We start from the raw sequence: 121,896 nt of genomic DNA, 5'->3' as shown, positions 1-121,896 counted from the left end.
GCTGAGACTGATAAGATTCTTGAAAAATAGAGGGATTAGGGGATATGGGGATAGGGCAGGTAATCAGATTTAGGTGAGAAGATCATCCATGATCTTATTGAATGGCGGAGTAGGCACGAAGGGCCGAATGGCCTACTCCTGCTCCTAATTCTTATGTTCTTATACATCAATCCTCCTTTGCCTTTGTATCAAGTACAACCGTTTTTCACATTAACATCTACTGAGCTAACACTTTCAGCAGTGTTACATCAAGGACAGTGCAACAAGATCAGCTACAAAAACAGTGTACCGTTATTAGCGCAGTAGTTTGTAGCATAACTGAGAGCATGGTGGAATTATCTGAGAAGGGGTCATGCACAATACTGATCTCTCTTCAAGCAATGCTCTGGTTTAACCATTGAACTTATTAAACTGCCGAATGATACAATTTCTCCTACTTCAGAATAGTACAGGAATAACACTGTATAGCAGTTCAATGACATGCAGCTTTAGTGGGAGAAAGAAAAACAAATCAAAACTGTTCATTTGAATAGGATCATTAGAGTCCACATGCATGGCGAGCTGAAGCATTGGATACTCTCAACCAAAGCAGGGAGGAATCTTAAGGCTTCATGATGAAAGGCAATAACCTGAACCATAATACCGATAGGTTTGCAAACCAAAAGCTCATGTACTAGTTGCAGACTGGTGCGATTTACTAACCTCTAAATGAGGCAGTTGTTCCAAAATCTCAAATCACTTCCCCAATCTCAGGAATATCTTGACAGGTTAGGATGTGAGTCAGAACAACGATTACATGATTTGTCAATGGGAATGTATGGTAAAGAGGAAGCTCTAGTACGCAGATATGCTTCTGGTCAAAAGAGAAATGAAAAAGGACAGGAAAAGAAAGTGAAAGAGCCAATTCAGTTCAATGCTAGGGTTAAGTATAACACCTCCTCAGAACAATTTTATCTTCCTCTTGAAACACCAACTCTGCATCCAATCAGCAATCTCCCCACTTAATTAATTCTGAAGGGTTTGAGACATTCTCCCAACATGAAAGACGCTACATGTACTGACGCTGTATACTATATTGCATTATTTTCTGAATACAGTATCTGTTGAAACCTTCACTCTTAAGTGGTTTGGAAGTAGCAACCATACTGAGATAGTTGTGAGTGAAATATATGGAATAATTACACCTGTTGATTAACCTCTAGATAAAGAATTACTGTAATTTTTCAATTTCTACCTTAAACTTTCTCTTTGCTAATGTTGAACTTGTGCCCTTATATGTGAGATTTAAGAATTTTTACATTGAGATGTTTTGGTGCCTCTCAACTGAAAAAATGTTTAGCCTAGATTAAAAGGCACTGCCAACATTTACAGAATTTACTGCAAGTATCTGAACCAGTCACAGAGTTAAGTGTTCACCATCACTTGATCAACTTTAAAACTAATCTTATACTTGTGGTTTTAATAGTACACATTCCTTAACCTAAACCTTGTTCAAGGGGTTTAACAGTTTAAAAAAAACATGTAATTACTATGGGTGCAATAATGGAGTTAGTTAACTCCTTCTACAAATTAAATAAAAAATAAATTAACATACTAAAATGTAAAGCTACTGTATATGATATGAACCATGCATTAAATATAGGGGAACCTCACTAATCAGGTCACTCAAGTGACTAGGCAAAAGTGACCTACTTAGTGAGGTGACCAGATTACTGAAACAGGTTTACGTAGGATGAACATAGTGACCTTTAAGATTACATTGGATGAACATTCAACAACCATACTTTGCAATCTCACTAAAATAAAGGCATTGTCACATTTAAAACAGATCTTAGGTCTCATTATTCAAAGTTCACACGAGAAGTTAAAAATCACAAAAAATGTTCATTTCTTGAAGAAAGAGTCCAATGTTGTTTGTCTGGCTGCTAATTTAACTTGCACTGCCTTGGCCTGCAGCTGACCCTCAGCATCAGCCAAAGCCTGCCACACATCTAGTCCTTGATCTAGGCAAAAGTCCTTCACTTGTCCCAGCATACCCAATGCATCAGCATAAGTGAGAGGGGTCTTTGAAGTTTTAGGTTGCTCTTCCTGTTCCTTCTCCTGTGTGTCCTGTTCCTCAGTGTCGCTGGTCCCTTGTAGAAACTCCTCCATTAGACACTCCTTCCCACCAGTGCAGTCATCATCACAAACTGAAAGGCTCCCGTCAGGGAGAGCCCTGAAAACAACACCAGATTCATCCATGTTAGAGATGCCCTTGGGTGCGTAGCCAGCTGTAATCTCTGGGAGTTTCTCCTTCCAGTTGCCAACAATAGCAGGCTCAACGTCACCCTTTTCCCCAGACACGATTGCAGACCCAATGTTGTGTCTGGACTTGAAACGGCCAAGCCAGCCATTTGATGCCTTGAAAGCAGGCTTGCCAAGTGATGCTGCAAAGATGAGTGCTATCTCCTGTATCATAGGGCCAGACACAGGCATGTTGAGGCCACGGGCACGCTGGAACCACTTCCACGTCAGTTTATCAATGTCCTCATACTGAGAGTTCAAACACACACGTTTTCTATCAGGCCGTTGATTTTCTTCAAAAGCTGTCATGTATTCAGCCTTCCTTTTGAGAATGGATCCAACTTGTGTTCTGCCAATGCCATAGATCACAGCTAACTCTCTATGACTTTTGCCCCTACTGTTCTTGATCAAATCCACTCTCTCACGTAATGACAATTCCTTCCGTGGTGGCATGTTTACAACACTTGTCAACAGTCACTAAATCAAAACATCAAAACAAACAATATAAACACAAACCATGTGCTCTGAGTAGGAAGTGAGAGGTACTTAATTGTCGACATCACATTTAATACTTAATTCAATCTCATATAACAGAGACTTTTATAGCTAATACCCATTCAATGCGAAAAATTACCTATTGAGTAGATTACATTTGAAATGTGAAAGAGGGAATAAAAGTTGTTGTCCAGAGAGTTTTAAAGGGATTTCTGATCAACCATACAAGTTAATAAAATATATATCCTTATCTATCAACTCTTACTTGGCCTACTCAGCAGAACTTAACAAGCAAGACTTCTTGACTTCGCACAGCTTTTGATTAAGTAGCACAATAAGAAATATACCCAACAGAACATTTTCAAAATGAAATTGGAATTGTTTCAGGTTAATTGTATTGAAAATATACATAATTCATATCCCACAAGATTAAAATAATTCAAGATCACTGCAACTAGTACGTTAGTTATTGTGCAAACAAAAAAGGTGAATGCTTCTTGTACCCAAAACATTTGATAAAACTGAATTTTCATTCTCAATTTAGGACATGACATTACCGAAAAACAATTCTCCATCTTTCTTGAAAACAAGCATAGCTTTTATGTAATACAGGGATTTTCAACCCATCGTTCCAAAGAAGCACTGCTTTTCGATCGTAACTAACAATTCTGTGTTTTCATAATTTGTGCGTGAGACTTAACAGCGAATATCTGCAAGCATTTGATGACAGGGAGGAGGGTTTCTGATTTTAAGTTAAGCTGGATCCTGTTGGCAACCTCCAAACATGTGTACCTCCAGCAGCAGTCACCAGAACACTAACTGATTATCCCCTTTCCCTATACCCAGGCACTAAAATCCATATGGTGTTGCCCATCCCGGCGGGATGGGGCCTGCAACGTTCTTGGCATATGTCGGAAACTTATCATCACGCTCGAGTATCCAAACCAGAGGGAGAGTTCCACATATACATACCACTTGCACATGGAACTTTCAGGGGGCTATTATCGGGTACCCATCCAAGCGCTGGGATAAATTGCCGCAGCAGAGGTTTAGGTTACTGGAATTTTAAGGTTTTCTTAACTCTCTCGTCAGCTCAGTGGCCGCACTCCCGCCTCTAGGTTGTGGGTTCAAGCCCCCGGGTTGGGACTTGGGGGTCACTCTGTCTAAGTCGACACTCCAATGCAGCACCGGGGGCGGTGTTGCATGGTCGGAGGTGCCATCCTTCGGGAGGAGCTGTGAGACCCCGAGGTCCCATCTCAGCTTCATCTGCTGTTAAGGATCCCGTTACACTTTTCGAAGAGGAAATAAAAAAGAAGGGAGTTTTTCCTCTCCTGGTGTCCTGTGGCCCAACACATAACATTCCCCCAGAAAAAAATGGGTCACTCAGGCCATGGCCTGTGTGTGTGTGTGTGTGTGGGGTGTGTGTGTATGTGGGGTGGGGGCCGCCGCGTTTCGCCCACAAAATACACAGTCACTCCACTTCCTGTCTTATCCCGTGAAGCGCTTCACATCTAAACGCAAGGATTATTATTATAAGAATTATAAATAAATAAAGTGACTAAAAGCTTCAGCTATTAAGCTCAGGTTCTTGCGGTGCGCCTTTCGCTCTCTCTCTCTCTGTCTCTCTCTCTGAAGTCCGCGCGGAGGAACCTTCGTTTTTCCAGAACTTTCCGGCCGCGAAGCGCCAAAAGGAAACCCAGACCCGGGTGGTGGGGGAGGGGGGGGGGGGGGGCGCGGGAGGGGAGACAGCCCCCGGCGGTTAATCGATCGGAAGGCCCTGTTCAGACTCCCCCCACCGCCGGGTCCGTTGCGGCACACGAGAGCGGCCGCACATCGCTCGCGGGCGTCGGTTTACCTGGAAACGCGGAGAGAAAAAGGCGCCGAACGGTCCCGGGATCACAGGCGACGCAAAAGGACAAGGATCCCGCGGAGGGTTCGAAGCCACTTCTGTATATTTTTTTTTGGGGGGGGGGTGGGTTTTTTTTGCGTGTGCGTGTGTGCGTGCGTGGGGGGGGGGGGGGGTTGGTTTCAGATTTCCAGCGTCGGCAGCATTTTGCGTTTCGCGAGGATGACGATTATTGTCATCTTTCTTGGGTCCCGCTCGGCGGCGGCGGGGGGGCGGCGGCGGGGGGGGGGGATTCCGCTCGTTGACGTTGGCTTTCACGTCGCCCGACCACTTAACACGACGGGCAACAAAAAAGGTGGGGAGGGGTGGGGTGGGCGAACTTTCTTTTTGGATTACAATCAGTAAGTACGACCGAGCCCCGACCAACTGTGGTGGTGGTGGTGGGGAGGGGGAGGGGGGGAGAAAGAAGGGCGGAGTTGGGGAACCTTTCGACTGCTTCAAAGACCGGATGAGGGAGTGGGAGGGAGGGAGGGACCACGGCGCAGCTGGAGACTGAAATACTTTTTTTTGTAGCCCAAATATAGCCCAACGTCAAAGCCATTGTTGTCCTCCTGTGTCGGGCAGCGCGGGGTAGGGGAGGGGGGGGGGGGGTGTGGGGCGGGATTTGGCCGATCCGAGGCGAGCGCTTTGGCGACCGTGTCAGGAAAGGTCTTGGGAATAAAACGCGGAAAAAAAAAGCACACGCACACACGCGCACGTTTTTGCAAGGTTTCAGATTTCGAAAGGTTTTTTTTTAAAAAAAATCAGGCGCGCGCCCGAAGCCGTTTTTTTCTCTCTCTCTCTCCGCCTTCACGCCCAACAGCACCCGACGCGCACCTCCCCCCGATTGGGCGCGAGATCGGGGAGAAAGGGGGCGGGTGGGCGGGGCCTGTGCCGGTGCTGGTTGAGTGGCGTGGCGGGGGACCAATGGTAGCGGCAAATGCTGGTGGATGAGGCGGGGGGGGGGGAGAGGGGGAGGGGAGAGAAAGGCGAGGGAGGCGGGATTTCCGGCGGGAGGGTTTGGCGGCTCGAGCCCAGTAGCGACGCTCGCGCTGCGGCGGTTGGTCGGGTGGGCGTGTGGGAGCGGGTAGGCGCGAGCGCGGTATCCAGCGTGAGGGGGGTAAGACCACAGCGGTGGCTCTGGGAGGCAGGCAATGGGGGAGGGAGACGCTCGGATTTTACCAACCCGCCCACGACCAAACAACTAACCAGCCATCCAGCCAGCGTGCACTGCACACAGCTCCGGGCAACGAGGAGGCAGAAGAAAAGGGGAGGGGGGGGAGAAAAAAAAAGACGACAAAGCGAAAGAAAGAAAGAGAGAGAGAGAAGGGAAAAAAAAATCTCCACGCGAAAAAAAAAAGGCGCCTTGGAGGGAATTTATAAAAGTAATTCAAACGAGAAAGAGGGCGAGAAGAGACCCCGCAGCCGCCCCCGTCGGCGCCGAAGTTTCTGTCACAAGAACTTATTGACTTGGTCTGGTCTTCTGCCCCTTCTAGTAGTAACTGTGCGTTTGTTTGTTTGTTTGTGTGGTGGTGGTGGTTGTTGGGAGAGCGGTGGCTTCGCCTTGGGGTTGTGGGAGTTGGACACGGACGGGGATGGTTGGGCTCTCCATTGCCGCTTGAATGATAAGAGTTGGAGCTTTTTATACACAGTTCTATATATATATATATATGTGTGTATTTATATACACACACACACACAATATATACAGTGTATGATATGAACTCAACCCGGATTTTGAGGGGAGATTGAGGAGAAGGATCGAAAGGAACCTCGGAAAGCTCACTCGCTCGGGTTTAAACGCCCTCTCACCGGGAGCGCGGGGCCGGGACACGCCGCCACAACAAAAGGCGAAGCGAAGCGAAGCGAAGCGGTGGTCCGATGCCGCCTCCAAACGTCTGAGCTGCCGAGCGAGTTCTTCGTGTGGGGGGAAGAAGAGAAGTTTGCTCGTTAAGGCGGCGGCGGGAGAATTTTGCACGGCGTCAACGGCAAGGCGAGGAACATAGCGCCGACCAGAAAGGGAGAGAGAAAGGGAGAGAGAGACCGAGAGATCACTTTTGTGCTCCCAAGAGTGCGACACGATCCGGAGAAACTCTTTTGTGGGGGGAAAAAAAAACCCTCCTCGTTCGAGAGATGGAGCCCTGTGTCTGAAGAAACACGGTTTTAAACCGACTGACTACGCTATCCTCGCACGTCTGCGTGTTTGTTTTCTGCCCATCTTTTGACTTGTGTCGAGGAAGTCACTAAGGCTTAGTGAGGTAAGTGCATTTTTTTTTGTAAAATCCCTTTACGATTTCATCTCCAGATTGGCCACTTGTTTTCATGTCGATGTTGGATTGTTTAGGGAAATCAATGTACGGACATCTCAGCAACTTTCATTTCGAAAAACCGTGGTCGTACGATAGGAAGTCTAATTCCTTTTCTCACAATGAGGTCAAATTAGTACGCAGACTTATTGCTCTATTCAATCTCTCTTTTTTAGTCTTCGTTACTGTCTTTTTAATGTGCGGCAGATAACAACAGTGCGGATTCCTGCGTGAGTGAGATAAATTATTCCTTTCTTTGAACCGATTGGAATGTTTTTTTGCGTTTGCCTTAAGTTACGAAGGTTTGATTAGGTTATTTTTAAAAAAAGAAATTAAAATTCAGACATGAACACGGAAGATAGCAATGCTTTGATCGACTTATCTATCAGTTTGAAAACGGTGCTTATTAAACAATACATTCCGGAACATAGAAAAGCCCTGAACTCTTAAAATCGATTCTGCTATGTTATTCTATCCACTGGAACAGACCATAGGGAGATTCACAGAATGTAGTTACGTTTCGAGACTAAAAAACTAACCGAACCCAATACTGTACCTACCTCGTATCTTTAATAAGACTATTGAATTGCAAACAGGAGTGTGAATCCAGAGCTCAATTTCCCTTCCGAACCGGAACGCTGAGGCTGTATGTATAACCCCCCTTTACTGATCCTTTGTTGAGAAGTAGCTGCTTTATACTGTAAAGTGCGAATTTTTGATTGTCTCTGGTTTTCTTTGGACTCTGAGTGATTGCTCAAAAACGTGTCCTGAAATACTCTATAGGAATATTCAGTCCATAATTTGTTAAGATTAAAACTTTTTTTTAGATAAGTGCTCTGTTATCTAACCATTCTCAGGTGAGTGTGTCTCTTTCACGGTAAAATACTTTATACAGTATATATTATCTTAAAACTATAAAGCATTCAGTATTGCCTGAGTGAACTTTTATGATTTCTTTAGGAATTGGTACTTATTGAAAATGTATCCACCTTTTTGTTCACTATGATGTGTGTTAGCTTTACAGAAATTCCTCATGGATTACAAGGTTACAATTATTAAGAATCAGATTATTTAAATCAAATGGTCTGATTTTTGCCAAAAATTAATATAATTCCACATTTGTAGAATTAATTCATCAGATCAAAACAATGCAATGCCAGCTTTTAAATTGATGTCCTTGGCTTTCAATTATTGTATTTAGTGTTCTGATGTGTTTCATGTTGAAATTAGAGACCGAGAACTAACTAAATTTTGTTTAATCAACATTGAGTCCCAAATTCCCAGTATGAAACACAGTGCAACAACCATTAGAACTGTGACTTTAAAAAACATCAATATATTCTATCACATTAGAGTCCTCTTTTCACACAGGTTTCCATATAATAGCATATAAAGGCAGATACCATTGCACCACAGAATGCATACCAGCTCTGTGTGACACAGAATCATGGTTTGTACTGTACAAGTCTGATGGAGTGCATTCATAGTTGTCAATAGTATTCATTTGTCAGCAGATTTTTCTCATTACTCATGCTATTATTTACAAGAAGTTCTAATTAGTAGGTAATTGTACATTACATGGGGAGTCCTGTAGCTCAGTGGTTAGAGCACTTGCCTTGCAAGCGATAGCCCTGGGTTCTATTCCCGGTAGGGCGAAATGTTGGGCAAGTTTCCTTGCTCCACACACCTCGATTTACCTAGCAGTAAGTAAGAACCCGCTTGTTAGTTGATTGGCCAATCGCTTTATTGGGGAAAGTAACCAATCAAAAAAAACCATAATGTTTTTAATAATAGGCAATTTACAATACAATATACTGTAAAGTGAATTGCCTATTATTAAAAACATATTATGTTTTATATTATGTTAAGTGAATTGACTGTATATTTTGTGGGCAAAACGCGGTCGCCAATTATGCACATCAGTGTCCCACAAACTGTGAATTGAGTGACCAAATGACTTATTTATTTTGAAGGAATTATTATCCCCCGGAAAAGCGATCTGCCAGTTGACTAACAACTGGGTTCCCCTTACTGCTAGGTAAACAGAGGTGTAAGGAAACTTGTCCAGCATTTCGCCCTGCCAGAAATCTAACCGAGGTCCCCTTGCTTACTAAGCGAGTGCTCTAATCACTAAGCTACAGGACTCCACTCTAATTTCATCTATTAGAGGGTGTTGGCATGCTATTCAAGTGTAGGAGCCATAACAGTAAGTCAAACATGTCTAGATACCTGCACTTTACGTAGGTGTCAGTGGCTGGAACTTTAATTTATTTTTATTGTTTTGCTGAGACTAGAGGTGGTGAATCCCTTCCACTTGGGCTGAGTTTAGCTAACTCATCATAAATGTGGGATTGAAGCTGAAACTTTGCTTACCTATACAGTTTGCCTTATATTTCTAAAATACTTTTATTTTTAATGCAGTAGGTTGATTTGATGAACCTAGATTAGCTCTGCATATTCAAATAATAATAATTCTTGAATTTGATATAGCACCTTACCACATCATTGAGACATCTCAATGCGCTTCACAGGACATACTGTAAAGTGGATTACGTATTTTGTGGGTGAACTATAACTGATAGTTGCACACAGCAATGTCCCACAAACGGCTGTGGAGTGAGTGACCAATTGTATTTGGAGGATTTGTTGGCCAGGACACCAGGAGAAAATCCCTTTTTGAATAGATAAAAGTAAAATAGATTTTGCTTCTATTTTTGAAATCTTTTGAACAAGAAGATGCTTCCAGCTTCTGTAGGTGGATCTAGTAAATAGGAAGGGCATATACATTCGGTAATTGTGAAGTGGAAAGTGAAAAACATGGTGACAGGACTTGGTCTGATGTACAAGCAAAACAGATCTGTAGATAATTGTCTAGTGTCTCCCCATTCTGCCACCTGTTGCTGTCCAATTTAGTACATATTTTGTTTAGTTTATAAAGTAGTGTAGTTGTTTAATAGACCAATTAAATGACCATATTCAGTACAATGTTCCTATTAGACTGGCAGACAAACTGCATCATAAAGTGTTTTCACAACCCAATTCAAATTTGATCACAACTTTATATTGCACCCTTCATTTAGAATAATGTCTCAGAGTGCTAATTAAACCTATTAACAGAGCTCTGAGCATAAGTAGCATATACATGTGCAGAACTTAGCTTTGTTAAAACTCGGAAACCTCCAAGAGGTAGTCACATCGGCGGCTGCTTGCCTGTGAAACCTCAAATGCAACCTTTAGAACTTCAAATGCAAACCTTAAAAGGTTCTCTAGGGAAACTCCCAATATTTATATTGGTCTTGGTTCTCTTTATTAACGGGATTTTAATAACATTTGTGGTATATTTTGAGAGGTGCTGCTTATCCTCCGATATCGTTTTGAGTGCTCCAAATATATTTGACCATGCTATTTGATGTTACAGCTAAGCCTGATGCTGTCCTCAAGTAACATGCTGCACATATTTTTTCCTGGTTGCTTGAAAGCAATTGGGAGCATTAATTTTGTCTGATTTTGCTCTACAGTATGTTTTGAAATGAAATTAAAATCCAGAATAATAAATTGGAGCATTAATAATAAATTGGAAGTACATGACTCTTGCAAGGAAACTGTATATTTTATGGCATAAATACTTTCGTAAGTAGTTTGATAGCTAATATACTAATATAAAATTGATAGATGAGTGAGTAGTGGTGTTTATATAGCTTTCATCAGAGAGAAAAAAAACTTTCCCATTGAGTGGTTATTTAGATTGTTGCTGAATCTAATATGGTAGAGATGTATTGAAGAAATCACAGTGCAAATAGATTTTTTTGCAGCCTTTTGTAATTTGTAACATCCCTTGCTATTTCTGCTGAAATTGAAACCGTGTTTGGTTTTACCATCAACTAAAGTGTAATGGTTAGGAATGCATAAATGCTACAATGCTTCATCACCAAATTTCTTTCAAGGCATTACCAAATCAAATATTTTTGGCATCATGTAATTATACATTTCTGGAAGAAAGGTGAAAATGCAAGCCACAGCCACTTGTCTGAAATCTCTAAAAGAAATATAAGCCAAGATTGATTTTAAGTGCTCTTGAAGAACTTTACACAAACCGTAATATTGGGTAGTGAAGACAAGGAAGATTGCTTCAAGCACAAATTTAATTTTGAAATTTCCAAAGAATACATTGCTGCCAAAAAAATTCTCAATTATTTTAAGACGGGATTTAGTTTTAATGTCGGACTTGAAGGATATAGCACCTCCTCATTGCAGAGGTTGCTTAGTGCTGCACTGGAGTGTCAGCCTTAACGGTAAGTCCCAACATGGTGCTTGAACCCATAACTTTCTGAACCAGATGTGAGAATGCTACCAACTGAAACTTTGTCTCATGGAGGGAGAGGTACTCAATCCAAATGTTCAATCAGACAACTAGATGTTTGGTGTTGGCCAAATGGAGAGCAGGATTAGAGATATCGTACAGATGTCTAGCTCACTGTTTTTCTCCTGGTTGAAAGGATCTGCAGTTATCAGAACAGAAAGGGGGCTAATATTTTTGTGTTTGTTTAGAGTTTGATATAATTTTCTGGACATGTGACATTTTAATCTCTAAATAATACAGTTCCTCTTTTCTTTTCCAGGTTAATCTACAGTACAGTATGTTCCTTGGACAAACTTGAAGAGAGCTGGAGAAAATGGGACATATGATTCATGAAGCTACTGTGTTTACTAATGGTCACTCATATATGCTTGCCATTTAAAAAATCTAAACCGGATATGTAAGGGAATGATATTTGTTGACGTGGACTCAAAGACTTACTGGGTGTGTATCAATAGAATTTAAAAATCAAAGGCAAAATCATGTGGCGATTGCTTACCCTGAAGTTTGGTCGCATGTATCGTTGCCTGAAGTTCCTGTTTGTGGTGAGTCTTTTGGTTTTTATGTTGATGAATACGCATTCATTGTTTGCCTCATTTCAAAAGAATGAGCTTGTGGATCGTCGTTTCATCCACCTCAATAAATGCCCAGCCTGCTTTGGTACTAGCTGGTGTCGTAAGTTTATGAATGGCCAAATTAACTTTGAGGCCTGGGGTCGTTTGCGATTCCTAGACTTCTTGAATGTAAAAAATGTCTACTTTGCTCAGTACGGAGAACCACGAGAAGGTACAAGACGCATTGTTCTCAAGCGATTGGGTTCAAACCAGGAACTGGCTGAGATGGACCAAAAGCTGTGCAAACGGGCTACAGGCCGTCCACGTTGTGATGTTACACAGGCAATTTACAAGACTCAGTTTGCTCGTTTAAATGGAGATGTCCGGTTACTAACCCCAGATGTTGTGGAAGGATGGTCAGATTTAGTGCATTGTCCATCACAAAGACTCCTCGATCGAATAGTGCGCAGATATGCTGAAACTAAGGATTCTGGCAGCTTTTTACTGAAGAATTTAAAAGACTCTGAACGGATGCAGCTGCTGTTGACACTGTCTTTTAATCCAGAGCCTCTTGTTCTGCAGGTATGTTAGATGGGAACAGTAGACTTGCCAAAGTAGACTGTTCACGTAAGTATTTTTTGGAACCTGTTTAATCTATTTTTCCAAGTGAACCTTTTTTAAATCCTTGATCGTAATACTATGATATGTATGTATTGGTGGGTATGCACCAGTTACATGTGTATGTAATTCTGTTCAGGAGTTAAGGTTGGACCATAAAAAGCAAAATAAAAATTGGTCATTTGAAATTGTTTGATACTTGGTGCTTTCAATTATATAGTTATTTTTTAAACTCGCTGGGCAAGCATTTTTTTTGTTGTAGATGAGTGATAACACAAAATAATATGCGTGCATTACTTGCAAAGCTTGGAATATGGCAGGGAGGATCATGGCAGGGATGTGGGATAAAAGGACAGTTGAGGGCCAAACATTACGCCAAGATTCTGGACTGGCTCAATAAGGTGCATCCATGGATGTTGATGCTGTCAGTGCCTGAGGTGTGGAGGTGCTGACAGGAGCCAATCAGAAGGACCTCTGTCTTGTTGACATTCAACTAGAGAAAGTTAGCTCTCATCCAGGATGTCTGACAGACATTCTATCAGGACAGCGATAGTCCTGAAATCGAAAGTAGAGGCAGAGAGAGAGAGAGTTCGGTGTCATCTGCAAACATGTGGCAGTTGGCCCCATGTCTGCGGATGATGTCTCCCAAGAGGGAGCATGTACATCTTAAAAGGGAGAGGACCAAGGACAGATCCCCGAGGAATGCCGTACGAGAATTTGCGGGGGCTGGATGGTGTGAGAGGTAGGATCTGAACCACTCAAGACAGAACCATGAAGGTTGAAATGAGAGGAGAGGCGGTGAAGGAGGATAGAGTGGTCAATGGTATCAAAGGCAGCAGAGAGATCAAGGAGGACGAGGAGTCAGGGAGCCCTAGTCACAGGTGAAAAAAGTGTCATTTGTCACTTTCTGGTAGAAATCTAAACGATTCATAGTGAAAGGCACCAGTGCTGACAAAGAAATATTTGTTAATTAAGCAATGAACTCATGATTCACCTCCTTTCTACTCCAATTATTTAAAATTATACTTTGTAAAGAACTTGTCTCTAAGTATAGTTTATTTACTGCTAGCCAATAGTATTATTACACTTATCTACATGTCTTTCCCAATGGCTCCGTTCTGTTCCTATTTTTCTTTTTCATTTCAATGTCCACCTCCTTCCAACCCTTTTTTCCATCCAATAACTCTGCTTGAAAGTGTACATCATGTAGATGAGGTCAGTTTTAGGCTCGACTGTGCTGACACCCTGCCACTATTAAATAATGCTTAACACTTACTGGATGAACTTACAAGAATGGTAACTTAGACAATTTACGGAACGGTGATCTGTGGCTGTGAAACTGTACCTCATTATCAGTTAGTAAGGTTGTAAGTTTTCTTTAAACTAATTATATAAGCCTAACACTGCTCCTATTTTTAGTTTAATTTGCGTAATGGGTGTAGAATGGTTCAGCGTTCTTTAGTTTTTTTCTGAATGTAATCTATTGTCAAGCATTACACAGAAATATGTGGTTATGAAACACTGGTTATGACAGGTTACACGTTCAAATGTCCCTCGCTGCCTGTCACTTGAAGTTGTATTCTTTGTAAGATTCATCACTACTCAACAAACGTTTGGGGGTACAAAAGTGTAGTCTCAGGACTTTTCTGACTTGTTGGCAAGAAAGTAATGAATTTGTAATACGACTTCGAGAAATATACTGGAATTGCTGAAGTTGTTAAATGAGCACAGTGTATACCACAAATTGTACACTGAAACCAGAGATGGACAACTATAAATTTATATAAATTTATTGTTTGCTTTATTTTACAAATGTTTGAAATCTTATTTATGGTAAAATTAACTGTGGTCACTTAACTTGTTAAGGCCATGACCTATTCAGAATGAGAAGTCAGTTTCTCTTTTTGTCCTGGCCAACAGTCCCCCAAATATAATTGGCAGTTTGAGATATGAATAGATATAGATAGTAATGTTAAGAGTGATAGATTCTTGAATGATTATTGTGATTTCAGTGATGCATGAATGTTGGGCTGATTTGCACTCATGTGCCCAATTCTGGTTTCAATTGCACCCTGTGTGGGAGGACCTGATGGCAGCCTGAAGATTATCAGTACAGTGACCATACTTGCAAAGAGCTGATCAATTTTGAATCCTTTATGTGTCTGTGGCTTATGTAAATCAATGCTGTGTTTGTTTGGGATACCAATTCATCTTTGAAAATAATTAATATTTTTAAGTTGAGACAAAGAGTGACCAAGCTGAATTCATTTATTTTCTATCTTGCACAGTGGACTTCATTCCTGACTACAAATTTGTCAGACTTTCCACATTTTTGTTCATGTGTTAATTAACATTCATTGCATGTTGCACTGCCTAATGTATAGTGTTATTTGGATCAATGCCCAGACTCGATACTGACGTCAGCTTAATGCGTATCTTTACAATATCTGCTATGACAGAATAGAATTAAAAGTTTAGAATCTAAGCTAAATACCTGGACCAATAATATGTTTCTTGTCGTCCCTGGTAAAATAAAATAAACCAATTGTTCCAGATTTTCTTTTTGTCAAGTTGGTTCAATCGGAAATTCAGTTTTCTTGAGAAATTTGCTATATAGTAAATTTAAGGAATCAAGGTGAATATCTAGGGCCCACAGTACAGTGTACCACCATGATTAACAAGAGTGTAGAGCATACATGGTAGATAAAGAAGTAGTGATTAAGTGATGCCCAACTTAGCTTTTAAAAATGGTTTGTATTGTAAAAGGTAAGACAGAACGTTATAGAAGGCCCTCACTACGAGTAAGTTCATAGGAGTCCATACCATGAATTTTTATTCCAACAATGAGGTACGTGGGCAAGAAGAATGTTAGGACAACGCATTTAGAGGTTGCGAGGGAAATGAAATGGTAACCATCACATTGATTAAAATAGAAAAGAATAATGGAGAGAAGATGTAGATGCGAGATGAGTAAAAGATCACATATTGGCTTTGTATCTTTTTTAGGATTGTTAAAGGGGGTAAAGAGCACTTCCTCAGATATTTATCTTTGAAGGGCTTGGCTTATGCAAAGAGGTGTGTGAGGGGCGGGGGTAGGATTGGGAAGATTTGATTTGTAAACTAAATGTCTAAGGTAGTTTTAATAATGGGAACGATGTGGGAATTCCATTTGAGATTAAGAATTTGTTTAGGCCAAGAGTGTCAACTGATGAATAAGGAATATATGTTAAGCCGTTTATGTGGTTATTGGGGTTAGATTACCAAGAAAAGCAAGGAAACCGTCCTTGAAGAATTGAAAAATTGGATTTTCTTTGTTGTATTAAAAAAATGCATAAGTTCAGTCTTTGCAATGTGACACAAATGGGGGTTATGTGCACTTAACTAATGTAATCGAAGGAAGTTTGAGTGTAGAGTAGAATTATTACAGATAGTGTGGATAAGTGGAGGAGGCCCTTCATAAGGCACAGCATGAGGAATAAGACTCTTAGGAGGTACCTGGGAAATCTACTTGATCATTGTTCTCATTTTAGGGACATCTAATGTTGCTGCTGGACCAGAGGGCATATTGATTTACATATGAATTATTGAATATCTGCAATTGGGGTAGCACAGTCTGAAACCTAATATTCAGAAGCTATTTCAAAAAGTTGTCTCCTTTATCAATTTAGTTGGTATTTTGGAGATGTCTGTAAAAAAAAACATCTTCTACTTGATTTTTTCGACCTTGTGTCTCCATACGGGCTTGCCGGCAGTGCACACTTCTGGTAAATCAATGCGACCCTTTTGGGATTCACTTAGATTCATGAAATGAAACTTCCCTTCCCAAATCTAGCACAAGATGTGTGAGTCATCAGAAGCGGTTAAAAAAGAAGCTAAACAATGTATGTTGATCTTACTGCCTCCCCCTCCCTCCAATGGAGTTTAAATATTTATTTTTAAGTCCATTTCCAATTCTGGTTTGTTAGTTCTACAGCAGTATCATTTAATAGATTCACAACTGAAATTCCACTTCCTAGGTTACACTATGAAGTGCATTGGGGCACACCTTTAACCTGTTTGACTGAAGTAATTGTTATGTTTGAGATCTAATGGTGAACTTTGGGAACACGGGAGGGATTATGAGAAGCGTAATGATACCCACCTTGATAAAAGTTATTGACTTTTGAAAATTTGTGGTGGGAAACCTTTTACTTTGTGGAATTTTATACTCTGTGGATTGTAATTAACTGCATCTTAAATGACTGACTGTTTCATTGCCTATATTATATAGCCTCATTTCTTTATTTGTGGTTGTTTTAAATCAAGACTGCCATGTATTTTTGTTCTGCTAATTAACAGTTCAGTGAAAATTCTGACCATTATTCCAGCATGGCATGCAATTTTTTTTTTTTTTTTCATACTGCTAAAGACATAATTTAACATTCTTCAAAAATATTTTGATTATCTGATTTGCTTAACTAGCTTTATCCCCATTATATGGTAAGTCTTGAGGATTGTCGTAACTGGTCAGTTTAGATTCTGACCTTTTTAAGATCAAAATTGTTGTGGATTTGTGATGTTTCAGTCATCTTCAAAAGTACCTAAACATCAAAGTATTTATTTTCCTTTGGACCAAAAGCCTGAGTGTGTAACTAGATTTTGAAATGAAGCAAAACACGCTTTAATCGAGAGATAAAACCCAAGTCATCGTGGATTAGAGTGTACTTTGTGGGATTGGAAGCTTAACCAGAAGCTTGTTCAGATCGTACCTCTCACACTGCCTCCACTTCATCTCCACAAATGGTTTCTCCTCTCGCCTGTCGTGTGCAGTGTTCCTCAGGGCTCTTTCCTTGGTTCCCTCCTCTTCATTATCTACATACTCCTTAGTGACATCATCCGCAGACATGAGGTCAACTTCCACACGTATGTGGGTGACACCCAGCTGTACCTCTCTGCCTTCACCCTGAACTCCAGAACCACTGCTGTCCTCACAGAATATCTATCAGACATGAAGTCCAGAATGAGAGCTAAATTTCTTCATTTGAACGTCAACAACACCGAGGCTCTTCTGATTGGCTCCATCAGCGTCTCCACATCTCAGGCGCTGACAATATCACCGTCCGGGGTTGCACCCTCGACCTTACTAAGCCAGTCCAGAACCTTGGGGTCTTGCTTGACCCTTAACTATCTTTTCTACCCCACATCTGTGCCATGACCTGCTCTGCCTTCCCCCACCTCCGCAACATCGCCCGGCTCTGCCACAAAACTAAACGTGACATTAATAATATTCTATGAAGAAACTATTTATGAAAAGCTTCTATTAAATCTTGAATAGTCCAGTAGAATTAATAATAATAATCCTTGCACTTGATATAGTGCCTCATCATGTCTTCGAGACGTCTCAAAGCGCTTCAAGGAATATACTCTAAAGTGAATCGACTGTATTTTAGAAGCAAAACTATGAGATGAATTTGACTTCAAGTTGGCTTCAGCTTTTCAAATTGGCTTCAGCTTGTCTCTTGCATGTTGTTTAACATTTATTGTACTTTGTTCACAATAGGCCCTGTGTGCAAATGTTTATAATATAGCTTGTTCAGCAATTTCATGAAGTGCATATTTAAATCTCTTCAGTGTATAAATAATACAAGACTAATGTGACCGGCATGACTTGTGTGCACTTCATTTACCCAGTAGCTTCTAAAGGAATTTTGTATTGCATCTTCAGAAGCTTAGAATTCTGCCTCATTTATGCCGAACTTTAGCATCGATTTGATAGAATTTTCACATTGAAGTGCCACTGAAAGTGCAGTACAAATCAGGTTCTTGGGGCACCAGTTTGATTTTCTGTTCCAGGAAATTGAACTAATGCAGTATGAATTCAGTTATGCTGTAGCTAATTCTACTGAACTTTTAAACTTCATATGTTGGGCTGTCCATTGAACTGTGTTTTCTTTTTAATGCTTGATAATTAGTTGCCCTCCCAGCTCTTTAATAACATTTACAAAAGAAATAATCAGTGCCATATTTCACATTTTACTTATCTGTCTGCCGAACTCTTTTCAGAACTTGATGAGTGAAATTTGAGGTGGTTACATAAGTCAGCAGGAGAATATAAATCAATTTTGCTGCTGGAAAGAATGCTGTATCATCTACAGCAGATTAAAAGGGGCATAACATATACATCTTGTGCTGTCTTCCAACAATGCCATTTGAATCCAATTAATGCAAAAACGTATCTGAATTCATTATCTGCTGGTTTTCTGTTCAAAACACATTGCATAGAATAGTCAGTAAGTTGACACCAATGCTTTGGGGAAAAGATATACAGTAACTGCTGAGTGGAGGTCAGGTTTCTTTTAAAAGAAAGGGCTTTCTTGCTGTGGATCATTTACAGTGACCCAGAACTCTGCAGCTTGCAATAGGCTCCACTGGTCTATCACCCCCATCCTTGCAAGCTTGCTTCATTGGCTGCCCATCTCCCAGAGGATTGAGTTCAAAATACTCATCGTCATTTTAAAATACCTTCATGGCCTTGCTCCATTCTACCTTCTTAACCTGGCCACTCCCCATTCGGCAGGCCGTGGCTTGCACTCCATACCTCGCCCTGCCCATCCTACCATTGACTACTGTAGCAGCTAGTTGTCTGCTCAGGCTTTCAGCCAGGCTTTCAGGCTGTCCCCACTCCCTGGAACCCACCCAGGAGTCTCTTTCTCCTGCCCCTTCCCTTGTCTTCAAGCTCCAACCTTCTTTGACTAGAATGGTTATCTTCCAACTCCCCCAACACCCCCCCCCCCAACCTTTCGGCACCCAGCTCTCCCGAATCCAACCCACAGCCGGCTCCTAAAAGCCCTCGACTGCAGGGCATTGGGAGATCCTCCCGACAAAGACTAATACCTTTAAATGCAATTTATTGTTTTTATTGATGAAAAGAACTGGCATAACGCATGTATTTTCTGCAACAATTTTTGGTATACATTTCAATGCGAGTGCATGAGCTTGTGTAAAACTTTATGCTAATGCAACCAAGAGTGCATATGTAATACATAATTTTTTTAAAAAAATCATTGTTGCAACAGTAGAATCTCATTAGAAAGGCTAGTTTGAGCCATAAAATTCCACCTCACCTTACAAATTGGGATGTTTGCTGGTCAGTACTTTCACAACATGACTTCACTGATCACTTAATGGCAAAATACACTATCCTGCAGAAAGCTGGCCAACTCCATTGGTGTACTTAATGCTTCAGTTTGGAATGTCATGCTTCAAAACTCATCATTGCATAATGTCTAGTTTTAAAGCCTCATTACAGTTTCATGTCTAAAGTGCATCGATGGAACTGACTGGCTTTCTGCAGTCATTTGGATTTTTTTGGTAAGTAAATGATAAAGTCCACACCCTAATCATCTTAGCGAACCCGCGTTATAGCCTGGGTCCATAGAAAAGTGCGGCTGCAGCATAAACAGCCGCCCTTCGCTATAAACGGTGCCCTCCACTATAAACCCGCTAAACAATGAAGTGTCGGACCCCGGGCTTTTCCCGGTTGTTTACCCGACATCAGTGTGATGAGGGGCAGCTAGAGTAGTGCAGCGTAACGGAGAGATCAGGCAGCCAATACTACCAACTCACACAGGGTGGTGAAGTGGACCTGAGAGGAACACCCCTCAATGGTTGGCAAAGTGGAACGGGTAGAAGAAACCTCTGCCCCTCTTGGCTGTTTACCCGACGTCACTGTAGGCAGAGACACTGCGGACGTGCATGGGCATTGCGGCGCAAGCGAGAAATGGGCTTCACTTCACCCTGTGGCCTCGCTGTTGAGATTGTGTGTCTCTGTGTTTGTGAGTGTCTCTACGTGAGTGTATATTGTCTCTTCTGTATGTGTGTTTGTCTCCTATATATGTGAGTGTGTTTGAGTGTCTCTGTGAATGTGTGTGTGTCTCATCTGTATGTGTGTCTCTCTCTGAGAATGTGCGTCTCTCTCTGTGTGTGGTGCTGGGCCCTGAGAGGTGAGATCATGTAGCCCTGCAGTCAGGACACTTGTCCAGAGTGTTTTTTGGCGGCTCTCGATGGTGTGCGCGTGTCCACCCAAATGGGCCGCCCAGTTTTATTTAAGAAGAAATTAATAACCACAATCTAATTTGTGTTATTTCGTCATGATTAGTTTTTATTAATAAAGTGGAGAAAGTGCAGTCTGGCAATAAAATGTATCTCAATAGCACCAATCAAACCCCTGCAATTTCCCGCAAAATGTGGTCAAAGATTCCCGCAATTGGAGTAAATATTATTTTCCACTTTTCTTGGCCCAGGTTATAACTTGGCTCTAATGTAATTTGTAAATCAACCATAGAATCTTTGAGAAAGAGGATGTAATGTGTTGATCAATATAAATTAAGACAATCAACAAAACACAACAGTGATCTTAAATTCACTTAGCACATTGAGTGATGGTGGCAGTGAGTTGTAACCATTTGGGAAAACGTTAAATAGTAACTTGTCTTGGCAACATATTACATGCACGATACATTCATTAAAATTTCCAGTTGATGATTAGTTCTATGTAACCAAATGCTTTGAACTAACGTTAATCATTGTAAAACATGTATGTGTTTTTAAAATAGGGAACTTTTCATTTTGTTGTAAATATTTTACCTATTAAAAATGTTTACAGCTGGATCATGAAAAGCTTCTACCTTCCATAAGTCTATGCTTCTCGATGAATTCTTGCAGAGTTGCTAGATGTGTGACGTGTATATATAGCTTCTTTCTATTTGATTTTGCAGGGATTGTGTGTGGTTCAATGCTTAGACTGTCATTGGCTTGGGAAGAAGTTGTCTGTCTATCTAATGGTGGGAACAGGAAAATAATTATAGAATCCTGTCCAAAGATGGAGATATTTTCATGACTGGATATTTCTTGTTTGTAAGGACTTCACTCCCTCCCCTCTTGACCTCATCCACATCGTCATCACATTCGGGCTCAATTATTTGAGCATCCTGCATGCTAGATTCCCTGGCTCCTCCATAGACAAGCTGCACATCATCCAGAACTCTGAAACCTGGATCCTCTCCAGCATCAGACTCTGTGATGGAGAATCTTCTACATAATTGACTTGTTGGAGCACTGCATTGTCGGAGTTCATGACCTTTGTATGAAACATTAAACTGAGAAACTATCAACCTGTTCAGGTGGTTGTTAAGGATTCCTTGAAACTCTTTGACAACAGAAAGGGGTCTTGTCCAGTTTCCTGGCTGACAATTCCCCCCAGATAAAATTAGTCATTCAGATCATGACTGGCTGTAGATCATTGATAATGCATAAATTGGCTGCCATTTTTGCCTACAAATAAACAGTTAGAATACTTCACAGTTTTAAAAAAAAATTCTGTGAAGTGCTTTGAGATGTCTCAACAGTATGATCAGGTGCTTTAATCAAATGCAAGGACTATTATTGATTCGGGCGAAGAGAAATAGTAATCGCTTCAATTGTTGGTTAATTCTGTGAGCAATTCAGCATTTTAAGTAGCATTTCCTTCATTAGTATCAGGATTTTATTTGATCCAGTGTCAGGATTGAAATTGCAGCTGTCCTATGTATAAGAGGCGTTCAAAGAGATGATGGAATTGCAAATTTGAAAGCATTTACTACATTTGGCAAACGATTCCTCTTGAAAATTAACTTCAACATCAGCGTTGCTTCAGTGAAATGGAAAATGTATTACATAGAGAATTGCATGTCACATAATTTTATTCCTGAAGTTATTGGAATAAAACAGGAGATGCAAAAGGTTTGTTTGTTTGTTTATTCATTTATTTATTTAAAAGGTCTTCATTTGATACTTGTCAGAAAGCTAAATGCAAAAATGTCATTTATATGCCATGTACTGTGTGGCATTAGGTTTTAGAAATTGAGTAGAAGCAATGAAAATTTGGTCTTTTTTTAATAGAGTAGGTATGAGTAGTGTGATAATGTGCACTTTTTCAAGTTGTCCATGTTGAACTTCTTTGCTGTGGGAATTGAAAGTTTAGATGAGTCTGATGCTGATTAACCAGATACTACTTTTGGGCATGTAAAGTTTGTAATTAAAAGCCAAATAATGCTCTCAACTTTGTGCACTGGATTTAGGGGAGACCAGCACATTTTATCCAGACTTGTTTAAATTTTGGTACATCTACCTTGAATAAAACCCGAATTGTTTTGTGGTTTAAATATGGTTCCTTTGGTGCAATTACAAGTGGCTTTATAAGTGTACAGATTATTAAGTGGCCTAGGTATATTACTTAGAAACTGAAGCGCTATTTGGTATCCAGTGTGCTTTCCTGTACTATGCACCACGAGCCATTGCTCGACTACTGACCACTCATCCTCCAGCCGACCAAATTCAAAATTCTTGTCCTAACTTCCAAATGCCTTCAGTGCCTTGGCACTCTGTCTCTGCAAGCTTCTGCAATCAATCTTATTGCCCAAGCTGATCCCTACACTTAGCAGATACTGGCCTGCTTCATAACTTCTGCCCCACCATCAGTGGACGAGCTTTCTGCTGTTCTGCCTCCGCTTCTTGAACATCATCCAGGAGCCCTGCAACCTTGCCCCCCCTCCCTCCCTGTTTTCAAAGCCTGCCTTAAAATCTATCTCTTTAATTGTGTTTTTTACCCATCTTGTGTGTGAAGTGCTTTGCTTGAGACATCATCCCAATGTGAAAGGTGTTCAATGAAGGTAAGTCATTGTTTACCCGTGCACACTTTAAATCAAAAGGAATGATCATAATGTTGCCATGATCTGGAACTCAGGTAAACTGTTCAGGCAATTCTGATGGCTTGATTACCTTTATAACTTAACATTTTCCAGGCAACATATTAGCAATGGTGTGGGAAACTAGCTGTTCACTTCCGTGGAACAGTCCTCTATGTCACTATCCTTTAATAAAACATTTGTGGGGCAGAAAAGTTGGCTCCTAAAAGTTGGAGCAAATGAAGAGTGTGGTATTAGATCACAAGCGAGGATTGTATGTGAAAGCCTTTTGACCTATTGGATCTCATTCTTCAGAATAGCAACCCTTAGAGATTGTTTTATGTATTTATCGCTCGCTCCCGGTCTCTGCGTGTGCGTTTTGGCTGCCGCCTCGACCCAATCCTCCCCCTCCACTCCAAATGTCTCTCCCCCCCCCCCACTCTATGTCTCTCCTCCCACCCACCTACCTCTATCCGCTACTCCCCCCCCTGTCCTTCTCTCCCACCGCCCTCCCCGCCTTCTCTCTCTCCTCGACCCCATCACCACTTCCTTCTGCTCCAGCCTGGGCGTCCTCCGCCGGGCCCATTGTGGCTGCCGGCACTGGCTTTCCCAGAGCAGCAACCCCACATGTCCCATCACTCACTCCCTCCGCTCAAACCGTCTCCTTAAGGCAAACCCAACTCCCCCTTCCCTCATACATACCCTCCCCAACTCACACAGCTCTCCACAACCATCTCTCCTGTACAACCCAAAATCCTCTCCGCACCACTCTCTCCTCCCTCCCCCCCTCCAGGCCCACCTGCATTTCCCTGCAAAATGTCCGTTAAAAAAGACTTATTTTCGACTGCGCCTTTGGTCACCTTCCCCACCCCCTCCCCTTGGCTCGGTCCCAGGATCTGTTACTGTGAAGCGCTCTGAGACGCCGTTGGCGTGGAGGGCGCTATATAAATCTAAGTTGTTGTTGTTATTAGGCATTAGAAATAATGTGGGTATACAATTATACAGTGTTTTATTTTATTAGAGAAGGGAGATTTGGAAAATGATCTGGAAGGCCCAGCACAGTACTTTGTATTCCTCAGCCCTCTGGACTGAAAAATGACTAAACTCTTTGGAATAGCACAATAAATATTTCAATAAGATTGTTTGAGCAAGATATGAGGTTGCACTCTTATGTATCACAGTAAACAGATAAAACTTCAAAGTTTGATTGTGCTTTCCTGTGGCCTGGTTGAAATTTAATTTCAAGTGAACAACTATAATTATGTTATATAGAGGTCTGATAGAGAAAGAGGACATAATTAATTTTGGTATCAGAGAAGGTTGTGAAAGACCTTTTCTTAAGAAGCTGCAAATCAGATGAGTCAGATTATCGAGCATGTTGATATTAACTACAATCTCTTGATTTGCAGAATCCTCTTCAAGGATTTGCACAGGTTTGACTTTCATTTGAAATATTTACGCAGTGTAATTCTTTTTATTACCTTGCGTTTTCTTTGCAGAGATTTCTTTGATGGAAATAGGAAGTAAGCCATAGAAATCAAATGTAAGGATGATTTAAAGATAATGGCAACAGGAGTTAATGGAAGCCCAAATCTGCTTTGGTAATTGTGAGGCACTATATTTGTCCAGTGTAACTACATCTCGCGTGGAATCTGGTTTCTATTCAGATAAGGAAAGTAAATTCTGGCTTATTTAATGGAAGGGTAGTGTAAATGTACATTGACTTTAAAACAAATGTTTTTAGATATCTCTTGAGTTTTCTAACTACTTCAAGCTTATTGTGAGCAGACTGCAGAATTTCAGAGGCAAACAGTCTGTGAGACTTGAACTTGTTGACTCTTTCTTTGACAGAGGCATCCCTTATAAAATGTAGTGCTCAAAAGGCCTAGACCCAAGCTCCGTGACTGTAGCCACATGCAAGTTGTTGCAGAAATGTGAACTTTATGCGGTATGAATGTCACTATTCACCAGGGAACCAAATCAGAGATAACAGTCAAGGTCTGGAAGCAAAACAAAGCAAAAATAGTAGTTTGAATTTTTAAAAAAATGCAGATTATTTGTAGAAGAAAATTGCAGACAGTGTGTTCAAACAGGTTCAAACTGTTCATCTCAGTAGAATTTTGAACTGGATGTAATGCTTTTGATCTTTGGTTTACGCAGTTATTTAAAATGGATATGATAATTTTTCAAAGTAAAAGATTACCAATTTCTTATGAAAGTCAGCAGATTAGGATAATAGATCTAAATGATTTCTCATTTTCTTCAGAAAGGGTGTTCTCGTGCTCACTTATTCCCATTTCAAACAGTTTTCACAAGACTTGGATGGAAAAACAATGGTGATTGTATTGCAGTGATACCTACCATCTACTATTAATAGCAAGCATAATAAGAGCCATCTCAGTCAAAGAAAATCCTGCTTACCAGCCTGCGCAAGAAGGGTAGTTGATTGTCTTCATCATGACAGATGATCCTCGATTATTCAGTCCTTAGCAAGTATATACAATTCTGCTAGAATCTATTTGGATTTAGTGTTAATTCAGGTACACAGTAAACTGTTGTATCAAGATTTCATTGTGCTTTCCAGTATTTCCTCCTGTTGGACAAGAACAGGCTGAACTTATGCACTGCTGCTCTATTCCTTTCCTTAACAACCCATATTACTTACAAAGTACTTCCACTTCTGGACCATTTTAATTCAAAACAGATTTGCTGTAAAACTCCTCCACTCTGCAAGTAGGATTAGCAAGCCTACCACAAGCGAAAAAGCTTCGTAAAGGAATTGTGCTGCAATTTTTTACTCCATCATATTGGATGTCTTCATAATTATAATGATAATCATTGCATTTGATATGATACTTTATCATGTCTTTGAGAAGTCTCAAAGCACTTCACAGAATATACTGTAAAGTGAATTGACTATTTTGTAGGCCAAACTCAAAAAATTATTTGTATATGGAGGGGGGAGCAACATTTAAAAGGAACCTTTTTGATGTACTGAAACGTTTAACTGGTCTAAGAAAGGAAGTATACCTCCACTGGTTCACAAATGCCAGTATACCTTTGAATATGTGAAACACTGAATTATTTTATTGTAACCAGAGCAGTTTTGCAGATGACACTTGATTGTTGCTTTCAGTGAATGAACAACTGTGGAAGTAATCATAGAATCATAGAATTATATAGCACAGAAGGAGGCCATCACAACTGTGCCAGCTATTTGAAAAGAGCTATTCAAATCAATCCCACTCCCCCGCGCTCTCCCCGTAGCCCTGCAAGATTGTCCTCCCCAAATAATTATCTATGTTTTGAGTTTGCACTATGCAGCACTGCAGTTTATTTCACTGAAAAGAATAATTGAAAAGATAAATTGTATTTTGTTCTGTTGGCATATAAAGCCATATAAAGATCAGCAAAGAATATCAAATTGATTTCTGACATTAGTTTCTTTGTTGTTTAACCAAGTTAATCTATTGTTTTAAAATCGAGCAAACTGTTTCAATGAGCAAAATTATATTTTAAGAAAAAGTACAATAAGATCATTTTCTAATAAATTGCCTGGTTTAAGTGTTTGTAAAACTGACAACCTGAATTTTAGCTAGCACAGTATTATCATCATGGTATGTGAATGTTAACCTACTGAAGCTAAAATGTTCGTCTTTGCTGTCTTGCATTATTGGTTAGTCTCAATATAAATTACTGTATTATGTTAGCTGGAGGGAAGCCAAGGGCAAAGCTGCACTATTGTGACACATCTGTAGGCTAAACAGATTCTTCTGGATTTGACTATAAAGCTTTTTCCCCCCCTAAAATAGTCACTACACCTGATGCCTACAGCAATTGCTGTAATGTACTTTGAGGCATTTCAACACTACTACACTACAACAATTCTTTCTTTCAAAATCCTTTCTTCCACATTTAATTTGAATGGAGTCCAACGTTCTGGTGGCTGCAGTTATGAGATTACATTTTGTAAAAAATAGTTTTACCTGTGTAAGCATTTTTACTTGCTCGACAGTCCAAGGATTGTAAATTTGCTGTTATTGACATGGACATATAAATTAACTTATTACAATATGGTACAAGATTGGCTTGCTTTATACGTACTGTATATCAAATCTAAACACAGACAGCAATGTGGTGTTAATCTGAAGTTTATCATGGGACCCAGTCTACTATGTTTATTAGAATTCCTCTGAAAGGAAAATTGAATCCATGTGAACTGCTGAATTGTGTTGGTTATGAACATGTTTTCTACAAGTGGAGTTAATGCTCTCTGCCTTCTGTAGTTATTTAGTTATTTCGTGTTTTTTGCCAGTTGAGTGACATCTTATAATAATAACACACAATGTTGTCTCTATACACTTTGTGTCCCTTGTTGACACTGGCATTTTTACTAAGATAGAGGAGGCATATAAAGTCATATAAAGATCAGCAACGTTACAGTTGTGCCACCGTACAAGGGGGATTTCAAAGTACTTGATGCCTTAGGCAGTATAACTGAATAAACAAGGTAGTTCAGTATGACCAATGTAGGATAATATAGTTTGATGGAATAGTTCAACATCAAGCTGCCACGTGTAAATCTTCTTTAAAAGTCCCAGTCTGTAGACTGATTACACTGCAAATTGAGTTTGTGTGTGGGAGGGGAAAGGGATCATACATTTTCTGGGATGCTTGGATTTTTAATGGATAAGGGAAGAATGTTAGGTGTTCAGGGTGAAACTTGGGATGAAGAAACACATCATTTGCAATTTTTCCTTTTCCTGAGAAATAATGATGGTAACACTATTGTACACTAAGTGTTGGTGGATAAGATTAATTCTGTTCCTTGACCACTGATAATTACTTATTGATGTTTTGCAGAATACAGTCGTATTAGTTTGCTGAAATAGGTAATACAACTGTCAGACTATCTGCCATTGCTCGTCTGCCATGAAATTAGCTGTTTAATTCTTTTAAATTCTGAGTAGCACTGTTTATGGGGTTAAAATTAGAGTTCTTTTTGGTATCTTGTTTTCCCGGTTCTTACAGAATGGCATGCATACATCTGGTGAACATTTCTTATTCTTGTTTGCTATTTTTGAAAGTCTTTCAATACATTCAGCATTCTGCAGATGCAATGTCATGTTGATGAATGGGGAAGACAAGAAAATGACATGGAACCAAAAGTGTGTAATATCAATGGAACCATGTATATTGTAATAAAAACAGAAGTTACTGGAACACTCATCAGATCAGGCAGCATCTATGGAGAGAGTAACATAAGTTAATGTTTCAGGCCGATGACCATGATTACTATTACTTTAGGTGGGTTAATTCTAATGGGTTGGAAATGTTGTGGATTAACCTTAAAAGTTAAAAGATAATTCTATCCATGTTGAAGGTAGACCAAAAATCCTCAGTCAGCAATTTGTTTTTTGAAGATAAGAAGAGGAGAGCAACAGACAATCTCATGACAAGAAAGAACATTTATTTCTTTGTAATGTCTTAAATAAAAAAATCAGTTCAACACAGTAATAACTGTCAAGTGTAGTGATTGCTTTGAAGGCTAACACAGCAGCCATTTTATCAGCCAGGTCTGCCATTAAACCGCCATTATTTGCAGGATTATTTTGCAGGATGTTGGAAGAAATGCCTTTCTATTTTGAATAGTACTATCCACCTGAAGAATCTGCAGCAAAAATCTCTCTTTAAATTCTGTTTTGTAAGACTGCACTCCCTGATGTTATATCTTCCCATTAGTGTGCTGGAGTGTGACCTGTGTCTATAAGATCGAGTCCCAACATAGGGCTAGAACTCACAAACTTCTCAGGAGGAGTATTCTACCAACTAAGGTAGACTGACACACAAACAAATAAACAGAAACAGCTAAATTAATTAAGTGCCACTCGACTCCTGGACCACTCATTTTGCTTTGGTCTTTGAAACTCATGAAGAGTTTCCTATTCAAAGTTGATGTGAATGATATCTGTCAATCACTTTCTTTCATAAACATCACCTTCAGTAAGGAAGGATTTTATCTTGTGCTCACAGCGTGTAGCAATATGATGAAGCTGGTTGCCACATTTTAGTCACCGGTGCATTGCCAGCCCAAATGAAGACAAAGTAGACGCATTATGGCCTGTCAGCAGTGATTACTGTATTGTGATGGCATCGGCTGTTGCATTTTAGCAAAATTTCAGGGGTTCTGAACAAGGTCTTGTCTGGTAAGGCATCTGTGTTGGTTATCATGAACTTTCATTGACTGCTATGAAATTAGTTTTACGAAATCCGTTTTTTTGATTCACTGAGTAAGTGTATGAAATGGGTATTTGAACGTATTTTACTGTCCTGGAATGCAATAGCAGTTGCCATATCATTCAGAACTTCTATTTCTGCAAAGTGGAAAGCAGTGTACGATTGCCCAATGATACTCGTGTCACGTACTGCAAACCACACACCATCTTTGATAGATGATTAATTTGAGAAATGCCCATTTGTTTTTGTCAATGTGCTGTACACAGTGCTGTACAAAAATATTTTCTGTATAGCCATCTAAGCCATGGCAAGGGATTAATATGTAATAATAAGGACGGGACCAAACTGTAATGAAGTTGAGGAAGAAGAATATAGATTTTAAAACTATGAAAATTGTTAATGTTCGAAATGAGATGATTGTACAGTGGAAACTCACAACCTTGATTAATAACCCTAGTGTCTCAGTCTTTTGTAGTCTTTTTGATTTCATCATTATAGTATATAGTAATGCAAACACGTTGGGCAGCCACCTCAATCCTGGGCATTGAACGGCATTGAAATTGATTGCCTTAAAACAGCTATCATCATCCCCACCTTGAAGAAACCTTATCTTGACCCATCACAGCTATCCAGCTACCATCCCATCTCATACCGCCCTTCCTATCCAAGTTCCTTGAGAGAGCCATTACCTCCCAGCTTCGCTCTTTCCTCTCCTCCCACTCCCTCCATGAATTGGGTTTCGGTGTTGCCCTCAGCACGGAAACTGCTATGGTCAAGGTCACAAATGACATCCTGATCACGTGTGACCAGGGCTCCCTCTGCCTCCTCGTCCTCCTCGACCTCTCCGCCGTCCTTGACACCGTGGACCACTCAATCCTCCTCCACTGCCTCTCCTCCCACCTCAACTTTCAAGGTTTTGTCCTTGACTGGTCCTACCTTTCACACCGTCTCCACTTTGTCGCAGCAAACGGCTTCTCCTCCAGCCCCCTGCACCGTCTTGTGCGGTGTTCCTCAGGGCTCTGTCCTCGGTCCCCTCCTCTTCACCCTCTACATGCTCCCCCTTGGTGACATCATCCACAGACTTGGGGTAAATTTCCACATGTATGCAGATGACACCCAACTCTATCTCTTTGCCTCCACCCTCAACTCCAGGACTACTGGTGTCCTGACCGACTGCCTGTCCAACATCAAGTCTTGGATGAGGGACAACTTTCTCCAACTCAACATCAGCAAGACGGAGGCCCTCCTGATTGGCCAGCGCCTTCACGGTTGCACACTCAACCTCACTAAGCCAGTCAGGAACCTGGGTTCTCCTCCACACCCGCACCATGATCGACACTGCCTACCACCACTTCCGCAACATTGCCAGCCTCCGCCACTGCCTCACCCCTCAGGCTGCCGAAACCCTCACCCACGCATTTGTTGCATCAAGGCTCGATTATGGAAACTCCCTCCTCATCGGCCTTCCCAACTCTTCCTTTCACAAGCTGCAGATTATCCAAAACTCTGCAGCTTGTGTACTCTCACGCACCAGGCTCCATGACCCCATCACTCCCACCCTCACCCGGCTCCACTGGCTTTCCATCTCCCAGAGGATTGGGTTTAAGATCCTCGTCCTTACTTTCAAGGCCATCCATGGCCTTGCCCCCTCCTACCTCTCTGACCTGCTGACTCCCTACCAATCTGCCCGCTCCCTCCGTTCGGCCTTCCTCCACCCCTACACCACCCCTCCCCCATGATCGGGCCCCCACCCATGACTATTCAGCACTTTGGGATGTCCTCCTAACTTGAAAGGTGCTCTATAATATAATTTTGTTGTTGTTGTACTCTTAACAATGCCAGAGCTTTACTTGCAGTGTCTTTTGTATTGTGTGATTACAATAGCAAATCCCAGTGGATGGAGTATGGAAGACTGTGCTGATGATGATAATTCTTGCATTCAGTATAACACTTATAACATTGAATGTCTCAAACCACTTCGCAAAGTTTCTGTGACATGGGTAATTGCATTGTAAGATATTGTCCTATGTGAAGAGCACAAAAGTGCAAACAACTTGCACTTGTATAGCACCTTTCATGTAGTTAAAATGTCTCAAAGCACTTTAACGACCTTTTGACGTCTTTAAAGTGATTTGAGATGTTTCAAAGACATGTTAGGCACTATATCAAATGCAAGTATTATTGATGTGAAAAGGTGTTGTATCTAATGCAAGATTTTTTTTTATTATTGTTTAATAATGATGATAATTAAAGTGGGATGAGATGGGGAGGAGGGGGAAGTAGGATGGAGATGACCAAAGGCAGTCAGATAGATTTTGTAGCAGGAGGAAATTTTCACCAAAACTCTGAAGTGTACTTACCAACAGTGATGGATCACTAGATAACTTCCAGAAGTGCAGTGGCAAAAAAACATCTTGCTCATATCAGCTGTAAAACTGTACTTCACAAGTCAGCGCAGACTAAAAATGTATTGTTTTTACTGTACTGGTGATTCTTTCCAACTGAGCCACCAGTATGGTGCAAAATGTACCAGTCATTCATTCAGCCACCGAGTCACATCGCTGCCATTGAATATCTGGGAAACACATCCAAGCACTGTTGCACATTTCACTGGCGATGAAGACCCTTTTACCTTGACACCATCAAACAGGCACAAGTTCTTGCAATTGATGGAAAATAGATAATTTCAAAAGAAAATGAAATTCTGGACTGATTTCAAATCTCACTGACACTGAAGGTAGTCATGTCGAGGTTTATTTCTGCAGGGTTGGCACTTGTGAGAGGTATTGTTTAATTTCAGCAAGTATGAAGTGTATGGTAGATCCAAATATTCCATAAGGTGTTGTGAAAATTAGCTATCTCCGCATCTTACATCTACTGAAGCAAAATGCTGAATTGAAAATTTTGCTATTGTGTTTTTTTCCATTCACTTTAAAATTGTAGTTGTATTCCAGGAGGATATTGTGTTCTTTTTAAATTTAAGATCATGCTTTGTGTTGGGAATAATTACCAGAATTCTTATTGATCACCTAAATAAATCTGTGTGCAGAGTTTACAAGCCTCTCCCAGATAATTTTTCTAAGCCTCTCCATCTGTTCTATCTTGGACTATGTGGATTTTTGTTTTTCTTAGGATAATTGATTAATTTAGGGGCAAAGGATGTGTTGAACTGGCAAACGCACGATGAGCCTAATGTCCTTCTGTGCTGAAAATCTGAAGTGCAAATGGGAAGTTCAGCAATTTTTTTCCTTACGGCTTTTGAAATCTTAACTGAGCTAAAGAACAGCTTGAAGCTTCAGGTAAGATCACTGAAGTATACAGCTCTTCAATTTCTTAAAAGAAAGTAAGGATATAGAAACCTAGTCGGGATCTCTGAATGTCTTGGCCCTGACCTTCAGCGCATTAAAAGCCTTTTTGAGACTTAAAAGAGGCGTTTGCAATTTCTCATGCTTGGATCTGCAAGAATGGCGATTATGTTCACATTTAAAGACTTGCCTGGGGCTATGTTCCATCATCAAACAAATTGTCTTAGTGTCTGTTTTGTTTCATGGCAACCAATGTACAAAATCTAGAGCATTTGAACAATGGAGGAAGGGGAGCAGAATTAGTATGGCACTGCATTGTTTATTAACTCAGTGGTTGAAATTCGTTTTTCTGATTTCACAAATTAATTCCTAAGGTTTAAAACACAATTTTATGCTGTGGGTAACAGTGTAGCATAGCTGTCTATTGTAGGTGGAGTAGGGGAAGCCATTCCAACTGTGGATTTAGGTTTGCTCTCTTTTCATAGTATCAGAGCATCAAGAATTTGGCAAATTCTGAAACTCAACCTTCATTTTCAAGCTGTTTTTCCGTAGGTTTCATGTAGGAACGACAAAAAACAGCTTCAAACTGAAGACTAAATTCAACTTTTCTCAGTGAACCAAGTGCTACATAAATAGAGTAAATCTCGACCCAAGTGGAATTCTCTGCAGATAGTTATGTGGGAATGGAACTTCTGCAATGATCTTATTGTGCATCCCACACTAAGACTGAATCCAACATTTAATATACTTTATCTCTGGAATGAATAAATTGGTGTTTTTCCTAGCGTAGCTTTTACCCGTTGTGAGGAACTAGTGGAAGTCTTTTTCCCTTGGTAAAGCTTTGTTAGCCACCTGAGATTTTTTTATGATAGAAGAAAACAGTGGACCTTATTGTATTGTTTGCCTTCAACATGCACATGAATACGCTCAAACTTGACTGGAAAATGCAAAATACTTGGAAGGAAAACTTAACACCTTCCCTTCGATTGTTTATTTTCTGCAATGATGATCACAGCAAGCATTGTACATTTGTTAGAGGCACTGAATCAGGTTCTGCTGTTGCTGCAGGCATCAGTATCAAGTGGCGGCTTTGGATTTCGAGAATCAAGAGCCAAGGCACAATGAATGCTAAAAACTGTTTGATTCTGTAGCCAATGGAAAATTTTGTGATTTGTGCACTTGGCCACTGCAACTAGATTTAAGTTCAACTTATGGTGAGGAGAAACATTTTATTGCAATTCTGCCAGTTATTGGTTGTATTTTGCTGTGTTACTGGCATTGTGGTTGCTTATAGCTAAAGTCAATTTTTTTCTCTGGTTACTATAGCTCCTTTCTTTGGCCTCATTACTCGCTGTATGTGCTTTAGGTAGTTTCTCCTGTTCTCCTGGCCAACAGATAAAATTGGTCATTCACTACATGGCTGTTTGTGGAACATTGCTTGTACAAATTAGCTGGATTTGCCTACAAATATTAAGCTTTACAAGAAATTCCATGAAGCACTTTGCGTTATTTCAAGGACATGATAAGGCACTATGTCAATCACAAAGATTATTATTTTTCACAAAGGGAAACTATTATATCAATGTTATAATTTATTCATGGCAACTCAAAGCGAGAATGGAAATATAGGAAATATGATTGACCGAGAGCTATATTCAGCTTGTTATTGTTACATACATATGAAATTAATGTTGACTGCTACAGACACATTACAGTTACGAGTATGAACAAAAAATACCGTATTTGTATCTATTACAACATGGCACAAGGCAAAGAATCCATAGCAAGTTATTAAGAGATTGAAAGGTAGGTGGAAGTATTGGAATGTTTTCAGTGACTTCCTTTACTTGTAAATCATGAAAAGCAGAAAATGTGTGGTAACTGTGTGGAATGTTAGCATTCACTAGTTACATGGTTTGATCTCCATTTATTCTCTCCAATGCACCGTGACATTGTTTTTAGTTTTCTTCTCTGAATCTCATTTTTTTTAACTTGACAAGTTAATGACTTTGTTTTCATACTTAGAAACATAGAAATCTACAGTGCAGGAGGAGGCCATTTCGTCCATCATGCCTGCACCTGCTCACAGAGCAAGGAGATCGCTTCAGTTCCACTGCCTCTTATCCCCATACCCCCTATTCCATGTTCCTTAAGTTTGCTCACCAATCTTCCATGTGGCAGTTTATCAAATGCCTCTTAGAAATCGAAATAGCATTGCCTTGATCTAAATTTGCAGTTATTCCTTCAAAGACCTATTGGTCAAATATGATCTGCCCTTCATAAATCTGTGTAGACTGTCCCTGGTTAACTCATGCCCATCTTAACCCTCGCTTTCTTGTTCCCTTATTATTGCCTGCAAAGGTTTACCCACAACTGATGTAAGGCTAACTGGTTGTTGTTCCCTGGCTTATCCCTGGCACCCTTCTTAAACAGAAGGCACCACATCTTTAACCTTCTGGCACCCCACCAGACTGTAAAGATGTTTAGAAAATTATCGACTAGAAACTAGCTCTTTATGAAAGAAGTATCTCCTAACTACATTTGACTGCTAAATAAAGTTTAAAAAAAGTACTTGCATGTTGATCTGGAATTTAAAGGAGAGGAAATGATGCTTCAACTGTATGGAGTCTTGGTCAGGCCCCGTATGGAGTACTACGTTCAGGTTTGGGCACCACACCACAGGAAGGATATATTGGCTCTGGAAGGGGTGCAGATTTGCAAATTGTAGCCGTTCCCATATATCTAGCTACAAGATTTTGTATTGTGGAATCTTTTATAGGATTTATTTAGTGCACTTGGGACTTGATTGTTTTGCACAGTTGTGATCAGAAGCATGCGGATGATATGTCTATGAACAATTTTAATACATCTGCACCATGACCAGCACTGCCTACCACCACCTCCACAACATTGCCAGCCTCCGCCACTGCTTCACCCCTCAGGCTGCCGAAACCCTCACCCACGCATTTGTCACATCAAGGCTTGATTATGGAAACTCCCTCCTCATCGGCCTTCCCAACTCTTCCTTTCACAAGCTGCAGATCATCCAAAACTCTGCAGTTTGTGTACTCTCGCGCACCAGGCTCCGTGACCCCATCACTCCCACCCTCGCCTGACTCCACTGGCGCCCCATCCCTCAGAGGATCGAATTCAAGATCCTCATCCTCACTTTCAAGACCTTCCATAGCCTTGCCCCCTCCTTCCTCTCTGACCTGCTGACTCCCTACCAACCCGCCCACTCCCTCCATTCAGCGGACTCCGGCCTGCTCCATGTCTTCCGCCTGACCCGCCCTACCATCGGTGGCCAGACTTTCAGCCTCTTTGCCCCCACATTCTGGAACTCCATCCCACAGTCTATTTGCCTCGCTTCTTCCCTTGCCTCCTTCAAGGTCGGTCTCAAGACCCTCCTCTTCGATTGTGCCTTTGGTTGCCCTCCTACCTCTCTGCCTTCCCTCACCCCTACCCCACCCCTCCCCCATGCTCGGGTCCTGACCCCTGACTGTCCAGCGCCTTGGGACGTCCTCCCGACTTGAAAGGTGCTGTATAAATGTAATTTTATTGTTGTTGTTGTGAAGTTAAGCTCTTCATTTGAGGTCAGTCTGACATTGAAATAGTCTACTCTTAAAAATTGTTTCCAAGTAAGTTGAAAAGTACATAATTAAAAATAGTTCAAGGTAGCAAACATAATACAGATGGCTTCAGGAGACAGACAAACTAATCTTCCAGTTATCCGAATACATTCCATTAATCAGAACTAGAAACTACAGTCAGGACTGGAAAGTAGCCTTTATTCTAACAAACACAATCCTCATATCATGCCTTTTTGTTGGTCAGCTGGGTGTCTTGACACATGCAAAACCCCTCACTATGCTTAAGAGTATTCAAAGCAAGCAGAGTTCCATGCATCCCACCTGTACATGGAAATTCAAGATATTTATTGGAATGAAATGCGTATCCTGTTTACCCAAGCACAGGTTGGTATGAGCCAAGGCTTAGGGATCCCAGAGAGTGCATTGAGGGGTTGCTGGAGTCTAACTTAGCTAAAACTGCATAGCTTACGATTGAAAGAACTGTCTGGCAAGCTTTCCCTTTGCTTGACCACTTCGGACACCAAACCCATCAGCGTTTTGGATTGCAGGATTAGGAGGAGCTGAGTGGGAAGATTCTCTGCCCTCAATGATTGGTCTGCCTCCCAAGCCGATGAGCCATGTCTGTGCTGTTAACAGTAGTGCCCTGGAGTACCACAAACCAACCTGGCTCAGGGATTTGACTACCGAGACTGCCACACCGGGTTGGCTCAATTCTGACGTTCAATGGGCCAAACATCGAGCCAGTTCAGCTCCAAGCCAAGGAGAACCCGCCTACTTCTCCCCCAAGGAGGATTATCACCATTTGGTCATTTGACATCCGACAAGCATGGGTTTGAGCCCTCACTAGGAGGACGGCAAGTACCAGGAACCTGTGAGCTTCCTGATTCTAAGCCTCTTTAAAGGTTGGTTGGGGTGGAGAAGGAGAAATTCTCCTTTAGCAACATTCTGCAGGATATCCAGGCAATAGATGACAGTAAATGTTTGTATTTTACTTCTTGTTCAAATTACAAACTGCAGTGTCCTGCAGAGAGGTGAAATCATTCCAGTAATTCAGCTTTTTTTTGGTCAGTGCCAGAGTTGTAGTTTTCAGGACAACAACCAGCCAGAATCCCCAAAACTTTCTGCTCCCAACAAGGCAAACAAAGTAGGAATCATGGGCCAAAATGTGGCTGTTTCTAGTTTAAATTTTGAAGTGTTGAAGTGTCATTGGTGGCATGTTCAATGTGCATGGCTAAAATTAATTATCTCATTTTGAGTACTGTGTTGCAGTCCATCTGACTTTGGAAGATACTGAACTGGAGTTAGAGGATGTTCACAGCAGATCGAGGAGCTCCTGGTTATCACCGAGCAGCATGTTCAGAGGAAAACTCCACTTGGTAGTGATGCAGAATGTAGCTTAAGGCAAACAATTTATTTCAGGAGAAATTAATAGTGCAAAAATGTAATCATCTTGAGTTAGCAGATGCTGCTGAAGTACATTTTCACAACTGCCCTATATTATGGGAGGATAAATGTGTAGTTAGTTTCGCTAATCACTAATTATAATAGTGCTTGAGCAGTCCTAGTCCCTTCTCTTCAGTAAATTGACTGTCCTTTCCTGACATGCTAAAAATACATTCAAATTAAAATAACTACTATGAGATTTCCTGCTGTGAAGATCCCCCAATAAATATGTGGACTTACATTTTATTTTAAAAACTCTGTTTAGTGTAGTTTGTGGAAAACTCATGAATCTCATTTTTGGTGAGTTTTTAATTACAAAATGGAGCAGCAATAGGAGAAATGCAATAAATTCCAATAGCCAGGGAACATGTTATTTTAATTTCTACACCTGAGATGGTTGTGGCTGAGATAATACGCAAATTAATAATACTCTGATTGATTAAAAATCTTCATTTGGTAAATTCTGTTCTGTATTATAGTAAAGTTGCTTAGTTGGTAGCATTCTCATTTCTGGATTAGAATGTTAAGTGTTTAAGCCCCAAGCCAAGATTTATCCTCATAATTTAGAAGGGCACTCCAGTGCAGTCCTGGGGGAATGCTGCATTGCTGGAATTCTGTTCTTCAGATAAGACTTCAAATGAAAGCCCTATCTGGCTGATTTCTGATGAACATTAAAATTCTGATATTTTTGATAAGAAAAGGGAAGGTAATTTCTCTTGGTGTCCTGGCAAACAATCCCCTTGATTGATTGGTCATTCAAGTCATTGCTGTTTGTTGGGTCTTGCTGGTACAAACGGCAGATACTTTTGAAATCAAAGCCAGTACCTACTTGTCAGTAATTATTTGTGAAACGCTTTGAGATGTTTTGATGTGATAAGGCATTCTAAGAACGAGAATATTCAAAGCTGCCAACTACAATCTCTTGCATGTAAGTTAATTAAGATAAATGATGAATAATTACATTAACAAAACTCCTGTAGTAATAATAATATAAATTGAATTGACATTATTCATTAAAACAATTTCTTCAGAGATTTTTTAATGTGGTTTATAACTGCTGAGTTCAGTCATTTTAATATTTATATGCATTATAATGCATTTTCAATGATTTGACCTATAATTATAAAACAATGTGTGTCCTGTCTCACTGAATTACGAATTTTAAAGCTTATAGAAGAGAGAAACCATTTCCCCCACTTCAAGCTAACCCGTGTATTGCTGAATGATGGAAGACATCTCTTTTCCACTAGGCTTTTTCCGTTTTTTGCAATGGAATAGAAGGGAGAGAGGGAAGAATATGTGATGTAATGCAATACTTTGTTAAGGGTCTCTTTTTTAATTTGTATTTTTTCTTCTGATCGCTGTATTAAGTGTCTCTAATCTGACTCTGGCTACATAGGTATGGTGATCTGTTTGGAATTCAGAACAGTAAATTTTGTGTTATTTCCATCTTTCACTTAAAAACTTGAGTCTCATAAACGTTAGCAGACCTCTGGTATCTCCCAACAGATCATTTCATGTATGGAATTAGTCGTATATGAAAGTTTGATTTTCTTACAGTAGAGGGTTGTTTGGGATATCCCCATGCGGTTGCATATCCTTTATGTGCTTTATATTTGCATTTGTTCAATAGATGTACAACCTTGCAATAAATTAGTATCATGTTCGGGTGGAGTCCTGTAGCTCAGTGGTTAGAGCACTCGCTTTGCAAGTGAGAGACCTGAGTTCAATTCCAGGCAGGTCGAAACCTTGGGCAAGTTTCCTTACTCCACACGCCTAATAATAATCCCTCCAAAAACCAAAAACAATAATAAATTGGTCATTTTCAATCTACGACTGTTTGTGGGACATTGCTGTGCGCATTTGGCTGCCGCGTTCGCCCACAAATATACAGTCAATTCACTTTACAGTGTGTTCTGTGAAGCGCTTTGGGACGTCCTCCCGACGTGAAAAGCGCTATATCAAATGCAAGGATTATTATTATTATGTTATGTGTGTGGTATGGTTTTGAGCAACTCATTGATGGTTTTCTTTCAGATTTTTCTTTTCCAAAGGAAGGCATGCTTCAACAACTGTTTTATCTTATTTCTCACATGCTTTTTATTTCCTGCTTAATATCCCAGGTACTACAGTATTAGCTTCAATAGTATTTCTGTGCCCAGTCCTCCCTAACTACCCCAGATCGCATTTGGCATATCTTGAGGTTGATTCAGTAGAAGACGTAGCTCACACCTCCACTATCTTCACCTATAAAGTCTTGCATGTTCCTATGGTTGCAGCATAGACTTTGCTAACTTATAAATTATAAATCTACAATAAAACATTATATGACGCAATTGTTATGAGATTGAAAAGAATACCATTACTGTTGCATTCAGGATGTCGACAACCTTTGAATAACATTATAGAAATCAAGAAATTTCTTCAAAACATCAGTTGGGTCTGACAAACCATCTATTGGCAATCTTACTATAAAATAAATACATTGGCGACTACTGCAATTTTTCAGTTGTTTTTCCAAATGTTTTTTTGTGGCTTTTTCTCCAAGTTCAAATCTTTTAAAATTATTTCTTAAAAATCTGCTGTGCTTCAAAAATAGTTTAAGATTGCAAGGTACAGGTACACAACTAATTAAATATTTAACTATTATAATTACAGATTGATACGTTTAATTTCAAAGTATGTTGTTTATTTAGAGTGGAGCCTGTTTGCCTTCAGGGTAACTTTAGATAATATAGGCAGGTGTGCATTCCTTCAGCATTTATCTTATTACGAGGATTATTACATTCTTAATTTTCTCTCCTCTTCTGTCCCTAATCCAAAATGTGTTTTTGCTTCATGCTTAGATCTTTTTCCCTTTTAGGATGTTAATGCAATATATGCGGAAATTGTATGCAAATCCTGAATTTGGTATTTATAATCCTATTAGCTAATCAAACCAATGGTATTAATTAGAACAGCAACTTTTATTTGCCTTTCACGTGAGATGAATGCCTTCAAGTATTTCAGGAAAACAAAGGGATTATTAAACAGTGAAGAAAGGAAGGGTAGTTGAGTGTGTTGAGCAAAGATTTTTGGAATTGCAACGTTTGGGACAGCAAGATTGTGAATGTCTGGATGAGAATCTTGAAGTTGGTCTTGAGGATGCCAGTGGAGTCAAGATAGGGATAACGGATGATGGGGGAACAGTAATATAGTACACACTTTGTGCATTGGTGAAGATTACACCGACTTATTTTGTTTCCTTTTGGTGGTTGGTGCTTTTGCCACTGTTTAACCAAAGCCCCTATTCTCCCGTGGGTTATTGGCTGAGATATTCACATAAAATTATTGCTTATTGATCAGGATGAATAAGTGCATAAATGCGAGTTATTTGTTTTAAAAAAAATTCCCTGGAGAAGACAAGAAAATGAACATGTCTAAAAATGGTGTAATTGGTCATACAAAATGTTTACAGAACTCTGTTAGGACGGATGAAATGCTTGTAGCATGTGTCCTTAGGGGAAATGTTTTCTGTGTGCGGAGCTCTTGACTTGCCCATAATTCTCTGCTCTTTGTCCTGCCAATTAGCAGCAAATATATTTGACACCATCGCTGAATTAACTGATGCCTCTTGACATAATTCTACCATTGCTTGAACAGAAAGTGTGTGGAGGATGAACTTCGTAATTAAACAAGGCCAACGAGGTCAGGGCTTGACTTCTGCATAATACTGACAGATAATGAACTCATCTTTGTAAATTATATTGCAATCAAGAATGTGGACTGGAAATCTTCATTGTTCCAAAAATTTAATTTATTTTCAAAAAGAAATATCGGCTGATATTATTCCAATTCACCGCTACCGAGTCGACAAGTAAAATCTGCAAATTTTGATTTGCTTTAAATTAGAAACTGGAGTGGTATTTAGTTGCTTATAAGAGAATTACTCATTTTTGGGATCCAATTACTTCAGAGTCTAATCTACTTTTTGGATGAGGCATTCACTTTCATGCTTGCATGAATAAGAATTAAGCATTTGTATAGTGTGAGCCCACTCCATTTATCTAAACTAAATTTACTTTTGAAGGTCAAAATAAGGTCCTAAGGAAATTGGAGAGTTGACAAAGTAACATGTATATCTTTGGGCCTTTACTGTCTGTTGTTTCAATTGGGAAATCTAATGATGGCAAATATTTTGTTATGGAGAGGACTATCTTACCTGAAACCAGACCACTATAGCTTTTGTCTGAATTTATTATTCTGGCTCTCTTGTGGTGCCTTATATTTTAAAGATGTTAGACTAGATTTTCCTTGACTTAAGAGGTGTTGAGGAATTGTTAAAAGTTATTCACCACTACATCCCTACTGCTCACATTTTGAGTTTTTCACTCAGAAATGTATTTTTATTTTACTGAGGAAAAATCTGAAAGTACTGTGTATACCTTGCATCCTGTTAAAAGAGCCTTCCTTCATAGCTGTGATTATAGAAAGGCGGCAATCTTCCACATTTTATCTGCTTTCTAATAGTTAACTAACTTTTAACAATAGTACTAAGGTACATCAAATCAGTTGCTGTTCTATTCCTTACTCCAACACAAAGTGAAAGTCATGGTTTCTGTAACTCAATTCGAATATTGAACTCTGGAAGGGTATTTGATAATGAAGGCCTCTTTAATTATGATTAAATAATTCATGGGGCTGTTTATCATATAATACACAAGATGCAAAGATTTAAAGCCTAATTTTGCAACATGTTTGGCACTCACTATTTCAGTTATTGCATTCCAATCAATTCAGTGTTATCGCTTGGAATAGTGTCCACTGAATTAGCCAAAGTTCATAACTCCCTATTTGGTTGATGCCAGCTGGAAGTGTGCGTAGATGCCAGTTGAGGACAGTTTAGTTGTATTGTGTTAGTGGTTGAATCATCTACCAACACTCTGTCAAGGCGTGCATGAATAGCCATTTGAAGGAGGTACTGGAATGCTGCTATGAACCATGCACTAGCATTTCTTTCTGCCTTAAGCATCTGGGCAAAAACTGAGGTCGAATTCAGAAAAGGTGAAATTGCAATGATAAATTTGAATTGCTAACTTCCTACCGTAGATCATGCAGGAAGGAAGAAATGCAGAAGTCACCAACACAATGGCTGTTATATGGTGCTCTTGTACTTCAACTTGAGATGATCTCCCGACATGAAAAGTGCAATATCAAGTGCAAAGCTTATTATTTTATTATTGAGATGGAATGTAGCCTTTCACGAAATGCAAATGTCATTCTTAGATAACGTAAGGAAATTTGCTATAGGCAAAACAGTTTATTGGTGGGGGGAAGGTAACAATTACAGGGTGAGCCAAGTCAGTGAGCCTTAAAGACTCAATTCATTGAGCTTTTATATTTGCAATACTGGACACTTTTTCATGCCTTCTATAATGATCATTTTTACTGCAACAGTTTTCTTGCTTTATCATTTTAAAAACAAACTTTGAAAAATAGTTTTAATTTAAAAAAAAGTGTATGTGGGAGTGGGGGGAAATCTCTTGAGTACTTTGTATCTTTGTTAGTAATGATGATGAGCTTGAAGCACTCCTGAATTAGGCTTGCTGTTTACTTTCAGATTGTAATTGGGGGTTTTGGACTTAAGGCTGTTTGTAGACTTAATGTAGACTTTTAAATATCTTTCTTTGCTTGCAGCTGCTGTTTACAGTATTAATCATATGCATGAAAGAGTCTATTCCTTGTAGCAATCGCATTTCTTCATAAATACAATTGCACTTTACGTTTGCTGCTGGTCTAGAATTATGATACAGCAATAAATTTCAATTAAGGGATATCCAATTGTTGGTGACTTCAATAAAGGCAGCACCTCAGTTTTTACACCTTTCTGATGGAAGTTTTATATACAAGTCGTACACAGGTCTTGTTGAAACAATGATTTTTTTCACTACATTTCAATGTTCCAATTGATATCAAAATATGTAAGTCTGGTCCAGCATTCTCACCACTGGTACAGTTGAATAGGAGTTAGTTAGGTTCAAATGTCAATTTATCCTGTACCCATGAGCCTGATCATTTTTATGTTTGAAACTGGCACATGCATTATCCACAGTAATATTGCTTTGATTATGTGAGGGTAATTAAATCACATGAGGGGGATAAATAGTGTAGACAAAAATCTGGATTACTTCACCAAATGGGTCAAACAGATAGAAATTTAGGAAATGCAAGGTAGTGGGCATTGGAACAAGAAACTTTAACCAAGCGTACTCAATGAAGAGGTGTTCTTATAGCAATTAGTGGGGAAAGGAAATAGGTATGGGTGTGATTCACTGTAACATTGTAATCAGTTAATTAAATTCTAGCCAGGGTTATATGTTTAAGTTGGGGTTATTTTAACCTTGTGTAGATCAGCCTGACCTAGTGGTAGCACTCTCGCCTCTGAGTCGCAAAATTCTGGATTCAATTCCCACGTGGGGATTTGGAATTACACAGTCTAAACTGACGCTCCAGTGGGATGCTCGAGCTGTGTAGCATTGTCGGAGTTACCATCCTTCGGATGAAACATTAAACTGAGGTCCCACCTGCCTGTTCAGGTGGATGTTAAGTTTGCGCACAGCAATGTCCCACAAACAGCCATGAAGCGAATGACAAATTTAATCTGGGGGATTGTTGGCCAGGACATCGGGAGAAACTCCTCTTTTCGAATAGTGCCATAGGATTTTTAACCACCTGAAAAGGCATACGAAATCTCGGTTTAACAAAATATCTAAAGGGTAGCACTTGCAACCCACTGCATTGAAGCATGAGCCTAGACTCAATTCAGAGTTGTAATGTGGAGTTTTAGGGAGTTGCTGTACAGTATTTTCTCCTTTCCCTTCCTTGCTGCTAAATTCACTGCTCTCTTGGAGCAAATTATTTCTTCACCTTTTGTTGAGCTGGATACGAAAGTAAAATGTAGTGAATCTGTATCTCATTATTTCTCTGATGTCCTACTGCATCACATGTAACCCTTTATGACCTATTGTAATTCTTCTCTACCACACTGACAAGCTATTCTTTATACCAAAATAGCTTTTGATTGCTTTCTTGTATTCTCCTTTGGGTTAAAGTTCAAGTGACAAGTTAATTTAAATAACTCTCTCAATTTAAGAAGCACAATTTTACAAAGTGGTCACTATCTTTTGAACATTTTTCAGCCTAGATTGGAATGTTTAGTAACTGATAAGGTCACAGAAAGATTGCACAAAACTAGAGTTAGTAATTGGTAACGGTTGAGTTTCTGCATCTGATTAGATCTGTAAAGCCTTTGCAGTGTGCTGATCATTCACATTGAATTGGAAATTACAGATTACCATAGAAGTACAGACTATCTGAATCTCATTGGCTTGTAGGTTGCACATTAGTATGGAGAACATGTTCTCTATGAAACGAACAATTGACTTTTTAATTCGCACTGATTCAGATGTCCTTGCAAAAGTTTTTTTTAAAAATCAATGTAGTTGAATTAGTTTTGTATTCTGTTTTCCAATGTAAAACTGATTGCTCAAATCAGTTGGCTTGTGTTGGCTAAACAGTCATAATACAATTACATTTACATAGCACCTTTCATATCAAGAGCATGGCTCAAAGCGTTAGACGCTGCTGGCTGGGTACCCGGGCTAGGGGCTGGAGCCGAGAGGGGTGAGAAAGCGCAGTCACAGAGATATGTCTTGGAACAACAGTTCCCTTCACGTAGGATAGTGAGTTGGAGCGCTACACAGTTGTGGAATTGGATATTGAGCAAGAAAGATAAAGGAGGGGACCATTGGTACAGTCATCATGTGGGATTTGTAAGTAGATAAAGTGGAGGGGAGTCGGAGGGATTGAGATGGAGAGTTCCAAAGAGCAGGGACAGAATGGTTGAAAGCCTGCCTGCTGATGGTAGGGCATAGAGGGTGGAGACATGAAGCAGTCAGGTGTTCACTGAGTGAATGGAGTGCCTGGGTTGGTAGGGTTGAAGGAGGTTGCAGAGGTAGGGAAGGGGGCCTGATTGGAGATTTGAAGGTGAGAATGAGGATATTGAATTTGATTCGCTGGAGGTTGAGGAGTCAGTGGAACCAAGCAAGTATGAAATGATAAGCTCATGGAGGCTGGTGAGGAAGAGGTCACTGGCTGCTTAGTTCTCTATAATTTTCAGCTTGTGTTTGGAAGAGCTGGGGATTTCAGGGAGAAGGGCGAAAAGTTGTTGCTTTATTGGAAGCTGCTGGCATACCTCAAGTTTCAAAATACAGTAGATCCTCTTAATGAATACTGCTACTTGTAGCAGATTGCAGAGACAGTTATTAAAGCAAAATTCTAGCCTTATCCTACTTTTCTCAGCATTTGTTCTCAGACATGATTGAAACTGCCACCTCCTTGGCACTTCAGTGCTTTTGGTGTCTCGATAACAAAAGCTAAATCAATATTTTCTTTAGATAGAGAGAAGCTCGAGTGTGTGGGCTGACAGCTTATTCATCCCTTACTTTGGAGATTTCATGCGAAATAAATTGTCTAATGTGTAATAGATTGAAATTTTATACATCAAAGTTCAATCATAAAGAGCAGTGTGGCGGAATGGCACAGGCAGAGTACCAGTTGGCTGTGCTGTAGGTGGCCCACAAGTCAGCTCCCCCAGCCACACCATTAAATTCCTGATCTTAGCAGTATCACTATGCAGAGGGCTGAGTGAAGGGCAGAAACGCCTCTACAAAGAGCAATAGACGAGCAATTTATCTCTTAGCTACAGATGCATGTTCCAGAGCAAAATTGGATATTTTTCTGAGATACTGCAAAACATGTAAAATATTATTTTTATGTTATCTGATATTTTGCTGATTGTTAAGAGTGCCCTTAAAACAATATGTCTTAGAGCATCTTAATAGTACATCAGTAATATGACAGGTAACACAAGCCTTTGGAATAGATGGGTACATTGGTTTATACCACAGGTTAAGCAGTCACTTGGACGTTCAAACAATTATCTGTCACATTGGCAAAATTATTCAATTTGATTTTAAAATTCAGCATTTGGAGTAATGTAAATATTCACCAGTTTTGCCAAATATTATCTAAGGAAAACCAAATGTGGGTTTTCCTTGATTGGGACAACACAGCTTGTGTAGAATTCTTCCTTTTGGGATTAACTGTAAATGATCATAGAAGATAAGTGACATTTTCTTATTAAATTCTGTGTAGGACATTACTGCAATCATGAGCTTAGCTGTATAGTGGGCTCTGATAATGCATGAACTACGTGGGGAATCTTGCACAACATCGCAAGGAATTCAGTGAAGCATGATGATAGCCATATATAATTTATCCACTCTGACTATTTAACTGTATAAAGTACTTTGCTTGAACAATTATAACAATTCTCCATTGAAAACTTGCATTTGGAGTTATGTAACACCTGGATGAATTATTGGTGGGAGCAGTCTTATGTAGGTGGTGTCTCAATGTAGGCTTTTGTACCATCAGAGTGCTGGTGCTACTGCAGAATGAAATACGAACCACCATTAATTTTCTGTCCATTTAGTTTACTCTCTGGGGGAAGATAGTTAAGTGTCTGATTGTTAAGAGTGCCCTTAAAACAATATTTTCTTAAACATCTTCACCCTACATTAGTGATCTGAAAACTGCATAACTTGTGTAATGTAAAGGTGGTCAGTCCATTTCCAGTCAGAAAATTATGGCAATGACAACAACAACTTGGATTTATATCGCGCCCACCACACCGGGCGGCGCTTCAGAGCGCTTTACAGTAACGGATCCCGGGACTGAGCCAGGGGGAGGAGGAGGAAGGTGACCAAAGGCACGGTCGAAAAGAAATGTCTTCAGCAGAGACCTGAAAATGGGAAGGGAGGGAGCGAGACGAATGGAGTGAGGAAGGCAGTTCCAGAGCCTCGGGGCCTAGTGGCTGAAGGCACGGCCGCTGAGGGTGGAGTGGAGGACTCGGGGGACGAGGAGGAGGCCAGACCCGGAGGAATGAAGGTAACGGGTACTGTTTAAAGGAGAGAGGAGGTCAGAGAGGTAGGGGGTGCAGAGGAGTGCAGGGATTTGAATACAAGGATGAGGATCATGAAATCAATCCTTTCTGGGACAGGCAGACAGTGCAGTCTGGCAAGGACTGGGGTGATCGGAGAGCGGAGTTTCGTGCGGGTGAGAATGCAGGCGGCAGAGTTTTGAATGATTTGGATTTTATGGATGGTAGTGGATGGGAGACCGGCGAGGAGGGCGTTAGAGTAGTCCAGCCGAGAGATGACAAAGGCATGGACCAGGGTTTCAGCGGCTTTTGGGGAGAGGTAATGGCAGAGACGGGCGATGCGTCTGTCACAATGACAGATTGTGGGTTGATCCGTTGTCTCTTCTGAAGCAGCATAAACACTCGTAGGATACAGTTTCTCTCGCTTCGATTCCTGGGCAGGGCAAAACCTTAGGCAAGTTTCCTTACTCCACATGCCGCTGTTAACTTAGCAGTAAGTAGGAACCCGGTTGTTCGTCGATCGGCAGATCGCTTTTCTGGGTGTAATAATCTCTTTAATAAAAATAAAATTAAAAGAAATAATAATTTGGTCACTCAATCAATGATTGTTTCTGGGACACTGCTGTGTGCAGTTGGCTGCCATGTTTCGCCCACAACATATTCAGTCAATTCACTTTACAGTATATTTTGTGAAGCGCTTTGAGACATCTCGAAGACATGATAAGGCGCTATATCAAATGCAAGGATTATTATTATTATTACTACACTAGTTACCCCTCTGGAGACTACAATATAAAAGCAGTATGCAATTATTATGCAGAAATGATTGAGATTCGCACTCCCTTCAAGCCTTATTTTTTCTATACATTGTTTTTATATGTGTACACTTAAAAGCACTGGCGATTAAAGCCCTCTTGAAAGAGGGACTGTTCTTGCTGTTAAAGAAATTGGCATGAAAGATGTGATGCCACTCAACCCAGAAGAGAACTTTTGATAGAATGCAAGAATTTCTATTTCCAAGTCTCGACTTGTCTCATCCCCGTTACCCTTAATTCTTAGAGTATAAAAATAGGCACTGAGTAAAAAGATATGAATCCGAAGGGACATGTGATGGGAATTTACTGGATTTTGATTCCAATTGGAATATACTGAGGATATAAAATTATATGTAATTTAAATCAGTGATTCAATTTAAATGTAACGACTGTACAACCCTAGTCAGAATTCTTTTAACATGTTTTTGGTCAACTGAGTGTCTGATGTGTGGAAACCCATCACCATTCAAACCAGAATATGCATGACACCTTCACATAGATATTTGCCAGGGTCTGGAATGAAATACCCACACTCTCTCAGGACACATCCTGCTTAGAGATGGTTACATAGTTGTACATCATTCGACGTCAACTGAATCATGTTCAGTAAATAATATGTCTAAATTTGTATTCAAATTGATTGTTTAATTCTGACGTAAATGAATAAGTGATCATTTCTGACCAGCAGAATTACATTTGTAATGGTCAGATCTGTAAACCAATTATAATGAATTCCTTGATAATCTCGTCTCTGTTTTAAAAGGATGTATAAACGAGGAATTGAATATAGACAAATGGTGATGAAAACTTGATAATTAAGTATTTATCATGGTGCATTCTCTGATGAGAGAGATTTGCTACTGATACATTATTCATTATTAAAGCTATTGGTTCATAAGATATTGCTTGAATAACACTGGGGAATAAATATCTTCAAAATGTCTGCTTTGACAATTCTTTTGCAAATTATATACAATTCTCATCAACAACATTTGTTCAGAGAATAAAGTTAGTACAGGAATCTGGGATTTTAATATTTGAAGTACCAGTTCTGTGATAGAATTGTAGATTGTGCTTGGCTTTTATAGCAAGGAGCTAGGAGACAACATTGTGGTGTAATCTTAAGAAAATCTAATGTTGACAAATGAAAACTTGGCAAACAGTGATTACCAATCAGTTCATGTAGCTACTGAAAGTGTTGTAATCACAAAATCTGTGGAACAGACCTCAAGTAAACCTTTCACCACTCAGATGTCTAGACTCTGTTAAGAAGAGAACCGAGACTTGGTTAGATTCCAAGAAGCTTATTGGGCCCAAACTACTTTACATACCTGAGTCTTGTTACAAGATGCAAAAAAAAATATCCCAAATGATTGATCCCAGGCATCTGTTTCTTCCTTACATAAATTACATAAATTTCAAGATGAATAGAAACGGGTGTGTGCTTTAGAGGAAGGGAAAGAAGAGACATTTATTTGTTTTTAATGTTGAAACAATTTGTTAGGTGTCAGATTTGAAAAATGAAAAACAAAGTTATAACTCACATGCATAAGAGCAGACTGAAGCCTTGTGTTATGGGTTTGAAATCTAGCTCTAGTAACTTGAAAGTGCTTTTATTGATCTGAAGGTGCTGACTCATCCTGTGCATGGTTCAATAGTCGTCTAGTACTGTAAAATATCCAGGTAGCCATGCTTCAAGTGTGAGCTTGGATAGAGGATGTGGCAGGTTACTTCAGGGACATCCCAATCTATCCCAATATTTATTCTAATCTGATTGAATATCCATACATGCACACCTCCAGTACAGATTGTTGCTTTGTTTTTTACCTCTCCACCCAAGTCGGATTGAATTCCACCCCCGACCTGAGAACTTCCATTTGATATGTCAGCGCTAAACTTACATTAACACACAGGCATTCCATTTTGGGAGACAAGTTGTTGTTAAACAAATGAAGACATTTTCAAATAATTAAATTGAAATGAGCGAGCAGTAAGAAAATAGGGCTGATAGATAAAAGCAGTTTATTAAACTAAGCAAAACAGTTGGGAAAGAATAGAATATAGAGTGTCTGATGGAAAAGAGCGGAAACATTAATAAAGGTTGATTTCACAAAGAAAGCCAACAGTTTAAGATAAAATCTGATTTCCCCCCCCCCCCCCCTTATCAATGACTCTGGAAAGGAATTGATGTAATGAATTTGCCTCGCTCCCTCTCTTCCTATTTTCAGGTCTCTGCTGAAGACCTTTCTTTTTGACTGCGCCTTTGGCACCTCCCCCTCCCCCTGGCTAGACCCCGGGATCCATTACTGTGAAGCACTCTGAGACGCCGTCCGGTGTGGAGGGCGCTATATAAATCCAAGTTGTTGTTGTTAATGAAATGGATGGCTCAGTGATATCCATCAAATGTTAAAGCTTCTTGTTATGATTTTTCAGTTAGATTTGAATATCCGTGTTCACTGATCAATAAACTGCATCTTCCAACCATGTGATCAAATTGTATTTAGTACCCAGATTTATAGGAACTTGTGAGCAATAAACACGAGGTCAAAAAGTTAGGACCTTATTTGAGGTGATGCGATTCTGTTATCATTGAATACATATATTTGGTTTTCTGCAAAGGGATGTTGACAGTGGGTGGAAGGTCAAGTAGTACTGTAATTACTTTCCAATACATTTCCTCAGTTTGTGCTGATTTGAAAATGAACCCGTGTGCTTATTGTTTTGGCCATGTTGTGCAATTTAAAGAGCTGGCAAAGCAAGGGGGCAATTGCTGTAAAATAATGAGGTTGAATCATTAAATGTTTGAATTACTTTTATATAAACCTTTTCCCTGGTGTACGCAGAAATGTCATTGTTCCTGTATTGTGGTTCTCTATGTGTAAATAGTAAAGCACAGCAGTTTGTATCCTCTACTGAAGCCATTGACTAATATAAATTACTTTCTATCTTGTAATGTTGATTTACTGATGTTGATGGGGAACATTGTAATAGGTAGTTGTGTGATTCCAAGCTTTTAGTGGTGTTTCGCCCACAAAATATACAGTCAGTTCACTTTATATTCTGTTAAGCACTTTATGATGCTTCAACAACTTGAACAGTCATGGATTGAAATATTCAACAATTACATAATCCTTTTGGGAGTAGGAAATAGGTGGGGGGCAGTTATCAAAGAATGTGTGCATAAAGTACAGAGAAAGATTAAACAAGGCAACCCAATTCTAAGAAGTCTTGCTAGTCTTGCTGTGAGTTTGCTACAACGAGTGTCTTGTAGACCAATGATTACTGGAAATGTACTACATTTTCCAGCTTCCTCCTTGGGGAACGTAAGTGGGGTTTCCTGGGAGGTAAGTGGGGTCTCCTTGGAGCTGAACAGGCTCCAAGGTGACATGCCTGACAATGTAATGTTGGAATTGTGATGGTCTCCAGTCCGGTTCCTGAGCCCGGCGGGTCTGCGGTATTCCAGGGCACTGCTGATGACAGCACAGTCCAGCCTGGCTCATCAGCAGGACCTGGAAGGGTAAACCAGTCACTGGGAGCAGAGAGTCATCCCACTCAGCTCCTGTTAACTCTACAAGCCAAAGCCCTAATGGGAAGGGTGGTTCTAGCTGGACAACCAGTGGGAAAGCTTGCCAGACAGCAATATCAATGGCAAGCTATGCGTTTTTAGCTGGTTAGCAGTACCCCAATGGCCACTTTAGGGTCCAAAGCCTCGGCTCTTTCCAACCTGTATCTAATATTTTCCAGAATTAGGTAAGCAGGATCTTATAATAATAATAATAATAATAATCCTTGCATTTGATATAGCGCTTTTCACGTCGGGAGGACGTCCCAAAGCGCTTCACAGAATATACTGTAAAGTGAATTGACTGTATATTTGTGGGCGAACGCGGCAGCCAATTGCGCACAGCAATGTCCCACAAACAGTCGTAGATTGAAAATGACCAATTTATTATTGTTTTGGGTTTTGGAGGGATTATTATTAGGCGTGTGGAGTAAGGAAACTTGCCCAAGGTTTCGCCCTGCCTGGAATTGAACTCAGGTCTCTCGCTTGCAAAGCGAGTGCTCTAACCACTGAGCTACAGGACTCTGATCTTGCTTCCATTCCAGCCATCTATCTCTGGGATTTCCGTGTGTAGATGGGATGCATGGAATTTTCAGCTTGGTTTGGATACTCTTAAGCACGGTGATGGGTTTCTACATGTGTCAGACACCTGGCTGATCAAAAAGAAACCTTTTATTTTGACTGGCTTTCTAGTTTTATTGGGCCCAAACACTGCATTGTAAGTGTGTCACCTTGTATCATGGGAATGTTTCTGTGCTGTACGGTCTCTGTAAATCCTTGTCTAGCTCTATTTATTTCCCTGTGGCAATTTTACACATTTACACGGTTTGTTATCCAGAGATCCTCCACTGTAGCTATTTTGCACATTCATTGTCATTGTTCATTATTAGATGTTATCTAATAATGAAAAATGAAGTCCTGTAGCTCAGTGGTTAAAGCACTCGTCTCGCAAGCGAGAGACCTGGGTTCGATTTCCGGCAGGGCGAAATCTTGGGCAAGTTTTCGTACTCCACATGCCTGATAATAATCCCTCAAGAAAAAAAATAATAAATTGGTCACTTCAATCCACGACTGTTTGTGGGGCACTGCTGTGCGCAATTGGTTGCCGCGTTTCACCCACAAATATACAGTCAATTCACTTAACAGTATATTCTGTGAAGAGCTTTGAGACGTCTAGAAGATACGAAAAGGGCTAGATCAAATGTAAGGATGATTATTATTAAGGATTATAATGAAAAGTGTAATTTTCAAAATTAATGAGTTTGTTGTTTTTGAAAAGCCCTTAAGATATCCCAACAAACATCTTTGACAGTTCTGTAGATACGTTTGCAAGCAAGAAATTTTCTCATTGACTGCATGTTTCAGTTTCTAACACTTTAAACTTGGTGCTGATAAATAAGTGAACTCGAGAGAATGTGACAAAGCTGGCCATTGCTAAACAGTCATGCTATATGAATCATTAAAATCCGAACTTTAGAAATGAAAGAGATGGTTTATAGTGAGGGTTACCTCAGTAATACATCAATTTGATTTATTCTTAATAAAATATCTCAAAGAGCTTCACAGAGTGTGCTACTTTGAAAATGGTGATTGTTATGCAGACAAAACCAGCAGCTCGCCTGCACCTGTAATATCCCACAAAGAGCAATGATCAATTTTTTTTGGTGTGTTTTGGGGGAATGCCAGGAAAATGCCCTACGCTCATTTGAAGCAGTGCCAAAAGATGTTTAACATTCATACAAACCATCAGAACAGACTGACAGAGCTCCATTAAATGTCTCATCCAAAAAAAAACACTTTTGACAATGCAGAATCCCCTCAGTACGACACTGAGTTGTGATAGATTTTGAAGAGTGAAGTTTTATATGCCAACTCCAGTGATTGACCCTTGTTTTGAGCATTCAAAATTGACATGGAATGCATTGTCCCAGGCATCCTTGGACATAGAATCAATTACTTTGTAAGGAGCAATATGGAGAAAAAAGTGGGTTTAAAAAGATAAGGACAGACCATGAAAAAATAAAATGGCAGAATAGGCTGACTGGGCTCAATGGCTTGCTGTTCTTTCTGTGATATCTATTTTGCAGATACTATATTACTGTACTTGAATCCATATGCATATTCTGAAAGCTCTGAAGGAAAGGAAATTATGGTCTGAAAGGATTAAAGAATGGGTATTACTCTTTCAGGATAATACAGTGAGTTTGCTCAACTGTTGTCTATGCTGAAACAATCATGTTTCAATGTGAAATTACTTAGTACAGCAGTTCACGGATAACTCTGAAGCCTGCTGAATTTAAGCCTGTAGTGTTTCACATGAATGGTTTGAACCCTGCAGTGCCACTATGCTGGGATGGAAGAATATGTCAGGAAGATTCTGAGGCGTAGTTTAACCTTAGTAGATGGAGCCTGAAGACTGAGCACACTGGAGTGATTGCTGTTTCCCCACAGGGCACTAAAGAGTGACATTGAATGCGAATATGGTTTCGATTTGAGGATCGCCGAAGCACCATTAACCCACTTGGTACTGAATTTCTTGTGTAGAGTAGTTTAATTTTAAACTGCAATGCTCCATAATATCTTTTGTGTCATTTTTCAAAGTTAAAATCCTATGCAAGTTCTTTTTGAAACAGAATGTAGTTTTGATCTGTGTGAAAGATTGAGACCTCAAATGTGCAGTGTATTTTTACCTGACTTTCTCTTCTGAAGGCGTTTCATTGCTTTTTCCTTCTAGAGTATTGTCACACCAGCGCAAGTAGCATCATGTCGGTAACAATTCAGAGCCAAGTCCAAACCGTCCTTCGGAGATTTAATCTGAGGTCCCATCTGCCTGTTCTGGAAGTCATTAAAGAAAATTCCACGGCAATCCAGTGTCCCAGTCAATCTCGTAGATAAAATTGGTCATTCACTTCATGGCTGCTTGTGGGACAGTGCTGTGCGCAAATTGGTTCCCCTGCAAAATACTCAGTCACTACACTGAAGTCTGTTGTCATTCTGAATGCTGCTGTGGTGTAGTTTATCTGACTCAGCACATATTGATTTGCATATACGGTCTGCATGCTTCCATTTTGGGAGAAAATGCACATTCCATTCCAATAAATATGTTGGGAATTTCCATGTATAGGTGGGATCCATGTAACTCTGCTTGTTTTAGATATTCTTAAGCATGGTGATGGGTTTACGCATATGTCAGACACCCAGCTGAACAAAAAAAAGTATGGCCGATTGTTTTGCTATCTTTACCCATTAACTTTACCCACTTTTGGGCAAGCATTCCCATACAGTGTATTATTTGTGATACAATTTGCCAGTTTCAGATGGTTGCAACCATCATTTTAATTTTAAATGCTGTGATGAAGTGATAACTTGATTGTATATAGAATATTGAAACCAGCCCTCTTATACAATATTACAAATCAGCTTTCAATGCAAAAAACGTTTCCCTCGCTTTTCAAAGACAGCTGTACATCAATTTTTAGGGGTTTGCAGTTGAATGTCCACAGATGTGTTTTGTAATTGTGTGGCCTGATTTTATTCTGGGAACTTTCCCAACTTTAAAAATCATTCCTGGTTCCCCATGGGAATTATTTTTATATACTCGGGTGACAATTGTAGGAAAATGTATTCATTGTATTGCATGTTGGTGTCACATCCAATAAAAGTCTATTCATCTTTTTCATCTAGTTGGATGTGAAGCTATTATTCAGTGAAGTAGAACCAAGTATACAGCTGTTTGGATACTTTGACTCTAAGAGAACTTGCTAAATGTAATGGTTAGAAAATCTTGTATTGGCTACAAAGGCGGCAAATATATTTTTGCTATACTCATGTTACCTGCAAATCTTCAGATATAAATTACTGTGAAAATGTGAGATTGTGTCACATCTCTGCTTTGTGATGAGTGCAGAGTTGTAGGTCATAAGTGGAATGTTTAATATTCAATTTGTTAATGCATTTCCAACTCCTAATAGGAGAATGCATTTTCTAAGCTAAGACAATGTTTTGGCCAGTGGCTTATATAACTAGTTAAAACAGTTTATATTCATCAACATAGGATTGTGTGGACTTTGGTCACAAAAAACCCTTGTACATATGAACCTGCAACCACTCATTACAATTTTCCTTTTATAAACTAGAAATTCAACACCTAATTTATTTCCAGAAATATCTTTAGTGAGCAAGATTTTAGCCCAAACAATGCAATCTATTTAAAAAGTCTGTTTGGAAGCAGGCCTGGTGATGTAAAATAAATTTTGAGCAAATTAGGATTAATAATGGAGGCACATTCTCTTCTGCAGCTTTTTTTCCAGGAATGGCTGAGTACTCTCGCTGTTCTATCTGATTAACCTTTAGCATACTGAAGAGGATTTTATTTTTCCAGTCCTACTCTTGGTCCCAGCCTTCAGCTGAATTACTTATTTACTTGTTGATGCTTTCCTATTTTGACATGTAAACTGCATTCCGGATGCCTGATCACGTGTCCAACTTGACGGTAATTTTTATTCTTGATATTTGAGTAACTTTTATATTGTAATGCTAGGGTTATGCTGCCAGGAGGAAAGCTACTTAGCTCCCATTATTGTGCAGTTGGAGTAGGAAGCTGGGTTCATTGCTTTCAATTGGGTAAAAACAGACCCTGATGAGTTTATAAATTCTTTCTTCAAGAGACAAAACAACAACTTGCATTTGTATAGCTCCCCTCACATAGGGTAGCATCCCAGGGTGCTTGACAATAGCGCCGCATGAAGTCAGTAGGGTGGGGAGGTGACTGTAGGCACAGTCGAATAGGAAGGTCTTCAGGCATGACCTGAAAATGGGGAAGGGAGGGGCAAGGCGGAGGGATAAGAGGAAGAGTGTTCCAGAGTTTCGGGGAGTAGAAACCTTTGAAGAGTACATGGGAATGTGAGCTAGTTTAACTTGAACCCACCATATTTATACAGTGCGAGTGCAAATTTCATTGTTCCTGATAACCACCTCAAGGTGGTGTCAGAAGCTTCACACAGTTGAGGCGTCTGGGATCCCATTTCTACTTCATGTTTGGCAGAGAATCCCAGTGGGTGCACTGAAATGTTACGCAAAATGTTTCCCTGGTTTTACCTGAAGAGTTAAAATACTAAGAATTTAAATCTGCTAATTCTGTAGCGGTGGAGCAAGCACAAAGGAATTATGACTCATTGTTAAATGCATGCAACGCCCTCCATACTGGTCGTCTTGTGTATACTCATCTTTCTGCTGCATAATGTAGTCTCTCTGGCAGTTCTGTACAATGGGAATATCACTACAGAAGTGGAAAAATGCTAAAATGCCTGTGTAATTGATGGTGTTCTGCAGTTTCATTGCAGGATATATAAAATATAATAATACAAAACGTACAGGCAATTCACTTTACAGTATATTCTGTGAAGCGCTTTGAGATGTCTCAAAGATGTGATATGGCGCTATATCAAATTATAGGATTATTATTGTTTTATCCTGCACTATAAAGTCTCAACCTCTCTCAAAACGCCCTTTATTAGCCTGCAAGTATACACTTTTGATTTACTGTTCAGCAGTTTCTTCTAAAGTTCAGCAACTGCACTTAAATTAGACAAATGAATCATATCTAATAATTTGGACCTCCATACATGCCTTGAGACAAAGCAGTTTGTTATGATCTGTGGAAAAGGAATGGGTAATGTCGAGTTATAAAATCCTATACTTTAAGGCCAGTTTGGTATTTTTCTTCCCTCTTCATTCCTAACCTGTTCAAGATATAAATATTGTAGTCTTATTTTTACAATTCTGCTTTCTCGCTGACTTTTATCCTGATTCCTACCTGAAAATTATGACAAGCTTATCGTGTTATTTAATGAAGTCTTTGAATCATTTATTTTCTCTTTTGTCCATTTTCTGCCCCTTCCATGAGCTTTTTTTTAATTCCCAGCCTACCCTATTTGTGCTGGGATATGGTACCTTTCTCTGTAACATCATAAGCCATTTCATCCACTCCTAAAATAATGCAAGCTTTACATTTGAGACAGATATAAGTCTTAACTTACTTCACAACATATTTGATATATAGCTGGTCTGTAGATTTATGTGACGCTTTCAGAACACTGGAAAACTTGATCAGATTTTGTTTGAAATGCTTGATTCACAGTTCACACTTTGTCATCTTTGTAAATGGGCCTCGTAACCATTATTGAAGTGCCACTGTGTTGTAATTATTAATAATAATAATAATCCTTGCATTTGATATAGCACCTCATCATGTTGTTGAGGTGTCTCAAAGCGCTTCAGAGGATATATACTGTAAAGTGGGTTGACTGAGTATTTTGTGTTTCCCACAAAATAATCATAAGACAATGTCCCACAAACAGTCATTGATTGAGTGACCAAATTATTAATGTTAATAATATCAGATGCAGAGGGAAGGAAGGAGCGATTCATTATTTGACTATTAAAGACAGTTGAGACTTTGAACAAGTAGTACTTAACTTTTTTTTTTTAACATGCAGTCCTGCTACTTCGCTGACTGATGCGGAATTTGAAAGAAGTTACATTTTTATCATGTTTTTACAAGATCAATTTAGCTCCAAGTTATTTATAATAATTACTATTAAGTGTTTTTGGAGACTAATCATTTTATGCACAAAGCTCTACAAATAGGAATGAGGTGAGCAATCAATTAATAATAGCAATAATAATAATGCTTACATTTGTTATCGCTCCTTTCACGTTGGGAGGATATCCCAAAGCACTTCACGCAATTTACTCTCAAGTGTAGTGACTGTATATTTTGTAGGTGAATGCAGCAGCACAAATTTCCAGTGTCCCACAAACCGCCATAAAGTGAATGACCAATTTTATCCAGCGGAATATTTGCCAGGACACCGAGAGTAACTCCCTTTACTTTTTTTGAGTAAAGTCATGGGATCTTGGTTTAACGTCTTATCCACAGGATAACACTTCCAACAAGGCAACACTCCCCCAATACTGCAATGGGTTGTCAACGTGGACTATTAAATTAAGCTCCAATTTGGAACTTTCTAACAGTCAAGAACTCATCTATTTACATCTGTAATTCCTCACAAAAGTTCATAGTGTCAATTGAATTGTAGGCTTGACATGAAACTAGCTAGCGCAACATTCTTTTTTTCTTATATACTGCTACGATTTCATCTCTCCAATTTAACATTAATGCCTCTCCAATTTTATTGGCCTCAAATTTACAAGGCTCAGGATTGAAGTTTCGATTTTATTAATGTTCAAACAGATTGTGACAGCTGCTGCTAATAATTTGTCCAATTACTGTAGTTTGTAGGACAAAAATATGCACATTACTTTGAGAACAATAACTTTGCCAATAGAACACCACCTGACTGAATTTTAATTGAAAATAAATACAGTACAATTTCAGAGACATTACAACCTCAAGTAAGTGTGTGGGAATTGACATTTTAGACACTGCATGAGGTAGCCATTACAGCTTGTTTAATTGGCACTGTTCTCTGTCTCCCTCCCTCCATATGCTTATCTTTATGTTGCTTCCCAATCTTTCCTTCCTGGTTTCCTCAGAGCCATCTCTAAAATGTTGACAGGTTCAGAACAAAAGCCTAATTTGATTTGGTATTTGAAAGCCATTATTTCAAAAAGGAAATCCTCCCCCTCTCTCAACTGATTGCAGTGTTTCTGCATATTGCAGGTATCGTCTTTAATTTATTGCAAGCAGATCTTCTTGGCTTGATTATCATTCAAACGTTAAATACCTGGGGATAGCAAATAAGCATATTGCTGCAGCTGGCCGACCAATGCTGCCATTATGTTATCTCTTCGTATGCTCAGCTGTCACTTTTATGTAACTCATTCTCTTTGGTACAACAGCAACTAGCACCTATGTTTACATAGAATGAAATTAACATCTCTAAAGACAACAGGATCATCGAGCAGGAAAGTGAATAGGGGGAGGTAGTAGGTGGTAACCAAAAGCATGGTTAAAGAGATACTTTTTTAATAGGGTTTTGAAGGCACAGAGAAAAGGCACAAGGTGAAGGTAGCTTGCGAGAGGGTTTGAGAGAGCTGACGTATACAACAACAACGACAAGATTTCATTTATAGAGCGCCTTTCACGTCAGGAGGACGTCCCAAGGCGCTGGACAGTTGGGTCAGGACCCGAGCAGGGGGGAAATGGTCAGGGTGAGGAGAGGGAAGGAAGGGAGCGAGGAGGTGGTAGAGGGTCGAGAGGGGAGCTGAAGGCACTGTCAAAGAGAAAGGTCTTGAGACTGGCCTTGGAGCCAGAGGAACGGAGGGTACGGGCAGGTAAGTAGGGGGATAGTAGTTCGAAGAGGTAGGAGGGAGCAAGGCCGTGAATGGCCTTGTAGGTGAGGATGAGGATCTTAAATTCGATCCTCTGGGGGATGGCATAGTGTCTGAAAACTTTGCCAGATACGGCTGACGCAATGTCTGGGTGATGTTTTGTCTGGGTGGAGTTCTCAGGCGTGCCCATAAAAAATATGTTGCCTTAAACAACCTTTAAGATCATATTGGAGCTACTGTATGGATTTCCAGTCAAAATTTGTTTTTTATTGGCAACAACAAATTTACATTTTATACTGTGCCTTTCACATCAGGAGGACATCCCAAGCAGGTGGAGAGTCCAGGTTTTGCACCTGAGCTGGGGGTGAGAGCACAAGGGGATGAGGGGAAAGATGACCGAAGAAGCAGTCAAAGAGGAAGGTCTTGAAGTATTCCTTGAAGAAGGCGAGGAAAGGGATGAGACGGCTCGTATTTTCTTATTGTGCATAAGTCTGCATGTTTACTTTAATTTCTGCTTAAAACAATGGGATCACCTCTTTGAGATTTGTTCAGTGCACCAGTTTCTAAACTTGCTATAGTCTATGTGGTGCAATGTAGGAGTTTCATTAGATTTAAGTTACAGTATCTGCATTTGATGAATAATATCTTGCTAAACCAAATAAAGCATTTCAGCACACTTAATAAAATGAAAAGATTTAATGTGTCATTGTAATCTATTCTAAGAATGACTGAAATGATTGCTTTGCAGGATGTGCTGTGCACATGAAACATGCCACCTGCTGTTCTAAAGCTGTTTTTTATTAAGCTGTGAGCTGAATACCAACCACCACTGGACTGCAACATTTGCACAATTTGGGCATATGTCAAATGCCCCAAAAAATGGTGAAGTTTGTGGTAGTGCTTTGATGTAGTAGTACCTTAGTTTTTCACCACGACTTACTGCGGTTGGCAAGTTACAATAAGCTGCATGAGCCAAGTATTGAGTGGAAGCAAAAATACGTATCATGATGGTGATATCTGAAATCTGTGTCGTCCAGTGCTGATATAATGGGACTGATGTAAGTTAGCTAAGAATTTTTCAGTAATTATATTGCCTTCCGAAAAACTTATTGTTTATTACCGTTGTCATTATAGGTGACGCATACAGAGTTGTATATGTTTATATTTGTATGCGGATGTTCCTGTATTCATTTTTGAGTATTTACTTACAAATACATAGTTGCTGCACTTTACAGAAAACTCCTTAAAGCTTATTGAGATATTTTGATGTGATAAGACGTCAGATCAAATACAAAACTCAATATTGTTAAGTTGAATCCTTGCTATTCTGGAATGAGTAAAATTTCATAAAGTATAAGTACATTGTAAATTGAGTTGGGAGATTTTTTCTAAGAAAAAAACTTCTCCGTTCGGTAGAAGGCACATATTCATGCTTGGGTATGACTCCACAGATGCAAAGCACACTTCAAGAAGCCTTCTTTTAATATTTTAGCCTTTATAGCAAGTGTTGGATCGAAAGAAATACGACTTCTGCAGTCATTATAATCGAGCCTGTTCTTTTCTTCAGTATCCCAGAAAGTGGAAAGCTATCACCTTAATATTTTTCTTCCCCTACATACAGTCAACAGTGCAGAAACCAACTGTTTTGCCCCAACTGGTGCCCTGCTAAGATTAGTTAACCCAGCATGGGCAGGGATTTCAACTGGCAATCTGGTCTGTATGGATAATGCTACATGGCATCAGTGCCCTTACCCATGCATTGGGGAACTGATACCATGGAAATAACTCTTTCATTCTAATTCCAATTTTTTTTGCCAGTTTCTTTTTTTTCAATAGATGCTCCAAACCAAACATTGCATCCTCTGGGAATAGGAAAATTGTGCACATTCGATGTTGGGTTGAATTTCTGTGCAATTTATTTCTAATGAAATAGTTAATTAGTTCATTAGTAATTTGGAGACTAATATAAACCATGAAAATAATGTGCAAAATTCTGAATCCCTTTTTGGTGTGGTACTGTAGTACTGTAGTAATTGTAGTACTGTAAAAACTTTAATTAAACCTTATTGACTGCTTGGTCAAAGCCCACCGTTAGTTTATTCAGTGCTTGCCGAACCGTTGAGCTGCTGTAAAACCAGCACTCATTTCAGGCTGTTAGATTTGCTGCAAGCATGGTATAGGCTGATACAGAAAGGCCAACATGTCAGTTTGGAATGCAATTACAATTGGGAACATGTTCTTTCAAGTCAATTGTTCAGTTTTAGCTCATAGCCATTGTATCTTGAAATCAGTAAAACTTGCAAGTGCACATACCATTGTAATTTCTTAGCCATTTCCGGTGCTGAAACGTTGGGGATGTTCCATCCATTCTGTTACAATATTGAAGTCCTTGAAATCATAGAATCATAAAAATTTACAGCACAGAAGAAGGCTATTTGGTCCATCGAATGCACTGGCTCTCAAAGCAAGGTGTTCATTTACCACTGATCCTTATCCCCTTATCCCTCATATCTAGATGCTTGTAGCAGTGGGATTACACTCCACATGCTGGTGATGATAAAACAATAAAAATACAAACTTCCTGTCTTTTTTTTAAAAAATTACAATTTTAGGTACCTTCAAAAGATGAGGCAGGATGGTAAGATGAAAACTGGGAATTTCTTGTCATTTGTGAGAAACTCTCCATTGAGAAAGAACGTTGATAAACCTTAGCAAAACCCAGATCTTTTGATTTTTGTCAATGTTCTGACTGTCCTACTCAGATTGTTACAATATTAGGATATGAAAAAAGTAAGGCTGTATTTCAAGTGTGGAATCATTTGGCAGCTAACCAATATATTGTAATTCCAAAGATGCTGGAAGATCTAATATGCCAATGTCATCCCCTAATGTCAACAATCTCCTCAATTTAACAAACTAAACATAGCTGGGTGCCCTCCTTCAATGGCGCCAGTCAAGGTGGCCATTAACTGGATCAAATGGCAAGAGTGCCTTTACCTGGCACTATGGAAGCTGTGGAGTTCGATACTGCAATCTTAAAGGAAGAAGGAAGACCCCAAAATTACATGGAGTAAAATTGCATCAAGCTGGTCAAAGAGAAATGTCCAGTGGTTTGTTTCTCTAACTAAGCATTCCCCTGACACAAAATAGCTTTGCTTGATGCTTCTGCGAGCATGTGCTCAATTGGCAATTGAGGTGCCTTGGGGAACTTCACTCTAATTGGCACTCCAGCCTATGATGTTCTTCACCCTCTTTTTGTAACTGTACAACAATCCTGGAATTTCTTACTGCACAATGTTCAGCAGTAACAAAAATATGCTAATATATTGCTAATTTTGTTTCCTTCTCAGAATTTCGACCCTGTTGTATTATATAGTTGTATATGCCGTTTGGCTTTTAAGGGGATTCAAACATGTAAAAGTAACGTGTAACATGGGGGAAAACAAAAAAAATGAAGTTACTAGATGAAATGACCTCCATTAACATTACCTACTATATTCAGTTACTCTTTTATGAGAGTTGTGCTTATTTCCTGAAGTACTTGGTAATCGTGTTTAAACAGTGAAACAATGAGCAAGGTTATTGTCTGTGATAAAATTTTAAGTTGAGGTTTACAGAATACATTTAATCATTTGACATTTATTCACAGTAAATCCTCTCGGAACAGCTGTTCAAATGTTCAAATATTAAATTCAGTCAATGCCCGGAGCCCAGTTTCTATGGCTGTTAAAACTTATTTCCAAATACCATATGCTGTGCTTTGAAATATTTCTTGATTTTGAGCCAAGAATTGTTGTACTTCGAGTGCCTGAGTGGATTGTGAACAGTCAAACTCCAGTATGGATGTGAAGAGGCTCATTGGAAGCCTTTATTTCTATAAATGACCCATTTTTTTATTTTCAAAGCTGCTTTGATAAATGATATTACTCAGCGGGTAATCTTAATCCTGTACATTGAGAGTAAACCAAGATTGTAACAAAATGCCTCCTGGGGAATATAAAATTGATTTAATGTCGCACTGCTGGCTTATTACTTTATTATGGCATATTTTGCACCCCTTTGACATTCTGTGAATCATATGGTTGTGAAACAGATGTAGTTCTTAAATGCAATATACTGTAATTAATTTTCTCTGTAACCTCCCTCTGGGAAAGGTTATTGCAGCTCAATGAATTCCTCTTGTTAGTCATTTCTTACTTATTTTAGGATTTTCTCTCTGCTTGCTGATATTTTGAACTGAACCTATTGTTTGGTCAATGAATCAATTAAAGCAGATTTGAAATTTGATGGGATTGCATTCTTTACATGGAGCAATCAGTTTATAAATTAATTCCAAAATCTTTGTATGAATGATAAAACATGTATGATAGTGGGGGAAAGGATGTATGAGTTATGTTTTCAATAACACATGCTAACTTAATAATTTAAAACAAATGTAGGTTGTTTAATTTGTGTTATTCCTACATATAAGACATTGGGAGAATGCAATTGAAGTGATGGATGTCATAGATGTACAATTATATAGTGCTTTCACATGGTGGGGGTAGAGATATTTCAAAGAGCTTCACACAACTGACCGTGAGCCCGAGCTGGGTAGGGAGCTGTGGGAGGGTGGTTGAAAGTGCAATTGAAGAGATGGGTCATAAGGCGGAAGATTAAGAGGAGATTGAGAAGAGGGGCATGGTGGAGTTCCAGACAACAATAGCAGAATGACTAAAGGCTGAATGTAACTGGGGAGGTAGATTTGGGGGAGTAGAATTGCAGATAGGATGGGATGAGGCTATTGAAAGTGAGAATGAGAATCTTGAATTTGAGTGATGATCAATATAATCCAATTACCAGAATCCTGAGGAATCTCAAGAACACCAATACTTGGGTAAAGAAACTAATCCTTCACTTTAAATTTGCTTTCTGGATGGCGTAAGCCAAAAGAAGTGGTTGAAATTTTTTTTGTTGAAATATCATAAAAGTTGTACTCGTCTGAAAAAGAATTCCAATGAATGGCTGGATCAAGTTACTGTCCATTCAGTAACTTGCAGTTGTAAAGTGCCTTTCACGTAAGATAATGACTGAAGACACTTAGTGAGGATGATGTGAGCACAATGAAAAGAAGAGAGTAGGGGGAAAGATGACTGACAGCATGTTTGAAAGGTTTTTGGAAGGGATTTTTGAACACTGGGAGAGATTGTGCAAGGTGAGAGATTTTAGAAAGGATCGTGGAGAGTACAGGGGTCATTGTGGCTGAAAACTATTGATGGGTGGGATGACAAGGGCCCTAAGTTGGTGTAGCAGATGGAGTGGTAGTAGATTCAGGAAGAGAATAACTAGAACGTGATATAATAGAGATTGTTATATTCTGATATAGATTATGATGATATTATTCCCTCTTTCAAGTCCCGCCTGAAAACTTTCCTCTTCAAAGGTACTTATGACCACTTCCCCCCGGCTCGGAGTCAGGCTCCGCCACTTTTAAGCGCTCTGAGAAGCTACCCTGCTATAAATGAAAGTTCTTGTTGTGGTTGTTGTTGTACTATGATTATAGAAATCATTATCATGATCACAAGTTGCTGAAAAAAAGGATGAAGCCAAAATGAAAGTTCATTAATGTGGCACAGTGGTATGAACAATATTGGTTTCCTCGAAACACACAAATCACTGATCAACTTTATATAATTAAAAAAGCAACTGAAAGAGTCATAATTCTTCTTCCATCCCATAGTAATATTGTATCTAACTTTAGTGTTGCTTCTGCCTCCTTACTGTAAGTTGTGCAATATGGTATTTAATAATGCAGCGCAAATGGGTATCTGTGTAAGAATGGATATAGTGAAAAAGGTTGTGTTTGTGATGCTGGATAATGAAAATTACCAATCATGTTGATTGCGACGCTAGGTAATGAAAATTAACCAAACTTGTCACAGATGGAATAAACTGGATGTTCCAATATTCTTCAATTGTGTATTCTGATAGTTGGAATAATGTTTAACGGTTCGAATTGGATTTTAATACACAGTTTCATATTTTCTATTTTACCAATGCTGAACTTGGATAGGCTTGCATTTGTAAGGTTGATTGCCTCCCTGAGTATAAATTTCATAAATGTTGAGCCGCTGAGAATCTTTAGCTCTTGTATGTTGTGGTGCAAAAACAAAAGATTAAATGCTGGCAAATTTATTGGTCGTCATGTTCTGAAAATCATTCTTGTTAGTCAGACAGGTGTCTTAGACATGTGGAAACTCACCACTACTCCTAAGAGTATCCACTTATGCACTTATGCATGGAACATTACTGTTTGTAATGGAATGTGTACTTTCTCCCTGAAGGGCCACACCCTGCTTCTCTAATTCTAGAGAGTAATTGGCATAAGTTGGCAAAGGTTTGGAGACCTCAGAGTGTGTGTTAGAGTACAGCTAAAGCTGCATACCTTGCCATTGAGAGTGCAGTCTGGCAAGCTAACTGCTGCTTTGGGTTTCTGGGTTAACGGAAGCCAAGAGGGAAGAATCCCTGTTGCTCCTAGTTTTTTCACAAAAAGAAATGCAGCTTTTGTTGCTTGAATTTAGCTGAGTAACACTATCATAAAGTAGCTCAGGATAGCTAATGTAAACCAACAATCGAAGCATTCAACTTGTGATATTGCACCTTTTATTTTGTATCTCATTCACTTTATCTCAAAATACATTGTCTGAACCAGGTTAATTCCAATCCTGTAAGGATGATAGTACCTCATCAAACATTTTCACTGTCTGTTGAATGATACACTAGGGTTCCTTATCCTTGCAACACTTTTGGTAATGAAAATTTAATTGAAACTGATATGACTATGCTGTAGCAAAAAGCCTTTAAACCTTTTCACCTTCAGTAAAAATGCTATGATGAAAAGATTTATATACTGGAGAGTGAATGTGAAATTACCCTTCAATGTTTGTTTCATTCAGATAAGAGCACTCTGCGCACAAGAATATGGAGATCTTTTGTAGCAAGTTGAAGAATATAATTTTATAATTAAGGGAAAAATCTATGTATCTATGCATTGTCTGTCCAATGCTAGATTCAGCAATAGATGGTACTGTATTTGTGTTCGATTTGATAACCGTCAGAACTCTAAATAAAAGAGGTATTCTAATTTTTTTAAGGTACAGTTGAATTCTGAGCTGAACAGAAGCAACACAACACTGGTACAAGGCTGACAGATGAGCCTTTTGTATATAATTGAATGGGAAGATTTCTATTGTACTCTCTCTATATATATAGAATTGCAGCTTGGATATCTCCCAACCTTCCAGAACATGCATTTATGTGTTTAGAGACAATTAATTTTGATATTAAACATCCTGTAAACCATTTCTGGTTAATTTGTTTTTTAAAATCAAAACATGTTTATTGCTTCTAGGCACACCGTAATATAGTATGTGTTGTACTTCTTGACACATGATTAAAAAAAAGCTACTGCTGTCTGCTTCTGGTCTCCAGCAGCCAAGTTAGCAAGCCAATATCCGGAATGGTAAAACAACCAGCAATTCTGGGTTAAAAATAATAATAATAATATAATAATCCTTGCATTTGATATAGCGCTTTTCGCGTCTTCTCAACGTCTCAAAGCGCTTCACAGAATAGACTGTAAAGTGAATTGACCGTATATTTGTGTGCGAAACGCAGCAGCCAATTACGCACAGCAATGTCCCACAAACAATCGTCGATTGAAAATGACCAATTTACTATTGTTTTGTTTTGGGGGGATTATTATTAGGCGTGTGGAGTAAGGAAACTTGCCCAAGGTTTCGCCCTGCCTGGAATTGAACCCAGGTGTCTCATTTGCAAAGCAAGTGCTCTAACCACTGAGCTATAGGACTCCACAAAATGAAAAGGGTGACTGACTGGCTTTATAAATTTCATCCCAAAATGTTTTACTTCTGTCTTTGGTGCAATGATGTTTTTAGGGCTCTTAAAACACATATTCTCTTTATTTGAGGAATGAACCGATATGGTGAGGTGCTTGTATACAATGGGAGTTATGGTGTAACATTTTAAAATTTGCACTGAATACTGCAAATTGATTTTTCACGCTGTGCATTGTACATTGAATAACTTGTACAAACCAAAATATGAATGCATTCTGCTTTCTACGTGATCTTTTTATGGAAGGCAAAGGCTTCTGCACCATAATGCGATAAATTTCAAATTCCAGATTGTATTAATTTTGTACTATTTTATTTATAATTTGGCTATATTCTATGTGCTAGAAAATCCTGATTTTTACAATTATATATAAGGGATGCATTTAAGGGATGCATCTACTATATTCTCCCCTTCAATTATAAAATATTTGCCAGATGTTACAACAGCTAATTTTTCATATTGCTTTAAATTGATGCAGTTATACCAGAACTGCACTGGGTTGATGATGTGGTCCACAAAAATCCTGTCAGCATTACATGAGCATAGTCAAAATTAGTAAATTCTTAGCTCACTCCATACTCTTCAAATACTAATTTATAAAGAAACTAACCAAGTGAATTTATTTTAACTACAGTGTTTTTAAGGAATTAAAACTCATATTGGCATTAAAATGAACTGTTCATTGGTGTTTGTGAAATGTTTGAAATCTATTGAAAACAAAAACTCTAGCTGCATTAAATCTATTTTGCGGTCTCTGAAGAGACTGGCCAGGTTGTATAAAAATCACACAAAAGCATATGAAATGTAACTCTTCTTCCTTGTCAGTTCTTGGGAATGGATTGGGAAGTAGGTTGTACTCCAGAAGAACATTTATTTTTCCAAAGCAATGTATGCGTCTCAAAGCAAAATTCATTGGATTGGAATCACATATGGTTTTAGCTAATTTTAGCTTGAATGCAGCTGCTTTTATATTTCCAAGAATTCAAAAAATGCTTAAGATTTGCCCCTGATGGGAATTGCTTTTTTTTTCCTCTCCCCATCCCCACTTCTCAGAAATATGTTCTCATTAAACACAGCAGTTCTCTGGAGCCATGTAGAAAGTATATCCTGCCCAAAGGGAGAATGCAGTCCAACATTCTACACCTGGTCAATTACTAATACCTTATGCAGACCCTTGTAGATGAAAACATAAAGTTCATCACATCCACTTTTTGAATCTGAACTTATAACATCCAGTATAAGGAAGTGCAAACCCATGTAGCCTGCAGGCTGTGTTATAAATTTTTAAACTTTAATGTGTGGAACTACAATATTTGACAACATTTTCCCCTATCTTGTCTACAGAGTTTTCCATCAGATGAAGGATGGCCCTTTGCAAAGTATCTTGGAGCTTGTGGGAGAATGGTGGCTGTAAATTATGTAGGCAATGAACTTTGGAATTACTACAACTCACCTTGGGAAAAGCGAATGGACCTAGCCTGGCAGTTACTGGAAATCGCTGAACAGCTAACCAACAACGATTTTGAATTTGCCCTCTACCTCCTGGACGTCAGCTTTGACAACTTTGCAGTGGGACCTCGGGACGGAAGAGTCATCATCATTGACGCTGAAAACATCATTGTGGCAGACAAGAGGTTAATCAAACAAAGTAAGTGATTTGTTTATAAATTTTTCAATTTCCACCTTAAAAAGAATTCAGAAGTGGCTCCTTTTCTTCAATCAATGTAAGTGTTGCTGTGAAATATAACACTAATTGACACTGATTTATTTGTAGGTTTGGAAACCTAGATAGCACATCATTGATTGTCTTGCAAAAATGTATATTTTTGTTTCCACCTAACTTGACAAGATTTCTTTTGGAAAAGGTATGTGCAACCAAACTCCTCAACTGTTGTACATCATGTTAGTAATTTAATAGTTTCCCAAAATTCTGTAAGGAACTGCTCGTCAAAGTTTTAGGATGTCTTGAAAATGTATGTACTGGAAATGTGTGCATTTCTAACCATATACATGCCTGTTATCTTAATCTATTTACATGATGTTAATCACATTTTATACCGCCCTCATTTTATGTAGCGCTTAGTCTTCAACAAGAATAGACGTGATGGAACTTGCATTGGGTATCCCAACTTCAGAGACCTGATTTCTCTCTACCCTTCAACTTCGTATCTTGTTTTTTCAGTAGTCACTATAACTTTTAGTGTGTTTTGCATCTGACTCATAGTGATCTGAAATGATTATCCACAAGCACACTTAAAACAAGCTTGTAAAGCACTGAGAGTGACAATGTGTCAAATTGAGTGGAGAATGATAAAGACTGAAATATTATCAAAATCAATCAGGGTGGGGAAATCAGCATGGTCCAACTGGCAGCCAGCAGGCCGCATCCAGCCCAGCGAGGGATTTTATCCGGCCTGAGACCATTTCCAACATTCCAACTTCCGTTCCTTCCCTCCATGGTGAACATCCTCCCATGGCAGCGGCAGGAGCTGGGGGTTGGCAGGATGCAGTGGAAAGTGGGAATAATGACACCCGTTACTGCAGTATGTCAGGAAGAGGAGGGGGAGAAGGGAGGAGAGTGTGTGTGTGACAGAGAGGTTAGAAAGGGGCAGTATGTGTGTGAGAGAGGCGGTAGAGCGAGTGATTAAGGGAGAGAGAGGGCATGAGGGAGAGGGGGAGAGAGAGAAACAAAAAGAGTGAGTGGGCAGGGAGAGAAAGGAAAATTGAGGGCAGCGTTTCATGGTTCATGGTCAGGACAGACGATCGGAGTGTATAGTTATTGTTTATTGTCTTACTTAATAATCCTTGCATTTGATATAGCGCCTTATCATGTCTTCTAGACGTCTCAAAGCGCTTCACAGAATATACTGTAAAGTGAATTGACTGTATGTTTGTGGGTGAAACACGGCATCCAATTGCGCACAGCAGTGTCCCACAAACAATCATGAATTGAGTGACCAAATTATTTTTTTTGAGGGATTATTATCCCCGAAAAAGCGATCCACCAATCGACTAGCAACCAGGTTCCTACTTACTACTAGGTAAGCGGAGGCGTGTGGAGTAAGGAAACTTGCCCAACATTTCGCCCTGCCAGGAATCAAACCCAGGTCTCTCGCTTATGAGGCAAATGCACTATGCCTAAAACCTGGAAATTGCTTAACTTCAAAATCTTTTTATGCTTTTTTATGGCCACATAGCAATCAAAATTTTATCACAAAGCTTTGTGCAACACTGAAAAAAAACAATGTAGTTGAACATGACCGTGAAAGTAGTTTATTCATCATTATTTCAGTTTCATCTTAAAGCAACTGTTGTGTGTTTACCATTCCAAGTTTCTGGATTCCGTTTCAGCAGTAATAACCTATATTTTCATAGCGCTTTTCATGTTAAAGAAATGTCTCAAAGAATGTGATTGATGATGATAATCTTTATATTTAATATAGCATCTCATCACATCATGAGACGTCTCAAAGCTCTTCACAAGATTGTATTGCATCTTGTAGGCAAACACAATAGACAATTTGTGTACAGCAATGTCCTGAAATTAGAAATTAAATGAACATTATAAAGGCAAATGCACAGTAAATGCATTTACTAATAATGTCATATCAAATGGATTTTTGATCTACATCTCGTTTTACAAGCTATGATTTGAAACAATTGGATTTGGATGATGCTTCTTGTCACAGAGCAATGAATCAGACATCAGCTCAAAAGCCAGGCTTGACTAACTTGAGTTCCGAGTGTTTTGTTGCCAGGTTGGCACAGGCTGCCGGTTTGAGTACTGCATGACAACAAAACACTAAAATTGATGGAAGAAGCCAAAATCTGGCAGGATTAATCCACCACTTTTCATATTGACTGATAATAGACTAACACTAGCTGTGGCCATATAGGTGCCCATAGGCATTCGTTGGACAAAAACAAGTAGTAAGCAGCTACAAAAAGGGAGTGAGGAGATGCTTCGATTTTTTTCTTGTGTTGTAATTAATTACATTTGTAATGCCTGAAAGGATTCCCTGTTCAGATCTGGGGATTGTCGGTTGTGGCCATTAATAACTGTCTCAAATATGAAGAGCTTACAAATAGAAAATTCAAAGGGCAAAGTTGAACTGATGAAGGTATGCGATTTAATTTTTTTCAAAAGTTTTTTAAAAAAAGTTGAATAACATCTTGCATTTATATAACGCCTTTCACAAAGGATAATGTCTCAGGATTACTCCTGATCTTTCAATTTGCTTTAACTTTTAAGGGCTTAAATTATGTTCTATACTGTTTCCCCATTGCGAGTGAGATGTGCCCATGTGGTATCTGTGCATAATTCAATTTTTTGAAAAACCTCTCGTCAGTGCAGTCTTTAGTCATCTTAAAAAATTAGTTTAGCTCTTTCTCTTTCAGAGTTGCCTTTTCAGAGTTAAAATTGTTCAGACTCTTCTGATCATGTTGTAAATTGTCAGTGACAATGCAAGTGGAGAGCAAGTCATCCAAGGGGTCACAGGTAGGCACGTATAGCAGGTCATCCTTTCACCCTTCTGGACTGTGGTACAAGAGGTTACTTTGAGGCAAGAGAGAAAGGTTTCTTCCTTCTAAAGGCACAATTGTGGATATTTGATTTTGGACATGTGATGCAATTGAGCATTTAAATAAAGATGCCTCTGACATAACTCTTTGATGCATTTAAACTGCTTAAAGTCAAAATATAGATCGGAATGAAACCTTTAGAAATATGATATGGGGGAAGCATAATAAGGGCAAACTCAAACATTTCATGAGGCAAGGCTTCGATTGATATCTAGGATTATTGATCTTTATCTTAAAGTATAATCTAGCCAGCTATTCAACTGACTCAACTTCAGATGATCTATAAATGAAAAGCATTTGTTGTTAATTACTTAATTGAGGGCAACTGTAAATCCCTCTGGCACATGCATTTATACATGGTTTACACATGATGTATAATATAATCCAGATGTTTTATCTCTGCATTTCCAAGCTACTGTTCAAATATTTTCCATTCAGGCTATTCAAAATGTATGAGAAATTGTGAAAGATGCAGATCTTGAGGTCAGTGTTAAAATTCTGTTTCAGATATTGAAAGTGACTTCTTACCAGACTTTATCTCTAGCTTTATAAAAACTCTATTACGGAATGCAGCACAGAGTTGTGAGGCAGATACATTTCTCATTTGATTTTTGAGTTAACACTGTAACAGTTCTGCAAGCTTCAGCTTTAGCTTCAGCTTTAGTACCTTTGCTTTTCAGCTGGGGATCTGAGGCATATGATTTCAGCAGGGGATTAAATATTTATTGTAAAGCATAAATAATGCACAAATGTTGTCAACCTTAGTGCAAACCTTTTAAAGGTAAGGCATGCAAAAGAGGAGTTCAGTTACAACAAAGGAACCTGAATCGGGTAGTGTAATTATTTTTATATGATTTAATTTCTAAAATTTGACAATTCCCTAGGTTTTCATTTTCATTCCCTGAATGTCTAGAATGTTTCTAGTAAAGCATTAACCTTAATGATATCATGATTCTGACGTTCAGAGAAAATGATCCTTTATCTTGGTGGGGAAGATGAGAAAGCGATTAAGATTTGTTTTTTACAGAACAGCTCCTTTTTAACCACTTTTCATTATTAGCATTTCATTCTGTGTGCTGTTTCCCTAATTCTGTATCTTGTTGGAATCTAGATGCATATTTAAACATTGATAACCACCTCAGCAAGACTTCAGATGTAAATTTGTCATACTCTATAAACATACCAATGAAGCCTGTGTATATTGATTTATCATTAACTTTATGCCAGAGGTGGTGTTTAACAGGACACAAATGGTTGCGTTATTAGTTTGTTTCCTGCTGAAATTATCCTACTCAGTCTGTGAAAGTAAATTTATTTAGTTGCATACTTGCATGCCATTTTAATGTACAGCAGCAGTATGCCTGTCTTATCTGGCTTTTTTAATTGACATTGCTGTGTACCTGTTAAAAATAAACTGTGTTCTACATTTGTGTATGTTTTGCACTTCATAACTTAATAATATAATAATCCTCGCATCTGATATAGTGCCTTATCACATCATTGAGATGTCTCAAAGTGCTTCACTTATATGCTGTGAAGTGGATTCACTGTATTTTTTGGGTGAAGCATGATCCTAATCTGTTTTGATATGGCTTGAGGAGATATTCTGCCCAAATCAAGTTTGTTAGTGTAATCATTCTATTGCTAACCATGTGTAAAATTAACCTTCCAATCTAATTCTCCAGGGGCAGGGAAGGGGACTACAACTAAATATGCCTCTGTTCGCCCAGTGCTTTGGATGACAATGAGCGTGAGGAGCTGTATTTTTGTTCCACTTCCAACCCTTCCCCTCCCCAAATCCCGATGTTTCTCAGATGATCCTAATATAGATTTAAAATGGAAGAGGCCTTTCAAAAATGTCTCAATATGCCTCTCTCTGGGCCATCACAAATCCACGTGTTTTGAGGGTTTGCAACATGTAGAACAAAATTGATGCATTCTATATGGAGACATTTTATGCTTTTACAATTAAAACGTTTTCTATAAAAATATTCTTGGAAAAATGGAAGAAAAAAGCTAACAGCAGATTTCTTAATTTGTCTAAGAATTGAATTGGAATTAAGTGGAAAGTTCTTAAAACTGCTGCGCAACTCGTCTTTTTATGCTTCACTATATTTAACTTGATGAAAGTAGGCTTCCCTCATCTAAATTAATCCTAAGATTATTCTTTATCACATTTTTAGTTGTTGTAGTAGGATGGTGGTTGGAGGAGTTGTGGAGTGGAGAGAGAGAGAGAGAAAAGCTACTAAATTCATTATGAGCTAACCTAGAAATCAATGTATGTATTTTCATGAATTTTGAATTTATGAATTATAGTAATGGACAATATTTATAACATTTTGAACAAATATTGTATGGTTTAGGGCTATAGTGGTAAACTATGGTCCAAACAGCTCAGAAAAGGTAATGATTCCTAAAACCTGAAGCCATAATACTTCTGTAGCCTAAGGGACTATTTTTTACAGCAATAGCCAAAGGCATATTTTGTTGGGAATTCTTATAAATATGCATTCATGTTTTAAAAACTAACTTCAATTTTTGTTTCAATTTTAAAACTGAAGTATTTTTATCAACAAAGCAGATTTAAACTTGGATTGTGAACTTTTTTGAATTACAAATTGGACCTTTGGCAGTAGCAGAAACAAGAGTGAAGTCTGGCAGTTGGATCATCCTTAAATAATACCTTCATAATAAGAATAATTTTTGCATTTGGTATTGTGCATTATCATGTTGTCGAGACATCTCAAAGTACGTTAAGGGATTTTATTGTGACGTGTAATCACTATCTTTGAACACATCAGCCAATTTGTGCACAGCAATGCCCCCAAAGCAGCCATGAAATGAATGACCAATGTTTTATTTGTGGAATTGTCCACCTGAAGAGGTGGATGGAGCCTCGGTTTAACATCTCAACTGAAAGATGGCACCTCCCAACAGTGCAGCTCACAGCAACACTGCGTTGGAGTGTCAGCCTAGAATATGACTTTAAAGTTCTAATGTAAACCATAACCTTGTGACTCACAGAGGTGAAAGTGCCACCAATTGAGCGAGGCTGGCACAAAAGTGATGCTTATAGGTGTTGTATGTATTCTTATAGGTGACTTACGATTTTCATATTTACTTAACCCAGTTTTTCACCAAGGTAACTGTCCAGCACTGCAGTTTTATTTGTTGGTAGAACCATAGTGTGAAGTAGTAATTTGCCCAAAGACACCAGTTCTTTGAAAACCAGCACTGGATAATTCTGGTTCGAGGACGATTTTTATAAAAAAAAACACTTTCACATGATATCTGCTTTTTGGCAATCCAATCCATAGACAGTATCTGCAAAGATACATAGGTAGAAAACAAGAAATTGGTAATGTACCATGTTTCATCTTTTATACTGCAAAAAACTCGGTTAACACGTGGGTGAACCTCAATTGATGTTAGTACCCCAATTAAAGTCAAAATGGCAGGATCCATATGCTTCTCATAGAATGTAATGCATATCCGGCTACAAAAAATGAAGTCCACTGTACAAGCTAAGTAATTTTTCTGACAGCTCTGTCACTATTTCCAGTTTGCTTTTCCACACAGTTGAATACACCAGTTAAAATAGATGCTTGCATATGTGCATACAGCTGCTTAGTATGTGTTTACAAATTCAGATTCAGCTTACAGTTTCAGTGCAAAATCACTGGGTTAGTCTTGGAGCAGATTTGAGCACTTGCAAAGTAAATGAGTACATTGTACTTTGATGTGATGTAGAGGATTTTAAATATCGTATGATTTATCTTTTATAGCACATTATAAATTAAAATTTGAGAAGCAACACAAAAGCCTAAGATTTTACCTAGCCTTGTGCAAATAAATGCAATGTTGCTTACTATCATCGTCATGAAACATTAGCTTCCGATTTCAAGAAAATGCACTATTCATAAATATACTTTCCACTTTTTTTAAACCCTACTTTAAATCATAATGAAACCCTCTTTGAATGTGCACTAAGTGCACAATGTAGAAATCATCTTTTTTGCATGATTGTCTTGTTTGTAGCAATTGGAATTGTATAGTTTCCATTCACAAGTAGCTTCTTTTGAGACATTGAAACCAGAATTGTCAATAAATGAGTGGAAGTCGTAAGGTAGGAAAGTCACTGTCTGATTTTAGGAGAAGACAGAATAGGAGACTAGTCTAAAAATGGATGGGTTCCTGGATGAGCATCTTCTACATATTAACTCTATATTCCAAGGCTCCTTTTTAAGATCTCTTTTGTCATGAATAGAGATTAGGAGTCAAGTGAGGTTTACAAGGATCCAAAGTGTTTCTTTTCAGGCATGGTAATTTTCATGAATAAGGAGCAGGATTGCAATGAAGTCACTCACTTTATAGTACATCCTAGGGAGTGTTTTAGGATGCCTTCCTATCTTAAGGGTGATATACCAATTGTAAGGATTATCATTATAATCCTTTTTTAAAAAAACAGGCTATTCGCATAGGAATCAACTATCTTTTTAAACCATAATTTGCATGCTACGTTCCTAATGCCATTTTAAAATTAGTTCAAATTAATTCATCCAATCAAGATTTACAGCACAGCCACGGAGGTTACAGTTATTGGCTGGAGAGTGCAAAACTCATTGCATAATTATTATATTTTGCCATTCCCTGCAGTACGATATATGCTTGTCACGCTCTAAGTATTTAATCACAAGCTTACAAGAGATTCTGATAAAAAAAATCTTTATGGCCCATTTGATGTGATCCTTCCAGGATGCCACCCTACATTTTTTGCATAAAAGCCATTTCTGAAGAATATCATCCTTCTTGCGACTTATTCCAGATATTGTTCACCCTTTATGTAAATAAATGCTTCCAGTATGACTTATAATTGCATTTCACAACCCTAAGCCTGTACTCTTCTTCCCTGGATCTATCTGAAATGTTTCCAACCCATTTTGAGGGAAGTTTACAGGACTGATTCCCAATCTCTCATTAGTGTACGTAATTTTATTATCAATTTTTCCCCTTTTCCAGGTCTTGGGACGTCCTCCTGACATGAAAGGCACTATAAATGTAATTTGTTTGTTTTTAAAATAGTTTGATGACTTTGTTCATCAATGGTGACATACTGCTAACATCTTAGGCCTTTGATTACCATTGATTCATTTCCCGTCTTTCTTTCTGGGTAAACATCTCAGTTAAATCATCCCCTTTCAAGGCAGTTTATCAGAAAACAGTAGCTCAGTGACATTTGTAAACATAATTTAACCAAATCAAAAGTTAAGCAGTTGATTACACTTTCTTATCTGTCTATTTCCACCTTGCAATGTTGGTACTATAAGATGTTTAACGACTCATCCTCTTCAGCCTGAAGGACATGAGACTGAACAAAACAAACATTGCTGTAAGCTTTTCTATAAATATACGCGGATTAAAGTTGGCGGGAAGAGTAATACATATGGCAGGCATAGTAAACGGAGGTAAAGTACCTCTGTATTGTGAATTTTTTTGCCTAGATCAAAAATAAGCAAGTGAAAAAACTCTAATATTAGATTTCTTTGCACCACTGAAAGCATTTCATTTGGACTAGAGTAGTGAATAATGAGGTAGTGAGTAGTATTGAATAATTGAGATGGACAATTTTATTAATGGTTTGCAGTACAGGTTTTTGTAGAGTTATGTATAGCAATGTCTTCAGTATTAAAATATGGCAGCAGTATTTTAGTAAATTAAAATGGGAATAATAAAAAGGCTGTGATCTAACAAACTGTCAAAACAAGCTCAATGGGATGAATGGCCTCCTAGGTCCTTAGATCAATTTGCTGTATCATCTAATAAATTAAGATAATTTACGAAACTTATATGTTAATTATTTCCTCTTACTCATAATGGAGCAGTTTGTAGGCAAAACAATAGCTGCCGTGAAGGTGGGGGCTATACATTTTATGAAATATCTGAAATTTAATGCATTGCACAGCAAATCTGGATACGAAAACCAAAATCATTGGGCTTTGGAAAACACCAGGTTTTAACTGAATACTGCTTTCTGATGCTTTTAAGTGTATATATTTGATGTTGGGTTAAGTAATAGGGAATTAATCATAGCAAAACACCCATTTATCAAATGAATTGGAACTCACTTTGGATGGGGAGAGTTTCATGTAGTTCTACATTTTTTTTCTTAATGCCACTTCTGATTCCATCAAATTTATTCGGAAGTTAATGCAAAACTATTCCATAATTCAGGCTGTCTTTCACACTGCCACAATGCACAGCAGGATGCTCAGAAATATTTGCACAGTTCTGAGGTTGTATGGTGTCACATAATTCACTGCTCAGAGAAAAAATATAATTTCCTCATATGACAATGAGCTGTTATTCTTTTAACAATAGCTTAACTGACTTAAGATTTCAAAAGGAACATCTCAGAAAAACAGATCTTGTGCGGATGTTGTAAGAGTAGAAAATACAGAATAGCAGGGTGGCACTAGCAATGTTTAGCACTATCAGATTGTCTCTTTGCTTTCCCATTGTTGCAAAAAGCCTAAGGTTAGTATAGAAATAATGCTATAAAAATACATTGAACAGTAAATAAATACAACCACCCCACCACCCCCCACATTAGCAGTTAAATCAATCGATGATATCAGATTTCAGTGATGAGTGAGAGGCAGCTATTTTGGAATCGGGAAGTAAATGAGAACTTCAACAACAAAATTACATTTGTATAGCGCCTTTCACGTCAAGAGAACTTCCCAAGGCACTGGACAATCAATGTTTCGGACCCTAGCTGGGGGTCGGGATTGGGGAGGAGGTGGAGGGCAAGGGCGGAAGGAGAGTGACCGAAGGCACGGTCGAAGAGGAGGGTCTTGAGACGGGACTTGAAGGAGACAAGAAAGTGGAAGAGGTGGAGGGACTGCGGGATGGAGTTCCAGAGGGTGGAGGCAGAGTGGTAGAAGGCCCGCCAATGGTGGGGTGGGTGTGGCGGGGGACATGAAGCATGCAGGAACCCACTGAGCGGAAGGAGCGGGCTGGTTGGTAGGGGGTTAGAAGGTCGCAGAGGTAAGGGAAAGTAAGGCATGGAGGGCTTTGAAGGTGAGGACCAGGATTTTGAACTGCATCTTGAAACATGCAAGTCTGCTGCTTTGGGTTGATTGAGTAATTTTGACAGATATCTCCTATAATTTCTAGCAGTTGTGTGTTTCCCTAGAATAGTGTTACCACTGTTTTGCAATAGACAAATAGAGCACAAGGCTGGAAAATGCTCTACAGGGTGTTCACAAAGTCCTATTACACCCATGTTTTTTTCTACAGTGTACCGACCAACAACTGAAACGTGGAAATGTGGAAGAATGATGATAATTGTACTTAACTGTATGCTCTGTTTCATCATCTTTTAGGGACCTATGCCTCCTAATGTCCCCACCAAACCTGGGTGCAAACACTGGATTCCACCCTTGCACATCTCCATTTACTTCTGTGTCTTGCACTGTGAACTCCCTCCCTCGCCCCCTCCTTCCCCATCTTCAGGTCGCACCTGAAGAACTTCCTTTTCGACCACACCTACGGTCACCTTCCCCCTCCCCTTGGCTCGACCTTGGTCTCGGCTCCACCATTGTTAAGCATTCTGAGAGGCCACCCGGGGTGGTTCAAGCTAAAAAGTGAAAGTTGTTGTTATTACCTTTAACGTTTTGGTTCCAATCCACTTGTAGGGGAAAAACGCTCCCATATACTGCGATTGGATTGATAAAACAGTTTGTCAATGGAAAGTCATACTGATTTTCATTCTACTCTGAAATGTTATCCTTGTTTCCACTATTGGTGATGATTGCACAAAGCTTGTCAAGGTGATCATCACTGGTCTCATACTGTTAACCAAGTGGCACTTCTAATGATGGGATAATTCAATTTGTCTGGGGACTTGTTGTATTACATTTTGAGATAATACCTCACAGTCAGTAATTAAAAATTCCAACAGAATACGAAAGGTTGGCTAATTTCAAAGTAACACAAGTACAGCATCCATTCTGATTAATTAATTTCATTCTCCTCCTTTAGGCCATATCCCATTTACACTGTCGAAGGCTGGATAACGGGATCGTATTAGACAATGCAAGGGCTTTAGAGGGAACCAGGAGAAATACTTTGTGATGCAATCTAAATTCATGAGTGATGCAGATACAGATAGTGTTTCGGCATAATATACTGATTGGTATATTTTCAACTCATGCAATTGAAATTCATGTTCCATTGATGCAACACATTTCAACAACAACAACTTGGATTTGTATAGCGCCTTCCACGCCGGACGGCGTCTCTGAGCGTTTCACAGTAACGGATCACGGGGCCAAGCCGGGGAGGGGGAGGAAGGTGACCAAAGGCGCAGTTGTAAAGAAAGGTCCTCAGCTGAGACCTGAAAGTGGGAAGAGAGGGAGCAAGGTGAAGGAAGTGAGGAAGGCAGTTCCAGCGCCTCGGCGTAGTGGCTGAAGGCACGACCGCCGATTGTGGAGCGGAGAACTCAGGGGACAAGGAGGAGGCCAGTCCTGGTGGATCAAAGGCAACGGGCACTGCTGTGAGGTGAGAGGAAGTCAGGGAGGTAGGGGGCTGTAGAGGACTGGAGGGATTTCAAGACAAGGGTAAGGATCTTGAAGTCGATCCTCTCTGGGACAGGCAGCCAGTGCAGTCTGGAAAGGACTGGGGTAATCAGGGAGGAGTTTGGTGCGGGTAAGAATGCGGGCGACAGAGTTTTGTATGACCTGGATTTTTATGAATGGTAGTTGAGGGGAGACCGGCGAGGAGGGCATTTGAATAGTCCAACCGAGAGGTGACAAAGGCACGGACCAGGGTTTCAGCGGCTTTTGGAGTGAGGTATTGGCGGAGATGGGCGATGCATCGGAGGTGGAAGAAAGCGTTGCTGGTGAGGGACCGGATGTGGGGGAGGAAGGATAATTGGGGGTCAAACCTGATGCTTAGGCTGTGTGCTCTGATTTCGTCTGATATTCATTATTAGATTTGGAGTACTAGTTGCTCTACTTTAACTTATTGTGCAATGAGGATATTGTCTGCATTCAAAATGGTTTCATTCTCAATGTGCAGGGGTTGATGGACACAATTGCTGGCAATTGTAGAATTTATAACTTTGTCATAGTGAGCCACCCTAAGCTAAGAAAAAAAACAATTGTGCCTCCCATAGTTTACTAAGACAACACAAAGAACGAAAATTCTATATGTGCAAGAATACAAATAATAAAGTAGAAGGGTTTTGGTAAATATAGTTATAAAAAGAGCACCTCTCATAGTTTGAGAACCTCCGACCTGGCCTGCACAGCCTGGAAACAGGCCGTTTGGTTCATCAGATGCTGTGCTGGTGTTCATACTCCACATAAATCGCCCCACGCTCCTTGCTCCCTCCTATGTACCATTCCATTTCCTTCCCCCTCATATAGATATCTTGCTTCTTCTTAAATGCATCTGTACTATCTGATTCAGCCGTCGCTTCAGGCAAAGAGTTCCACATTCTCGCTATAACAGCAACGTGCATTTATATAGCGGCCATCACGTGGAGCAGCGTCACGGAGTGCATAACAGTGGGGGAGTCTGACTCCGAGCCGGGGGGAGGGATGAGGTGACAGTAAGCACGGTCGAAGAGGAATGATGATCTAAAAGAGGAGAAGGAGGATGCTAATTGGGGGAGAAAATTCAGAAATAGTTCCTCCTAAATTCTCTTTGAGATTCCCAAGTCACTCTTATATCAATCACAACTTATGTAAATCACATCTATGTCAATGTCTAGTGTATTGCAATCTTTGAAAGTAATTTTTTTTAGCAGAAATTAACCTCAGTTATGTTCAAGTTACTGAACCAAAAAAAGTCTACTTTTGCATGGAATCCTCATCAATGGATTCTGGGAGAGAATTTCACTTTCCAAACCACCTTGTTTGTAAAAAAAAATTTCTAACCTTTTTTAAAAATTATTTTTGAGTGCAAACTGCATATAAAGGGTTCTCAGTCGTGTTGATGTTTGTGGCATTGTCCTGTATACCTGTAGGAGGTGGACTCTATTCAGTTCTTCTTAGCTATGCAAACATGTACTTACCCTCACCATTAGAGTATTTCTTAACACATATGATTCATTTTTTAATAAACCTAGGACAGCTTTCAAGTGTGGTGGCTCAAGGTACTGTGTTTGTAGAGCTAACTGAATACCTATCTCTTGCCGCAGCACAATAAAATGCTGACATTTTCTCATAGTACTGTAGATAACTTTTCAATCACGAACATGCCGTTAAATTGGGACAGCAGATTTTCCAACAGAACGGAAGTTGTATTGACAAGGATCAGCTGATCCATAGTTAAAGGCTGGAAACAGGTCAACAAATCTCTTGCTTGGTCAGGCTTAATGTGTTTTGCTGGGAGATTTTAAGAGGACATGATGTATAGGACTATTGTTAATGTGAGTGCGTAATTAATGTGGCTGTAATTTAATCTTGTGTTTAGATGATGCTATAAACCACAAGAGCAACATTTTAAGTGGTATTTGAACCCACGCGATTAAATAATAGCTATGAACTCTCTGATGTATCCACTTTTAAAAAGCATTATAAGTCATCCTGGCCACATGTAAGTGCCAATTCCAGCCTCAACATACATTCTCAACAAACAGTGGCATTGTCTGCAATATTCAGTCTCAAACAAATCACATTCTATCATAGATTATCTCCTATTCGGCTGTTTTTCCCTCCTTCAATTCTTTATCCTCCTTCGTGAAGGTGTGACTCATTAGAGGGATCAGTTCCACAAGCTCTGACTTTCTGTTACCTTGGTCCACTGCCCACGCTGCATGTCTGAGTCTTGTAGTAATGGCAAGTTGTTGAACTGTGGGAAGTATCCCAGGGGAGCCCAATCCTATCCCCACACATGCAGTTTTTCCAGCAGAAATTACTGATCGTTCAACGTTCTTCAATCTTGATTGGATATTATTTTTCCTCCCCACTTGTAGTGTGTGTGTGGAGGTGGGGTAACTGGTCATAGCAGACTTTTACTGGCTGAGTTCAGCTAAGGAGTCATCCTAAGGATCAAGCCACAGACCTTAACAATCTGTGAAGTTGTTTAACATCACATAGTGGTTTTACTAAATTACCCATCAGGGGAACTGAGGTGGACTTATAGAATTATATTTAGTGACCCCTGTGTTCCTCTGCTCAACTTCCACAATTCAGAACTGCTCAACCTTGAACGTACAGTGCTCCTCCAGTGAAGGAGTGTCTTGAGGCTGCACATTCAACATGAGTTGAATGTGTACCTCCCGAGTGCTATCATGCAGTCTCCATAAAATGAAAACTATAATAGCACTTTGAATGGCAATGTTCTATTGATTACAGCAATGTCAATAGCCGCAGGGGTCAGAGTAAGCTTGCTGAAGCTTACTCACTGGTTTAGCATTTTGAAGCAGATTGGAAAGAATTTCCAATTTTATGATGCCTTTTTATGTTTCAAAGTCTTTTACAATAAATACTGTCAAATGAAGTGACTGTTGTTGAACGCAGACGTGACGGCCATTTGTGCATAGCAAGAAACTGAATATACAGTTTATGCAATCCTAGCCAGACTAAAGCATGCTTGTGGGCACATGATTTGAATTACACTGATTTGGGCATTTGTTTTACTACATTCCTTGCCCCTTCTCTCCCCTTTTTTGAAGTCCCGTCTGAAGCTTCCTCTTCGACCGTGCTTACGGCCACCTCCCTACCCCCCCCCACCCCGGCTTGAAGTCAGGCTCCGCCATTGTTAAGCACTCTGAGACATTACCCTGTGTGGAGGACGCTATATAAGTGCAAGTTGTTGTTGTATATGATATAAAAAATGTCAAATTCCTGCATATTTATCATCCACAAATAATGTTGACTGAATAACTAGCAGTTGATGAAGTCCAGTCTAAATTGCATTTTTTTTGTCAAATTTCGCTATGTAATCCAATAAATCAGTTTAAGATGCGTTTTTAAAAAGAATTAGAATCTCTTTTCACCCTCAAGCTATTATTATTTAAGCTACATGTTTTAGTTATTTTCTTGGCACTTGTCATCATACACAACAGCCTCATCTCACTAGCTTGTAGTCTACCAGCCGCATGAAATTTTCAGTGTCTGTGACAAGTGACGTGACAGAGCCTTCTCTTATTCTTTAGCAAGCTAATCAGAGCAGAAACTGAAGAAATGTACAGTCAGCCCTAATCAAATGTCGCTTAGCCAGTAATTGAACTGGACTGACCTCTGGGGCATTTTAAAAATTTAGATTGTTTCGCAATCTAAATTTTTTAGATTGCAAAACTCAGAAATATACTTTGTTCATGATCTCAGTAAAGTGCCAGTTATGCCATTACTAATCAACAAAATAAGGTTTAGATACCTTTACAAGTCTAATTGTTTTTGTGTTAATTGAAAGGTATATTTCCTAAACTCTTGTACCCATTATTTCACTATGGAATAAAATGGAACACATCTTCCCCCTTGCTGTGCACAGTGGATATGCTCTCTATTACTGATGAGTGAAATAATGCAGGAGGCAGTATGTCTACAATGTTTCCTTGGCAACAAGATGCCAGTTGGTCGTTTACGACCAAGCTAAGGATGTAAATCCCAGCAACTGCTGGGGATTGCTGTCAAACGGTGACATTTGCTTCAGTTTTAGTGGCCAAGAAAAACAAGAACATGAGGCAGAATTGCTGGAAATATCCAAATGTTGATATTTATTTAATACCAAAATAAATTTTAGATGTTCAAAGGTTATGTAACTTTATAAAATCTATATCAGTATGTGGCCTGTATTACCATTGCGTATGCTGCTTTAATCCACTTTTCATTCAAAACAGCTAGTAAAAGTTGCCTCAATCAGAGAAAAAAAAGTTTGAACATAACTGTGCATAGCTGATCATTTCTTGTGCATAGCTGATCTTATAGCTTGTCAAATGGTTTATAATGCATCACTTCAGCAGTGTGATGCAGAGTGGAGAGTTTGTGCGTGAGCGAGGTAAGAGAGGGATAGCAGAGAGAGAGAGGAGAGGGGCGAGAGAGTGACTGAGAGGGGGGGGGGGGACATAGGGTATGAGAAGGGGAGTGTGAGAGTAATTGAGAAAGAGAATGTAAGAGAATGAGAGAGAGTGTGTGCAAGAGAGTGATTGAGGGAGAGAGCGTGAGGGGGAGAGAGAGAAACAAAAAGAGAAAGGAGAACTGAGGGTAGCATTTTGTGGTTCAATGTCAGGACAGACAATCGGAGCTCCCCTTGGCCACCGCAGGGGCGACCGAGGGCGGACACCAATTAATGTGATGTCCAGTTTCCTCACAGAAAGCTACTTCTTTCCCCAGTGAAAAACTCCTACGTCCTTCATTCCATCTCCTTCCCCACCCTACCTCTGTGACTTCCCGATCTGGCTGTTCCCTTTGCAGAGCAAACACCAGCTTGGTTCATGGTCACCCCCCCCACCCCATCTGCCCCAACATTGCCATTTTGCCCCCATGCTGGAGTTTTTTTTCCTGGAGTCCCTCTGACTCGTTCTCTCCCACACCTCTTTCAAGGCTCAGGTGCTCAGGCAACAGTGTCAAGATGTCCTTCCAACATGAAAAAGTATCTGTGTAAATATTATGTTTCTGGAAGGGAAAAAATTCTCAAACAGGCAAGCAGGCCCGTGGCAGGCAAAAGGTTAGACCATCCTGCTTTAGATGTCACTGGTGCTCTGTTTAACAACATACGATTGAGGTCTTGGGTAGTGTTGGAATGTTATTGCATTCCTTTGAATGGATGAATTAAAGTGGTCTTAAAATGGTCTGTTTTTCATGCAAATATGTGGTGTTTTATTCTTCCTATTTAATTCAAGACTGTCATTTTTAAACAATTATAGAGATTAATTTGATTAATATCAGGCACTCCTCCTGGTGATAATTTTGCTGCTGATACGCTAAGGCTGCTCTAAGCACTTGGGTTGCATTTTAGAAAGCATTTTACTTATATAAATGGCTGCTGTTCCTGTGATTACAACTTTTCTGGAGGATGGCTAATGGCAAAATATCCCTTTTTCACCAACTGTGATGAGCTGGCATTTTAAATATGAAGAATTTAAATCCACCACATCTCTCTAAATTGTCATGAAATAAGATATATATGGAATGAATATCAACGTTAAATTTGTGGTGGATTATTTCTGAAACTGGCTATATTTTAACTCTAGAACTAGATTAATTAACCTGCCAACTGATTCATTAACATGTTAGCACAAACAACAACACTTTTAAAGCTATTTTCTCTGTATCAGCTATGAACAATAGATTGAAGCGCTTGAGTTTTGCAGTATTGTGTCCAAACACTTTTGCAGTGCAGTACAAATTATAATACAAATTTACATTTATATAGCACCATTCACATTGGGAGGATGTACCAAGTTTCGTAATAGTCTGGTTGGGCCCCAAAACTGGCAGTGGGAGCTTAAGGAGGTGAGAAGAGGAAAGGTGACCGAAAGCACAGTCAATTTTATAATGGGAATGGGGAAAGAACCCATGATTCTCGCGAACAAGAAGGTTTTGAGGGACACCTCAATATTTTTTCAGCACCGTTATATAACCACATCCGCTGGAGAATAAACTGCACTGTACTTCTCATGTGATCAATTTAGAGCTCCTGGATAACATATTGAAGTCTCCAGGGGCTTTCAATATATTTTTAAACATTTGTGCAGTTGGCATTTCAAGAACATGAAAAACACAAATGCCTGTTTTTATTTTTTTGTATGAATTAAGCTCCATACTTAGTTGTTTTTAATGGACCCTCTGTGATGCACTGTAGAGTGGAAATATATGAATCCAACCTCTTGCTATGGCTTGCTGTACTGCGGAGACTACACAGCAGTATAGGCACAGCATAACTGCTTCTTTGTCTGAGGTTGGTAAAGTGAAACTGACATTCAATTACAACAGGTGCCTTTCCAACTGGAGTGTCAGTTTTCCTCGAAGCTGAGATCTGTGATTCCACTAGACAAGTGATTTATCCATCTTATTTTATGTAATAGATAAACTGTCACATTTCTACAGTGTTGACTAATTACTTGCTTCAGCAGTGGCAACATAACAAATTTCTGCTAAAGATTTTTAAGGTCTAGCTATTTACGGTTTACTTTCTATATACAATTCAACATCATTCGCTTTTTGTGTAGCGTACAGTGTACCAAGCGATTACTTTGTGTCTTACATGTTGACAAGGAAGCAGACGTTCTTCACAGAGCTGCTGCTGTTGAAAGTTTATTACCTGCATCGTTCAGTTATCTCCTATCTCTGCTTCTCCTGAGTTACTGGCGCACATCTGGGAGATCTAAAGTATATTGAATCTGGTGGATTCTTATCTAGAATGTTGATTTAGTGGCCCCAGACATCCTTCTGATCTTGTGATAGAATGACGGTCACCACAAGACTTGGCATGTCCATTTACTGGCGTTTTCTTAAGTCAAGCAGACAGATGTGTGGGAAGATGAAAGAATTTATTTAATATATGTGTTAAGTGCTCAAGTGAGCCAGTATACAGCATGCACAAAGTATACTTTGTCAATATAAGGTACATAAAATACCATTTTTGATTTAGGAAGCTAATGTGCCAATGACACATTGTTAAACATGGCTTTTGATAGGCAGTAAATTCTGTCCAGATTGTGTGATTTGAATAATTGGACCACAAGGTGCAATTTTGTAAAAGTTATTTATTGAATGGTTACTACTCTCCTGGACTGATGTCCTTTTTCTTCAAACCCACTGAGCTCAGCCAATACTCTATTATTTTTGATACATGGTTTTTCACAGCAGGTTTCCAGGGCTACATTTATACTGCTAGCAAACCGACATCGTAGTGATGCGGAGGCCTGATTTGTATTTCTTGCTACAATTATCTTAGAATCATGGCCCAAAATTCCTCATTTTTGAGTTTAGCACATGTACATCTTGGCACAAGCACAGATCTCGGGTGTTTAATCATACTTTGTGTTCATCTTTTTAATAACCTTAAAAGCACAGTCCATTCAAACTATCTGGCCTTGGACTGAGAACAGGATGGTAAGCCAGTACAATACGTTTGTTCTGCCTTAGTCCCCATTTACACTGAATGTTTGGCAACAAATGGAAATTTGATGTCAAATATGCTGTGTAAACACAGCATAGATTTCTGCGATGGTGTGGCCATTATATTGACTATGAATCCATGGGAGTCAGACAAGTAATTGGGCAAGCAGTAAAATAAGTCATTCTAGTGTCTTTAGATGCATCAAATTCAAATTTACTATTGAGATGAACATAGGTCATCATTACTACAGTGAACCATATGCAGTGATCAAAGAACAATGTTTCAAATTGCCTGGACCACTAGCTGGGCAAGTTAATAATGTATGCTGCTGAAACCTCTTACACTTCCTTTCTGCCTTTCCTTCTCCCTGCAATTAGGATAAGTGCCTATATTTCCTTCTAATGTTCTAGTGAGTTATGAGTTATTAAATAATGAATTTTCTTATGATCATCTTTACTGATCACATTTATTGCTGCTCATTACAGAAACTGCTGTTTTGTTCCAATTGTGAGTTTAGAATGGTGACAAATCATACAATATAGCTTTCTTCCCAGTAAACGGAGCAATGTAATCTTTTTCTGGAGGGAGAAGTTATCCGTCTAAATAAGGCTGCAATTTAAAATGTTAGAATTCTTCCTTTATACCTGATATGAGAGCACAGTGACTAAACTAAGGATGCTTTGCTGGAAGTCTACAGACTAAATACAAACAGATTTTGTAAACTTGTTTAAAAACTTGGGCCCCTCAGCACCCTGCACTGCTTCTATTCCCTTCTGCGGTGACCAGAACTGTATCTAATATTCAAAATGGGGTCTAACCAGAACACTGTACAGCTTAAATATGACATCTAGGGATCTAAACTCAACTGATTTAGCATTATAGTTTGCTATCTTATTGCTGCAATTTTGCAATTTTTGTAATCTAGGATTACCTTGCCTGCTATTTTGAAAAAGGCATTTAGAGACCTTCCTGGAGTATAATCCTTCAACATTCTTCTATGTTGATTCACTTCTGAAAGCATTATGTTCAGTTACACCAAGGCATCTGAATGAAAGTGCACAGGGCTAGGGTTAGGTGTGATAAGACACGAGGAAGTATTTCTTCACAGCTGGAATGGGTGACGAGAAGCAGTGATGAAAGTCTTGGACACTAGCATTTTAGAAACAACTTTAATAGGAAAATGGTAGGAGAAGTATTCCAGAGGATGAGATCGATTGGACAAAAGAGTCTAATGTATCTGAGCTCCTATTTGTAATCCCGTAATAGCTATTCCAAAAGGTTTCAGTCAAGCTCCCGAGATTGATGATGTATCATGTAAACTTAGATTTTCAAATTCTTGTTGACTCTTTGATTCTGAGAAATGCTACTTTTTTTTCAGTGGTTAATTTTGCTGAGGAAGTGTAGGCTGAATCTCAGCTTGTGCATTTGTTTGATTTTAATAAATATCAAGGTTAGAACCAAGCAAAAGCAAAAAGAAGTCGAAGCACTTTGAGAGGAAAGGGAGTCCGTCAATGTAATGAACTTCCCTCAATATGTATGTTTTGTTCACTAAACACTTAACTTCAATCTCAACATTTATGTTCAACCCATTTTGCACGTGATGTATACCCACAATGGATGGGGTTTAGAGCTTCTGTGATCAGTGAATTATCAACCTGCAAGCAAGCTTATTGTCAGTGACAATAACGTCCAGTTTGGTGATGAAAAGATAGAGAAAGAAGCACCCATCTCTATTTTCAGACATTTGGAAAGGACTGATCCAGTGCATCTTACAATCTTTTGCAGCACGATGGTGCTGTAGTCATAATTTTTCATGCAGGACGTATTAACCTGACTCTGCAGTAAATTGCACACTAACTTTCTCTTTTCCCCCTCTTACAAATGAGTTCTGTAATTGCTTTCCTTGGTCATGCGAGAAGCCCTCATCTTTCCAGATTTGAGAACCCTGATTATACATTGTGTCCACTTCTACATCAATATTCTGCATCTGTGCAGCTCTTGTCTGAACTGCTTCCGTAACCTTCTCCTTGTTCAGTTTCTTTACTGCTGTCGCAACCTCACGTACTTAATGTCTTTTTTTGTAATGCCTTCTCCTGTGATCTACAATCTATGATTGAATTTGCCCCTTAAGTCACTAACGTTTTTCTGACAGGGTTGTTAGTGCTCATTGTACAATGCTTTTCTATTCTGGCTTTTTGCCAGTTCACATAATAATCCTATAATAATAATCCTTGTATTTGATATAGCGACGACTCAAGGCCCTTCACAGAATATACTGTAAAGTGAATTGACTGTATATATTTTGTGGGCGAATAATAATCCTTGCATTTCATATAGCAAGGTCTCAAAGCGCTTTGTAGAATATACTGTAAAGTGAATTGACTACATATATTTTTGGGGCAGAATACAGCAGCCAATTGCGTACAGCAGTGTCCCACAAACAGTCATAGATTGAGTGACCAAATTATTACTTTTACTTTTTTGAGGGGCTTATTACCCCAGGACAGCCATCTCCGCCAATTGACTAACAACTGTGTTCCTATGTATGTTGGTTAAACAAAGGCGTGTGGAAACGTACATAAGGTTTTCAGAATATTTTCAGAAATCTTATTGGACATTCAAAGTGATTGATGCATGGGAGGGAAAATTGTGCTACTTTTGGAATGATTTTAATTTGTGAAGAACCTCTTTTGCTCAATTTGTCATGTCAGAAATACTAAAAGGGGACACATGTACAATGATTTCTCAAGATAACTAAAAAATATTTTTTTTCCAATGCCTTCTCCTGTGATCTCTAATCTATGAACACCTGATATAGACCCCATTCAGGACCATCTTTTAGAAAAAACAGCCCACATAGATCCAATGAATAATTTGTGCTTCATTTATCTCCTATGCACTGCTTGTTCTGCTGGTGCTAAATTTAACGTACAATATCAGTCAGAGTACAGCATTTTCCAAGCACAAGTTGGATGGAAGTCTTTAACTAACCCCATTTTATTCCATTCAATGTGTTTTTTTAAGGAGGTGGAGGAGAAGTAATCAATGGGAGAAAGGGAGACTGAATTTGTGGACCTTTAATTGTAGGACATCACATCACATACTACAGTGAACCTCTTTTTCTGGTTTCCATGTTTATTGAAGCCACAGCAAGCATTTAACTATTACCCATCAACCTGAAGGCTTCTATTTGGGATTCCTTTTTCTTGTACACTTCAAAAACCTTATCATAAGAGTTCATTCTGCACCCCGCCCAGTATAATTTCTAGTAAAGAAAAACCCACCAGGAAGCTGCAGTTCAGTTTTTGGTGCAGTATATTATCGACCATCCCAGAAGCCTAACTTTCTCTCCAAACATCCAATCTGCTGACATCTTTTTAATTAAAAAAAGTTTGATGGTTTCTGCACTGAATCTGAAACACCTTATGCAGTACTGTACAGTATTCTGAACTGAGTGATCTGACTATCATGTAATAATTATTTACTGTGAACAAACTCACTGTGCAATAATGAATTGTAAAAAGGATGAATAAACTAAATTGAATGTCTAGATAAACACTGCAGTATTTAAGAGATTAAATTGGTTGGGGAATGGAGCATTATAATGTTCTCGGAAATATAGCATCACAAGACATGAGATGAACTGCCAACTTATACAGGTATCACTAAATTAGTTTTGTTCTGGTTTAGCATTTCTTACAGAATACATACTATACTGTCAAGCCCATAGCAGTCACAGAGAAGTAAACGTAATTAATTATGTTTTGATGCATACTTATTAAAGAAGGTTATACATTGTATTTGGAATACAATGTTCATTAATGAGTGTCCGAATGAAGATACTAGTATCAAAACTAGTTTTAGCATATACCTCGTTGATGATAAATGAAATGGTGTCATAAAATGTTATATTTTGGCAATTCCTTACCTTTCATGCTCACCTCAGATATCCTCTAAAATGCGAGAATCACAGTAGAGATGGAAACATTGTTTCTGCCGAGCAGAAACTCCTTCTTGGAACCCTATTGGTAGCAAATTTATTTTCCTGTTGAAGTTGACTGTATCAAAATACATTATTTTGTCCATTCAGTGTGGTGCATATTTTTTAACAGAGGGTGAGAGCTGCAACTGGTTTCTGGATACCAACACCTAATGGATGGAGTTGTGATCAATGTTTCAGTAATGCACTGTATTGCAGCGTCAATATTTGTTCCTTTGATGCCCACTAATCTGACCAATTTAAAGAGCAATTTAAACTAATTTCTGCCTGAAAAATGGAGCGAATAAAAGGAATATTCATATAGCAAAAAAACAATGATTTCAAAACAATTAAAATCTAGTTAGACAGGACAATTGGGCCATTTTTACAACTATATTAACCAGTGATGTTGAAGATCAACATTGGTGGCTTTCCATGCAGACTATATAGTGTATATATATATATATATATATAGACTATACAGTGGAGCTATATCCAGCACCTCCATTGCCCAATAATTCCTCTTGTCTTGTACATCTTATCCTCTCACCCGAAATAAGCTGTTATCTTGGTTGACTATAAAACCTTGTAAAATTGGATTATATGGTTATGCACTATCTGTCTTGCACAGATGCCTAAGAAGTGACCGACGTGGATGCATAACATTTTATTTGAGTTTTGAATTGTCTCTCTGAACCAAGGGAGAAGCAATGGAAATTGAAAGTAGAATTTACTTATTTTCTGATTAATGGTGACTTTGGAGTGAAAACGTATTTTGACTGAAGTTGTAAGGTTACAACAGTGAGTGTTTATTTCTGTCACTGTTACTTTAATGTTCAGGTTCAAACTGCAGTTGCTACTGAGGGAGTAATGGATTCTGATTTCCAGGAAAAATACTTTACGTTACTGGAAAATAGAATCCGCTGTTTATCTCGGTCTGGCTGTCTCTCATCTTCTTTTCATATGATACCAGTTTGCGCAGATTTTAGCTGAGCTTGAACATTCTATCTGACACAATATAAATCTATTAACTCTCTCCCGGAATATCAGTTAAAGTTTAATTTTGACAATTTTAAATAGATTCATGAATATTTCAAAACTATTCCTCTGATGTGCTCAATTATAAAATGTAAGGCTGACAGCTTCCCCATGTTTAGTGGGTAGTTGTACCACATGGACTGAGCTAGATTGCGTTCATTCATTTTAAATTGGGATTCATTGTCTGAGCTTGGAGGTGAAACAAGACCATATTATAATCCAGCGACACATGCTGGAAGTGCACTTGTGTGACAGGGTTGGGCTTGGTCACTATATCTCTCATCACTAAACCTCACTTGCTAAATCGGGTGTAAAAGTGATGAGTAGTCTTTTTACTGAGGTGTTGTACCCCATAGCAGCAGCAAAGTTTTGTAAATCGGAAACAAAAGATACATGTCATGAAAGACCAACTTTTGGAAGAGGATGACATTTCTTTTTTGTCAGCAGTATTTAGCTGACGCTGTAAAATTCTTTTAATTTCTTCTGTTCTGTATGGCTGAATAGAGAACGATGAGATACTTTTACGGAACAACTGACAGATAACCCTGTATTCAGACTCCCTGGAAACTGCTGATTTACAATAAAGAGGCAGTACCCGTAATGATTTTCTCTTCCTAAATTTTCCCTGGTAAAGCAGTATACCAAAGAAAATTGTCACTCTTAGGATCCAATTATCCATCCCTTTGAAGCTCCTTTGTGTTAAGTCATAACATTATTAAAAATTTGCTGGAGTTCTACAGTTGAAAGCCTTTGCAAGCTGATTATGATTTACAGCTTTTGAGGGGCTGAAAGAGAAGAGATTCGTATTGTTAAACGATTGATTGCATGTTGGCCCTCCAGAGTTCATATTGATTCACTTGCAAACGAGTGTAATGCAATTCTGTACACCATTTCATATTGACCAACCAGCTGCCAGACAAATATAGACTTTTTATCTCTCTCCTTATCTCTCTCTCCCTTTCTCTTTACTCTCTGGATTATACTATGCTTTTTGGAGTCCTGTAGCATAATGGTTAGAGCACTCTCCTCGTAAGCAAGAAGTCCTGGGTTTGATTCCCGGTCAGGGCATGTTTCCTTACTCCACATACCGCTGTTCACCTAGCAGTAAATAGGAATAGCAATTGGCTGCCACGTTTCACCCACAAAATATACAGTTAATTCACTTTGCAGTATATTCTATGAAGCGCTTTGAGACATCTTGAAGATGTGTTAAGGTGCTACATCGGTTACAAGGATTATCAAATATAAGGATTATTATTACTCTGTAAAAATTGCATCCTGCGAGAACAAATCGAGCCATCAGCAAAATAATGTAATGCTGTTTGCCAATGTCTTTGAACTTTGAGTTAGCAGCTGCCCAAAGACTTCAATTGAATGAAATCTGTTGGCATTCATTCTGCTTCTTTTAATCATTGTAATATCCGTATCACTGATTTTATTTTTAGCATGTACTCTGCGATTGCAAAATGTGATGGAGTCCAGTAGGATTTTGCATCACACCAATTTATTTTTTGGCATGATTCCACGTACCACAAGTCACAGAGCATAAAGCTGTGTGCACAAAGTACTGAGATGGATGGATAGTTTCACGTGCTTTGGAGTCAAAAGAGTAAATGTTAGACTTTGAATGGGCCAAAGAAAAAAACTAACAAATTCTATCCAGACTGTGTTCAAATACAAATCAATGCATTAAAGTGATGGCAATCCATGCACAAGGCATGTGAGTTTCGGCAGGTTGAATGTCCTTTTTCCATTATTATGAGTTTGCCAAAGGATGAGAAAGTTATTTTAAACCAGAGCCAGGGAACTTTATGCCAGTACAGTATTGTGATTTTTTGTTGTGTTTCTTGGCAATCAGATTTAAATGGAAAAAATTCCCCAAAACAAAATGGGTTTGGTTAGAATCCAAGATAGAGCAAATTTCGTATGGACGAAGCAATAGAGTTTGATGGACTCAATTACCTTTTCGATGATGAATTCACCACCCTCTTTGAAGTTAACGGTTCTGCTCGTGCATGCATACAAGATGGATCAAAACAGCTTAAAGGAAAATTTTCATGGTTTGAAGCAAGATTTCTGCCAAACTCTGTTTCAGGAAGAGCTTGCTGTGAAGAATCGCCTCAGAGCTACAGCAGCTGTTTAGAAAACACCAGGGGGTGTTGGGGTTTGTTTATTTTATTTTGTTTATTTTGTGCAGATGTTTATTTTAATATTGATAATTTTAAGAATGCAGACATCAGCAACAATCATGTTATTTCACCGCTTATGCTATTTCACCAGTTGTGCTATTGCATCATAGAATCATAGAATTGTACAGCACAAAAAGAGGCCATTCTGCCCATCGAGTTTGTGCCGGCTCTTTGAATAGAGCAATTAATGTCAATCCCACTCCCCAGCCCTTTCCCCATATCCCTGCAAACCCGTCCTCCTCAAATACCCATCCACCGCGTTTTTAAAAGTAGTTATCGAATCGGCCTCGACCACCCTTTCAGGCAATGCGTTCCAGATTCGAACAACTCGCTGCGTGAAAAAATTTCTTCTCACCTCCCCTCTGCTTCTTTTAGATACTATTTTGAATCTGTGACCTCGAGTCACCGACACACCCACCAGTGGAAACAGTTTTTCCCTTTCTAACCTATCAAATCCCCTCATGATTTTGAAGACCTCTATTTGGTCTCCTAGTAACGTTCTCTGCTCCAATGAGAATAATCCTCGCCTCACCAGCCTTTCCTCATAATCAAGGCCCCTCATTCCTGGTACCATCTTCGTAAATCTCCTCTGCACCCTTTCCAATGCCTTAACATCCTTCCTATAGTGTGGTGCCCAGAACTGGGCGCAGTATTCTAACTGAGGCCTAACCAGTGTTTTATATAGGTTAATCATAACCTCCTGACTCTTGTATTCTATGCCCCTATTTATAAAGCCTAGAATCCATTTGCCCTTTTTACAGCCTTATCTACCTGTCCTGCCACCTTCAAGGATTCATTTACCTGCACCCTCAGGTCTCTCTGTTCTTTCACCCCCTTAAGATTGTATTACCAGCCTGCATTGCCTCCCCTCATTCTTTCTACCAAAATGCATTACTTTGCATTTCTCTACATTGAAACTCATCTGCCATGTGTCGCCCATTTTACCATTCTGTCTATGTCTTCCTGCAGTTGGCTCCTATCCTTCTCACTGTTTACCATCCTACCTAACTTTGTGTCGTCCGCAAACTTGGAAATGGTTCTTGTTATACCCAAGTCCAGATCATTTATCATCATTTATCATCATTTATCATCGTTGTGCATATAAATCAGTTCAATGACAAACCATGAAAACATTCGTGGAGGCAATGATACTCTTTTCCTACGTTGTTCTGCACTTTGAATTGTTGGTCCACAGTCAGTAATTGGCTGATGGCATTTAGTATTTGTAATTTCACTCTAATCACAGTCAGTTCACTTTACAGTATATTTTGTGAAGTGCTTTGGGAAATCTCAGTGATGTGATAAGACATTATATTGAATGCAACAATAAATAATTATTATTTGAATGCTTGTATATTTGGGTGATTTTGCTGGTGTTGGTTCAGGACTTTCACTTAACTGTTTTATAACTCAACACAAAATCAACCTGATGTTCTGTCTGAGGCCTTACAGTCCTATTTGAGGCACCAAGAAATTTTAAAAGATTTCTAATGTTCACGAGCCGTTCACATTCCTTGTTCTTTAATAACTTAAAAAAATGACCAGAATTGGTAGTGATGAGTGGAGCTCTGCACTTGAACTTAATTGTGTGGTTGCAATGATCGGTTTAGCTCTTGGCAAATGGGACGCTGCTGTCATAAAGCAGTATCTTGAATTTAATTCTTTGGGGTATGTGGAGCCAGTGGAACACAATAAGGATGGAGGTGATGGGCAGGTGGGGCCTGGTGCAGAGAGGACCGGGCTGTAGGCTTCTGAATGCTCTATAGGAGAAGTCTTGAGAGTCAGAAGTTCAAATAATCAAGCCTAGATTGATGAAGTACGGGTGACGGTTTGGGGGAATGAGGCAGTGTTGGAGGCAGACAGCGTTGCGGAGGTGAGGGAAAACAAAAGGATTGGGAGCTCAGCAGATTGATATTGAGGCATGATTTCTCAGTTTGATGCACTAAATATATTCAATGTATGGCATGATGTAAATAGTTGCCTGGTTTGTTTGCTTCAGAAGGTTGTATTTTTATTGTTGGAGTACTGATAGTGAAAAGTGGTCCACTAGTTTCAGTGTAGGCTTTTCTGAAATGTGATGCTAATTGGCTATCTGTATCACATTCCCAGGTCACCACCACAGTATATCAGGCTACTCAAGTCACATCGAGGAACAGAGAACCAATCCTTGTTTTCACTGACATCTCACAATCTTTTCCATATCTGCAAGAGGGAGGGAAAGGAGCCAAGTTTCTGGAAACACAATGATACTGTTGATTTGCTAAAAGCGTTTCATTCTATTTCGGAAGGAATCCTTAGCCTGAGATAATCCAGTCAGATGTAACTGAAATGGAGTGAGTTATGTTGTGATGAGGGAAAATGTAACCGTTTTTTTAAAGAAAATCCAAGGACTACAATTACTTGTGCAGTTTAGCAGCCATTGATAATCTGTTCAAAGTACTGTAGTCTTCACATGTCACAAAAAAGGAGCCTTGCTCCAAGGAAAAGGCTGAGCCATGGTGATTATTAGCTGGGCTTTCTGTCACTGTCAAGACCTTGTAGTTGTATTATTTTTTGATTCTCAGTAATGTAGTGTACTGGGAATTGAATACCTACTCCAGTAACATGACAGACAGAAAGCTGCTGCATGTCGGCCAGCATATTTCTGAAGATTGTGTCACAAGCTGACCTTTCATTCAGCACCTGCAGTCTTTTATCTGGACCAAGCATTCATAACGTTGTGTTTGTATGTTTTGGGTTGATGCTTTGCTATTTAATATTGAGTCACTGAACTAAAACATCCAATTGTATGTTTGGTTTCTGCTTAAAACAATCTCCAAATACAGCAAAGGGTATGAACTGTACTGTTGCTAGTGTGAAGATCTGCTATATTTAAAAATATTTAACATAAATACGTTTATTGTGACATCAGAGTAAAATAATGCTAGTTCATAAATCCACTGTTTGCATGTTTATATGCTCATGTGCATACCAGAAGTGATACATAAACTGGAACTTGATTTGTGTAGCATTAAAATAGCTGCTTGAGGCAAACTTAGCAGAATGCAATTCCTTCTGCTGTTTCCAATTGTTTTTAACATGGAAAAATGATTGCCCATTTAACCATCGTTTAGTATCCTTCAGGCACAAAAAATATATTTTTAGCGTTTTAAAAATCACTGCTTTCCTCTCGTATATTGTGGGTGAAGAGGATAGCAGCACCAACGTGAGAACGAGGCAGATGTGATGATGTCTTGCAGACTTGTCACCTTGTGTCCTCTAATTAAAAAGACATTGCTGGTACGTTTGTAGTAAATTGCAGAGTTTGATGCGTTTCTTCTCAACATTGTGCAAAACATGTTGCGGTTGTCATAGCAAAGTCTTACAGATGATTCCATGGTTTATTTTCAGATTACTGTAATAGAGCAATTGAATGGTGGTGATACGTGGAAGGAATATTCTAAAATTACAGTGAAACGATGCAATGCCCCTGTCGTTTTCCACATACCATACATAAGATTGGTCACCAACTAGGAACAGTTGTTAAGCATTAGTAAGATTTATCGTGAATCATGACTTTTGCCTGCCCTACATTCAACACCCACATTTGATTTTCAGTTAGTTTACCGCTACCTACCTTAATCATTTTCCTTATTACTGAGAGAAAATCACTTTTTGAGGTGGTACAAAATTTCTTCTTACCTTGTTGAAAGAATATTTTGCGTGAATGGTTTTCAAGTTAAAAGCTAATTCTTCTCCATTCCATTAATCATCCAACCTTATCCATTCCTTTGCTGATGATTCATCAACATTCATCAACTGTCTTCAGATTGCACGCCTTCAGTGCACATGACCTTTATAATCTCTCAGTGCAGTGACTGAATCACTAAGCATTGATCTGCTTCACGTCTCTGAAGTCTGACTGAGAGCTACCAGCACTTACCATTGATAGAGTAAGTCTTAATCCTAGTTCATCTATCGATATTCTTGCCCTCAGTATCTCATCTTATTCCTTGCTTTGTCAGAAGAGCAGGGGAAGTGAGCAGAGCTGAGCTGGCTGCAAGGTGACGTGCTTAGCAATGGAACGTTGGAATCAGCTGAACCTTGTGTGGTGGGTCAGCGGTCTGGTTCCTGAGCCAGGCAGGCTTGCACTACCTCAGGGCACTGCTGCTGACAGACCAGGAATTCTTCCCACTCCGTTCCTGTCAACCCTGCAAACTAAAGCTCTGCTCTATGCAAAATGGCTGTCGTCTTTGCCTACAAACATAGCCATTGTACTTGATTAATTACTGTAATGTGTTTGAAGATTTTTGGACATAAAGTACTACAGAAATTATTTTCCTGCTCGCACATTCTCACTGAAGTGAAGACTCTCACATTGTCCCCCACTTTGCCATCTCCATAGCCCTCAAATTCCTTATCTTTTTCCTACAATCTAAAAAAAGCAGAAAAACACTTTCAGGTATGCCAAAGCATCAAAACGAGAGTACAATTTAGGAAGGACAATTTCAGGACACTCTGCAGGAAGAGTTTCTTTAGGTATAGGATAACAAAAGAGTGTAATAGATTACCAGGAAGAGTGATTGAAGAGAAGATGCTGTAATTGATGGAAGAGAAGATACTCATTTAAGAAACTGCTTAATGCTGTAATGGGAAGTGAGTAGGTAGTTATTCTGGGAGAATGAGTTCAAATAGGTCAAAGTGCTTTTGTTCATCTGAATCCCTTTGTGATGTTGTGAAAACTGAAGCTCAATACCTTTTTGACCTACAATGGTTTCCTTTCCTAAAGGATCATGCCTGGATCATGCAGTAGACTTGTGGACCTTGACACTTTGTGCATATATATATTATATATTCTTCATCAACTGTGTAATAGCTGATCAATTGATATTGATCAGAGAACTAGTTGAAACTATCAATGAGCTTTAGAGAATGATAATATATCGATCCTGAGCCATGAGAATGTTAAACTTCACTGAGAGACTGATGGAAGCAGTGGAAGTCATCCTTGTACATCCTCAACAGCTCTAAGTTACCACATTGTCTTCCTCCCAGCAGTGTTTGGTCAGATAAGATTAAATTGTCCCAATTCAATGAGGCTAGCTGCTTCTAGTTGCTAATCCTGAATAAAGGAATGATTATGTGGGGAATCCATCAGAAACTTGCAATGTGATGATTGTTGTCTCAAGCATGGTGAATCAGTTTGAGATGCCCTGCAAATCTAATCTATGGATCAGAGCTTTGGGTGGTTTGTGATCCTGTGCAGCACTTGAATCTCCCACTGTAGGCTTAAATAAAATAAAACTCAAATTGACAAGAATGCTGAAAGAATCATTGGAACTGACCTTGATTTTATCTGTGAAGCTACAATAGAATCTCGTAAGTGTGATATTCAAACAATTATTTGTATATATGCTCATTAAAGGTTTTATTGCAAGCGGTACATTTTGGTAGAAAGTCAAGAAGCCTTGTACTATGTTGGTGCTTCAGAATCCAGCTTCCAGTTGCAATTTTAATAACGAAACAAATTTCTTTGAACTTAAAATATCAAGATTCAAAGTTTAGTTTTTACATTCTGCTCCATCAAAGAAACTGCTATTCTTATTCCACCCTTCTCTTTAATCGCATTGCCTTGAGTGTTGTTTTGCCCACACTGGCAGTAATTTAGTGTGAAACATGTCTGTGCTGTTTTTTTTATTCTTTTTGTTCCAGCTTTTCTAGTCAACATATAAATCTAGATCTCTGATGTGAAATATTGCCGCAGGGCAGTTTGTTTGGAAGTCATTCAGTTGCAAATTGTGACCAATGTTTTAAACGTAAGCTCAAATAAGAAAGCTGTATTTTATCAAAATAGATGCATGTTAATTCTCTAATTCCGAAAGTCATCTTTATTTACATGGAGTTCCTTTGCGTGTTTCCGAGTGGTAACGACATTATAATTCTTGCACTGAGCCTTCTGTATGGATTTCTACTACATACAGTGTTCAAAAGCTAAATGTGAATATAGTCGAAAATGTGCAGTGCCACAGCCCTGCTGAATCCTTTTGAATCTCAGAACAACATTCATTTGAAGTCAATTTGAATTATTGGGCATCACTTCTCACATCTCCAGGAAGGAGAATAGATCATTTGGCCCATGGAGCTCATTGTGGTTGAAGTCTCCTGAAGGTCTGAGTTCCCTGGGCATAGACGTATTCTTTGCTGAGCTTGGTCTCCTTTCAATTCTAATTTTATCAGTGATTCTCTGAGAAATGTACAGAATAAATCCCAATTAATACCTGGAAGAGGTAGTTTCAGTAGCAGTTTGATTTGACATGCTAAAGTATAATTAGGGTACCTTTTTTTGATTTAATTTTTTAAAATTTTCAATGGACAATATCAACATTTATTTTGCTTTCGTTTGGACTATTTAGTTTTATTTAGCAATGTTGTCGACTAAACATGGCTTACGTCCACATGGTGAGCTTCATACAGATGTCACCTTCTGTGTACTGCACACGCCACTTATGTCACTACCTGTCTGTCGTGCAGGATTTCACGTTAGAGGTAACTTAACAACCCAGCAGTTTAAAAAAACGCTTTTGGAAAAAATGTTGAACATTGATTGAAAGAAAATTGGAACTGACTTTTACCGATTAAAATTGGAAAACTCCAAGCCTAGGTATATTCTACACTGTCTCCGCTCCCCCAGTCCTTTGAAAGTTCTTGGCACTTTTAGCAGCCTTTGTTTATTTAAGTCATGAACCAGCTCTTTAGCCTTGAGAACTCAGTAACATACAACACCAGCAGCAACAAAATTACATTCGTATAGCGCCTTTCATATTGGGAGGACATCCGAAGGCACGGGACAGTCAGTGTTTCGGACCCGAGCTGGGGGTCGGGAGGGTGGAGGGTAGGGGAAGTTGGGTGATCGAAGAGAAGGGTCTTGAGATATGTCTTGAAGGCAAGGGAGTGGGCGAGGCGTAGGGACTGTGGGATGGAGTTCCAGTTGGTAAGGGGTTAGGAGGTTGCAGAGGTAGGGGTGACCAAGGCCTTTGAAGGAGGACCAGGATCTTGAACTGTATCCTCTGTGTGATGGGAAGCCAGTGGAGTTGGGCGAGGATGGGCATGATAGGGTCATGGAGCCTGGTGCTGGAGAGGACACGGGCTGCAGAGTTCTGGACACGAGCTGAACTCGAGCTTTTTAACAGCTCCCAATGCAACATAAAAAATAATATTAATAATCCTTGCATTTGATATAGTGCCTTATCACACATAATATCGCCATTTGATACAGAGTTTTATCACCTAATAATAGTATGTGGAATAAGAACTTTTTAAAAAAAAGATCTATTCCTCCACATTGTTCTACTGCTGGAAATAAAAGCCTTTAAGACATAACCTTGGCATCACCTAACTCGATGAATTTTGTTTTTATCCTTAGTGGTGTCCTGTTATAGGCCTCAGCCCTCATTTAGGTGATTAACTCAGCTATTGGCAGATCCCTGACTCTTATTCCAGTGGATCAGAAGCATTGAGTGAAGCCTTAATAAATATTGCTGAAGAATTTTCCTGAATATATTTAGAATTTATTCTAATAAAATGGGATTCTGAACCAGCTTTACTCTTTCTATGTTTTTCCGTCAAGAGTTTGTGCCTTATATTTTAATTAGTTCCCGTTTGTATAATTAAGCAGTATAAAATGTCAGAAGCAAATTGGTACTCGATGTGGTTCGCTGCACCGAAATCATATCTGGTGTATTGTGGTCATAGTCACATTTAGGAACAAAGGAGTAGGCCATTCAGCCCCTCGAGACTGTTCTGCCATTCTATTCGATCATAGCTGATTTATACCTCAAATTTCCTGCCTTTGCCCCATATCCCTTGATACCCTCACCTAACAAAAATCTATCTACTTCAGTCTTGAAAATTTGAATGGATCCAGCATCCACAGCCTTTTGTGGGGTAAAATGCCAGATTTCCACTACTCTTTGCTTTGTGGAAGTATTGGACCAAATGCTGTATATTCTATGAAATGATTTGAGACATGTCAATGACACGATAAGGCACTTTATTGAATGCAAGGTTTTATTATTATTATTTAACAATTGTAGCTGCTCTGGAAGTTCTTCATCATTTCAATGTTTGCTTTCTTTCTTATTGACCTTTCATCCTGTGCAAATGAATGTCACATTGGAACAATAGATCTTCATCAGTGTAGACTTGAGTAAGATTCCTGGTAATTCCAGCTTCCAAGCATTTGTGAGTTGTACTGGTTTTAAAAGGCTATAAAGCAAGAAATACAGCTCATCTTCCCAGAGGCAAACTTTTACTGTTTCCACATGGAACCGTTACTCGAATACTAAATGCAACTGTTTATTTCAGCACTCATGGTTTATTACAGAAAATTAAATCTGTTTTAAAATGTATTGTTTAGCATCAGTCGCACCACAATTGGCCTCTGTGGTTTTGGCCAAACAAGGATAAATTAGCTAAGTACTCTGCTCCAGATTATTATCCAACATCAAAACTGCAAGTACGTTCCCCATAGCCAAATAGTGTGGTGACACTTGGCGGCTTGGGGCCAGGCAATAAAAAGTTGCTGCTCCTCTGAAACTCTATCCACGCATGGTTTGCTGCCTTGACCACAGATGGATATTAAAGTATGACTCTCCTTCAGTTCTTAGAAGACAAGCTCAGGGTTCTAATGCATGTGTGCAGTATTCAAGCTTCGTCCTCAATTTAATGCAGTCCTGCAATTAATGTACACATTCAAATCCTTGCTATGCTCCATATTTAAAATCCTCCATGGCAGATAATGGAACACCATAATTGAAAGTCATATTTTGGGGATATTCATTGTCCAAGACATCATGAGGTATTGATTTCTCATTCAGTGCTATGCACTTTGGTTATAATCTATCCTGGACAGATCTATTATTTCCAAATGGAACAGGATAAAATACTATTGTAAGTTGCTGCAAAGAAAAACAATATTTCTAACTAGACATGCAGGAATTGACTCTTAGTATTTATTGCAAGCTGCAAATTGGTTTCTGCTAAACATTTGCTGATATCAGGGCCAAATCAGCTGTTCACACATGTGTTGCAGCAAATTAGGCAAGTAAAGTGATGAACAATTTCAGCCCCTGTAGAAGCAGTGCACGAACATGACTTGTGTTTTTTAAGTACAAATTGCTTACATTATAGCAAGTAAAAATAATCCCAAATAGATGTATTTGATTGAAAGTTGCAAATATTACAATCAGGCTAGTAATTGAAACATATAGTGTTTTTCCGCTGTGCATTATCTGTATGGAACAGACCTGGATTGCCAACTTAGTTTAGTTTTCAATAAACATTTTCCATTAAGCATTCCTTTATTGTAACTATTTAATGTTATGGTGGTATCAACATGGAGTAGGTAAACAGTGAATTGGCTCATTCACAATTTGACTAAAATCTTGCATTTTGTTGTCAAGCTTGTTATTCTGGTGTCAACTCAGCTCCAATGAGACCCTGCTTACCATCTCCGGTCCCAGGAGGAGTCACTGGATGGTCATTTGGCATCTGACAAGTGCACGTTTGAGCCTTCACAAGGTGGAACTGTCTGCTAGCTTCCTGGTGAGCAGCAGAGCTCAGCATGAAATGTGAGGGCCTTGCTACTATCCACCTGCCCACAGCTCTGACGCACATCCCCGTCTACTGAGCGAGCGATATATTTATACACACATACATATGTATATAAAATGTTAGAAATAGACATAGAATTGATTATCTGTCATGAATAAAATGTATTGTACTGTACAAAAAATGGATTTTCAGATTCAGTTAAGATGCTTCATTTATTCATCTTACTATGCTTTAAAATACTGTAGTATAATATTGTTCTGATTACATAAAAAGCCAATATGGATCTCTAAATGAGGTTAAAGCTGTGTCATGCTATGCAAAGCAATTAGTCTCTTTGTGAGAGATGTGATACATCAATACATGACTGCTAAATTCATACAGCAACTGAACTGAATGTCAGGTTCCCTGACCTTCTTATTTGCATAGATGCATGGGTTTGCCATAGGACGTTCACTGCACTGATATGATACTATATGACCTGGAGAGGGCCTAGGAGAATTCACTTCAGGTTGCTTTTGCATCCCTCTTAGCATTAGATCAAATTAGCAGAGACTTAAAACCAGCTTGGCACATCTCCCTGCCCAGTTGTGTTACTTGGAGAAATGAAGTGAACTGAGGAAAAGTAACATGTTTGAGTTAGAAGGAGGAGTTGGTGACCAGAAGGGAAAGCAGAGCGATCTCAAGGTTTGTTCCAAGCTTCGATGATAATACTCTGGAGTAGGTTACCTGTTTGTCCTGCTTTAATAATAATCCTTGCATTTGATATAGTGCTTTCAAGATGTCTCAAGATATGCTGTAAAGAGAATTGACTATATATTTTGTGGGTGAAACGTGGCAGCCAATTGCCCACAGCAGTGTCTGACAAACAGTCGTGGATTAATTGACCAATTTTTTTTTGATGGAATTATTACCCTTGGAAAAGCGATCCGCCAATCGACTAACAACCAGATTCCTACTTACTACTAGATAAACAGAGATGTGTGGAGTAAGGAAACTTGTCCACCCTGCTGGGAATCCAACTCAGGTCTCTCGCTTGGAAGGCGAGTGCTCTAACCACTAAGCTACAGGACTCCACAGCTTTCTCCTTACCACAGACCATGTAAAGGCTGGGGAACAGGGGATTAGAAATGATAAAGGAGTCTAACATACATGATTCCATAAAAAGGCTTCAGACTTTCTAGTCCGCAGGTAAGATAATTGTAAGATAATTAAAATAATTGTAAAATCATAAGTAAACTCAAAGTTCACTTTTTGTCTGTCCAGCTACCAATTTATTTTTCCTAGTTTCCATTCACTTGTAGGTTATAAGGAATACAGTTCCTAGAAATTAGAGGGAGTAACATGCCTTCTGCGTATTGGAATGGTACACTCTATATTCTGACGTTGCTGGTACTTAGCACATTGTTTAATCAAATAATGAAAAGCTTATTGGCATTATCTACTGGAAAACGCAACCTATAGCAGCAACTAGATAATTCTGAATTCTGAACAAGGACACAGCTGCAAAGATATATATGCAGCCTGTGTCAGCTAATAAATTGAACCTGTGTATGGATTCAGGCAAAAGCCGCTAAGTTAATTGTTCTGTTTAATCATAGCTATCAGTTTCCTCCACAGTCATCCAGTTCATGAGCTTCTAATTAAATACTGCTCCAATAAATTTTTGCTCCTCAGGAATTTAAAGGCACATTTGCAAAACATTTTTTGCTGCTTCAGCTTTGGCTTTACAATAGTTGGTTTTATTCAATTAATTGCTAGGAAGATTTGTTGAGCGTTGCAATCTGTGTGCCCAGTGAAGTGTTTACGAGTCTTTTGTGAACTGGTTTGGCTTCTTTGTCTTCTTTTCTCACAGCTAATTCTAAGGAATGCATTTAAAGACACGTTGACTGTAAAATCAGAAATGCTTTTTGATGAATAATCTATTCTTCTGCAGGGTCCCTTTATGCTTTAATTATTCATTTTTTCCCTTCACTATTCAGCTCATTAAATCAGGGCAGTGGTGCACAGCACCTTAGATTTTAAGATACAATCTCCCTTAGTCCACTGTGATATGAATTGCTCCACTTCATACGGCACCAGTTGAAAAATCTTTCCTTGTTTTCTCAAAAGCACTCGTCGGCAGGCCTCCTCCCCTGCCGACAAAAACACAGGACAATGAATTAGGAATGCTTTTAGTTGGTTGTAGCAATCTGGTGAAAAGAAAAAAGCTTAAGGATAACAAAAGAACAGTTCCCAACAATGTACCTATTATAAAAATTATAGATAACTCTCAAATGGATGTAAGTAATAATTTACCCTCACCTGGAATTAAAATATACTAACCGCTCTGAGAATTCTAGAGGCCATTTATTGCATCTGGAGATTGATGCTACTCACTCTATCATAGATGCTTTTTGCAGTCTGAGGTCTCTGTGTCTCTTGTCCATGTAACATCTTGAGCATTATTAAAGTATATTACTCAGATGCCATTGGTTAGCGCAGCACTTAAGTACAGATTCTGCGCCATGAATTCTGGAACTCTTCTTCTTGCCACTCTGTTTCACCCCCTCTCTATCTGACTTTAGATCCAGCCTTAAAACCTACCTCTTTGATCGTGTGGTTCCCTCCCCCCTCCCACTGCTCAGTGTCTAACCATGTCACTGCAAAGTGCTCCAAGATATTATCCTGTATCAGAGCTGCCATACACATGCAAGTTGTTGTTTAGAGTGTGGGGGAGATCCGTGATCATGAAGCTCCTATGGCTGCTTAAAAGCATCAAATGCAAAAACAACTGGAGAGGAAACAAAAGTAACTTTTGTTACTAAAAGTAACCTTTACCTTCTATTATGTCTTCAGTTCCAAACTGTAGGGACAATGTACATAAACTATTTACTTGGTCAGTCAGTGTAGCATTTTGTTGTCATCTGTGCAATTAGAATTTCTCTTTGCAAAATGCCTTTCCAAATAGAGGGCAGTGGTTCTTGAATTTCTTTAATTTCAGAGCTCATTACTCGTATAGGTACAGTATTTACTCCAAGACTACCAGTACTGGTACTGTACCTCCAAGTACATAACTACTTGTTTCATAAGCCTGGATTTTGGGTCCAGTGTCTGTGATTTAGATTGATTCATGCTTTTGGAAGATTGTTTTCAGATAATTCTTGACGTATTCCAGCACTGGAAACCAGAACTGTTAGGATCTCCGGTGTCCATAACAACCGTTTTTTGTTACTTATGCTATATATATATATTTTAAAAAATTTGTGTGCTCATTGTTGGAGAATGGAACCATTTCTCATTTTGCCTTAGTGTGCGTGTCAAGAAATCCCAGGTTGGTTAGAACAAGGGCAGATGTAAGTTTAGGCTCTTTTTACATTGCCCCAACAGTTGCTTTATCCCCAACCTCAGCTGCTACTAGACCCAACATGAAGTTTTCCATTCTCATATCAGCCAATCTGAATTAAATTGCAATTGATTGCAAAATGGTTTTGTGCTCTAGGTTAATACCCATGAAGAATTGGATTGGGGCTGCTCACTAGGGTGAGAGAGGAGACTTTCATTCCATCAGCCTGAGTTGGATTCCAACCCTGACCTGATTCCAAATGTGAATGCATTGTATGATTATTAATGTGTCACATCCAGTCTACTAGATTTAAGCTTAATACAGAAGTATTTGAACTTCCAATGGTCTCTCAGGAACTCTTCTTTGTACTGTACAACTAAGCAGAAATTGAATGCTTGTCTGGCATAGTTCAGTTGAAGCTGTGTAAGTTGTCCTACATCAGTCCCACATCATCCTCATAAACCTGTCAGCCCACAACCACTTCAAGTCTATTATTCAGGAAAAATCAATCAGGTAAGTTCAGAGTGCTCAGATGTGAATCTCCACACAGAATCTCCCCATCACACCTGGCACTATGAGGAGGCCCGGAGCAGAGATCACAGGAACAAGTGTTGAAAGCAATGTCTAGCCCATCATCTGTTGGGAAATATGTGTGGTACAGAGAGACTACAGAATAGGAAAACATGAAGACAATAATAAAATGAGTTTAGACAACTTGATGATTGTCTGCTACTTCAGCAAGCAGAGGGGGCATAAGGTCTCTGACTGGCATAAGCGTACTTATGTGCATTTGAGATTATTAAGACAGTCAGAGAATTGAAACCTCAACCTAACAGATTTGGTAGCAGATTTTCTGAGCTCAGAAGTCATTCACTTTTCTAAATGGTTGCATCACTCAGCAGTTGCTAAGAAGTTTCAGCTGTTCAAATGTCGCATTAACTCAGCACACTAAGTATTTAGTATTTGGGTTCGATGCTTCATGAAAAGTTACCAAAATGAAGGGTTCTGACCTGGAAATTTGCACTATAAATGTTTATAATAATCCTTGCATTTGATATAGCGCCTTACCACGGTACCTTACAATCCTTGCCATCCTTTGGTTGAGATGTTAAGTTGAGATACTGCCTGCATGTTCAAGTGGATGGTAAAGATCCTTTGGCATTTCAATAAGAGAAGTGTTTCTCCTGGATACTGCTTCTCTGCAAAGGCAAGGTTAAAATCCTTTTGAACTATAGAACTTCATAGTTGCTGGAATGTGAGCTGAATGTTTGTTCAGTAAGAACACATTTTGCAAACTTTTTTCTGTCTTTTTTTTTCCAACGTGTTTGACACATCAAAATGTCTTCTGGTTCCTATCTCCCAATCTTAACTTTTGTCGCACGTAAATGCATGCATCCACCTGTTTGGAACCCTCTTCTATGAATACATCAATGATACGTTAAGAGATGATGTATCCAGATTGTGGATCTCAATTGTTATCATTTGTTTCCTAATTTTCACTTCCTCTCGCAAATGCTGTCAGTATCACTGGGACATATTTGGCCTTTTTCTCTGCAACTGGAGAAAATTAAATATGCAAATGAGATTTCTCACCTTGGCAGAGGATGAGGAAACTTGAGATGCATGACGTAGATTCCCGTTGGGAAGATTAATCGTGTATTGGTCCCATCTGTTAGACTGTGATGTCATCTCTTAATGGTAGAGCAGTTGTATATCGATCAAGGATTCCCACAACACATTGCTGCCAAAATACTCAGTCGTTATGGTAAATCCTGTGTAGCTTGTTGAGACCTTGTTCTGATGTGAAAGGCGTTATTTCAAAAATTTCAAGTTTTTTTTAACACACTGCTACATTCACCAGACCATTGAACAACTTTTCTGTACCTTATTATTACTCTTATTTATTTTTATTCATTGCTATGTGTTTGACACTGTCATTCCCATATCAATAGCCTTTTCCATTTTGAACATTTAAAGGAACCCTAAGTGCTTTCCATTGTGCAGACACTTAACATGGGCAGAAAACACATCATTCAAAGAAGAAAGGCTCCAGCATTGGATAATCTTTTCTTTTTGCAAATGTCACAACTTGGATTGAACTGTAGTGGAGAATCGAGGAATAAATAGTTAACCATCGAAAAATAGCTGAACAAATGGAACTATAAAATGAAAGCACTTTACTGAAAAGAATGCATGACAGCTGCATAAAAAATAACAATTTTCTGCCGACAAATCATTATTCTAGAAATGCATAGTATTACTTGAAATGTCAGCTCTGGCAGCCTGCTGTACCTTATATACTCTTTGGATTAAATGAGAAGTCTGATGAGAAAAAAATGAAGCAGTCTGAATTGCTTATTGTGAGAAGTGCTAGTCTTTGTATAAAGAATTTTTGGATTCAAGAATTTACAACCAGGGGTGAAACTCATCAGCTGAATTGAAATGAAGATGGACATTGTGCAGAGCAGCTCATTTGGATGTTGTGATCAATAAAACAGCTCCTACTGTACTTAAAAAATATATGCTTTAAAAAATGTAAATTATTGCTGCTATAGGAGATGTCCAGAACACAGTCTGGAAAATAGTGGAAAAGGATTTATTCTTTTTATTTTTCTTGTGTGTGGTCAAAAATGGTGTCACATGTGTAGTGATTTCCCATTTTCAGCTTGTACTATCATTTTGCAACAGGCAAAGTCACAGTGTAAAATTACCCAAATGATAGGTGCAGCTTTATTACATTACAATGCTTATAATTATATCTGGAAGATTTATTTAAAGAATCAATAAATTATTTTTAGAGGGACTTAAAAGAATGCTTGTAAGAGAGGTATATTAAAGCAAATCAGCAGTAGAGTGGGATAGGATTAGGTGACTTGTAGAGAAAAACACTAATACAACACAATTTTAATTTGCATAGGGCCTCTCACGTCAGGAGGACGTCCCAAAGCGCTGGAATGTCCGAGATTTGCACCCGAGCTAGGGGTGGTGGCTGAGTAGGGAGAGAAGGAAAGATGGCTGAAAGCATGGACTGATGGAGAGGTAGATTCTGCCTCTAGTTTCACTTGCTGCCTCCCTGTGGAAGTGTGCCAGCCTGTGCTGAGCTCAGGAAGGACTTGGGCATTACTCCACAGGAGTTCCCTACATACCTTAGGAAACGTTACCACCTATCAACCTTTTATAGATGTGAATCCTTATGCTGCCAGCCATCATCAGAGCAACAACTTGCATTTATATAGCACACTTCACGTAGGACAGTTCATAGTGCTGTACAGAAGCAGGTATGGACACCAAGCAAGGGAGGAGGAGGTGACCGTAGGTGGGATCTTCAGGTGGAATTTAGCATGTTGCATTAATGCACATAAGTTCTACGTTGAATTTGTACTTTTCTCCAAATGCAAGAAATGTCACACCAGTTTATTTGCTTGCAATCTTGATTTATGTATCTTTTATGATTATGCTGGCCCACCTGTGGAATGTCTGGATTGTAATTTTATAATTTTAATATTTTACATTATGAAAAAATGGAACCCTCAATTAATTCTGCTCAGTGATAAATCTCATGATTGAAAGCCTGATGGAGAATATTCCATTATTTTATTCAATTTAGCACAACAATATTAAATACCAGTCTGTTTTCTATAGAACGCACAGAGTACCATTATCAGGCCTGGCTTTTACTGAGCCACTTTTGGCACTCGGGTTTAAAATTATACATCTTTAGAAAATAGTTCAGAACAGTTCTTTTGGCAGTTTATGTCATGTGAACCCGGCTTTAATGCAGATTGCCTTTGAAAAAAGACAGTTCCTGAATTAGTCTGATAAGATTAGAATGCAGGAACGGAAAACCACCTTTTGATATGATAATGCTGTACAAAATCCAGCTGCTGTACTTGAAAAGCCATTTCCGATTGAGGAAAACGCTATTCTGATGGGAAAATGATTTCTCTTTTGAACAATGGTATCGGTTAATTGCTGAAAGAATTATTGTGAAGCACGGCTTCATAAATAACTGCTCACTGATGTACACTTTAGCCTTGGAGTGATGAGACCACTGTATGCAGAGATGAACATTAATAAATCAGAATCAGATGCTAAAATCTGACAGCAGCTTTAATCCGCTGAATGAACAGAGGAACTCTGGCAAAATCAACAATGTATCAATGTTCTTCATTAAACTGCTGCAGAGGAGAAAAGCGATTCTGTTCTGCCTCCACAGTAGAAATTCGATGTGCTTTTTTGTTTCCAGTCAACTACAAAGGTTAGGAATAATTCAGAATTTCAATGAGTAATTTTACCAAACCAAATTGTGTTTTTGCACAGTCGCTGCTCTGATGTTTAAATTCATTTTCATGCTGAAATGTAGTGGGAAATCTTTTCCCTGCATTACCATCTGACTTGCCTTTCTGAATAAATGTTCCAGTTACCGTAACAAGTAATAAAGGGGCAGAACAAAAATGCGAAGCATGCTCGAAGTCAAATAATAATGTTTCTTTGAGATTGAATTTACCAAACCAGCCTCAAAAAGAAATGGGAGAAAAGTCCAAAGTTAATTCAGAAAGAAGCTAAAATAGCTGATTTGGCAATGTGGGTGTGTGATGGACTGGTTTGCACCCTCGCACAGATGGTTCCTGGGCTCCAACATGAGGAAGGAAATCTTTCCACATAGTGGAGGGGAGAACAGATGACAGTTAAGGAATACTCTCTTCCTGCAGAGCAAACTATAGTATAATGATTTCGTCACCTCAGCTAAAATATGCCAACTCACCACATGCCACCTGGGATCTTCTTGGTCTGTGTAGAGTAGCACACCAGGCATTCCGTTTACCCGCTGAGCTACTGAGTAACCACCTTGCACTTGTACCCTTACTGTAAGGTCTAACCATATCGTGGCTCTCAAATTCACCTTCAAATGGGTCAACCAAGACACTTCTCAGGGGCAGTGGCCACAAAAATACTACAGTGGGATGCAGGTGGGAAAATGACTTTCTGTCACTCACACCAACCTGCTGATCAGTACCAAAGCCATTTAAGTGGAGTTGCTGAATGTCAAAGTAATATTTGACATCAAGAAAATCTCCCTTTGGCTGGAGATATACTATAAAATCTGCAAATTTCCTTCAAGTCACCAAACGAAAGGATCTGGTCCCTTTTTAAGCTCACTCCACTGCCTATGATCAGCCATCTGTCAACCAATCTGACCATCTGGTCTAATATGCTTCAAATCCTTTTGTCAGTCTTACTGATTACCAAAATGAGCTGTTTTCCTCTGGGAGGAATTTAAAGCCTCTTCTCCCCCCCTCCCCTTTCTCCTGCTGTTTGAGTGATGATGATAATAAAGAATTTTATATACTTCAATTGTGCAAACATGGTGCAGCAGCAGTTGAGTTTCATATTGTGTGGAATTCAGAGAGTAATGAATTGTAAAACAACCTGAATAGATTATAGCACAGAGTACAATCAATCCCCACATCACTCTGGTATGCATTTTTGCCCTTTACCAGTATGTCAGTAGTCAACTAAATTTTTAATTCCAATAGCAAATCTGTATTTTTGCTCATTACCTTTTCTTAGGATTATGTTGGATGAATGAAGGTTTTAATCTTTCTTTTACAACCTATAACTGCTCGTATCAAGCATTTTTCATTTGTTCAAGTGTTATTTTTTTACTAGAACAAGTGAACTATGGCATTTGTTGTCAATATATTTAACAATTGCTTCAAGTAAAATTAGCTGCATATCAGAACAACAACAACAAAATTACATTTCTATAGAGCCTTTCACGTCAGGAGGACACCCCAAGGTGCTGCACAATCAGTGTTTCGGACCCGAGCTGGGCAATGAGATCAGAGAGGATGGGGAGGAAGGAGGGTGACCAAAGGCACGGTCGAAGAGGAGGGTCTTGAGACGGGTCTTGAAGGAGACAAGGGAGGGGGCTTTTGAAACATTCAAACAGAATCGGAAGAACAGTGAACTTCTGTAGGAAAATGCTGTACCTAAAAGATATCTGTTCCACCAAACAATTTCAGAATCGTTAATGTTGTGGAGAGAGTTATCAAAAATATTCGTACCTCTCAGGACCCTGTGTTCGTCTGTTGCACTTTAAAATTGCTAAGAGAGGCAGTGCTCTCATTTAAATGTCTCTCTGTTGAGACATCATGAAGTTCTGCTCTACTGAGTGCACGAATAAGAATGTTGGTAATTAGATACCAACTTCAAACACAAAATCATATCAGAGAAGGTGATTTTGACATTTTTCTCTCTCTACTTTTCTTAGGTTGCTGTCTCTTGCATAGGAAATACCGGTGATCCTCTGGCTGATCCAAAAGTTATCACATAGTTATCTGTAAATAAGCAAACTAACAATGAAATAATCTTATTTTCTCCCTCTTTGTCATTGGATTGTTTGCCAATGTGACAGCATTCTTCTGGTTTCCCTAACAACAGGTTCTGACCATTGAGTGCGTGCAGCAGAGCCAGAGCTGTTCTTACCCAACTTCCACACAGAAGTGGAGGACATTATTTCAGCAGTAGGCACCCGGGTCTATTTTCTTTCCACTGTGTCTACCCTCTCCCCCAGGCTGGGATTAACAAAGCCATTTAAGCACCTGTGATAAGAGCACGCTCAGCACAGACTATAAATCAAACCTGCACCCTTCTAACACTACACCTGCTAAAATGGGCCCTTTTCCACACAAGTCATCAGAAGGACCCAGTGACAGTTTATTAGCGATGTCTGCTCTCTAATTACCTCTGATCAGCAATTTGAAACAATTCGCAGAAAAATGTGCATCTTCCACAATTCCAATTATCTTTACAATGAAATGACACTCTCGTTTTGCAGGTGGTTTCCATGGTTTGCCTTTCCAGACAAGGTGTGAGTGTCAGCAATTCTATGTCTCTTGCAGATTTTTTTGTTGGTTTCTTCCTTGCTGTCTTGACTCACTTTGAAACGTAAGGGTTGATTTGCTGCTGCATTCTTTTGCTGCTGTTTCTGCAGCCACTAGAGAGTATAAAACAGTCTTGCTTTGTTGAAACTAACAAAGAATTCACTTTGTTCAGAAAGAGTCAGGCCCTCATCCTTATTTCCAATGCCTTTATTCTTTCTTCCTAGTGCCTTGATGGGTACTTGTTTGATGGGTGCCACTGTTAGTTTGTTTTTCTGTGATTTAAGATGCTGTTACTGTCCTGAATTAATCAGAATAATAAACTACACTTGTTAATTCCACAATCAAATGCTGGTTTGGAAAATCCACCCATATAATTACGCAACCAGAAATAGCCCTCATTTCAGTTACAAATGTGAATGAGTGTGCTACTTGACACATATCAAAGCCATTAATGTAAATTAGTTTGTTCTAGCTTTTGTCATTTTAAAGATTAAATAAGCAAGGAGATGAAGAACAGGACTGAATTGATGATATGATTGATCAGATTTACTGTAACTGGGCTATATGTGCCACTATAACTCACTGTTTTAATATAATTGTCTACTTTTATTTTTGTTCATGCAAAATTAAGAAATATTCTTATATTTTCAGTTGTTGTATTGGCTATTTCATTTTAAGCAAAAATATGGTTACAAATCCTAAAATTGCAGTGTATATGGCCTCCCCAAAGCAGTTCTCAAATGTACTCATTATTTCTTTCCCTGCAGATAGGCCTGAAAACTGGGACACTTGGTACGAGAACAAGTTCGATGACTGTGGGAAGGAGGCCTGCCTGTCGTTTTCGAAAGACGTGTTGTGTTCCCGTGTTACAGCAGACCACAACTATTATGCCATCTGTCAGAACCTGCTCTCCAGGTACGCCACCTGGCGTGGCACAACCGGAGGACTTCTGCATGATCCACCTTCAGAAATTATCAAGGATGGCAGGTTGGAGGCTTTAGTAGAAGAGTGTGCTAACCCGAAGAGGGAGTATGGTCGATTCCAGGCAGCCAGAGAATTGCGGGAGTACCTCGCAAAAGTGAACAATCGTGTAAGGTAGCTGCAACCTGGCTTGTTTTCTCCATACAGATGTAGAATGCAGCTTGACGTTGCGGCTGAGTTGAACATGAGAATTGTTAGAATGTAAAATAATCTCGAACTAAACTACACGGATGTGGTACTGTATGCCATGACAGTTGGTTGAATTGCAATCCTCCACGCTTGGAATGACAATGGACATCTGCAAACAAATATGTTACTGATTAGAGTTTGAGCTATTATTGACTTCATCTCTGATTGCCTGACGGGTAGGTCACTGAAGATTAAGGTGGCTGGCGATAATGGACTGTGACAGGCTTATTGATTCCACACGTTCAAAGGGCAATTGACATAACATGGCATTAGCATTACAGTTTGTGAGGATGATGCCTTTAGTAAGGAAATGTTGCATAACTTGAGAGCCTGTTTAAAGGCTTTAACTTACTGATGTATTGTGTTTCTATATTTTGAATAAGGAAAACATTAAAAAAGTTTGCTAAAAATAATGTACTGCCGTCAAATCAAACATGTAACTTTTGATAATCTTTTCCCATACTGTGTTTCACATACGTGAACATGTTTCCAATTTGTTATTTGTTACCCGAAGCACTGAGAAAACATGGCATTAGGTTTACACTGTCCAAAACCTTAAACCACTTCCTTGTCAGTGTTAAACAATAATTTCACGTTCTTCAAAGGGGCGGAAAAAGACCATTATTTTTATTAAGTAACACATCTGAGTGCAATAGTGGACCTGAAGTTAATTTATTTCAATGCAACACAAAAAAAAGCTGCGATAATCATTCTGGATATGTGGGTTGTTATTTCTATAAAATCAGGTTCACTATTTTACTGGGATTTCTTAAGCCTCCTTTGGGAGGAGTTGGACATGCAAATTCTAGCATTTGAGCATATACCAAAGAATAATTATGGTTAGACATTTGCCCTTATCTTGGTAGAATCAAAACCTATTTATTATTCTAACCACACTCAGCCTACAACAAGGAGCTATCTAATATTAAAATGAAATGCCTAACACTGGGGTAAGGTTTTTGGTCATAAGTTTACATTTGCCACATGTACAGGACTGGTTATATTTTTCATTGGACTTTTTTTTCAGTTGCTTCAGTTGCTCCCTCCTATGTATTATATGTTGGTACTGTATCGTATGTTGAAGTCAGGCTAGGGTAATGTCCTCTCTCCCCAACCGGTTTTAGACCCCAAATACATTCATTTGTTTCCGTTTCAAACTAAATTGGCGTGTGTGTGCGAGCGTTTGGCACATTAAACAAAAAGCTAGCTGTTTGTGTGGAAATGGAGTGGAAAATCTGCTTTTGCTGCTGATTAGCTGAATCGCAGCTGCATTGCCATTGGCAACTCCTTCATGCTTGTGGCTCAACCTGGATAAATGTTAAGATGTTCCCCCATCAAGTAATTTTGTGGCTTTAATCTCCATTTAAATCACGCTGATGCTTTTAATTCTAAAACTAGCTTGGACGGGTTTAATTGAAGGGGAGGAAATGCTGCGACAACACAACTAAGTAGTAGAAAGCAATAGTGTATCTCCTTTCCTTTTTAATTTATCAGAAGCTGACATGAGCAATGATCTGTTTATTGGTACAATGGTTCTGTAATTTCTACTGTATATTAGAACTTGTTAGTGATAATCCAGTGTTCTCCACAGATATTCCAAATAGGATTTTTGGAGGTTTGTATATGCTGGGAAATTGCTATCTGGCTTTTTTTTGTAAGTTTTCATTTACTTTTGACATTTATCAAAACTGTCTAACTCACTGTGCCTTTCATTCAAAAGTTGTCTCTACAACTTAAAGTGGATTCATATAATAAAACTTTACTTATTAATGTTCTTTGTGGCTTTATTTTAATGTTTCGGACATCAACTTTCTTCCCTGTCTGCTCCTAGGCTCCAGCTAATTTAGTGTACATCCAATAGGAGGAAGCAATGAAGTGCAGTTTGAGGTACAACCTTAGCAGTGTTTTACAACCCGAGCTGAATTTTTGTTTTAGAACAATACAGTAGAAACCCGCTTTGCGGTCACTTCAGTAATCCAGCCACCTCACAATTGTGGGCACATTTTACAGTCTTGTTCATTGTCTATGTTAAAAGATAGGCTGTCTGCTTCAGTAAACCGACCACCTCACGATTGATGATGACGGTCATTGATTGTGGCCTCAACAAGCGCCCTCCTCCGCTTCAAACATAGTACAAACACCCCCCTCTGATACTAACCTGTACATAGTGGGCTAGGCCTCGGGCCGCTCGCGCTGTTTGGTCGATGCTGCTACTGTGGGCCAAGTCAGTTCCTCGTGCATGCATGGACGAGAGTAGTGTTGGGATTGCGGAAGCGGCTCGAGCGGAAAATCGACTTGGCCTGGCACCCGCAGCCTAAACTGAGCTCCTGTGGAGGAGTTTCTACCAGGGACACTGAGGAACAGGATACACAAGAAGAGCAACCGACAACATCAAAGACTCCTCTCACTTATGCTGATGCACTAGGTTTGTTGGAACAAGTGAAGGACTTTGCCTCGATCATGGAATCAACGTGTGGCAGGCTTTCGCTGATGCTGAGGGTCAGCTGCAGGCCAAGGCAGTGCAAGTTAAATTAGCAGCCAGACAAACAACACTGGACTCTTTCTTCAAGAAATTAACATTTTAACTTCTCATGTGAACTTCAAATAATGAAACCTAAGATCTGTTTTAAATGTGACAATGCCTTTATTTTATTGAGATTGCAAAGTATGGTTGTTGAATGTTCATCCAATGTAATTTTAAAGGTCACTATTATGTTCATTCTTCGTAAACCTGTTTCAGTAATCTGGTCACCTCACTAAGTAGATCACTTTTGTTTTATTACTTGAATGACCAGATTATTTTCAATTCATTTTCAATCTACGACTGTTTGTGGGACATTGCTGTGCGCAATTGGCTGCCGCGTTCGCCCACAAATATACAGTCAATTCACTTTACAGTCTATTCTGTGAAGCGCTTTGGGACGTCCTCCCGACGTGAAAAGCGCTATATCAAATGCAAGGATTATTATTATTATTATTATTATTATTAGTGAGGTTCTACTGGATTTCTGTCTATGTTGGCAACACCCTTGTGTTCTAACGTCAAGCAGTCACCCCACAGGTTAAATCAGTATATCTGTCATTTGAACTTGTATTTTCTAGCCCACAGTATTGCTGCATTGTCCTACTAAGCTAATAATAATAATAATAAATAATAATCCTTGCATTTGATATAGCGCTTTTCACGTCGGGAGGACGTCCCAAAGCGCTTCACAGAACACACTGTAAAGTGAATTGACTGTATATTTGTGGGCGAACGCGGCAGCCAATTGCGCACAGCAATGTCCCACAAACAGTCGTACATGGAAAATGACCAATTTAATTATTGTTTTTGGTTTTTTGGAGGGATTATTATTAGGCGTGTGGAGTAAGGAAACTTGCCCAAGGTTTCGCCCTGCCTGGAATTGAACTCAGGTCTCTCACTTGCAAAGCGAGTGCTCTAACCACTGAGCTACAGGACTCCACTAATAGTGTCACCTTCACACTTCCCATTTAGGGTCTAGTTTCCCAGGCGTGGATCACCCTAAAATGCCTTGTGCAAGTGGCTAATATTCATTTGCAAGCTCAATGAATGTTAGCCTTTTTTTAAAAAAAACGATCCTTCCTTGCCGGGTGTCCACCAACTTGTTGGAATAGTGATCAGGAGCTCTAACCCTGACTAATTTTACAGTCTCCTTACCTAGGAATGTTAAGAAGCATTGTTATGCTTCTACTAATACCCTGGCTCAGATTAGTTAACTCACCGCAGGCCATGATACAAACCTGTTCCACCCTTTGGAACTCCATTCCACAATCCTTTTGTCTTGCTCCCTCCCTTGCCTCCATCAAAGCATATCTCAAGACCCTCCTCTTCGACTGCACATTCGCTCACAACGTGTTTGATGACCAATAAAGTGATGCACCTCATCACTCAATCAATGCATTTTAATACAGTATTCCAGCCATGTAGTTCACAAACTCAAGGTACGAGTTGTTCCTGTGATGTTTTCTACATAGTAAGAATTCATTCTACAGTAGACGATGAGATTCCCTTTTGCTTTCTGGGTTAGCTGTTTTGCGCAACTTAACGGAATAGACCTATAGTCAATAAAACAAGGCATCACTTGCCTTCTACCACATGAAAGGGTTTGATAGGGCAGTTGTCTTGTGCCCTTTCCAGCTAATTCACTCTTCCGCCAACACTCTTGTACGCCTTACCTGCAAGATTTTACTAATTGCCTAAGTTTGAAAATGCATAACAGTGATTAAATAAATAAGTATTGCTTCTATGTTACTCCAATTAAGTGCTTTTGAATGAATCAGAGATTTTAGCAGTTATTTTTGTGAACTTAAAATTCCAGAGTCTGCATTCGAACATACATAAGTTTATAAATAATAATCCTTGGATTTGATATCACGCCTTATTACATTGAGAGGTCTCAACGCCCTTCACAGGATATTCTGTAAAGTGTATTTTGTGGGCGAACCCGGCAGACACATTGCACACAGCAATGTCCCCAAACAGCCATGGATTAACTAAACAATTTTATCTTGGGGATTGTTGATCAAGACACCCTATTCTCTTTGAATTGTGCCACAGGATCTTTAACATCCACCTGAACACGCAGACGTGATCTCGGTTTAACATCTCATGTGAAGGAATTAACTCAAACATTGCAACACACCCCAACACTATACTGGCATCTCAACATGGAACTATATGGATTCCAAGTTCTGACTTGGGGCTTGAATCCACA

The 121,896-nt window shown here is 39.1% G+C and overlaps 2 protein-coding genes and 1 non-coding gene across 4 annotated transcripts; 1 reads left to right on the top strand and 2 right to left on the bottom strand.

Annotated features, from left to right (window-relative positions):
* Positions 1-465: 465 nt before the first annotated feature.
* LOC103177750 (tigger transposable element-derived protein 4) lies at positions 466-4,723 on the bottom strand. Its single transcript, XM_007892068.2, has 2 exons — positions 4,634-4,723; positions 466-2,760 (listed from the first exon to the last, which is right to left on the bottom strand). Exon 2 carries the CDS (start codon positions 2,734-2,736, stop codon positions 1,885-1,887), a length of 852 nt encoding a protein of 283 aa, XP_007890259.1. The 5' UTR covers positions 2,737-2,760; positions 4,634-4,723; the 3' UTR covers positions 466-1,884.
* A 1,246-nt stretch (positions 4,724-5,969) lies between these two features.
* Positions 5,970-118,935, top strand: dipk2ab (divergent protein kinase domain 2Ab). 2 transcript variants are annotated; one of them, XM_007892009.2, is made up of 4 exons: positions 5,970-6,921; positions 11,589-11,871; positions 69,671-69,974; positions 116,758-118,935. In XM_007892009.2, the coding sequence occupies exons 2-4, from the start codon at positions 11,809-11,811 to the stop codon at positions 117,087-117,089; spliced, it is 699 nt and encodes a 232-aa protein (XP_007890200.1). In that variant the 5' UTR covers positions 5,970-6,921; positions 11,589-11,808; the 3' UTR covers positions 117,090-118,935. The 2 variants fall into 2 exon arrangements, with proteins under 2 accessions (XP_007890200.1, XP_007890113.1); XM_007891922.2 differs by having other exon boundaries at positions 11,589-12,462.
* On the bottom strand, positions 106,781-106,852 carry trnag-ucc. Its single transcript has one exon. It is a non-coding gene; the product is annotated as a tRNA-Gly (tRNA).
* Positions 118,936-121,896: the final 2,961 nt, after the last annotated feature.

Source organism: Callorhinchus milii, unplaced genomic scaffold (assembly GCF_018977255.1).
Source record: "Callorhinchus milii isolate IMCB2004 unplaced genomic scaffold, IMCB_Cmil_1.0 Scaffold11, whole genome shotgun sequence".
Classification (NCBI taxonomy): domain Eukaryota; kingdom Metazoa; phylum Chordata; class Chondrichthyes; order Chimaeriformes; family Callorhinchidae; genus Callorhinchus; species Callorhinchus milii.
This window is presented reverse-complemented; position numbering and strand designations above follow the sequence as displayed.

Excerpts from the sequence above, each read along its gene's own strand:
- dipk2ab (XM_007891922.2), top strand. The coding sequence starts at position 11,809 with ATGTGGCGATTGCTTACCCTGAAGTTTGGTCGCATGTATCGTTGCCTG. Across the intron at positions 12,463-69,670 it reads CAGAGCCTCTTGTTCTGCAG|AGTTTTCCATCAGATGAAGG; the intron begins GTATGTTAGATG and ends TCTTGTCTACAG. Across the intron at positions 69,975-116,757 it reads CAAGAGGTTAATCAAACAAA|ATAGGCCTGAAAACTGGGAC; the intron begins GTAAGTGATTTG and ends CTTTCCCTGCAG.
- LOC103177750 (XM_007892068.2), bottom strand. The coding sequence starts at position 2,736 with ATGCCACCACGGAAGGAATTGTCATTACGTGAGAGAGTGGATTTGATC.